Source organism: Sebastes umbrosus, chromosome 24, assembly GCF_015220745.1.
Source record: "Sebastes umbrosus isolate fSebUmb1 chromosome 24, fSebUmb1.pri, whole genome shotgun sequence".
Taxonomy (NCBI): Eukaryota; Metazoa; Chordata; class Actinopteri; order Perciformes; family Sebastidae; genus Sebastes; species Sebastes umbrosus.
This window is the reverse complement of record NC_051292.1, coordinates 6,433,695-6,551,588: the sequence shown is the minus strand read 5'-3', so window position 1 is coordinate 6,551,588 and position 117,894 is coordinate 6,433,695. Positions and strand designations below refer to the sequence as shown.

Genomic DNA, 117,894 nt, shown 5'->3' with positions numbered 1-117,894 from the left:
AAAATTTGAACTACAATCTGGAACTTAATTTCCTAAGTTCAGTGGTATGAATTTATACTAAAGGTATGCATTTTTCTAAAACTATAAAAAGCAGCTTTACAATTACTGATGATATCAACAATAACACATTCACAAATGCCTCTCTGACTGATCCATGTTATTATACCTCTCATGCTAGACTGAATATATTCATGCAGACTCATTGCTTGTCTAAGAGGCTTGAGGCAATTTTCTTGGACTCATTAAAATTCAGATTTAATGATTCTGCTGTGGTCCAACTGAGGTGCTAGAAAAAGAAAAGAAAAGAAGGTTTTGTTCGTATATTTTCTCATTTCAAATCCAGTATTGTTGCTAATTCAGATGGGGGGGGGAAAAAACAAAAACTTTTTTGAATACACCCAAAACCATCCTGTCCAAATACGCTGAAATATCAGTCAAGTGGGTATTTGCTGGCAAATATTTCACATTGTCTCAAGTTACGGTGTAATATTTGCTCATTTGAGGCCACGTCAGCATTATGTGTTATTCAACTTTGATTTGCGTGTCACTTGTATGTGACTTTGAGAGCCTCACAAAGTGCAAGAAGGATTGTGGTAAGGCTTATGGCGCCATCTATTGTCAGACCATGTGTATTAGCAAGTTGCTGCTTCCCACAGTTCACTGTTTCCATGGGATCCATCCGTGCTCAGTTTAGAACCATTTAGCTTGTGATTATAAGCACCTTTTTGTTTGTGAAAATGTGTAAATCCGTGTGAGGAAATAAAAATGTGCCATAGGTCTCGCTCTTAAAAGTCATTTCTCCATGCATTGCTCAAGGTTCATATTTTGTGAATTTGTTTTTGTATTACTTTGTTTTCTGTTTGAGTGTTGTAATATATAAATATACAATATAACAATTTTTATTCAAGGAGGAAAAACAGAAAAAAAAGAAGAAGAGGGAATAATCCTAATGGTCCTAGCTTTGTCTCCCCCAAACCGAGACCGTGTTTGTCTTGTTGACTTCACTATGAAACTAAGAGCAACTTAGTGTTATGGTGTTTTATTGTGGATATTTTTTTTGGTGGGGTTTACTGGGTCCAAGTTGTAATGGAATGTCTGGTAATTGCTTTTGTACTGCGTGTCATCATCAATATGCTACAATGGAATTAAATATGATAAAGTTTACACCTGCTGTTGAAGTGATTGACCCTCTTTGGAAATATCATAGTATACAATCTCATAGTTGCAGCAGTAAGATAGTACATTATGTCTTCGTATAATACATCATTGCATATAACATAGATTATATAGTAGTGCAGTATGTCATTATATACTACAGGTCATTGAGCATGCACAATACAAGGGCAATTGTTAATGGTATTAATTGCACATGTGCTTTTCCTGCTATGTTATTTAATGTTGGTCAGCCAGTTAGACTGGTATCAGGTCATTAAATTATCAGTCGTTATAAGCCTCATAGATGTGGGTCAGTAGGGGCCTGCTACACCTACTAGTAGGTTTTTTCTCATCGATTAACATGGGCGATCACCGAAAGAAGTATTACAATTCAACTGGCCGTTATCAGTGGTTTTAAGCCTCATAGATGTGGGTCAGTAGGGGCCTATTACACCTACTAGTAGGTTTTATCATCACTTAATATGGGCAATCGCCGAAAGAAAGAATACGATTTGACTGTTATCAGCTCATTAAATGTAAGTTATCTGTCGTTATAAGCCTCATAGATGTGGGTCAGTAGGGGCCTGCTACACCCACTAGTAGGTTTTTTATCATCGATTAACATGGGCGATCACCGAAAGAAGGAATAAAAGAAGTCAGCAACCTCTAGCGATCGTAGAAATTATGACGGGAGCAAAAGTGGAAGTTAAGCTTTGTAAGTATCACTTTCTCTTTTCAAACTTAGTTATTTAAAGCCAAAACACGATATTTTCCCCTAAACTTAACTAAGTGCTATTGTTGCCTAAACCTAAACAAGCTGTTTAGTTTGTGTTCAAAATGTTTCATTCACTTTGACGTGTTAAAACGTATTGCTTTTAAGTTTTACTTTCACTTTTACAACATAGTAGGTGTAGCAGGCCCCTACTGACCCACATCTGTGTGGCTTATAATGACTGATAACACACATTTAATGAGCTGATAACAGATGTAGCAGGTGGTAATGTTTTACAGTATATGCTATCACATGCATGCAGTAACATATCAGAAGAATGCTGCACTGTATGTAGGCAGGTTGTGACTACTCATGAGAAGTGTGTCACAGTACAGTGTGTTCAGATATTCCGGCATCCTGGGCCCAATCTGTCCATCATGCATCACATAGTATGTTCAAAGTCTCTCAGAACACATGTCTTGACTTGTGTCACACCCCATTATATGGCACACCCTCTGCATTCTTTATATACTTCCTCACAGTCATACATGTAAACCTGTTCTGCTGAAGGCTGCACAACCATATTCACAAAAAAAAATCTATCCAAGCTGTGGTTAACTGGTGTGTCAATGGTGCTTTCCCTCATTTTTGTCCAATAATGGAAGTGTCAATGTCAGTTATGTTCAAATGGCAGAGCAAATGGCAATCATTACTTCTACTGGAGCAAAGTTTTCGAGTTTGTAAATGAGCACTTGTTCTCTTTATAGATATATAGCCACGTATTGTAGCTATATTGATGACACATCGCTTTTTAAGTCAAAAGGTCACCATTTAGGTACTTTTTAAGATCTCTAAAGAGCCCCTCAATTACCACAAGTCTTGGGCGTGTTTGCCTGCAGTGCAGAGCTGGTTTGGGGGAAAACTGGGAGATTTTGCTGGTGGGTGGCTTACCATTATTGTTTGTGTGATGTTACAATAGTGTAATCTTCCCCTTAACGATTCACAGACTTTGCTCGCTTACTCACACACAGTGCACCAACTAATCAGGTTTTGCTTTCATAAATGGAACATTACTTTCCGTTTTCATTATGAATTGAGGAGGTATTTTTCATTTTGAGAAATATATATTTTTTGCATGCAATTCAATTTGCAATTCCAAGCTGAACTCATATATTTCAAAGGACAATTCAGCAGTTCTTCTTCTTCCGCTTCTGTATGCGAGTCTTGTCTACATTTTTTTCTGGCTTAAAGAAGAGATCAAAGCGACACAGAGTGACTGCTGATAGTTAGGAGGTAGGAGATGGAAGAGGAGATTGAAGGCTCCTCCACCCGCCGGCAGATCAGTGACAAAAGCAACGTAAGCCCGGGGAGTCTGAGAGAAAAGATGACGGCCGTGCCTCCGGCTTCAGCCGCGAGGACAGACAGAACAAAAAACTCACTCGACTGTAAATGTCAAAAGCGAGGCGCGAGCGGGGCCATTTCAAAGCCTCACCTTCAAAAAACCTGACATGGTTGAGCTATAGTTATTACACCTGAAAAATACATGTCTGCGAGTGAAGTGGTGCACAGAATAGAGGCATAGTGAGCAATGGGAAAATGTCAGACGGTTCAGATGAGTCATCTTTGAAAAAGGCAGAAAAGTAGATGCAGGGCTCGGGCCAAAAGCAAATCAACAAGTCTGTTTCCCACAGAGAAGATGATGTCGGATTGTTCTGTTTAACCCCTTAACGGGGAAGGTGAAGGCTAATAAACACAAAGCTATTCTGGTACCAACATTCAGGGTCGCGTGGTGATTGGAGCCAATCCCAGCTGACATTGGACGAAGGCGGGGTACACAAGACTATCGACGAGCTCACATTCACAACTACAGGCAATTTAGAGTCAAGAATTAACCTAACCTGCATGTCTTTGGACTGTGGGAGAAACCTGAGCACCCGGAGTAAACCCACGCTGACACCGACACCTTTTACTGTGAGGCAACGTTGCCGCCCTATCCCCCAAATACGCCCAACACAAAATAACAGAGCTTCTTGTGGAAAAATGATGTCACAGTCCTGCAGGGGGAACTCCAGAAACTGCAAGCCAAGGTAGCTGTTGTGGTGGTCTACTACGTGGAACACAATTAACTCAATTAATGTTTGTGTTTGCTTGATTTTCTGGCAGCTGAATGGAGTATCTTTTTCATTCCTTGAGCAACTGTTCTTAATTAAATGTGTCTGTAGTGCTAGGGGGGAAAAAAAGTGGAATATTTGGTTGAAAGTTGGTTGTAACGTCCTGATTGGACCACTAGAGGTCAGTCAAGAGCCTTGGATAGCTTTCTGAAGCAGAGATCAATGCCCCATTTTTCTCTTTCACATCACCAAAAATCACAACTGATAAAGAATGAATTGCACAAAAATAGTTACAGAAGATGACAAATACAGGTGAGTTTATAACAAAGTTTAAATGCATGGTAATATTAATGGTTTTGTGATGTAGAGAGAAAGGATTATTATTGGTGGAGAAAGGAAGATTAAAAAGATTTCATGGCTTTTGGTTCCAATTCTCCTCAGCCCTGCCTGATAGCGTATTAAATCACCTTACACACCCCCAGAGGAGTGGAATTAGCTGCTAGCAGACCATTAGACACATTGGGAAAAGGTAATGGATGAGCATTTGGGTGTCTTGTGACTGACAGATGGGAGCGAGCGAATAATTGAAATAGAGACAATGTGCAGTTGCTTTCTCTCTTTCTTCGCGATGGACTCGGGGAATAATGAGAATAAAAGTTAACCGTTCTCTTACTAGCAGCTTATCAAGAGTTCTGATCAAGTCTGGAAACTTTGGAAAGTAATTAGAATCTTATTCTCGGATCTCACAATCAGATAGCCTTTTATATTAGTTCTTCTCGTTTTGTCTGCAACCTCTTTTCCACTTATTTATCCGAGGAGACGTACCCACTCCGGCGTCCGTCCCTCACAACACCAATTAAAGCTTTTTGCTGTGCTCTGCGTGCCAGTGATGTTTGAAACGAGCATGTCATGTTCTGCTCAAGGAGGTTCTGATTAATTGTGATCGGTGAGAGCGTAGCGGCACTTTGTTTCAGATACTGTACTCTGAGAGCGCTTCTTTCCATTTTCTTTTGTCCCCTTTTGTCGGTTTTCTTGGAAGGGAGCCGGATTTTAAATAGAATTTCGTGGACCGTGACAACAAAACAAAGCTGCTTTATTTCGGCGGCTAATGACTTGGCCCGGAGTAACGTTATCCAGTTGGCCAAGCTAGAAAGACAATTTGCCAGTAAAAATGCACAAATAGGTATGCATGAACTCATCCGCAGAGAGACACTTGTAATTGCCAGTACAATAGTTCAGCCCCACTCCTGGAGGGAGTTAAGGATTCATGCATGGCAGTAAACAAAATTTCGGATTTGTTTTTATCACATTTTTGGAGGGGCATGCGAGGTAGTGCATGTTTTATGAGCGCCGCGATTGGAGAAATGCTTTCTTTTGCCTACACGTGCAGAAACACATGGTCACACACACAGAAAGGAATTCATTCCCACAAGGTCCTCATTAGCATCATGCAGTCCAGAAAAGTGGCCTGAAGATAGAAATGCTAGGAGACGCGAAAGAGGTTCCTGACCTGAATTAACCCATCTGTAAATCATTGTTGAATAAAAATCACATCACTGCTTCATATACACAGTGCACTCTCTCTCTCTCTCGTGCATTGATGTCTACCAAGAGAAGGCTCAACAAATGATGAGTTTAGCTTCAATCACATTTTACCTTAAAGGCACTCTGAGATTGCATACCTCCACCAAGGCTGCGCTATCAATAACTGGATGAACATCAAAAATGCTCCTAATGATGCACCGCAATGGGAAATATGCCAGCTTACTTTCATTAAATCAAGTGTAGTTCATGAGAAAGTAACAAAAGTGTTCAAGAATGCTGCATCACAACATTAAAGGTTACATGCATGCAGCGTTTTTTCAAAGTAACCTTCCGAGTTCACAGGAAACGTAGAGTTTTCGCTCGTTACATGCATGCAGTGTCTTTACAAAATAAACTTCCATAGTCACAGGAAACGTATAGTTCCTGCTCGTTACATGCTTGACGTCACTTTTCAAAAATACACTTCATGGTCCACAGGAAACGTATGGTGTCCGCACTTTATATGCATACAGTCTATTTTCAAAATAAACCTCTGTGTTCCTGGGAAACATTGATTCTGCTTATGACATGCAGACAGTGTCTTTTCAAAATAAACTTCCATGTTCACAGGAAATGTACAGTTTCCGCTCCATACATGCATGCAGTCTCTTTTCAAAATAAACTTCCAACGTAGGTTTACTTAGTTTTTAGTTTTAGTTACGCAACAGAACTACCTGATTAGATGTTAAGTACGGAAGTTAAGTAACAAAACTACAGTAACATTAGTCAATGTTGACTTGGTTTCACACGGGACACAAACAGCGTTCTCCTGGGTGAAAGTCTTGTGTTTGTTTGACCCCTTGAAGCTATGATCCTATCTGACCTATGCAGACTTTTTTAGCTCTTAAAACCATTTAAATACATTATGATCTGCCCAAATACTCATCACCTTGTCCTTGGCCTGCAGCCTAACGTCCAACAAAATTTCTGACCTATAACCTCATTAGTGGAGAGACAACTAAACCTACAAATGAAGAGAAACTGTCCCAAAATTGAGAACTCCCTGCTTGAACTTCATGTGTCAATCAACAATAAGGTGCTGCCACAGATGGAAAAAAGGCTTCGAAAGCCACAAAACGATGATTCAAATCTGTTTTTCCAAAGTGCAGATGAGTCAAGATGACTGGGATGACAGATGGTACACAAATGTCACAACTTGCAAAATGATGGGAAAATAACAAACAAACAAAAATGAACTGTTCCACATGTACTATGACTAAACTCCTGTATGATGTTAGACCACAGCTACTGTACGAGACCAGAAGATGCTTTATTCTTCCCATTGTTTGTTCATTCATGAGTGTGACTGCTGCAGCCATGTGACAGGAGGACACTGTCCAACCAACCATGACATATACTGATCTGCCCTCAGGAGCGTACTGTCATGCTGCGCACATATTCACACACATCAACACCCACACACACACACACACACACACACACACACACACACTCAGCCTATCTCAGCAACTCATCCTTATAGAAAGTAATGGGCCAATCAATTAACCACATGGTGCTGTTCTATAAGCACACGCTGACAGATGAATTGCCACAGTCAATCTGTTATTTCCATTCAACTAGATTTCTAACAAGGTCATGCCTCATTGTTTTCTGTGTTGGCATGCAGCTGATTTATCTGCCATTGATTCCGATGTTGCGTTTGCACGATGCAAAAAATGTTTCAAACATTTCAGACCTTCCAACCCTTGGTGCTTACAGACTCATGCTTCAAGGTTATTCAAATATACCAGACACAGGTGCATCAGTTCAGTTCAGTAGAAAGAGGAAGCGATATAGATATAAGTGGAAAAAGGGAGAAAAAGAAGACAAAAAAGATAGACAAAATAAATGAAAAAACAAATATAAATGTACCTAAGATAAAAACGTGGAATATTTATGACTAGAAATTGATGACATTTATACCCTCGAAATGTTGACATACAAAAACGATCGAGAGGTGATAGTGATAGTGAGGTAGCTCTGAGTGTAGCATAGCTAATGAGGTAGAATACAATGGGAGAAACACTACTTATGGTGGGTGGGTCCAACAAACACAGGACTTTCAACCAGGAGACCGGTGTTTTGTTTTGTAAGCTACGTTAGCGTTTTTTAGTGACATTTGTGGCGTGTTTTTCGTACATATGTTACGTTGTTTCCGTACGTATTGTACTTAGTTTCCGTACTTATTTTAAGCCCAACCATGATGTTTTTCCTAGACCTAACTAAGTGAGTGGTTTTGTTGCCCCCTGCTGGTACTGCGTGTGTATTATTCACGCTGAGGGGATGCAAAACGTGGCACTGACACGCCTCTGGTGGACAGGCGGGTCTCTTACATGCATTGGCGTGATACCGGGTTGGATTAATACCTAGTGAGATGTAACTAGACACACAAAACATCAATCCTATCACCAGACCGAATATTGATCTTGACCTAGTTTTTTAAGGTCCAATGTTTTAAAATGATTTCTTTCCACAATATATGTGGTTAAGAATAAAAAATATTGTTGTTATGGCAAATAAACTATGGTTAAAGTAGGAGATGTTGAACAGATAACATCAATCTTGATTATTTGGACTGGTATGACCAGTAGCTTAGGATGGCGAATGCTCAGTACTGTACTTTTTGCTGATTTAACGAGTCTTCACGCGTTCCTACATTTCAGTCACAATTTCAATGCAATCTTTTGTTGTCAAAGCTCTAAATCGTCCGTCAGTGGCGTCTCACAGTGTGATCTTGGACCACGACGTGTACTACTTCTATATAGAACATAAGAACATATGCAGAGCATACTTCAAGCCAGATGTGAAGGACATCACACTGCTGTCCTTGATGACTGAAATTTCACTCCATATCCTGTAAAATCTGTGTGCCTGGTGATTCATACTGTAGTTATGTGTGTGGGAGAGAGCAAGTGGGAGATCTTTGTTAGTCATTCATAAATTTACTTGAATAAATTATAGTAGCTGAATAAAACATCGGGATTATAAATTGCAGATGAGGAGTTTCACTTCTCGGGGCTTTTAAATTAGTCAGCTAAATCGGCCCAGTTGTGAGGTAAATGAACAGGAGCGTCATCATTAATAAACCTTAAATCTGACTTTTAATGATTCTATGCATGTTTGTAAGAGGTGAATATCTACAAACATTTCATTTAGCCCTTTCTGGTCTGGTGCAAAACTGTTGTCAGGCAAATTTTTTGAGTCTCCAAAAAGACCCTTTGAAAATTTCGATGAACTGAGCATCCTTTTAACGGATGAGCCTCTAAGCGTGGTTGCCAGCTGGTTTCTGTTGAATCCTCCGCCGCGCTGTGTGCAGAGCTGTGATAGTGAGAAGATCCCGTCTGTAGTTCGTCTCTGGCACATCATCACAGCTGGCCGTCTGGCTTCGATTTCGCGCCCGCGTCCTGCGATACCGCCGTCCAAAGAGAGCTCCGCCGAGGTCACCTCACCTCACTTTCACCTGCTGGCTTTTAAAGCGGGACACAGTCACGCTGAGAGGAAGCGTGGACTGGTGCCATGTTGATGTAACAGCGCCAATGCTTCCTCTTAGTTTCCCATTGGTTGTTTGGTACTGGAGGAGTTTGACTTTGAGTGGTACCTGTTGATAGGCCCAGACAACTTTGTAGAACATTCACCAGTGATTGAGGTACTTTGAGTGTTGCTCTTCCTTTTTCTCCTTCTTTTTTCCTTCCATCACTCCCTATTTCCCTCCGTCCTTTGTCAGCACAGCACATTCAAAATTCCTCAAATCTTAACTATTAAATCCATGGTTTTGCCTTCCAAAGCGTAATGTTCTTAATTTACGTCACGTAACATAAAGTAGGCTACGTTTCATAATATTCTTAATTTACATCGCATTATATAGGCTACGATACATAATGTTCTTAATTTATTATACTACATAACATTCTTAATTCACGTCACGTAACGTGGGCTACTTAATTTACTGAAGTTACGCAAATTGAACCCAAACCACAACTTTTTACTAAACCTAACCAAGTAGTTTTGTTACCTAAACCTAAGTGACGACAAGGAGTACCTGGTGCTAACAATGAAAACAATGGCAAACACTGCTGACAGAGCTAACAGTGTTAACCTGGGGGGAACCGGAGGGTGGGTGCTATGCTTCCGCAACGTTACCGTCGGTCGGGACGGCGTCATCAGCTGTAACTGCCGTATCAGAGTGAGTATTGTTTCACCTTCATACCATAGAAATGTAGGTTTCTTGGCATATTTAGGGTGCTATTTTACAAAAAGGTGATGAGGTGAGGGTGTATATGGGACTGCGTGTTCCTGCACTTCTATCTTTGACTGAACCAGTTCGAGGTTGAGACCTCCAGAGAGAAGGGATGTGCTTTAAGTCTGGCAGGGCCTCACTTTTACAAGATTAGGTAAAGTTTAAGGACAAAGTTGAAGGGTACAATGCATTCTGACACATCTTTTGCATTTACAAAATCTTCTTGTGTCTCTCCCTGTGCTTTTTAAAAGTCACTTTGGATGTTTGCGATCGACATCCCCTGTCCTCGTTCACTTATAATCAATGTGCAATCAGCTCCACATCTAATTCAGAGGCTAGCCAGCTTCAGTAATGGTCTGGAGCAGAGATAATACACTGATTGAGGCTGCTATCCTCATCTCCTCTTTTAGGAACCTTTGCACGCGCACATTATTTAAAGTCCGTGCCTAATTACACGTTATGAAAAGACATGAGGGGAAACCTACTAAAAGCCATGAAGCATTAAATGTCAAGTTCATTAAAAATCTGCTGCCAGTATTTGAGCCATTTTGTCGTTACGCTGATTGGATCCCCAAAGTTAGATTTAATGATGATTGGAGCACTTCTAAATATAGATCTGAATCTATTACTGATGGATTTTTACACATTTCTGATAGAATTGGATTTGTGATGCAACCTGGGTTCATGTGATGTTTCACCATTTGGGAATGAAATCACTACAGATTGTTAAAATCCCCAATGAATTTTGTTCGGTCGAACCGAGGGGCTTCTGGCACGGCCCGACTGTGAGATATGAATCGGTGATGTATTATTCAACGTGGTTAACATTATTAGGGATGGTACGACTCAAAATACCACAGAGACTCGAGGACGGAGGGGGCAGATGTTTTGAAAGGTTCTCTTTTCTGAAGTTTAGTTTGGGAAAGTTGAAATCCCCCGTGTGTCTGAGTCAGAGAGGAGTGAATGAGTGAGGGATGAATAATGCAGGTCAGGATCCTATTGTTTGGTGAAGGCCCTCAGAAGCCCAGGGCGCCGCACAGGAGACTTTGTGAAATATTGATTCACCACTTAAAAGTTGTTGTGTAGATGTTGGCCGGCTTGTAGGATGTGAATGGAGATTTTCCTTCTTCTTTTTCTGGATAGACTGACACACTTCAGGTTGGGTTAGAAAGCTTCAGGTTTCATTTGGGTTCCTAAGCACTTCAAAACAAGAAATGGACCACACAAAATGTTTTTTTCCAATAACAATACAACAATAGCCTACTATTGAATAACGGACTCCTTAAATTAACGCCTTTAATTAAACCAAAAGACACCCATTGCTGCTCAATGCCATCTATCTCAGCCGAGAATGGAGCCAAGCCAGAGCCCGACTCGCGCAACCCATGGGGGGGCTCGGGCCAAAAGGGCCGAGCGGAAGCCTCCGGAGGCTACATTGGGTCATGTGCGGAGACATCAACCTCAAAACACTACCGTTTAAGGGGAGTTTGAAAGGTTAGTATCTTTGAATATTCGCTGCCGATTACCACCAAAGATCTGGAGCCCAAAAAATGGTATCCGAGACAGAAGTAAAGTTAACTGTTGAGAAACATGTTAACAGAACCACTGTTTGGTTTTTGACTTAAGTTGCACATACTTGAATAATCTAAGGAGGTGACCCAGACTGGTTCATCAGATTTGACTCAATGCAATATATCAATGGCACATGGTGATATTATTGGATGTAGTTAAGTCAAAATAGGTCCTTAATGTCAAGACTGGTTTTCAGAACTTGGCAGAATAGCTGCATATAAACAGGCATGAGAAAAGAGTATATTTCTACAGTAAATAAGGCAATATTTGATGTTTGAGTTGCAATTTAGAGTCAACAATTAACCAAACCTGCATGTCTTTGTACTGTGGGAGGAAACCTGAGTACCCGGAGAACACGGGGAGAACACTCCACACAGAAGATGATTGTAATGTGTAAATACATACTTGGAATATTGTGTATAAATTTGGTACACAATGTCGAGCTTGAAAATCCAACTCAAAGTCCACTTTGAGAAGGATAAATTGATTAAGTTCAACAACCATAAAGTTGAATCAACAACTTGTCAACAAGTTATTATAAGTTGGCAATGTAACGTTGTACATCTGCATCAAAATGTGACACACAGCACCTTGACTCGCCTTGCTAGAGCAGTTGTGTGTGACAAAACAGCGGCCCTCTTTGCAGTCTGGAGATGGACTTGCCCCGCTGGGTGAGCTAATTGCCGCCGAGCCTTTCCAGTGGGTGAGCACAAACGTCAAGTGGCCCAGATCCCTCCGGGAGGGGGAAGGGGAAGGCAAGAGGAAGAGTGGTATGGAAATGACAGATGACGGGGCAAGAGTGGAGGGAGAATGTGTGAGGAGTGGCGATTTGTGGAGAGGTTGGGGGTTGCAAAGGAGGGATGGGACAGCAGGGCAGGAAGTGAAGTGAGGAGAAGTGATGGCAGTGATATAATTATAGGATATGAGAACCTGGCTGTCACTTCTGCTCCTCTTTGAACCTCGCTCTGCTACACCTCCTTACTCCTCTTCCTCCTTCTCTTACTTTACAGGATACACTTTCTGCTTTTCCTCTCCTACATGTAGCTTTTCTTGGTCTAGAGTGATGGAAACTTTAACATATTCTGCTGTTATCAGACTGTAAAAAATGTTCAGAAATAGTAATTTCATAATGCTAATGCATATGGCTCGTGCTTATCGTCGTCGCTGTGCGCCTCTTCTTCTGCTTCCTCCTCCATACCATCCAATTCCTCCCGCTCTCTGTGCCCAGCGTATCAGAAAAATCAAGCGCCTCAAAACATTCCAGCACTTGGCGGCTGGATTCGCTGCCGGTTTTCAGGAGGGGGGGAAGTGTCTGTCTTTGCTTTTCGTCGGAAGGGGAAACTTACTGACATTTTCATTGTCCCGCAGCCAGCCGGCCTGGTGTTTATGAAAGCCGGAGGAAATTGCACAAAAATGTACATGCCTGCTGTAAAATTTTGGGTTTGAGAATGTATTTAACGGATGCATACATACAGTGTAATATAAGCACCGTTTTTTTTTTTTACAACAGGAAATGAGTCCGACAGAGAAGTGCAGAGATGCCCATGCCGTACACAGTGGGCATATTAATATTTCATTGCCGAACTGTGTGTCGTCTGTTCTCCATCTTTTCCAACCTCCACTTTTCCTTTTAATTTTTCCTTTTTCTCCAAGCGTCTTCCTCCACGTTCTCACCGAAGAGAAGAAAAGGATTCCTCATGAATTACTTAACTCTAAGGCATAGAAGCCACAGAAGCTTGTAATCGACTGTAGAGCTTTTTTTGGTTATGGCACGTCTCGCTTTACATGGGGGTTTCCCCTCTGGGACACGATCTCTTATACGATCCTTTGCTCTTATTTTTAGCCATGATAATGGTTTGGCTATTGGAGGCAGCAAAGTCTGTCTGTCAATCTAACACATTCTGGTTCAGTGGTGAAATGTTTCAACAGCTATTGTCTTGACATTTGCTGCGGACATTCATTGTCCTCAGAAGATGAACCCTAACATGTCACCCGATTGGACTGTTATCCCACTACGTTGTAAAAGTGAAAGTGAAACTTAAAAGCAACACGTTCTAACATGTAAAACTGAATGAAATGTCTCGTTTTGAATATAAACAAAACGGCTTATTTAGGTTTAGGCAACATAACTGCAACTTCACTTCTTTAGGTTTAGGCAAAAAAAAAGAAAACACTTGGTTAAATTTAGGGAAAAACATTGTGTTTTGGGTTAAAATAACTACGAACACAAAGACAACTACACATTGGTTTCAAATGGGATGCGAACTCTGGTCTCCTGGGTGAAAGCCATGTGTTTTGTGCTTGCTAGAGGTCGCTGTCGCGTTATTTTATACATTCTTTCGGGTGATCTACCATGTGAATATATGATAAAACCTACTAGTAGGTGTAGTAGGCCCCTATTGACCCACATCTATGGGGCTAATAACGACTGATAACGCCTATTTAATAGCCTGACAACAGTCTAATCGGCTGAACATGTTGGTGATCTGTGGACTTTGCAACTTCCACCATCAACAGGTCAAACTTGTTGGATGAATCTGCAGGGTATGATCATTACCAACCACGTTTAGTCATCTCCGGTAAGCAGTCTTACCCTGCTGGAATACAGATCCTCTGTATAGAAACAAGCTATCAAGATGAAAGGTTTTATCTTCTTATGCGCAAAGAGTTGCTATCCTACTTTTTGTTTAAAGTGCAAGAACGAGGACTATAAATGACAAGAGCTTACGATGGTAGATTTGCAAGGACAAGGTCAGCTAATGTGCGGCTGAAGCTCTGCAGCGAGAGCCAGCAATCTTCTTTTAAGCGATCAATAAACCCAGCAGATTTCAGCCAGATGACTAATGGCTGCTGATCTTCTAGGCCAAAGCGCTACTTGTTTACAGCAATTTTTACAAACATCTTGACATTAAAACGCTATGCACGGCGCCATAAAAAATTACAATTTACAGCTCCCTCGGACAGCTCTCTCTATGAGACAAGACTGTAGGAGTGAGCAGCGGGAACTGAGAATTTCAACAGCATGGAAGCAGGGCCGGCTCTAGCCCTTTTGGCGCCCAAGGCGAACACCCACCCCCCAATAGGTGGCGGCGCTGCTCTAGGGTTAAGGTAAGGGTTTAACTCCCAGAACCCAAACCCTAGTCCTCTGAACCACAACACACATCAGACATCACTATGGTTTTAAGACAAAAAAGATTGTTATTTTCATAAATAACTGTGTTTATTATAATATAAATAAACAATTGGTCCCTGATATTGTTTGGCTTACACTTTTATTAACTTATATATCTACTGTAAATTCAGGTAAAAGGACTTTGAAGTTATCATTAAATACAGCCTGTGGCTTGATCTAACCTTTTTTTAATTCTCAAGAAGAATCTAATCTCACAACTCCTCTTGTATCGTCTTTTACAGCTTTATAAAAAAGACCCGTCTGGCCTTGGATGGTAGCTCTCAAAAGAACCGGCAGGATGAAGTCAAAAGAGAAAAAGGTCCGGAGTGCTCAAGGAAGATCAGACAAGTAGACAAAGCCCGTACATGTTGAGATCTGGGTATAACAACCCACGCGTATTGGCACAAACGACCTTCTTCAAGGTGCTACAGGATAAAGTGTTGACTGCAATCATACCTGAATTATGTAGCTTACAAGGACTTAAAGGTGTGTTCGAGGCTGATGGTGGGTGACACGGTGTTTACAGGCTTTTTGAATATTTGTTGCCATATTCAGCATTTCGTCCTTGGACGATGAATGACAGCAAAGCAGAGCCGATTTAAGTATGTTGTCCTGTATAAAAACCTGCTTCAGATACTTTTCTCTTTGCACCAAGTTGCTTTAAGAAAAGCCCAGCTTGTAATACCTTAAGAGCATTACAAGAACACTGCTGCATTATTTATTCCGCTTAGGCATCAAAGCAAAAGCAGCGTGATTGATGTTAAATAAAATCCTTTCAGTTTTTGCCTGAAGTCGTCCAGTTGAAATTCCTCCCGTCCTCAGTGAGTGGAAATATCCAGCGTGTGGTTTGAGCAGGGTGTGTCGGTCCACATCTGTGGTCTTTCACCAAGTCAGAAAGGACTGCATCAGCAGCCAGTCCTTTCCATTTCCCCCCCCGACTGTCTTGTTGTTTACCACGATCATATGATGCTTGAATATGTCAAACACTCACATGCCAATTGCTGAGGGAAATCCAAGGAGATCGCTACGTCGGAGTTTAAGAGAGTAAACCCGCCGATTATAAGACACATCTGCAAGCGATTTGTGTCCGACGTGCTTTCTTCACCAGGACCTCGGTTTGCTGTGTCATTCTGTATCTCTTCAAAGTGTTAACAATGAATGAGATACTGTCTTTGTGGACTCCCGCAGAGTGTGCAATTTCATGCAAATTTGTATTTGTCTACCATGGTTCAAGCTTTTACTTAACTAAATTACACATGCTGAGAAAAATGTTCTTGGATAGAATTACTGCCAATGTTTTCCTGTTTTCTCGGTCATAAAGCAGACTTTTGAGGTAACATTACAGACAAAACACATAAGATCATAATTAGGTGGTAGTCCTGAATGTGTTTTTTTATTTTTGACTTATTTTAACTTACTAGGTTAAAGCTGAAGTAGGCGAGATTGGAGCAAATATGATTAAAAAAAGTTATTTTTTATAAAACGGTCGCTATATCCTGACAGTAGTACATGAAAAAAATCATGTTCCTCTGTTTCCTCATCTGCAAGATTTCACAGACCGGAGGAAAACAAGCAGTCAGAGCTGATCTGAGGTCTGCTGTCCATGAGAGCCGACTGTTAATCACTCGCGAACTCCAACCAAACGGTCAAACTAGGCAGCGCTGATCAAATATGAATCAATATTATGTTACGTTAATGCCTATTTCTTGCCTCAAATGTTTTCAGAATCATCTTGTAGTGCACGGTTTAGCTGTAAAATGAGAAAGTTTGTGACACAGCAGCCATTGTGAAATCTGTTGAAGGAACGCCAAGTTCTGGTCACATGACCGGAGCACAGCCACAGGAACGCTCTCTCTCTGAGATGAACTGTGATTGGTCAAAGTCTCCTGTCACGGGTTAGATTTTTTAAAGCCTGAAAACAGAGCCATGAGGAGGAGCAGAAGTCTAGTTTTCTCTCAGAACACTTGAATTACAATATGCTGAAAGGTTAGTATGGATTTTTTGCACAATGATGCCAAAAATATACTGCCTACTGCCACTTTAATTACATAAATACTTAACTTACTTACAAAACTTAAGTTACATAGCAAACATACTTATTCAAACTCAAACCATGATCTTTAACTAAACTTAACCAAATAGTTTTGTTGCCTAAACCGCCAAGGTTTCCTGGGATGAGAACAGGTTGGATATTCCCTCATGTTCAAGACTCTAGACAGAAGATGGCTTCTGGAAAGTTGGAGAACATAAAGATTGTTTGGTTTTAGCCTAGTTGCCAGAAAACTGCTTAAGATAGCCACAGGCTCCTGGATACAGTGGAAAAAGTGACTAACGTGGTGTGTGTGTTTGAGTTTCGCCCAAAACAACCAAAGATCTCAATCCCGTATTAGGATCAGTCCCAAAAAAGGATTAGTTTATGTCCTCATGAGCGTAAAAGTCTGGTCTGACCACTGACAGAAGGTTTGTCAGTTGTTCTGTAATTAGGTTTTTTTCTTCATCTTCCACAGATTGGAAGTGTTTGAGGGAAAATCTTTGCATGACATACTCTGCACCATGAGTCCACATGCTTCAGAGGAGCAATAGTGAAACAAACACGTTTCGCCTCTTTATAAACAGATCTGAACATGAATTCCACATTTACTTAACTTGCACATTTACTTCAAACAGGCCACCTCTCTGACCTCTGCAAAAGTGCCCACGCATGTTGTGTGTCATCTTCATTATCGGTGGAAACGGCACCGACGTGCAGGACCTGCCTGCCCGGAGAAAGTGCAACGTGTTTGGGTGCGCCATCTGCCAAAGACATTTCCATATCAGGGGGGCAACAGCTCAAAAATATAAGCTCATTAAATCAACTCTTGTGAGAGGATTTCCAGCAAACTTAGTGGCGGAACTAATTTTGGGACAGGTTTGCATAAATTGCCCTTTGAATGACCCGCCAGTCATGTTTTAAAGATATTTTTTTCGGGTATTCCAAAGGCTTTAGAATTTGACTGCTTAAAGCTGATGGTGTGACGCTTGAGTTCAAGAAAGGCATGTTTCATTATACATCTCCTCAGGTCAGTTTATGCAGCTTTGAAGAACAACACAAAGGTTTATGGGTAGAAAAGGTTTGATGGGTCTCATGTGTTCTACTATTACGAGCACCACGAGATTGTAAATTACCTTGTTTTGTCTTCCAACTGAGTTAATTTTTACAAGTTCTGATTCACTTAAAATTGGGCAGCACAAACTTTAAAATACCAAATTGCAAAGCTTAAACAGTACAGTTAGGACCAAAGAAGATTAAACGCTTCATAAACGTGCCCTAAGTGTTATCGGTGGCTATAAGCCTCATAAATGTGGATCCGAAGGGGCCTGCTACACCCACTAGCAGGTTTCATCATCGATTCATATGGGCGATCACGGAAAGAAGGAATAAAAGAAGACGACGTCACGTCTAGTGACAGTTTCGCTTTCACTTTTACAACGTAGTAGGTGTAGCAGGCCCCTACTTACCCACATCTATGAGGCTTAAAACGACTGCTAACACATATTTTATGAGATAATAACTTTAGAATCGGTTGCCTAAGTCGGAATGTCATAATGTCGGAGTCGGAATAAAGTAGGTAAGACACCATCCAACCCAAATTCATATTTTTAAGCAGTAAAGATGAAAATGTGTGGCATTGAAGTGGGATTTTTATCTCTGCAAGTGCAAGATTTGCACGAGTACACTCAATATACCGATCAATAAACCATGTCATACTAGCTTGTCGTGAAAGAGGCTAAATATATACATACATTTACATAAAGCAGCATATTTGCCGACTCCCATGTTGATAAGAGTATTCAATATTTAACAAATCTCCCTTTAAGGTACATTTTTGCATCAATTTGACTGAGTCCACTACAATCTCCAATTTATTCATAAAACCATGCACATTCACTGGTTTCACACTTTCTAAGTGACAAAACCAAACTCCTTTCATCCAACACTCTTCTTTTCTAAACTGTGTTCACACTTTTGGGTTTCGCCCCGTTGACAGTCAACATTTCTCACCCGATCTGAAGTCAAACAAGCTACAAACAGAACTCGAGTGTTGTGCGCCCGCTGTGTGAGACCTTTAAGTTTTTTCCAGCACTGGCGCTGCTCGACGAATGAAAAGAGCAAAAAAAAAAAAAAAAAATTGCTGAAAAAGTGTTTAAGATTTCATGTGGCTTTTGAGAGCTTTTCATTCCCTCTCCAAGCGTGATTTTTCCGATTCATCTGACAGACCTTAATGCTTCCCTAAGAGCCAAAGGCTGCATTGTTCGGAAGGACCTGCTTGGTAAAAGTCAAAATATAGACTTATACAGATGTAGAAATACAGTACGAGAATCAGAGAGCATGAAATATACATGGAGGGAAGTGGATGCTGTGGTTTGCCTTTTTATTTGAAAAGCTCTCAACATGATCTCAATTGGGAATTTAGATGTGGATGACGAAGCAAATATAGAAATGCTATTTTATGCTATGGAATAACAGAGCACCTTTATGTTTTTTTACTAGAAACAAAGGGTGTATGCCCCCAAAGCGGCGCGACTGACGGCATGCTAAAAGCAGGTGAGAGGAGATGCAATATTGAAGACATGCAATGGAGAACAGATGTTGGTGTACCGCGAGGCTGGGAGACCAATAATCCTCTTAACGTGTGTGTCAACAGTGCCACACATGTGCAGCGCATAAACTCAGGCAGAAAAAAAAAAGGCGAGATGATGAAATGCACAGCAAGACCGCAAATAAAATAATGTGTGTTTGGGTTAATAACTGACCACACATGCACAAACCACACACACACTTATTTTCTGTTTGTCTCTGTGTGGTGCTTGTTGTGTGTTTGACCTTAGGACCTTGCTCTCTACCGCCGTGGGGAGCAGTCCTGTAGACGCTGACCTTCTGCTGGTGACTGCATGGCCAGTGTATCCTCAAAACACCCGTAAGGACTATGGGTGTGTGTGTTTGGCATGTGGGCAGGGATTTCTGGTTGGATTATGTTGAATAAATGAGCAGCCCAGATATTTGTTGTTGATGTATCTGCTGTTTCGTGGAGATTCTGATCTGGAATTATCACATTTTCACAGGTTTTTGTCCTTTTTGCACGTCAAGCTCAAAATTAAACTTTACATGGTATAACTAGGTCTGGGTATTGGTACTCGATACCTTTAAAGGACCGGTGTGTATAATTTTGGGGGATCTATAGAGTGATCCAGGGATGACGTACTTTTGTAGGCCAAACAGGAAGTTAGCATCGCCCTGCTGGGTTCCTTTGCCAAAAAAGCCAATGGGATTCTTCCATTAGGTTTTGAATTATTGCAGAAAATCAACCTTGGTAGGAGATAAATAAATAAAATAAATAAAATAAAATAAATAAAATAAATAAAACAAATAAAATAAAATAAAATAAATAAAATCTAATAATGAATAAAAACATTTAAAATATATTTTAAATGAATAAAAAATAAATGCAAAAATAAATAAATACATTTGAATCAATAAAAATAAATAAATAAATAAAAGGGGAAATTAAATATAAGAGTAGATACATAGGGTAATTAATACAAAGGTAAATAAATAAATAAACAAATTAAAACAGAAACATCAATTTATGTCACATTTTATCAATTAATTAATGCCTACATTTATTTTAAATATAATTTTGGCACATTTAATGGCACATTAATGTATTTATTGAGTAATTTATTCATTTATTTTTGGCAGGTTCTGTCCTCCAGGTATAGCATATAGGTATGTATAACTGATGTCTTTTGGTGTAACAGCAAGTTGGACAGTTGTTGAGCAGAGAATCACACAAGAACTTAACTATTAATGCCATACGTGCCAGGGACTAATCCCAAATGGGCCTTCACATTTTCTTCCAGTGTAAAAAAAAAAACACGTGCAATAATTCATGTCTGATATGATGGATAACATACACATTAAATGCATATTTATCACCAAAACTACACATTTGTCAGAGAGGATGGCTTGCAATTTGTCATTTTCATCACATTGGGGAATTTTATATGGTATAAATTAAAGATACAGCACAAAAAAAATTACTTTTCAGCAAAGTAAATCACTGAAATATATTGGCACTGGCCTTGAAAACCCATTTCAGTCAAACCCTACTTCAGATTAATCAAACTATATTGTTTGACTTATATAGTTCTTTGTCTGAAATCATAAATTAAGGAGTTATAAATTGCCCACACATTTTATAGTGTGTATTTTGAGCAGTTTTTCTTTAGTCTAGGTCGTGATTCCTGCTAATTAACCTCGTTACACTTTGAACTGTCCTATGGGACCCCTGAGCCGACTGTGAGCCTCAGCCAGCCTGCTAATAACCCGCCGCTTTGGAGAGAAATCCCAAAGAGGGGGCGACCATTTCGGGAAGCGACATCATCAGTTAAACACTGACATTTGAGAAGGATAAGTAGACTCCCGGAGGACTGGGATGTGTCAGAGCCACAATCTGACACGCCGTGACTTTAGATCGTGATCTAGAGCCACAAAAATGAGCAAATAATAATGATTTGTGTTACATCTTTAATCAAAAATGTGTGTTTCCAAATTATTCTTGCACTAAAAGAGAAGTTTTGTCAGAACTGCACTTTCAGACTTCTTCATGTGCTATTTATTTTATGAATAATTACAGGAGAGGGGGCCAGATTTGACTTTTCTAAAATGCAAATCGAGTCGGCGGGGCCGTGAGGGGGATTGTGCCGAGCCACTCAAATGAGGAAAAAGGGGAACAAAGAGCAACAAAGAGAGCAGAGGAGTCACCCATTTTATTAATTGTGTTGGTTCTTGCAGTTGCCCTTTGGAAAAGTCAGTGGACTTAATTAAATTACCGTGCACGCTCGGAGGAGAAAGTGGTAGGATATAGCGCTGTAAAAACAGAGCCTTGCAAGCATTCAATCCCTTATCTAATGAGAATGAGAGCCGAGGGGACGCTCTAAGGTCTTTAAGTGTCCTCTGAGTCCTTCACTTACTATTATAATATCTGGAGTTAGTGGAGAAAACTATGAAGGCCAGCATCCGGGTTTGAAAACAGCAATGCGGAGCTGATGGGAGCGACATTGCCAATGCTTTCAAGCCTTACCAGCCAGCCCTCCTATATAGTGCCCTTTAAACCCTCTGGGCTCCTTCAGAGCGAAAAGGCGTTCTCTTTCCAGGTCAGCTCGCTTGTTTGCTCCTCACAGCTGAGTCCCACTGTTAGCACAGCACATATAGGATAATTACAGGCTGCCCGTGGGTCAAGGGAGTCGAGCAAGAGAAGCCGGCGCAGAGGAGTAAGTGGTATTGACATGTTTGCCCTGCCCCCCCTCTGCCGACACATGTTCCGAAGCCCTGAGGCACCGCCCGCGGTCACGAAGGGCTCGGGAGAAGAAGAGGAGGCAGATGCATGCCGAGTGGCGCGGCGAGTAGGAAAAGCCGCAGAAAGGCTGGGCAATGGAGAGAGAGTAAAATGCCAGGTTCTGTTGTGGTGTTTGCATTGCGGTGCGAGGGGAAGAGAAAGTGCACTAGAGCGACAAGGACACGGAGAGGTCAGAACATATCACAATCTCTCTGTGAAGAAGCACACAACCTTTGGTTAACTAGTTAAGTAGATCTTTACATTTCGGCCAACCTTGAGCCGCTACAGTTTGGTCCAATAGATCTGTGTGAAGAAAAATCAACTATAGCTCTGCATTTAGCATCATTTATGGTCATTTATCATCTTCTAAATTGATGTTAAAGCGTATAGAAACCTTGGTCTTTGTAATTCCATCTGTATGTGGGCAGTAGATACCAGCTACTCATCGACCATAGTTCTCAACACAGGAGTACCGACCCGAGACTCTATGTATTTGGTCCCATTTGACTTATTTTTAACAATTTGTTTTGTATTTATAGGTCATGATATATGGCTTTGAATTCCTGTAAATAATCCTCTGTGAAAACCTCCAGGCTTTCGTATTATTACAAAATATTGTCAACGTGATACAATAAACTTGGACGTATTGCACTAAGAGCAAGTAGGTCACCCGTGCGTTGTTACTACAGGCGACACTGTCATTTGAATATCTGGGAATTCGTCTCATTTGCCCTTTGCAATGATAATGTACTTATTATGATGATTAGTCCCTGAGGACGTCGCGACTCCTCAGCTACCGTGCCCCTTTGACTCATGCTGATTTCTTTGAGTTATTTCAGGAGACCCCTTGTGGGAAAGACTGAGGAAACGGAGAGTCTGTTAGTCCGAGTTGTTGATCACCGTCTGTCTACCTTGTTAAAACATATTATGTAAAACCTTCTTTGTTCATAGAACTCTCCAGAAAAATGTAATAACAAACATTTCATTTCCTTTTGGACTTCCTTTGTTTCCATAATGCTCCGATGGCTCAGACATGTTCTTCAAATAGAAATGAATGTTTGTTGTTTATGGTTCAACTGATAGAGGATGTGGAATATGGCATGATGTAACCCTTCCGCATTTTACTGTAAATGTATATGACAATAACTTCTTCATGCCCTGAAGACAGAAAAAGGAACATATGTTTGTGTTTGCTTTTATGTTCACACTTTTGTTTTTGCTGCAAGGAAGTGAACAATAAACATGATCATAAAATCTTCCCTTGAAAATCCAGGGTCATAAAACGTGTGGAAAACTGAAACAAATGACTCCAGAGTTGCCACTCGTCAACACTATATCAGCCGATTACACTGTTGTCAGGCTATTAAATAGGCATTATCAGTCACTATTAGCCCCATAGATTTGGGTCAATAGGGGCCTACTACACCCACTAGTAGGTTTCATCATCTATTCGCATGGTAGATCCCTGAAAGACGGTATAAAAGAACACAACAGCGACCTCTGGCGACTGCAGTCATTTTAACCGGAGCAGAGCGGAAGTCAGGCGCTGTAGGGGTGGAGGATTGGGAAGCTGGATGGGACATAAAAGAGTTTGCATCATGTGTGAAACCAACAATGTGTAGTTGTCTTTGTGTTCATAGTTATTTAACCCAAAAAACAATGTTTTTCCATAAAGTTAACTGTTTTTTTTGCCTAAACCTAAAGAAGTTGTAGTTTTGTTGCTTAAACCTAAAGAAACCTTTTTGTTTGTGTTCAAAACGTGATGTTTCATTCAGTTTTACAACGTGTTAGAACATGTTACTTTAAGTCTCATTTTCACTTTTACAACATGGTAGGCGTAGTAGGCCTCTAATGACCCACATCTATGGTGCTTATAGCGACTGATAACACCCAATAGCCTGATAACAGTCAAATCAGGTGGCTATATTCACTTTTTACTGCCAAAAATTTAAGGGGGATGGATATTTTGGTAACGCTTTAAATTAAGGGTCTTGTAACAAGTGTTAGTTCATAGGTAACAAAGCCCTTATAAGTCTTTATAAGCTGCTTCTTAACATTATTGTGTCAATAAGACTAGATAAGTGTTAATAATAGCATTATAAACATGTTTAATGTTAGATTATAAGTCATTTATAAGCACTTATAATAAATATAACATTTTATATACTGCTTAAGAATGTTAATAAAAGCCTAATGAGTTTCTTATAAGTGTTTATAATAGCATTAAAAACACAGTTATTGAGTTTAACTAACTTACATATTATATCGTTATACCTTTACTTAGCTTTTTTGTTGCTTTCTTTAGATTAATACATACTTTTATTATGCATTTATTAGCAGTTAACTAGGTTTTTTTGCAGGAACAATGCAAGAACAATGCTTATTAAGATTATTAAATCCTTTATTATGCACTTATTTACAGTTAACTATGCTTTTTGCAGGTACTAGATCTAATGCAAGAACGTTTTTTTGATGCTGTTGAAATAGGCAGTTTCATAAGAGAGAGGCAGTAGTAACTAGGACATACTGTTGACAACAGTGACCTGTAAGGCCCGTCTATACCACCTCCAAACACCAGTACCATGTTTTTATTTGTTTGCCTATTCCTACTATACAGATGGGCTAAATGGGTCAACAGACGGTGGATGTGTGTCATAGATTCCCTTCTGGTATAGCGCTGACCTCCCGCCTGTGGAGATTCAGCAGAGAATAAAAAACTGCTGATGCTCACTTAAAAGCAGCCTTGACCTGTTTGTTTCACTTCCAAACTGTATACACAGTACAGTACACAGCTGGAATCTGTGTGCAGAGTGTCCTGGCACTGAAATATACTGCAACATATTGATCCCATTAATTATTTTCTTTGATGTGCAGCAACTTTTGGAGGTCATAAACCAAACTCCTGCTGTACTGTATGAGGGCATCCTTGGCAGCAAGGTAACGGTAACACTTGAGTACCCAGAAGTCACTTAACAAGATGTAATTAAAGCTTCCTTAAAGTTTCTTCTTGGTAGTTTATGTGGCATCACTTCTGTTCCAAATTTTGTTATTGGAAAAAGTTTCAAAAGAGTTTTGCTCTTGCACTGAAGACCATGTCCACACTAAGTTGGCTAAATCTGAAATCCAGAGTTTAATAAAGCCCAACAAACCATCTATAACAACATAAATGCCTGATTAGATGGTCTGCTGTCAACTTTTGGTTTATTCAATTTCCCAAAGTGAAAGTTTAAATGCCGTTTCAAAGCCTCACCCACACTGCTTGGTGGAGAACTACTGAATTATTTCTAATTGTTGAACGCAAACTCCACCCACGTTGCCAAACCTTTCCAATCCCTCTGTTGAAATTTCTCAGAGATTTTCACACTAATCATCATACTTGACAGAAGTATTAGGGCCAACACTTTGACCAAATATGGCATGGGATGCTGCAGCCACCACTTGTATTGTATTTAGGTATAGAAATGTATGTTGACATGTAATAAAACCAAGGAAGTTGTGATACTATGGAGTGTGTCTTAACTATTGCTGTAGGTCACCTGGATGTCCCGAAGACATATTTTTACATAGATATCTTTTTTTTTTAATTATACTATTTTATATATGTATATATATATATACATATATATATATATATATATATTTATCTACATCTATATATGATATATAATAGATATACATTTTTTTATTTTTTTAATATGCTTTATCATTTATTTTATTATTATTATTATTATAATAATTATTATTATTTTAAATATCTAAATATATATACACAAAAAATGTTTTAGAAAGTAAAAAATAAATGTGTGTGTATATATATATAAATAAATAAAATATGGTTTTAAAATATAAATATAAATATGTATAAATAAATATGTATAAATACATATAAAATGTTTTTAAAATATATAAATAAATAAAATATATTTTTAAAAGTAAAATAATAAATATGTATATATATTCATATTTATTCTTTGCTTTTAAAAACATATTTTGTATCACTTTTTTATTCTTATATATATTTTTTTTATGTATTATTTTTCTGATACACTTAATTTGGATGATTATCATCCACTTATTGATTCATTTATCCCTTCTGCAAGCACAATAGTTATGTCTGTGTATAAGTGTGATAGAATGTGAAGGTATGTAAGTATGTACCATTATGCTATTAAATGTATATTTCATTTCCTGCAGGTATTTTTTCTTTCCATCTTTACTCAGAACTGTACATGTGACAAAGTTTAAACTACAACAGCCGGTACACTGGTAATAGAATGAAAGCAAATGCCCCTACTCACCTCTAGGTAGATGTAATGTAAGACACAACAGGTCTTTTGTAATATGTTCCATCGCAGCAGAGAAAGGATGAAAGCATTACAAAAGTGCCAGAGGTTGGCATGGAACATATTAGAGACTGAACATTGAGCTCTGGGGAGATATTGAGACAGCTGCAACCAACACAAACACCAAAGCAACACAGCTTTGAAATGCCTCTGAATGTCTCATGGGGGCATTGTTCCGTCCTACCTCCATGATGCTCTTTTAGCATTGTTTATAGCACACACGAGTTATCAAAGCAATGTGCAACAAGAGGGCAATTTCGGTAAGTTACCCTTTCAACAAAAATGGATGCATAATCTAACCAAGATAATACACATGGGAAACCAAAGGCCTTCTCCTGGGTGGCTTGTAAGATTATCCAACCACTTCCCTAGCAAGCCAACACATCAAGATTATCTCCCTGCATGCCCACAGGCACGAGGCGGAGGAGATACAGACATGAGAATCAGCTCTACGTCCTCTGTAATCTTCATGGAGTATGAAATAGTCAAAAGCGTGGCACATTCAATATTCACTTTAATCTGTGTTTTTTTTTTTTTTCTTCCCACTAGCAGTGAAGCAGATGATTAGGCATGTCTGGCCTCATCAGCAGGTCTTATGCTCCCTGGTGGAGCTGCTGATCATGTTGTTAGAGGCTGCTAGAACAGCTTAGGTCATTCAAATCCTAAACACTGTCAGCAGGGGGGGTCCAAATTGCTTTCCTTAAGCACAATATGGGCTAATCTGTGTGATTTAGCCACATGCATTGGCCGTATAATGACCGTAAAATGATGCAAAACAGAAAAGAATAGGATCGTGTGTTCCATTCCGTGCCATCGGCCCCATTTGTGTGGATAAATCTGTATCCTGACCTGCAGCCTCTTGTTGTCAGAGACATCAAAGTGAACAGTGTGAGCCAAAATATATAAATATATAAAAAAAAAAAGATTTCTGCCAAACAGTGGAGAGAAAATGTTTTTGAAGTTTTGACATTTTTGAGGTTTAAATGTTTTGAAGCGTGGATTTATCTGTTCTCGCCATCTTTGCTGGAGCTACCAAAATAATCGGAATTCTGGGTGAAGCTGGGGAGGGGTGAATGCCACAGTTGATAGTCTTGGACAGCTGTCAATCAAGCAAACATTTTTTAAGCCTTGCTATACTATTAACAAAAGAAAATCACCACTGAGACACTCCCAAGAAATACAATTTTGACCATATTTTCCTGTTAACCTTAGATGCCAAAGACAATCCTTAGACTGTGACAGGGCTTACAATCTCCCCCTATATACAACCACCTGTTTCTACAATGACGGAGGTTCCACATATGGGTGATGAAACTAAATCAGCTCAGAAAAAGCTAGTATATGGACTTTTTGAGATTATTTTGTTACACATACGGTACAGTTCCCAAAGCTCAAGAATGAACTTTCATACTCATAATATTAAGGGTGTATGGGTGAATAGATACTTATCCTCTTTCCATACTGCACTTAACGTATGTGTTTATGTGGCGATCCCCAAATGTTAACATTAGGGACTAATTGGAAAAAAACTGACATTGCAATATTTTTTCTGTGATATATTGCAATATGAAAAAAATACAGGACTTTTCACCAGACGATGACAAAGAACTTGTTTTTTGTCAACGTCATCCTTTCTGTCAGCGCAGTCACCAGGAAAAAATGTTGGTTTTGTACATTTCTGCAAGCCACGGATACGTTAAATGTGGGCATTTTTGCATTCAGACAGAGCAAGTAACGTAGTACAGTGAGCAACCGATATTGAAAGTTACGTGTTATAATAACGAGTATAACAAGGGAGAAAGTCCTCTAAAGGTGGGTGGGAAGGGTGTTGAACGGGTCAATCTAAAAGTAGACGTTGACTTTACGCTTCTTACATAACGTTGTTACGTAAAGTTCTGTAAGAAAGTCTGCTAAAGGCTGTTATTTATTTATGCTAGATCCGTTGTTACGTTACGCTGTTACGTTACACTGTTACGTTACGCTGTTCCGTTACGCTGTTCCGTTACGCTGTTCCGTTACGCTGTTCCGTTACGCTGTTACGTTACGCTGTTACGTTACGCTATTACGTTGTGTTGTTCTTATTTTAACACAAACCATGATATATTTTCTAACCTTAGCCAAATAGTTTTGTTGCCTAAACCTAACCAATCCTTTCACAATGTCGACCACGTGGCATTGTACATTATCACTGATATGAAACGCATTGATGAACACCTCCGATGCAAACATTTTTTTTTCTGGTAACAGGGTTGATTCTGTAGCCAAAATGTTGTGTGTCTTTTTGCAAACAAATTTTCCTTTTCCGTGTTTTTCTCCTGTTCCTTGCTCATTTCCAGGTTTTTTGATAATGGCATTGTCAATCGGTTGAGCCATCCCTTTGGTTCAGACTGAAATATCTCAAAAACTACTGGATGGATTACCAATGAAATCGTGTGTGTACATAATGATATCATCAGCAAACATAGAGATATTAGCTTAGTCTAAAACACGTATAATATCATTAAAAAATGAGATGAGTAATACAGCCCAAAGAAACTGCCTTATTAATACTTTTGTCATCTACTAGATTAAGAGTCCAGTTAAAAATTAATACCATGATTAGTGAAGTTTAATTAAAAACATCCAAATGAATCTTAGAGACTCTGGACATAACCCGCCTGAAGTAATTTCAATTGTCTGCCTTTAAATATTTCAGTGTCCCATGATGGTCTATGTGTTGATTCCATGACTTTTCCTTCCCACCAAGACCAACGTTATGAAGGATTTACAATTGTTTTATTTTCTTGCAAGAGAATAGTCAAATTAAAACATCAGCTCTTGGTAAATAAAATACTATATTAGTCTTTAAAAGCACAGTTTCAGCCCAAAGTGCTCAAAGTTAAACTGTGGCGTTTGAGTTTGAATATGAAAACATATGCTGATCCCGCTGTGCTTTTGTTCCCTTGGGTGAAGACAGCTAAAATTTAAAAGCAACTCAAAGCTAAGGAAAATGCAAACATTATGAAAAATTGAGGCAGTTTGCATCAGCTCTTTAAATGAGAGAAAAAAAATAGATATATGGAGTGTAATGTTTTGTGTAATCAGCAAATGGTTGCACAGCGAGAGCCCTGCATTTAATTGAATCGAGGCAACGTGAGTGTGTCTGCAGTTTCATTATCCTTGTTGGGACTGAGGTGTAAAATTGGAGCCAACTGTTGTTGGAAACTGGACACATGCCTCGGAAAGAGATTTATCTACATTTTCCACAGGAGATTTTTTTTCTATTTATTTTTAGGATGAGATCCCAAGAAGGTGTGACAGACAAGCCAAGATGCTGGATACCGTCTCCCGCCTCACCATCCATCTGCTCTGGATCAAAAGCGCAGGAGGGTCCAAGAAAGCTCAATGTTCCCAGTAATACAAGCATGAGTTTCAAGACCGCTGGACGAAGCACTTGCAGCGCTGGTTTCCTCAGTCCGCTTCACGCTTGCCTGAGCCTGAACACATGACAAGTAAAACCCGAAGGCACGGGTAAGGTGGGGGTGGGGGGGCAGCTGAACAGGAGGAGGAGGGGAGATGCAAGAAAAGATCCTAAGTGTTTTGATTTGCGAGTGCGCTGCGTGTGCGGATGCATGAATCTGCGTCCTCTCTCACCTTTCTTTTTCCATCTCTCTCTCCTTTCCCTTCCCTCTCTCTTCAAGGTTACTCACTGTTGTTTCCCCAGACTGGAATCACTGCACGCTTCTCTTCTTTTCTGTCGGAGGACCATGTGAGGCTCTTGAATGTAAGTGCCTCCCTTTGTTGCTTAATTCACTTTCATTGGGACCATTCCTTTAGAGGCGGTTTAGGGTCTTTTTTCCCCCTCTTCTTCCTCGTAGCACATGCACAATGGGATGTCATACATCGGAGTGGGTCGGGACGGGGTGGGGAGGGGGGTCTAGATTGCTCCATGTGGTCCAAGCGTGGGAGTTTGGATGCACGTGTCTGCCGCTGTCATTGTCTCGGCGTGGCTTTTTGCGCAGCTTTGTTTTTAGTTTTGAACTTGATTTGCTGCATGTGTTGTTCATTGACTTTCGGTTGGCTTTGTGTTTGGTAACCATGAACTCAAGATGCTTCATTAAAGGTCTGCAGGGTCCTTAATTCAACCTCTAAGTACATGAGTAGATGGACACAAAACAACTACCTTTTAAATGGAAACAAGAAAATACGATAGTTTGTTATGTAAATGTAATAAAATAACTGTAAATTACTGCTTTATTACTATTACTTAACAGTGGTTATACACAATTTGAAGGTTCTTAATACAGCTTTATTTGACAACATAAAGCCCCTGCATATAGAGTTCTACTGGAAGTCAATGGGTTTTTTGAATGGGTTTTTAGTTAGATAAGGTCTGTGGTTAAACAAAAGCCTAAGAGATTTTAACGTTTTGCTCTACAATATAAATTATGTCAGTAGATGCCCAACTTGTGAATTTGAAGCCTTTATGCGTCTTAAAAAAGGCGAAATGTGGTAGCTAAATGAGACTACTAAACGTCATCATGCCTCGTTGTGTATACTCGTGCTCATGGGACGGTGGTGTAGTTCGTCTATAGCATAACGTTAGCTTTTTATTTCTGGCGACTGCATTCACACTTCATTTATGAAGATTATCTTGCTGAACAAAACGTTTAAATATCATAAACTTTTGTTTGCCACAGAGCTTATTTTCTGCAATAATCAATAACCCAATGGAAAAATCCCATTGGCTTTTTGTCGAGGGAACCAGTGTGAAATATGTACATTCGTACCTGTGTTGTATTTATTGGGTCATATCTAATCACCTATTACATAATCAAGGTGTGTCTGAGCATTTTAAAACCGCTTTTCAACCCACTGAAGTTGAGGACTATCTGTTCTGTGTTGCATGTTAAATTTATACAATGACATATTTATGTTTTACCACTAGCTTGTTCGCTGTACCCTGCAACTACCCAGAAGGCCTTTGTTTGTTTATACCAACATATTATCCAATTTATTCTGTGTTCTCTGCGTACATGAGCCAATGGGCAAATTGCTTGTTTGGACTTATGTCCGTATTGTGGAAGCCAATGTTCCACATTTGAACTGGATATATCATGAAGCTAAATCTTCCGCTTGTCAGTATAATAGGCCTTGTTTGTTGGCTTTGTTAATCTCTGTGGTGACCTCAGAGTACTGTTAGAATTATGAGGATGCATCTTATGTTTTAGTCAAAAATGTTCATATAATGCCAGTATCTTCACTCTCGCTTTAAAACTGAGCCCGCTACAACCTAAAAATCGCAAGTTGCGTTAATGAGTTAAATAAATTAGTGGCATTAAAACAAAATTGTGTTACGTGTTATTAGTGCTTTAACTTTGACAGCCCTATAAATAATTTAAAGACTGATTTAAATTCGCAAGCACCTTCTAGAACAGCAACAACTTTGATTGACATGTTTCTCATTATATTGTACTTTAATGGAATTATTCGTCTGTGCTCTCAGATGCCTCCATACTGAAGATTATTCACTATAAAGTTCCTCCCTTGCTTTCTACCGCCAGGTTTTAATGCAAAAATGTACTCTGCAAAGGTTAAAACTTCATATGATAAGTAGTTCAAATTCCTTCAGGTCTGCATGAATTTCTGTGACGTTTCGGCTTTAAACACCCTCCCATGCTTCACTGCGAAGCAATGTGTCTGAAGTGAATTGCAACTGACGTGGCCGATGAATAATACAGACAGTGTATACACTCGGTTATCAATTATGGACAACCTAACTAAGCTGCATGCTGAACATGGAGGTTTATTGTGAACATGCGTGTTTACCTACACTACATCAGCAGGTTATATTTGTGATTGCCTGCTTTGAATGTCGCCGTGGACTTATTTTTGGACTGAAGCGATGTTCTGGTGAAATGTGTTTGGTTTATTAAAGGCCGGCACACAAACACACACAGCTCTACATATTGAATAATGATGTAAAGTGGATTTAGCTGCTGCTGCAGTCGGTGGGATTCCTCTGTGGCTGATTGAGCAGCATGAATCTACAACTTACTTAAAGGGGACCTATTATGCGTTCGTACTTTTTCCCTTTCCTTCAGTGTGTTATATGTTTTTTTGTGCATGTAAAAGGTCTGCAAAGTTACAAAGCCCAAAGTCAACACCAAATGGAGAAAGACTGCTCCTGAACTGCCTGAAATGCCTTGCTTGAAGTCCCGCCTTTTCTTCCGTAACGTGGTGATGTCACCAAGTAACAAGTTAGAGCGGAGTCCGAAGAGTTTTGGTTCGGGGGGCAGCCAGTATGTGAACAATAAAGTGTTTTTTTTTAACGTTAAAGCATGTAAACATGTTCTAGTAGAAACCCAAAACACAACTATGCACCTGAAAATGAACATAATAGGTCCTCTTTAAGCGCAAGATACATGAAACATATCTTAAAATGCAATTCCCCCCCCCCGAAATTCCATTTTATATCGATGCAATTCATGTTTCATCTATTTTGAAATGTTTTTTTGAGCCAGATAAAAACATGATGTTTCTAAAGAATCACATGTTGCAACATGAGTAGATTGCAGGAGTCCTGGTAGTGCTTTGACCTTTTGCTTCAATTTGGATGAAACGTTTCATTATTCATTTCTAGCCGAGCCAACAGAAACCGTTCGAGGTAGCCATTACTGTTGTGATCACGGACGTATTTGCAGTTCACAACAACCTCGGTCCCTCCCCTTCCCTATTACGGATTCCACACACTCCGCTCCCTTATCAGTGCTGACATGTGGAGAGAGGAGGCGCTGCTGAATGCAGCAGGATGTGACAGTTGCGTACCTGGAGCTACTGGCGCTGAGCTAAAATGAAGTGAAACGGTGTGTGGAGGAAGGTTCGGAGACATGAACCCAGAGCGTAGATGTGAGTTCGTGGCTTGTCACTTCGAGGAGTAAAGGTGTTGGTGAAAGCCAAAGATGGCTACATAGTGATGGTATTTATGTAATTTTTTCAGAAAAAAACCTATAGATTCAATCACTTTTTTATCATGAAAAGGGTCAGTTGATTTTAATATTAGAATATTACATTACGCGTTCAAAATGTCCCTGCAGTATGCTCAAATTATTTTCAGTTTTAACACCCCCATTGCCATATTTGGAGCCCAGCGGGGTCCCGAGCTAGGAGGCCTTGGCATCAGCAACTCCCAATGTGTCCAATCTTTTTCATGCCCGGCCAAACCCCCTGCATTCCAGCTATAAAATCCCATCTCTCTGTCGAGGGACTCGAGAGCTTGGCATTCATGTTTCAGCTCCCCGGCAGCCGAACTCTGGCTCCTCGCCACCTCCTTGTCTTATACCAAAGCCCAGAAAAATGAGTTTGAATGGAGAGAAAGGACAGCGGGGGTTTCGGAAAGAAGTAGGGGGAGTTTTAAATGCAAGCCGAGGCATTTTATTTGCAATGACCCCCTTTCATCCACCCTCGGGGTTTTGGACTGTGTGAATGGGCCGGTTTGTTCTCCGGGTGACCAAACATGGCACTTGAATGTTTATCTGCACAATGACAAAGCTTGAGAGAGCCAAAGACACTTGATGATGAGATGGACCGTGAACTAGTCAAGTGCCCCTGCTCTGTTCGGCCTCTGCTAAACACACAGCTTTGGCTCCACTGCAGCTCTGGCTGCGTTGGCGATCCAACTTCTCTCAATACAGTGTGTGCTTGTGCCAGCCACTACAGGACAATGGTGGAGTCTTATCATTGTTAAATGTGCTGGGAAACTGGCCCTGGAGAGTTGCATGCAATTAAGTTGCACTAAGACAAAGCTTTTCAAACTTGTTTGCAACGCAGTTCATGCAATTGCCAATCAAAAATTACCTCGATGGGTTAAGGTTAAGTATTGACCTCAAATGGTTAAGGTTAGGCATTGACCTTGAATAATTGAGGTTAGGCATTGACCTTGAATGGTTAAGGTTAGGCACTGACCTCAAATGGTTAAGGGTAGGTATTTTAGGCAAGTTACATAAGAAATAAATTAACGTTGACTTGTGTTTTTTAACCACCCATCCACCCTGACATCCTCTCTACACAGTGTTTGTCATTCTTTATACTTCCTGGTACACAAGTACGTGGATTATAGGAATTGATTTCTTGGGATATACAGTATATGAATTACAGTGCATTGCTTTTCATAGGCATATGGTATACAAATGGTGTATGACAACAGCCTGAATTTAATGACATCATAACAAACTAGGCCTGTTTGCTATGAAGCTGTGTGAAACTTAATTGTACCTCATGAGTCAACCACGTTGACTTTATAGTTTTAATATGCAAAGGCGCATTCAGACAGAAACCAGCTCTATGTTGAGGCAATGGAAGGGGCTGTGTTGGTGGGAGCATGTTGTTTCTGGTACCAGTGAGACATTAAATACAATCCAGACAGGCTCATTTGAGTGGTAGGTCTATGAGTTTGAATCAGACGCCAAAACACACAACGACTCGAATACAATGGGACATGATTTTGCAACTCTGGAAAGTTATCACAGTCGCCAGGTGGAGTAGAAATACAGTGTTCAGGTTACAAAGTAATCCACTAGGAACGGGAACTTGCACGTATTGTGTTAAATGCTGCGTTGCATTACGGAAAAGTTGAACTGTTTTTGCATTTCTTCAATTCATTGGCACCTCTGTTGAGCCAGTGGACAGTGGCCAGACAAACTGTCTTTACTTGGCGATAAATTACTGAAAATAATCCAACAATAAATTACAGAAATGTACCGGACAAAAACAGTTCTCAAAAAGGCTCCATGAGGAATGTACAGCGCTACCTGGTATCCTACAGCCTCTTCAGCAAGCGGCACTGGAGCGGCAGGGCCTCCTTGGTAGAGGGCTCTGCCTGTGCTTATATAACTAGGGTTACAGTATCGTAACTTTCGTTCTAACTCACACATGCTCCGCCCTCTACTTAACTCTATGGGTTCAGCGGGTGTAGCCCGATGGATGCCACTACATCGACCTAACCGCACTGATCCAAACCGGCTAACTGAATAGAAAAGGTTAAAATAAAAGATATGGTTAAATTTCCTCCCACAGTCCAAAGACATGCAGGTTAGGTTAATTGTGGACTCTAAAATTGCCCGTAGGTGTGAATGTGAGCGTGAATGGTTGTCGGTCTCTATGTGTCAGCCCTGCGATGGACTGGCGACCTGTCCAGGGTGTACCCTGCCTTCGCCCAATGTCGGCTGGGATCGGCTCCAGCCCCCCCGCGACCCCTAACGGGATAAGCGGTTGCAGATGGATGGATGGATGGATGGTTAAATGGCAACCTTTTGTCTCAATTTCTTTGCCCATTTCTTGCTCATGCATAAGGATGCTGCCCCATGTGACTCTGAATAAGGCAAAGACAATGACTGAATGTCAGTGGTGTCTGGAGTATTCCCATTGAAAGAAAAACATTGATTTGACTGATTGATCTTTTTCACGGCTGTTGGAGTCAACAAAACCTTTTCTGCGATTACCAACAGAAAAGAGCACAATAGAAAAGACCTCCTAAATAGCAACAGAAGGCAATTTGAACACGATCATTCTCAACGACATAATGGCTGACACCATTTGTCTCATCTAGTTCACAAAGTCAGTGCCTGTGCAGCTTAGTATGCCATTGATTAACGCTGCGTCTCGGTGTGCATACCGCCGGCTGCATTAATAGGCTCTTTGATTAGCTGGGGCTCAGAGTCAATGTCTGGCCTACGAGCGGGAGTGGATCGATGTGTCCTCGTGGAGAATTCATAAACTGGGAGTGCCAGGAGAGCCGTTGAAAGAGTTCTAGTTCAACATTACAAATGTGGTTGCAAAACAAGCACTTTTATCACTGTATCATGATATTACATCATGCTCCCCCCTTGTGATTCCAGGAAAAGATGCTCCCTAATTATGGGAGATGGTTTTACAGGTGCAGTGTCATGATTTGTAAGCAAAACCTCAAAGCATAACAGTGCGCTCCCATTCATTACATACTATATATTCTGGTGTGACAACAAAAATTAAGCCAAGTCAGCAAAGGAATGGAGACAAAGTTAACTGCCACCAATAAATCCCCCCAAAAATCCAAACATTGTGGCGCACCCAGCCAGAAAACACAATCTTCCTGACAAAGTCAGCATGTACGAAGATATAGAGCCAACGTCTAAATGTGAATGCTTGTAAAAGTTGGACAAGCCAGCATTTATGACCAGTTAAAAAACAATTGGATGTGCGTGCCCCCCGAACAAAGCAAAGTGATATCATCCAGTGGTCTAAACATCTGTTTGCTTGATCACTTTTGGCCCGCATTAGTCTCGAGGGAAAACCACAGAAGGAATGTGTCAAATCAACTGGATCACAGTCACGTAGGAACCAAACTGTTTGGGAAAATTGGACCCAAATGCAGTGCTAAAGGGGAAGTTGAGCTCAGTATCTTGGGGGATAATTCAACTATTTAAGTTCCATCTGAGTCGTAAAAGCATCAGGGATGATGTTGCGTCGGCCAAATCGAGGTGAAACTTCCTGCAATTGATAAACATGCATTTCCTTAAGGATGTAGACAATTATTCTGACTTCTAAGAGTAGATTGAGGCATTTGTTTTTTATTGCGTTGAGCTGTACTGTATTTACAGCAGGGCTGTCAATCGAGTAAAATATTTAATTGTTAATCGCAAATTAATCACACATTTTTATCTGTTAAAAATGAACCTTTTTTCCTCTCTCTTTTTAACCACATTGTTAAGAATGGACTCCTTTGTGCAAACAGATAACGTGCGCTGAGATGTAGGAAGCCGTGCATTCCAAGGGGGAGTAATGCAATGGTCTTATAGATCGCTTTGTTTGTTTTGGAGAGCAGTAGCTAAACACACACACACTCAGACAGACAATGTCTTTCTCCAAGCTTTGGAAAAGTGCTGTGGGTGGTTTATTGATTGAACCTCTGAGGTCAATGTGTGTGTGTTTGTGTGTGAGACTGGCCCTGTGTGTCCGCGGCTGGCAGTATTTATCTGTGCTGATGTTAGAAGAATAGAGACGAGGTGTTGGCTCGGCCTGAGGGGACAGCTCGAGCTCGATGGAGAAACAAGACATGTAGAGGGGGCAAGCAGGAAGCAAATGTCATTCGCTTTAAGAGTTCTTATCCCCTGGGAAGCACCTCAAGGGTCGGCACGTCTACCTGCCTGTGCCCCGGACTGTCTGCATGTCTGTCTAAATACTGCATTAGAAGTGACATAGATATTTGTATCTGCCTCTTGAACCTCCTCCATGATTTAAGAAATATATCTGATGTCTGGTGTCACCATGCATGTGGGTCAGTAAAGGGCTACTAAACCTACTACATTGTAAAAGTGAAAGTGAAACTTAAAAGCAACACGTTCTAACTAGGGCTGTCAATCGATTTAAATATTCAATCGCGATAAATTGCATGACTGTCCATAGTTAATCGCGATTAATCGCAAATTAATTACATTCTTTATCTGTTCAAAATCTGCCTTAAAGGGAGATTTGTCAAGTATTTAATATTCTTATCAACACGGGAGTAGGCAAATATGCTGCTTTATGCAAATGTATATTTATATGTATTAGTGGAAATCAATTAACAACACAAAACAATGACAAATATTGTCCAGAAAAATTGCAAGCTGGGTTAATGTGTTAAAGAAATTAGTGGTGTTAAAATGAATTTGCGTTAATGCTTTATTATCCCGTTAACTGTGACAACCTTCTCCACCCCACATGGAGTTTCACGCTATCTATACTACAGTGCCGGACTTGCTGTCATAATTACCATGGTCGCTAGAGGTTGCTGACGTCTTCTTTTATACCTTTATTCTGTGTTTGCCCATGCGAATCGAGGGTGTAGTAGGCCCCTACTGACCCACATCTATGGGGCTTATAACCACTGATAACGCCCATTGAATGACTTGATAAAACAGAAAGAGCTAAACAAATTAGGAATATGTAAATATGATTATAATTCAATTCAATTCAATTCAATTCAATTCAATTCAATTTATTTTGATATAGCATCAAATCACAACAGAAGTAATCTATAAGCAGACAGGGTTGCATGTGCACATATTCATATGGTCGTGAAGATATCCTTCCATTGCCTTGCTATAGCATCAATCATCATTCATCAAAAAGAGGTGCAGTTATTGCTATATGCACTACATTTGTCATTCAAACACTCAATCGTAAAGCTCTTCTTTAAAGACGATACAGTATGTGCACTAGCCAATCTTGATATTCATTCATATTCATCAATGAATTTGAGAGTGATTTAAGTAATTAAGTAATTTGATTTTTACAAGATGAGGCAAACAGCTTTATTTACACCTGGATCTCAGATGCCTTTCAGAGGCCCTAAACCTACTAAAATAGATGATTAAGGATTATTAAAATCACACCTGAGCCCGAACGACTTGATTAATAATTCAGACCATTAATGATCCAACTGAGACCATCATTTATTCCATTTATAATTCATAGCTGTCTTACACTGTAGTCACACTGCGCGAAGCCCCCTCCCCACCTTCATGCAAAATGCATGTCCTCTGATTAATGCCCCATCTTTCCATTCCTCTCACTGACTTTGTACTCCATGTCTTAGTCATCTTCATTCCCAGCTAACAACTCTTTTTTTATGACCATAGAGGATATATGCTTGTATATTCACTATAAGCAAAGTGAGATGTCTCTACTTCTTTATGTGTGTGTATGAGCACTCTCCCCGTCACAGGTAATGGCAGGCCCATAAATCTGAATATTTTCTCACTGCCAGGTGGACTATAATACATTATTGCATTACATTAAACACACACACACATATGGCACACACACAGAGCTGCACCGCACTGCAGGGACGAGAGCAAGGGAGGTCGGAGAGCCTGACTTTCACTTATAACTTATTCATGCTTCACGCCGTCACTCGGCACACCTGGGAAAGAAGTCAATTCTTTCCACCGCGGGGAGGCTCATCTAAAGCAGCAGTATATGACTTTTAAAATAACAACCTGCTTCTCAAACATCCTCAAATAGTATTTCCTATTACCTTCGTCAGGGCTCCAAATGGCAGAGTTGCGCTACCAAAGCTGTGTATTATCAATGCACTTTTTGTGGCCGCAGTAGGAATCCGTGTCCCGGCTGGAGCAGTTTTCAGGCTCGGCTGATTGAATCATTGGCACCGGGTTGGAGAGATTCCTCCCGAAAGGTCACAAGTGCTGCTAGATATGTGGTGGAACTTCCAGTCTGCCTATTAGGTTATTTCATGGCCTTGTAAATTACGGCATTAAAAGGTTGAGACTGTGATTCAGGAGAAAGATTTGTTGACTCAACACCCAAACAAACGCACCCCTCCCGTCAGTGCTCCCTTAGAGCATTAGCAGGTGCCAGATTTCCACTGCCTTTCTCTTTATGCATCCATTACTCTTGAAGTGAAGATAACGTTGTCGGTACCGGTTTCAGGCTCGATAATGAATAGTACAGGCTGTTCTCATACACTGTTTGTAGCTATACCTATAAAAAGTAATGCACTGTTATTTGTATATATCCCACGAAATCAATGCATATTTCATCCACGTAACCATGAAGTATAAAGAGCGACAAACACAGCGTCGGGAGTAGGTCGGGGTGAACGGTTGGGGGTAAAAACAGCAGACTTTTGCCCAGGAGACTGGCTGGAACCAGCATTGATTTATTTTTTAACTTCCGTACTTAAGTTATAGTTATTTTAACCCAAACCACGATCTTTTCCTAACCCTAACAAAGTAGTTTTGGTGCCTAAACCTAACCAAGTTGTTTCCTGCGAAGACGTAAGTTTATTTTGAAAATACTGTATGCATGTAACGAGCAGAAATTGAGACGTGTTGCTGGATATTCGTAGGAAAAGCACGAAAAATGAGGAATAACTTTTCGTAAAATATCATACAAACCAAATCAAACAAACCGCCTATTATACTATTTGTAGAATTAGATTCCAGTTGTGGCTGCATAGGATTGTTGGATGTAATCATTTCCAAAATGCACATGTTTTTATCTAACAGAATATGCTGCTTCAATCCATATTTGTTGGCGTTTAGCCTTTCAAAAACATTGGATACAGCCATAAAGGCTCGGTCTGAGCCTCTTTGTTTGTTTCCCATTCCCAGAGCCATGGCTGTGTATAAACCCCGGATTATTTTTTCAGCACACACACAGAACGGACAGCTAGCGGACTGATAAGTGTTTTTGATTAGATGATTTGACTCCACATTTCACTGATCTTTTATTCCAGTTGAGGGTAAAGCACTTCATATGTTCAATATTAGGACTGTGATTATACTGAAAGGCGATGCCTGTTCGCCAGCCAATGAGGTTTGCCGTCCTTTGTGAACGGAGCTTGAGCTGACCTCCATTTAAAGTCGTACGAGGAGTTATATAACTTCCAGGGACAAGTGAGGTGATTGGGTACGGAATACAAGCGGAGCATTGTGAAGAGGTATGTCCATGCACTAATTGGATGGTTTCACATTGGACATAATTAGGATTTTAGTTTGAATATGACTGCACTTCACAGGGGAATATGAGAATATTCCTTTCTGCCATGAACTCCACATATATATTTAAATTAGATTTGCTTTTACCCTGGGCTCAAAGGAGGACAAGTGAAGAGAACTTTCTATGCCTCATCACACCCTTATTTCACTCAATGCAACAAGGCAGCTATACTGCACTTTACTGTGTGAGAATTTTAATAGATAATGTAGTGACGCCTGAAATAGCACATTAGCTTGAAGACAAACTCAGCCGTGTGTGTGCCAGTGACCGCCTGAGAGCCGGTTGATGCTGCCCACGCGGTGCATGATATCCAGCGACTTATTTAATGCAATTGTCTCATGATAAAGCCTCAAGTCTTGATACTGATTGATTGGGATTCATAATGATATAGCAAGTCAAATAATCTCACCACTTTTGCACATTTTTGAAATTAGCATTAATTAGAAAATGTGATTTTATGAGTCGGTAACATCCTGAATGATTCATTAAGACGGTCTCAATTTGACGCTTCAGTGCACGTCGCAATCTGGTCACGGATTTCCCATCTTTGTTGACCTTGTTACAGAGTTTTAGCATTGGTTGGAAGTCACACAGACTTTATAGATGTTTAGCCTCTTTGTTGGGTCATTTTGTGTCTCTTTGCGGTTGTTTTGTTTCACTTTGTAATTGTTTTGGCCATTTTGTTGTTTGTTTTGCTCCTTTTTGTAGTTGTTTTGTAACTCTTTTGTGTCTCTTTGTAGTTGTTTTGTGTCTCTGTAGTCATTGTGTGTCTCTTTTTAGTAAGTTTCTGTCTTTTTGTAGTTGTTTTGTGTCTCATGTAGTCATTTTGAGTCTTTGCAGTTGTTTTGTTTCACTTTGTAATTTCTTTTCGTTGTTATTTTTTGTTTGTGGTCGATTTTGCTCCTTTTTGGAGTCATTTTGTGTGTCTTTGTAGTCGTTTAGTGTCTCTTTCTAGTTGTTTTGTGTCTCTTTATGTACATTTTGAGTCTGTTTGTAGTCGTTTTGTGTCTCTTTGTAGTAATTTTGTGTCCCTGTAGTCATTCTGTGTCTCGTTGTAGTCATTTTGTGTCTCTTTATAGTCATTTTGTGTCTCTTTGTAGTCATTTTGTGTCCCTGTAGTCATTTTTTGTCTCGTTGCAATCATTTTGTATCTCTTTGTAGTCATTTTGAGTTTATTTTTATTTGTTTTGGTCTCTTTGTGGTCTTTTTGTTTCTCTGTAGTCATTTTGAGTCTCTGTTTATTTGTTTTGGCCTCTTTGTGGTCTTTTTGTGTCTCTTTGTAATCATTTTTGTTTCTTTGTCATTTTGGTTGGAGCCTTTATAAACTGTAGACTGGCAGGGTTGGGTATCATTTGACATTTACTGCTGATACTATACTTTAGTATTGGCACCCAAACTAAAATGATACTTGCAATACGATGTTACTTTGAGGAATAAAACATGTTTTTCTGCAACCGCTTGTTATCATGTGACTAATGTTGACACCTCAGCCAGTTCCATTCACTGATCAAGACCGTGAGATGCAGTTGAAATGAAAATGATCCTACCTTTTTTCCCCCAGTCAATTTAATAACAAAATATAATTTCATCACTAGCTCTCTTTACTGTTTTTAAAATTACTTGTATGCCAACGCAGGCATGTATTTCCTTACTGATTTTGAGTCTGTTCTCTTTGGGACTAGGTAGTGTTGTCATGGTGTGCCAGCTGGTGTTGGTATGGGTTGAGGGCGAGCAGCGAGGACGTGACAGTTTGAGGACACATTGGGTTCCGCTGACAGCTAATGATGATGCTGCCTGACACCCACACATACACGTGTGTTTATCTGTGTGTGTGTTAAGCCATCTTTGTGTATGTGTTCTTGTTTATTAGTGTGTGCATGCATTGACATGTGTGTGCCATTTATGTGTATTTGCATTAGCCTCGGTGATGTTGCAGCGGATTTCTTTGGTGTGACAGAGAATGACCTTGAGCCGTTGTTGCTGGTGAAAGTGTCAGACTCAGGCAAAGGATCTGTCTGCATGCATAATGTAGAAAATCACGACTGGAATGCTCTCAACTCTATCTGAAATCTGACAAAGAGTGCCCTTTCCTTCTCTCTTTATCATCCTGAAAGATGTCGTTTTTTTAATCGCCTCCACTTTGATGTCGAAAAGGAGCCAGCAAGGTAAAGATATTCACAGCTACTGTTGATTCAGAGTTTATTATTATAACTCACTCTGACTCCTCATGTTCCTTGTCACATATTCACAAACAGCAGTGAATCAAAATATTTCCGTTGACCGGCTGACCTGTTTCATTCTCTGACTCACAATGACATTTGAAGTAATGCGCGCCATGTCTGTTTGTTTTGAGGGAATCGTATGGTCTGTACTCTCCTGAAGCACCGGAGGGAATGTTTGCCAGGTTTGACTGACAGCTCACATACTCAGATGGACATGATTGCACACACAGATTCCTTGTTTCGAGTCTGTTTATTCACCTAATAAATGTGTGATTGTCAGTGATAATGAATGGTCTCTTTGGTGCTTGCAACTAGTCACAGCAACGTATGCTCATACAACGGCACATATGATATCTAACAAAAAGTTATTACTCATTTTTCATGCCTTTTCCTATGAATGTCCAGCAACATGTGATGCACGTGCCTCAGTCTTTTCAAAATAAACTTCACAGGAAACAATTTAGTTAGGTTTAGAAAAGATTGTAGTTTGGATTAAAATAACAATGTTTGAAATACTTGGTTAGGTTTAGGCAACAAAACTACTTAGGTTTAGGAAAAGACTGTGGCTTGGGATAAAATAACTATGGAAGTGACGTTACTTAAATACGGAAGTTATGTGACAGAAACTGCGTGGCTAGGTTTAGGAAAAGCTTGTGGTTTGGATTAAAATAACTAAGCTTAAAATACTTAGTTAGGTTTAGGCAACAAAACTACTTAAGGTACTAAAAGATTGTGGCTTGAGTTAAAATAACTCTGGAAGTGGCGTAACTTAAAGATGGAAGTTACGGGACAAAAACTACTTAGTTAGGTGTAGGAAAAGATTGTGGTTTGGCTTAAAATAACTACGGAGTTGACGCTACTTAAGTACGGCAGTTACATGACAAATAAATAAACGTTGACTTCTGGTTTCACACGTGGTATGAACACCGGTCTCCTGGGCGAAGGTTCGCTGTTTTTTGACCCGCCCTTCCACCCAAACCTCCTCATTACGCGGCTTTATACTTCCTCATTCACAATTATGTGGATTCATACAAATTGATGTGCGATATATATGAATTACAGTGCATTACTTTCTGTAGCTATGAGCGGTGTATGAGAACAACCTGCTCTCAGTGGGCATATTGATCATATAAAGGGGTCAGTTCACCCAAACTACATGAAAATAAAGTTACTCCTAGTTATACCTATAGCCATCCAGATTGTTTCACTTTTCTTCAACCTTTTCCCATCTTGATTTTCGACTATAGTACATACCAAAAATATCTATTTCAGAGGAAATAGTGCCTCTACATTTATCACCAAGACTTCTTTATCTGCTGCTCTCCCCACCCGTCTCCCTCCATATCTCTTAATCTGTCCGTCTTGCTCCCCCCTCCCCCACTCTCTTAAAATCTGTTTTCGGGAGCCTTTCTATGTATTAGTTTCTCTCTGATTAAATCAGTTTATTCACTGAGATCACTTGACAGAGACAGGTAGCTCACAGTCTGTACCCAACAAAACACAAAATTCCCCCCTTAATCCCAAACTGGGCTTCAAAAGAAGCTGCTGCACCTCTGCTCGGCTCGGCTGGTACCGGCTGTACATCTTCCCCTCGCTGATTGAAGCCAGCGCTTTACTGCCCGCATGTGAACTCACTTAGAAGGCCAGAGGTCAGTTTGAGGGGAAATGTGTTTGGCATTTTCCAAAGGGGGCCTTACCAATATGCTTTTAAAAAGGTCACAAACACTTTTTTTTTTTCGGGCCGAAGTGAGACACGACCGCGGAATATCTCCGAGCTTCCCATGAGTCATGCAGTATGAATGCAAATCCAAAGTACTGTCCAAGATACTGATCAGGGGAGGTTTTAAGACGTTGTATATCTCAGTCATAAAGATGCCTCTGGAAGATAATATGCTGATGTGTCTATTTGGATTAATTTGACCTGGGAGGAGACCCATTTAAAAGAGAGTGTTGTGGTCACGTGTCCATCTGCACATATGTGTAAAATCCTGCAAATCCCAGACTACCCACAGCGTCGGTGCCCTTTGCAGAGGTCTCGGTCGTAACCCCGTCGTGCTTTATCCCCGTAATGGGCTCACCCCGAGAGACGGAGACCGACTCCGCCGCATTCCGCTCATTCCTGGTTGTTAAAAATAAGCCCTCTCTAAACTAAGTGGAGGCCAGCTTTCCTAAATTCAGAGTTGTCTTCGGAAAGATTGGAAATGAAAGGCAAGAGTTTTTTTTTTTCCTTCATTTCGCAAAAAAAAAATGAAGCAGCTAATGTGAAGCAATGAACAATAAAAAGCAAGTGATGATTTTACTTTCCATAGCAGAGCTTTTATGACTTTCATCTCCTCTTTGCTTGATTTCTCTGGTGCCATTAAAAGTAACAGAACAAACCTCGTTAAAGCCGTGACAAAGCATGCCACTAAAAGAACTCACAGGATAGTTTCTTCAGAGCAAAACGAAACCGCGGCCTTGATGAAGACCGAGAGTTAACACAAAACATCAATTTCACCATCTCTGCTTGCACAATGTCATTTGGAGTGCAATGGAAATATCACCAGGGGCGAGATGGGAACATATAGTTCAAGGTGAAAAACTCGACTTTGCGTTTTGAAAAAAGCTTCAGCTACTGTGTCTGCCCAGAGATTGAATGAATGAAGATGCCTTGTATGCGTGTGCTTTAATTCTGAAGAGTGCTGTTGGATAACCTCCAAAGGGGAAAATAACCGAAGCCCTCCTAATGGAAGGGCTGTGCAGTATCTCCATCTACAATGTGGCATCAATGAAGTAATAGAATTTGAGCCTGGGACTCTCTCCCTGCAGGTAAAACTTTGATTAAAAAACTAAATTACTTTTTAAGGTGGGATATGAAGCACAACACACTGCAACTTTGATTGTGTTTTGTCCATTTGCGTGCGTTCTATTAGATGCAGTGCTACCATACTTGTTGCATTAAAACAATGACTTTAGGCACCAACATTAGAGCGTGTTGGATAATGGAACAGGGTCTCCTCCCACATTTTTCTGACATGGGAATTGGAGGGGCTGCATTCAACAATTTCTGTAACTTTCTGAAACTGAGGATCCAATTTACAACCAAGGTTGGCGATTGGCAAGTTGAGTGGAGGTGAGAAAGTAAGCAGGGTTATAACCATAGATTGTATATACAGTAAGAAGTCGGCGACGTCACCCATTAGTTTGTGGACTACGGTTTTGAAGCCTCGAGTTCGGCATTTTGGCCGTCGTCATGTTGGTTTTTGTCCGTTGCCATCTTGGTTTTTGGAGTCAGAAGTGACACGAGAGGGTGGAGCTACAACAGAACACCGGTTAAGATACTCTTGGTGACCAAAATGTTACAATTAACTTTCATAAACCAGAAACACACTGTGAAAGGGTGAAGGTCCTGAGACAAAAATACAGAAAACTCCCAGACCGGACAACACCGTGGTAGCGACCTGTCAATCACAAGGTAGCCACGCCCTAAAGCATCCCCTGCTTTATGGTCTATTTGACTCTATATGGGACCATAATTTACTAAATGAACATCATGCTGTATTGAAGAAGACTTGAAACTAGAGATTGAGACCATAAACTCATGTTTACAATGTTTACTGAGGTAATAAATCAAGTAAGAAGTAGGCCCATTTTCTCATAGACTTATATACAATCAGACTTATTTTGCAACCAGAGGACTCGCCCCCTGCTGGCCATTAAAAATAATGCAAGTTTCAGGCACTTCCGCTTTGGCTTCACTTGTCAGACCTGTAGGTTGCCCTCTGGTTATAAGTTCTCTCATAAGTGTGCACCAGTATCCCAATCAAATTATTGTATCCTGCCATCTCAATGACGGACAGCTTTTCATGCCAAATTATGAGCGTGGCCATTCGGAGCAGGCACATGTGGCTGGACGATGCAATTTTTGGACTCATATTCATTCTTAGTATGATTTGAAAAAGAGAAATATATTTTGTGAGTGCCTGTATTTTCCTTCTTGCAGTGGAGAGGGTCTTGGGGGACTAGTATGAGTGTTCAGAAAGTTAGTGGTCCTGCTCTTGCCAGGAACTGACCCGAGATGGAAACACTTTCCTTGTCCTTTTCCAGAAGAACATTCTTTAGCGGCAGCCTCACCTCGACTGATCCCACTCCAGCCGCCAGGAACACACAGCGCCACAATCCCCACCGCAGCACACACATTCACATACTGTGCCTGGACACACAATACCACACACAGGGTACTAACCATCCAGGAGTATTTAGGTATATCATAACGTATCTCCACGATCTTTGGATTAAACTTCAGGGAGGATTTTTGTATCACTGAATTCACTAACCGACATCCATCTGAGATCTTTGAGCCAAAGTGGTGAAAGCTCATTTTAATCTGACTTTACAGGAACTCCAAAACACTTCAAAAAATGTAAATGTCTGTCGGAGTTTAGCATTTCAAAAGTGCATTCAGTTTTGGACACGCTTTCTGGAAGTTATCAGACCCAAACAAACAATGCCAGTTGATGCATAAAACTTAATTTTGGGCCAAAATGACATTTTTGGCTCTATGATCCTGCAGTCCAGGATACAGGATACAATTAAACCCATAGCCCTTTGCGAAGTAAGAACCATCTCCTACGCTGTCTAACTTCCCTAGGGCAAAATGTTAGGGATTATTTGGGATCTAGCAACAAGCTTTCACGTCACGTAAAGATCTCAATAATGGTTAGGGCTGATGATTCTTTCTTTTTTGTTTTCATGCCGCTTTCTGTTATTCTGTCAGACTAAGAGCATCCACAGTGAATCACACTGGGAGGTATAGTTTCCGACGAGACAGCTGATGCCTGCTGTAGATTTCTGATCAAAGATTGCGGCTATGGCGGGGCCGCGTGCTTTGTGTGGGAGGGTAAATGACTGACTAGAGATTAATTTAAGCTGCTTTCCTTGTGGGACGCATTAAAAAAAGGGGGGTTGTATTTAGGAGTAGCGGCCAAAACAGCTGAAGTTTCAAGGTAGGGGGGGGAGAGACAGCAGAGAGACATTAAATATTATGAAGGTTGCTGAGGACGTGTCATGGATGCAAAAGTGGAGACAGATGAAAGTTGTAGTAAATGCACAAATAGTGGCCCTGAAAGAGGCTTATAACAGAAACATTTGTGATGTGTTCCCGTTTTAAATTGCTGTTCATGGAAACCCAACTCTTCCTCTATGTTTACCTGTTGTATTGATACATTCAGGAACATTTCAGCAGAGCTAACTCCATCAGTACAACTACATAGTCAAGTCATAGGCTACTGACCACACCTCTGCTTTGAGTTTTCACTCACTAATGAATTGCAATTGTTTTTTTGTCCAATTGGTGTTTATGATAGTAGAGATTCCCATTGCAGTCAGATATATTTGAGTTTATAGGAAAATCTGAGTTTCTAAATTAATTGCAACGATGTTGCCGTTAATATGTTATACAAGTCGGAAACTCATAAGTACGATAACTCGGACATGACAGCACTCTGTTTTTGTAATTAATCGAGTTAGCGCAATATTCTAAATCAAACATGTAATTACATTCTTAATTAGGTTTCGAGGGAAACGTATTGTCTCCCGGATTATGGTTGCAGTTTTAAAACAGTTATAAACATGTGGTTAATGCTGTAAATTAAAGAAAACAAAACAATAAAAAAACAGACAAAAAACAATTTAGTGAAAAAACATAATGGTTTGCCTTAAAATGACTACGGAATTAAAACAAACCAAACCGCAACAAATCTAATTTGTTAAGCAGGACTACGAAATTGAAAAAAAACAAAAAACAAACGCAACAAAACTACCTTGTAAAGTATGACTACGAAATTGAAACAAAAAGAAAACAAAAAACGCAACAAAACTACTAGGGTTAGGCAACAGAACTACTTGGTTAGGTTAATAAAAAACATCATGATTTGGCTTATAATGACTACGGTTGTTATTAACCTTCGGACGTAATTAAAATAATTGAACGTTGACTTTTAGTGTCACATGGGACATGAACAGCGGTCTCCTGGGCAAAAGTCTGTTGTTTGTAGACCCATCCACCCCGACCTCCTCCCTATATGGATTACTGCAGACTATGATTACCAACGTATCTGTGATACATCAAAAATAAATGTAATCACAATGCTGTTTTGTTGTCTGGGAACATAATTTTTAGGCGACAGAGCTGCTTAAATGCTGGTGTGAACACTTTTTACAAGTCGGAAATATCTCCAATATGACGCAACATATGCTACTGTCATAGATGTTTCAAATTAAAAACCCTCCAGCAGCTAAAAGGGCACAATGCCTCCCTTTCTCTGTAGGCTTTTAATGTGAAACATCTGCAATAAGAACAAAAAAAACAACAAATTATCAGAATTAGTGTTTGTATTGATTGAGTTAGTGCATTATGCTAAACTAACCATGCAAGGCATTATTAGTGCAGGTAATTTCAACCCCTCAATGTCTTTTTTCCCCAGCAGCTTTTTAAAGTTGTCATCACATAAGCATTCTGTTCACCAGCCTCTCGTCCAACGGAATTGTCCCACACTCAGCCCTGAAAATGGATGTCATGGTTCATATGTGGGTAATGAATACTGAGCAGAGCGATTACAAACTGCAAACAGCGTGCAAGAGCGACGGCGTGCAACCGCGGGGCGAAGTTCAACAAAAAGAGATTGCATCAAAACAGGAACTACATGCTTGAATTTGTACCTATACTACCATACTATTTAGTACGCCAGAAAGATTTAATATGTCCCAATACATTGTATTTCTAACAACGTCAACAAACACAAGCTTTCAGAATATTTCCACTTCCTAGGTCGTGAATAGTTCATATTTATTATTTTCATGAGCACGGTTAACACAACCCCATTTGAAGGAACGATGAGAAACGGAGAGAGAAATTAAAATTAAAAATTAAAAAATTAAATATAAAAATTATGTTGCAGTGTACGTATTATTTTTGTTATTTTCATACTTTTAAAGTCACCAGAATGCAGGAATCGTCTTTGAAACTAAAATGTATCTGGGGGACGACCCCCAGGGACACCGCTTAGGTTATGAAATCCTCCCTATTTTTAAGGTCTCTAGGTTGGCAAGTATGGCTGCAGTATGTACTAAAAGATTTGAAATGTGGCCATCCATTCTCCAATTGAAGTGAATGAGTGACCAAGCAAAATACTTTAAGGGCGGAAGTGTAATGGGACTGCACTTTTGGGGGACTGGCGGGACTTCATTTGTTCAACACACAACTTTGCAATTAATTGAATACTAGAATTGAGAATGAACGGTAGCTAGTCTTGTTGTGGTAGTCTGTGTTACCGGTGTTACACGGTGGTTGGGCATACATGATTGCATTACGTATCCAGCTTTTTTTTACAGAAATAAAACCAATTTAGTTCATTTTCGCGTATCAGTGCCGTGTTATCAATACATAGTCGGACGACGGACACTAATAATGAAAGTGAAAGTATCTCGGTAACACTGGTGTTGTCACAAGTTTATTAACCGGTGGAAAGATTCCCTCACCGTCACATTCTTAACGGTCACATTCTTAACGGTCACATTCAGTAAGGTCCTTTTACTCAAAGCAAACTTGGCTTTGGACTCATGCATGTGTGCATACTGTGCAGATGCATGCAAGCGAGCATATAAGCAAGGACAAGTAGCACACATGCAGAAATGCCTGCATGACGCATCCGACTGCTAACTTGCACACAGCCGGCCCAGACTCCACCCCCAGTGGTTCGGTGATTGGCCTACTTAGAGGCAGGGCAGCCCACTGGCAGATTTGAATAGAGGGAAACAGAGTGGGGAGGGATGGACGGAGAGGAGGAGGAGGGGAGATAGAGAGAGGGGGGCGGTGCACTAGTTTGCTCTGTCTCTCTCTCTCTCTCTCTCTCTCTGTGCAGGGTCAGGATGGAAAGGCTTACACAGGCAGGGGGGGGGGGAAGCATGTCATGAGAGGTGATGACACAGCCACGGAGACATATCCACATCCTCGCTGACTCCCAAGTTCGCCGCTGCTGCTTCCAACAGAGGAGAAGAGAGAGCCAAAGATAGCCTCTCCCATACCTCTCCTCTCTTTTTTCACTTTTGTTTGTGGACGATGGGATTTTAATCATGTGGAAGGTAATGTCTCGGACTGTTTGATGGGGGCCTGTTTCTTGTGGGAGTTGTTGTGTTCCTCTTAGTTTACTTAGTCCCCTGGGGGATTCCCGCATGCTTTTTTCAGCCCTCCATCTCGGCTCTGATTGTATCCTCAGTGGAAGTGAGGAGCGTTTGGAGTGCCAGCACTGCTGGAATGATAATGATAGAGCAGCGGCTTTCGGGACGCAGCCAATGAGTGCAGGGGAGCCATCTGTATCATGAAACTTCTGCTGAATTCACCTTTAGTCTGTTTTTACCTTTAAGTTCTGAGCAACTTTTAGCTTCACAAAAACTTTAATTTTGTGTTTTATTCTCTAAAAAATGTGCGATCAGCTTAGAGAAATACAGAATTTAGCTTATAAGAGAGGCTGGATGTGATGGATTTTGTGGAATCTGGATGTGAGGTTTCACAGGTATTGAGTGTGACACTTTTGGATATTGACAAAAAAACACATTCAATTGTGCACGTGCGTGTGTGCGTGTGTGAGTGTGTGAGTGTGGGTGGGGTTGCATGTGAGAGTCTGCTTTTGTGTGACCCAATTCCAAAGAGCCGTTGTGTTTTGGTGGTCGCTTGAAGCCCAAGATATATAAAGACAGGAGGCAGTAGTGCCTTGAGGGATGCTTAAAATGTGTGTGTACTTGAGTGCTGTGTGAGTGTGTGTGTGTGTGTGTGTGTGTGTGTGAATATACTTTGAAAAAAGGTCCCGAATGGTCTTTTTTGCACTTAAGAGGGAAGAAGTCTGACAGTGTTGATTTAACAGCAAGACGGGAGGGGACACATTTAGCTGGATATGTCTAAATGTTATGTATGCTACCTCCTGTGTGCAGAGGCATGTACAGTACGGTATCTGTGCATGTGCGCGTGCACGCTGTCTCGAAGCATGTGTGTGACAGCTGGCCGCCACGGGCTCGGAGCTACTACTGATCCTTCTCACCTGCTATACGGGGTCACAGGGATCGAGGAAATCCAGGTTGAGCGTTTGACCTGCGAGACAATGGGGAACTCAAGGAAGGGGAAGCTGCTGCGCTGTAGCTGCAGTTGGTTTGTGGTGCTGTAGTAATGAAAGTTTCACTGAAGCATGTGCCACTTTTGTGGCAGCGTTCTTTGATGTTAATCCTAAAAATGCAACATTTTTTTGGACTTGAAATCTGTAACTGTGTGGATCATATATTGTTTAGTGTTTCGTTCTAAAAAAAACTGTTTAATTCATCAATAAAAAAGTTTATATAAGTTGGCAGTTTGCCATATTAGAGTCAGAATTAGATTCATTTCGCCAACATACAAGGAATTTGACTTTGGTTTTTATGCAGCTCTCTCACAGTACTTACGCAGAATAGAAATAACAGAATAAATAACAAAACTAAAAATAAAATATCTATATACAAGTCAAGTGTTCAGGAGTTGTAATAAATACAAATAGTGCAAAGAAATAATACTGTATGGATATACATGGACTGGATGATTATGTATGGTATGTACATGTGGAGTATTTACTGTATACACTGAATAGGATTTATATTACAGTAATGTAATGTGTACATAAAGTGACAAATGATATGTAGAAATTACAGAAAAGAATGTGCATTAAAGACTTAATTATGATGTAAAAATGTACAAAAATGTGCATAAAACTAAATTATAATCTAAAATGTGCAAAAATGTGAATTAAAGACTGTAAATTAAAATCTAAAAATGTGTAAAAATGTGCATTAAACTAAATTATAATCTAAAAATGTGCAAAAATGTGCATGCAAAACTGTGAATCAAACTTAAAAATGTGCATAAAACTAAATTATAATCTAAAAATATGCAAAAAATGTACATGCAAGACTGTAAATCCAATTTAAAAATGTGCATAAGACTTAATTGTAATCTAAAAATGTTCAAAAATGAGCATTAAAGACTGTAATAATTATAATATATAAGAGTATCAGTGGATATTTAGTGTTACAGAGTTATTGACAGTTATTGACTGATTAAGTGTTCATCAGAGTGATGACCTGAAACTGTCCTTGTGTCTTGTCTATCCCACATTTGCTTTGACAAATAGAGACAAGGAAGTAGAAAAAAGCTTTGTCTGATGTTTGGTTTCGTCGTCACGATACCGACCGACATGGCAACAATAGTATTGTTGCTGTTTCTTTTCCTGTTTCCACCTCCGACACGTTGCAGTGGCATTGTCAGCCTGGGCGGGCTTCAGAAAAAGCATCTCAGATGTTTTTGTTTTTTTTCCCCCAACCTGATGATTGACTGTGGGAACCCGTGTAGACAAATATAGCGAAGGCGGGTATTGTCATTTTCCTTTCCTGCGCGGGGGCGCATCACTCAGTTTGTTTTGGTGGGAGGGAAAGGTGCACTCTTGTTGCTTGAGTCACACTTTATTGGCTGCTGATAGCATTAGCCACCTACGCTGCACCCTGACATATCCCGTTATCTCACCGGCGTGTAGCTTACATGATACAATAGGGGAGGTATAACTCATGAGACTCTTATCTCTTCCTAATTGGTTAATTTGGTCTTCAAAGCGTCAGCAGTCTCCCACTTCAGACGCTGGAGGGGCAAACTGCTAATTGCTATCTAAACACCCTTCAAAAAAAAAAAGGACAAAGACAGACTTTTTTTTTTCACTCCTCCTCCCCCTGTTTCCACTCCAGTTCAGTTCATTTTATTCACCCCAGTGCGTTCTTTTAATCGCCAGCCGAATAAGATGAGAGTGCAACGTTGCCATGGAAACTTGGGACAATGAGACTTGGCAGCTTGTGTAGTCCTGTGGAGAGGATAAGTGGTTCCTCAAACTTTGTCAGGAAGAGCCTCTACAGCGGGGCCGCTTTACAATTTTCCAAGTGTGGTGACTTAAATGTTTTATCATTTCATCCATTTTTCACCGCATGCTAATTTTAGAGATAAAGGTAGTAAAGCACCAGAGTTTGCTAAATGCATGCACTCGTTTCTGGTATGATAAATAGTTTTTGTGCTAAGAAGTTGCCTCATATTTCCCATAACTTTCTTGCAGAACTCACTTGTTGTTCTGCAAAACCAAAGCATCCTTTGAAATCTTTGATCAAAACATGCCCTTTCTGCAGTTTAATCCTTTAGAAGCAAAATAATCATGGATTCTTTGAGAGCGCCGCCTGATAAACGACCTTTCACAGGTGTCAGACGTGCCTCCGTTTTAGTTATTTTCTCACCAGATTGTGCAGTTTGAAGATAACGTCGCGGCCATTTGATATGCATCCAGGGGTTTGGGGTTAATCGGCTGCAGACCGGCAGATGTTTAAAAAAAAAAGTCAGATCACATCGTGTTTTTTTGGGAATATCTGCCACTCGAGGGGCCTCTCGAATTCAATATCATCGCATTCCTTCCCTTCGGATTCAATGTAAACACAGATCGTGTCATCTCACTTTTTGCTCCGAAATGTCATCGTTCATGCTAAAAAAAAACGCTTCAAAAGCAAAGTGTAATTGTAAGCATATTCCAGAGCTGTCCATATGTTGGATGGTGTGACATGCAAGGTGCAGGGGCGTTGTAGGCATGCACAGGTTAAACTTAGGTCACATGTGCAAAGAAACAGGCTTTTTGAGGAAGCTAACTCCTTGACCACACTGTAAAAAAATCCCTATCTTATCAAGTCATTTCTGTCTATAATTGAGACCCAAAAGCCGTATTTTCTTCAAACGCATGAGAAAATCAGCCTATTTTTCAACCTGTTTTCCATGAAAATCATATTGTTTCACAAATTTTCTAGTGAAAAAGGCAGGTTGCTGCACTACAATCAAAACTAAAACTAAAAGATTTGAAACAAATGGCAAATTTCTCTTGTTTTAAGAAAGTATGACTTTAAAGGGGACACATCATGCTCATTTTTAAGGTTCATAATTGTATTTTAGCTTTCTACTAGAACATGTTTACATGCTTTAATGTTAAAAAAACGCATCATTTTTCCCTTACTGTCTGTCTGAACACACCTGTATTCACCCTCTGTCTGAAACGCTCCGTTTTATCGCCCGTCTCTTTAAGAACCACTTCCGAAAAAGCTCTGCTCTGATTGGCTTGCAAAAAAAACATGATGGACCTTTGCAACATGTTTAGAGATGGGGGGCTGTATATTCTAATGAGAAAAAGTGACTTTTTCATGATATGTCCCCTTTAAGGTGTCAAATACTGCACAAAGATAACTTGATAAGAGGGATATTTTTTGCAGCGTACACTTGAATAATTCACTTCAAAATGACCCAATCTGACTCTGTCACATGACTCCCTCAGCAGCTCCACTGCATGCAGATGCTCCATGTGTTCTATTTATCCCACTAGTGCTCTGTTCATACATGCATAAACTCGCTCACCTTCATCTGCCGGCTCTCTGGGGCCGCTTCAATGCCGAAAACACTTCATTATCCAATCAAAGTTGCGATGATAATTTAGCACTTTGGGGAATATCCACCATTTAATCACTTTCATCTCCGCCAGGGGAACTTAAGCACATATTTTGAGGCAACATTAAATGCATTATAGAATAATTGTAATCATGGAAAGAGGCATTAACTAAATTTGGGGCATCTTAAAAGGAAATATAGTGCGGCTGTGCTCATCAGTTAATGGATAGCACTTAAAGTACTTAAAGGAGACATATGATGCTTATTTTCAGGTTCATACTTGCATTTGGGGTTTCTACTAGAACATGTTTACATGCTTTAATGTTCACAAAAACACATTATTTTTCTCATTCTGTCTGAATATACCTGTATTCACCCTCTGTCTGAAACGCTCCGTTTTAGCGCCTGTCTCTTTAAGAACCCCTTCCGAAAAAAGCCTAGACTCTCTGATTGGCTTGCGAAAAAAATAATATGTTGTGTTATTTCACAGTTTGTGGGTTGGCAGGCACTCCAGATACCCAACATATGTGCACAAGCACTGAAAAAGTGAGTTTTTTTCATAATATGTCCACTTTAAAGCCTGTTTGGGGCAGTAAAAACGAGCTGAAAACAACATTGACACCACCTATGGTAAAACGCGTTAGCATACAGTTGGCCATTAACATATCCAGCAGACGCAAAGCAACATTAATTTAGCGTTAACTATGTTTTCATCAGTGTATAATCATCTGAAAATAAGAATCATTGTGTTTTCATTAGCTTAGAATGAGCCGTTTATATCTACATAGTTTCAGTTGGTTGCAATATGCAACCTAACCATTAGATGGTCAAATCCTACACACTGCACCTTTAAATGTTCACTTTGGAGTGCTATAGAGCTTTTTCATGATATGTCCCCTTTTAAGTAACCTTGACGTGCATCATGTTCGGCTTTCAGAATCTGACACAATAACTGGCACTTCGAACTCTTGCAGTGCAGTGAATCCCACCACCATGGCGCTTTATTCCCATCTAATATTCTCATCACTGTGCGAGAAGATCATTCACCCTGATCAAATAATGTCCTTGACAACACCAGGCTTGTTTTTGTCCCCTTTTAATCTCCGGACCCCAAACATCACATCTAATTCCGCACTATTACCCAATGTGGGTCACACAAGCAAGAATCCAGACAGACCCTGCCACACACACAAGCCACAATCACCAAATGTCACCCTTTATCATTATCACTAATAGCCCCGGCAACCCGGACTATACGAGCAGCCAATCCTGTTAGGCGTGACTGACCGCCTCGCAACATGAAAGGCCGTGATTGGTCGCGGCTAGTGTGGTGGGAAGCGGATTAGGGATCAACATGGCAGGGTGTCTGGAGTCAGACAAAGACATAACGCTTGTGCTAACAATCCAGAGAATGTACTGCGCGAAGGGAGAGGAGAGGAAGATGGAGGGATGTGAAGAGATGAGAGATATTCTGAAATAAAAGCTCTCCTTTGAGTTTGACATCTAAAAGCTTTTTATCACTCGTCTAAAAGTGGACTCCTTTAGCTTTAGCTCCGGGCATCACATCACCAAAATATACTTTTTCCTTCCTCTGTCCTAATTGGACTACACCTGCAAGCCAGTATGCTGAACATGAAGTGAATTTCTTTCAGCACTTGCGGTGCAAGATTTATCACATACTTCCTACAAGCAGCGCCCAAGACAAATATTTTGCAAGGAAATGCTGGAGAATAATATTTTGCCCCACATGGCGGCGGGGGCGAGCATATCAGCACTCTTTCAGCATGGCTGCATCTAACACTGAACTACATTTTTCATTAAAAAAAAAATCAATTTGCAGAAGAAATTCGCTTCGACCTTGACACGGAAAGCATGACCCTGAAAGGACGACGTGTTCGACGACTCCGTGAGGTCGAAGGTTAATCTCCCATTGTTCGCTATCCAAGCAGATTATGTTTTGTTTTTTTCTGAATCGTAAATCCCATAAGCGCTCTTTAAAATTCTTCGACAGATTGGAGGTAAACACGGTGTCGAAAGGTTTAGATGTTGTTAAATATAGAAAAGGGGGAGTTTTAAAAGAGGAACAAAAACAGGTTGTGTTTTATAATTCACAAAATGTGTCAATAATTTATGCAGGTTTTTCACAAAAATGTGAATAATTGAGACGCTGGTTCTTTCTGTGTGTGTCCCTACTGGGTAAGTGGGTGATGTTTGTGGCCTGGTTTAAAACTGATGATGACATATAAGAGGTAAAAACTATATTTTTTAAAATCTGGTCAGTTTTAGGTCTATTGTGAACATATTTTCGACCACGTTGTCAAATTGTGACCATATGGGGTTTTTGGTGCGACAATGTGTTATTATAGAAAGCTGACAGGCTGATATTATCATGTTTACGCTCAGCTTCAGATGGTTTGCCCTCTTTCGCCTGGCTCCAACAATTCGCTGTTTGCTATTTTCTGCCTCCTGTGAGTTAAGAGAGAGTTGGAACAGCATAATCATACAGTGACACACACACAGTGTATGATGACTGTGTGAGCCAGGTCAACGGGGATGACCTACTTCTCGGTTCTGCTCCGCGGACTGCCACAGCCGCTCACGTCAGCTCGCCAAGCGGACCCCCTCCGCCCACCCAAATGTGTTTTTTGGGGGGAGTAAAATAGCCTCTGGCTGCTTACTGTAATTATTATTCTGAGTGATTTTGTGTCATTCACTGGGAGTGATCTGGAAATGGAATCACTCCCCACTGCCACGGAGGATGAGTAGAACTTTTTCAGCTCAATTTGTCAAGCGATGGTGTCGCTGAAATATTAATTTTGCTGAAAAGCGAAAAGTGGAATAAAATCGCCCTGAAGCAGAGTTTAAAGAGAACAAAGTCGGAGGCTTTTATTGCTAAAACACTGGAAGAAGAAACTGTGGGTGGATCCGCAATTATCAACAATTATTAACAGCACATCAGCCTGATGGGCGTCTCCATGTATTATGGAGAACCGCAGGAACCACTCACATTCCTTTTCAAAAACACAGCCTCAGTTTTTGTCTGCGTCGTGCTCTTGTCGGATCGTTTTTTAGAAAATGGATAGAAAGAGCTCCGATGAAAAATTTAACAGCTTAAACTGTGGAAGGGAGAGCCGCAACCTCCTTTGACCCACATGTCAATGAAAGATTTAGAAGGAGAGCGCGGACTAATGGGGGTGTCCGCCCAAATATAAACAGGAAGAGAGATGAAATGCTGAAAGTGATCTGAAGTGCTTCATTAGTTGTTCTCATAGCAACGGTTCGTATGATATCTTATGAAAAGTTATTGCTCTTTTTTCGTGCATTTTCCTACGAATGTCAAGCAACATGTGACGCATATGTCACAATTTCCACACCAGTCTTTTCAAAATAAACTTCCATCTTCACAGGAGTCAACTTAGTTAGGTTTAGGCAACAAAACCACTTAGTTAGGTTTAGGTAAAGATCATAATTTGGGTTAACATAACACTGGAAGTGGCGTGACTAAAGTACGGAAGTTACGTGACAAAAACTACTTAGTTAGGTTTAGGAAAAGATTGTAGTTTGGGTTAAAATCACTTTAGAAGTGGCGTAACTTAAGTACGGAAGTTACGGGACAAATAAATCAACGTTGACTTCTGGTTTCACGCGAGGTACGGACACTGGTCACCGGGCGAAACCCAGAAAGTGGCTTTACCTAGGTATAGGTTAAGTAAAGCTACGAATGGTGCATGAGAGCAGCCTGCTCATAGACGTGCTTATTTGTTTTCCAAGGAGCCAGTGGACATCATTCAAAATGTCAAAAGTGAGGTTTCATTCTAACACTAAAAAAATGTTTCGTTGCAAAAGGTTATTCGCTGACATTTATGGATCAGAGACCGGGGTTTGTTTCAAAACAAAACACCATACATTTCAGAGTAGCATCAGGGCAATGACATTTGTACCTCTCGAAATAGAAATGTGGCATTTTTGGACTTTGGTTACACCGTCCTGTAACAGGAGAGACGCAGAGCGATGACAGGAATAGAAAGAAGATGATACAGGAATCTGATTCTTTCTGAAAGGAGGAGCATCTCTACCACGGATCCTCTAACGCACACCTAAGCATATCATATCTGTCAGATATTATTGTGTTATCAGTATGGGGGAAGGAAGGGAACAGGGATTACAGCCGTGTTCAGAGGCTCACAGTGCAGTAGCAGGTTTTTACTGTCTGTTAAAAAGTACTGTTAAAAGTGGATGGCAGGCTTAAAAATATGTTTCAATGTTTCTTGTGGTATTGTACTGGTGTAGTTTCCCAATGAAATAAAATGGTTTTGTTGACTAAACCTAACGGTGGCCATTACCGTTGTTGTGTGGCGTACAAATGACACGCGAAAAGCCTAAAATATGTCCTCATGACATGTCCTTGTAATGTCTTGCTATCTATACACCTTCCCATGAGATCAGGTTGTGCTGTTCCATAGTTTTTTTCCTTTACATTTCCTTTCAGGCCATTGGTTTCAGTTCATTCTTGTACACTGTGAAAGTCAACTTGACTTATAAATTGACCGAAATAGACTATAGATAATTTGTCTCCAGCTGACTCCGTTTAAAGCATGACTCGTGTAAAAGACTGTAAATATGCACTTGGTGACTGCACACATGATGCCGTGCTAAAAGACTAAAGTTAAAGCTGCATACTTGGTGTATAGGGAGGGAAAAGGAACAACATTTGTACCTTCTCTTACATAATAATGCCACTTTCATAAAGAATTCACACAATATACTTTTACCATTCCATGTATATGGGGGTAGCATATCACTAAACTACATAAATAGTACATGAAATCTGTTTTTCTGTTGGGTAAGAAACATCATGTATTGCAGGGAAAAGAAGGAGGAATCAGACAGTGGAGGATGCTCACTCAGCTTTGTATTGTCCGCCCCCCACTGAAGAGTATTGGTACTGACAGTCTCAGTGGTGCACAGAGCCTTTCACACACAGTGGCAGCTCTGACAGTCATGAGGCACAAAGAGATGGTGGGGAGAATAAACAACTTTGCCTGGATTTGATTCCCTCCTCCAGTCTGAATCTACCCTTTCCCCTCAACTGTAGTTTTCTATCGCTCTTCCTCCTATTTCTTCTGTTCCGTGCCGTGTCACCTCAATGCACGGTTCAACAGTGTCACCTATGGTGTGCTGAGAGGCATTTCACCCTGCCTCCCCTGCCAGTTTGGATTCCTGTGACTGTGTATGTGTCAAATTTAGGTTTTGTGTTTGTTTTTGTCAGAATGAGGTGGATTTATCCTCTTTATCCTTTAGTGCCTGCAGGTTTCCCCTCCTGTCAAGCGGTAGCCTGTCAGAGCTCCATCAGTGTCAAACTTTGCCGGGAACTTTTTTTTTTTTTTTTTCTGTGCTTTCTTTGCTTCTGTAAAACACTGTGTGCTGTTTATGTTACCTGGCTGACAGCTGTGCACAGGGATGAAGTGCAGGAAACTCAAATCTGCTTCATTAATACACCACCATTCACTTCACAATACTTAACATTCACCCATTTTATTACTCCATCAGATTTCTGTGGTTTATACAATAAGAGTACTGTGGAGCAGGACTTTACAAGCTAAAATAGGGTGTTACCGTGTGAGAAGGGAAATTAGCTATATGTAAGCTTATGGCCATATTAAAGCTGTTATAATTTAATACAGGTGTTCCAGTATTGACTTTAGCTTATTGCTCAAATTCAACAATCCTCAGCTTTACTGTCTGAGTGCAATGGCGGTGCATTTTATTGCTGGAGCAGGCCTCCAACATGTTAATGGCAATTCCATTATTGATAGAACTACTACTCGCCTCTAGCTTGTTTGGAATTTGACATTTTTGGCAATGATGCTGCATCAAACTTAAAGGGGACATATCATGCCAATTTTCATTCTTCAAACTTGTATTTTGGGTTCGTACTAGAACATGTTTACACGCTTTAATGTTCAAAAAACACATTATTTTTCTCATACTGTCTGTCTGAATATATCTGTATTCACTTTCTGTCTGAAACGCTCCGTTTTAGCGCCTTTCTCTTTAAGAAACCCTCCCCGAAAAAGCCCAGTCTGCTCTGATTGGCTTGTTGAATCACAACAAGAGTTAGTTAGCCCTCCAAATACCCAAATATATGCGCACAAGCACTGCGCAATTTAGAGAAGTTTCAGTTGGTTGCAATATGCAACCGCACTGCTAGATGCCGCCAAATCCTACACACTGTACCAGATAGACCTCCAGTAGTGCTATACAGCTCTCCTTCCAATGGTGTCACACCATTCCATTAATTTAGATGAGGTGGTAACACGCTACACAACACGCTAGTACACATGGATGCAAAAACTGCTGGATTTGAAATACTTAAAAAATCACAATCTTCATGTTCTGAACAGGCAAATTGAGCAAAAAGGCAAAAAAACATCACGATAAACTGAATTCCTCTGACAACTCAACACAGCTCTCCAAATTTTACTGGACTGTCAACAAGCGTCAGCCCTCACTGACAAAATATCTGGAATATAAACACCTGAGGGAGGCTCTTTGGTGCTTTAGAGAAACTGCTGTGTGTTTGTGCAAATTTGAGTGTGTATCAATGTGTATGAGACAAGTGTGTCTCTAAGGATTTGTTGTGTTTACCATCCCTCCAAACACACTATTTCATTTCATTTGAAGCGTGTGATTGCTGAATCACTTCCACCTCTCCCACTCAATTTCTGTCCTCTTTTCCCTCTCCATATTTGCTTCATTTTCAAAATACGACCTTTCCTTTCTTATTTGGAAATAAGAGATCAAAGTCGCTTGACTCGCATCAGTTTTTATAATAAATCCAAATCTCCTTCCATCCATTTTTCTGATCCTGCAGCTTCTCTGCGCTGCAAATTAATGTTATCTGGCCTCGGATATTGTGGGCGACTTATCTGCAGCACAGAGGATGAGAGGAAGCCATGCATAAAGATGGCTAGAGAGCAAATAGGAGGGATATTCTGTGAGTGTGGTAGTCCAGTCAGATGCACACAAGCCTTAAGCCCAGTAAACAGTGACATCTGCTGAAAATACCACACTGTGGGGTTAGGAGTGGATGCCTTTCCTGCCTCAGAAATGCATGCATTTGTGGTAACACTTTACAATAACAATTTATAGATGATAAGTTGATAGTTAATTAAACTTAGTTAATAGTAATGCTATAATTTATGTTGTTTTAGTTTATTGTTGCGCACATTATAACATATATGTTAATGATTATGAAATTTGAAAATCTTTAATAAATTGTTTAAAATCTATAACTCTATAAACATTACAAGGACAGATATGTCTGACACTTTGTTAATAGTTAATAATTGATTTGTAAACCATCTATAAACTTGATTTGGATGGCTCTTATAAAGTTGCAACTAATACCTTGTTGAATGGTTAACAAATACTTTGTAAAACATCTATAAACATTATTTCGATAGATAGTTAATACTTTGTTAATGGTTAATAAATGGTTTCTGGTCCATCTATCTATGTAATGTTTATAGATGTTCTACTTAATTTCTTAAAGGTTTACAAATTTGGTAATTATTAACAAATACTTAATATAGTACATACAATGTTATAATGTGTGCAACATTAAACTGTTAATAGTTTACTGTTGTAATCAGAATGTAATTGTTATCAGCTATGATACAATATATAATTTATAAACTAATTACTTAATATTACACTAACTAATGATAAAAAATTAGCATTACTAATACATAGTGAACATTATTATCATTTCATTGTTTGTTAACAGTAAAATAAGTAAAATAAGTTTAATGAACTATCAATTAACTATTTACAAATGATGCTTATTGTAAAGTGTTTGATTGATTTGATTCAGGAAGTATTTTTTGTTATTGTCATGTTTATGATTTGTAGAGGTTGTTCTGCTATAATAAGTATTACTTTGAGCATTGTTTATAGTATTCATTTGCAGGTCCACTTGAGGAAAACACATCTTCGCTGCATTTCCTTTCATACATTCACACACAAAATACTAATTGTGTTGTATTATCTTCAATCGATTCCATTTGTGCTTCTCTTATCTACATCGCTTTCTTTGCTCCTGCAGTGATCCATTTTCTTTAGCGTATAACAATCCCATTTCCCTGAGGGGTTTGTATAGGTTTCATCTTATCTTGAAAAGTTTTTTTTTGTAGTGAAAGAGTTCTTAAATCTCCACGAACTAACTGACATTATTAACACCCCTCTGGCTAAGTTCATCAATAAAGACGGAACAAAGAAAACCGAACTTGCATGCTACGTAGAACTTTTAACTCAAAGTTAACTTTTGGACTGATAAGACTGATTGGAAATGAAGTAATCAAGATCCCAGGAACACTTATTTATCGGCTTACTGATGTACTTATTATCGCACTAAAGGGAATACTTCTGGACAATTTTTTAATTAAAGAAACAATTAACTAAAGAGCAGACAGCTTCCCTATAACATCTTCTAACCTCACGATGGCTTTGAGAACAAAATTAAATAAACAGCAGCCACCAGTTCTACATATGTGACTCTCAGCACACATCAGATGGAAAGACTCGGCTCCTCTGTAGGGGAATATGTGGACATGTGCCCTAATTAACAATTGACTACAGCTGTGCCTGCAGCTGCCACTGCTGCACCCAATATGAAAACTACACCCGACTGCCACACTAGTGTTGAGTTTTCAACATTAAATATCAGTTAAAGTGATTTGAACAAGATTATATCAATTTTAAATCAACAACATACAACTATAGACTGCATATAAGAAGTGGACGTAGAAGAATACTTTAAACTAGCGATTGAGACCATAAACTCATGTTTACAATGTTTACTGAGGTACTAAATCAAGTGAGAAGTAGGCTCATTTTCTCATAGACTCCTATACAATCAGACTTCTTTTTGCAACCAAAGGAGTCGCCCCCTGCTGGCTGTTAGAAAGAATGCAAGTTTAAGGCATTTCTGAACTGGCTTCACTTTTTAGATCCGTAGGCTACGTCCATTTCTGTTATAGAGTCTATGCATACTACTCAGTTAACTTTTCTAATCAAAAGTCTGCTGTGAAAACAACAATCTTGTAGCTTAGTCTAAACTTAAATGTTGGAACAGCAGAGCCGGCAACAGTAATAATGTTGACAGGGCAAAAATGAGTTATTTTCTCTGGGTTGTCAATATGTTTTCTTTCTTTGTGGTATTATCTTTCAGTAAGATAAAGATGATGGAGTTTGTATCGTCAGTGTGCAATTGGGTGTATGTTTGGGTATTCCATAGAAAAGGGTTGAGGCCACCATGCACGCTATGACTTGGAAGATCTTGACTCTTATTTCTTTAATTGCCATTGGTAAACTATGTCAAGTTTGGTATGATGCATTGTGCGAGTCCTAGGTGGTTTTCTGCGGTGTTTCTTTCTGTTTCTCTTTGAAATCTATATGTAATTATTGCATCATTGTTATTGGTTTTAAAGAACTTTTTAAAGTATTCCATTTGTCTAGTCTTGGATATTGATTGTCCCTCATCTTCAGTTCTCACACAGACCAGCAGTTAACACTCTGCCATTCTTTAAGTGCACTCAGTGGTCTGCTCCATAGAGATATAAGTCCTCCCAAGAAAGCAGTGAGAAGTAAGCCGTTTCACACCATTTAATCACAAATCCCTGTGCTTTCTTTCCCCCCTCTCTTTCCGCCTTCCACCATCTATCTCTCTGTTTCTGGCCTGCAGACAGCTGAGCAGCTCTTCTGGATTTCGCTGACGCTGCGCCCGGTCCCGCCTGGCCTCCTCTGAGCAGGATGGACACTCTGGAGTCAGAGCTGACCTGCCCAATCTGCCTGGAGCTCTTTGAAGACCCGCTGCTGCTCCCCTGCGCTCACAGCCTGTGTTTCGGCTGCGCCCACCGCATCCTCATCTCTCACTGCGCCACCAACGAATCAGTTCAGAGCATCGGCGCATTCCAGTGCCCCACCTGTAGATATGTCATTTCATTGAGTCCGGAGCGTGGACTAGAAGGACTTAAGAGAAACGTGACCTTGCAGAACATTATTGATAGAGTTCAGAGGGCCTCATCTTCCACTGGGGTGCCTCTACCGCTGCCGTTACCCGCGCCCCACAGTGGGCCCAACTCTCCCAGCGAAGAAGGGAGAGACCGGTTGGCGCTTGTCCCAGTCAGCGCCGCCATGTCCAGCCCAGGTACACCTCCCGAACCGGTCCAGTGCCAGTTCTGCGAGCAGGACCCACCGCAGGATGCCGTGAAAACGTGTGTGACGTGCGAGGTGTCGTACTGCGAGGAGTGCCTCCGAGCGACGCACCCGAACAAGAAGCCGTTCACCGGCCACCGGCTCATCGAGCCCATGCCGGACTCCCACCTCAGGGGGCTCCAGTGCCTGGAGCACGACGAGGAGAAGGTGAACATGTACTGTGTCACTGACGATCAGCTGATCTGCTCGCTGTGCAAACTGGTTGGAAGGCACAGGGACCACCAGGTGGCGGCACTGAGCGACCGCTACGAAAAACTCAGGGTAAGCGCAGAAGTCGATTAACTCAATTGTGCCCAAAGATTAGTATGATAAGGAAAAATACCACAACATTTGTTCTGATTGCTCAGAAGTCTTGAAATTTGGTACAGCCATACGTTGGGCAAGTATCTAACAGTGCAATTTGGCAGAAATGGGTTTTCAATTTTGTTCACATTTGCAATAATATATCTTTCATTGGGTGATTTTGCCTTTAAACACTGACAATTTTTTTCAGAATTTTCCAGAAACCGAGCTCTAATTAACCTGTTGCCTTTGATCGCAGATAATGTATATCAAGGTCATAGACTCCCTCTATTCCATTAACACAAATAATGAATTTTTAGCTTTAATTTTATGCTGCTCTGCAAGTATGAAATTTCCTATTATCCTTACCCAGGTATCTAACTCGATTATCAAGTGAGATTTTATCATCTCACGCTGACTTATTATCTCTGCTGAATAATTAAGCAATTAGCATAATCACTACGCCATGCCGGCGTGCCAGGAGGGTATTCAGAGGCACTGCGCGCACAGTGAATATGGGAGGTGTCATTAGTGACAAGGCATGGCGTCTTCAATGAGGTTGCAGGTTAATGAGCGCCAATTGCCTGCCGGGTGTAGGTGTGCTTAATTGAGCATGGCTATTAGAGTGTGCTGGTAATGGCCACAGAGGCAGGATGTGTGTGTGTGTGTGTGTGTGTGTGTTACATCAGAACTCATGCAGATGGAAATGTGTCCACAGGACGCTGTTCCTCTAATAATCTGCCCTTGAATTATAAAGAACTTTTCTTATATCCACTGATTTAGTATTGCACTTCCTTAAAGTTTAGGGACTTAGAAGTATTCTTAACAGTTTTCACAGGCTGAGTTGTACTCCCCATGACGAGTAAACTGACCTAAAGATATAAAATTGGTCATTCTTCAAGCAGAAATTACATTAAAGAGGACCTATTATACAAATTTCCATATGCATACTTGTATTTGGGGTTTCTACTAGAACAATTTCACATGCTTTAATGTTTGGAAAACACTTTATTTTTCTCTTACCGGCTGTGCTGCAGCACCTCTTTTCACCCTCTGTCTGAAATGCTCCGTTTTAGTGCCTGTCTCTTTAAGGCCACCTTCCCAAAAAGCCCAGTCTGTTCTGATTGGTCAGCTGGCCCACTCTGTTGTGATTGGTCAACCAAACCAAGCTCTTCGGACTCCGCTCCAGCTCCGCTCTAACTAGCTTTGTTTGAAGGCGTGCCAAACTAGCTGCTAAGCAGGTATTATGCAGATGTGGTACTTGGTGACATCACCATGTTACGGAAGAAAAGGCTGACCTTCAAGTGAGGCGTTTCAGGCAGTTCAGTTCTTTGGCCTGGACTTTGGGCTTTGTAACTTTGCAGACCTTGTGCATGCACAAAACACTATGTAAAGGAAAGGGAAAAAGCACAAAAGCATAATATGTCCTCTTTAAAAGTAATCTGAAGAATTATAAAATGTAAAATCTACCAGAGAGCCATTATAAGTTGGCTAGCACAGGGTAATATGTACACTCATATCGCTTGGTGCCAGTTTATCGGGGTCAAACTTGATCATTTGGGTGAAAAAATAGTCAGACCTATTCCTTATGTTAAGACACAATGTTGATGAAGTCATCCACCAAAAAACTTTTTCAACTATTCCGAATATCCAACACATCACGGATTTTCCTGCAAAACAATGCACAAGAAAATACTTCTACTTTTCCAAAGCGTCATTTACCCAGGGACCATTTTCAGCCGCACGCTCACTCGGAAAGTGTTTATTCAGCTCTGCTAAGCGTCCTTAAATGAAACGCCGCGGTGTGACTCCTCTGAGAAACAGGCTTTTCCTTTTTACAAGAGGTTTTGAAACACGTGTTCGAGTGTGAAGTAGTTTGTAATACGTCCTCGGAGAGGAGGCCTGCCTTCGGTGATATAATGGAAGGAACTGAATGACTCCAAGTTGTGGTACCCACAGAAGAAAAGGTTCTGATTACTGAAAAAATTGTGCTCAATAGGAAAATAGCAGCTTTGTGATAAGACTAGAGTGTAATATGTCTCTGAGATGTTTTTAAACATCCAAGACCTACTAAAAGCACCAAATAATAATCAAAAATCAATGTATTTTCAGTGTCTGCATTCCCTTTTTCTTCAAGAAAAAGAAAAACCACTCAGCAAAAAAGCATCCCACACATTGATCTGTTATAATGGGCCCTCTGCTGGTTGTTTTTCTGCCTCCACGGATGGGCGTTACGTCCTGTCATCACAGTTGACGCGTGCGTCTGTACCTTCTCATCTTGCATGTTTCAGCAAATTTAAGCAAAGAATAATTAGCAGGAAAGCGACGGGTCAGTGCATCATCTAATTATTACGCTCCCTCCATTCATCCGGAGAGAGAGAGAACGTGGGTCAGCACACCCGGCAGTTATCATACGGGCTAATTATCCGCTATAACACTAAAAAAAAGCAAAGCGATAGCAGATTCCTCCTCGCTCCGACGTGCTCACAGGTTGCAAAAAATATTGCTATGCAAAGGAGACAATAATGCCTCTTAGATGTGACATACTGGGAATCCCTGCTGCGTACTACTTGCAGTACATGTGTATTCCCACCCCTGAGGAAGTAGAATCCATCTCAGCATTAAAGGTTGCACGTGTGATTCACTCTTTACGTGTGAATTTCAATTAACTGCCTGAGGACACTCATCCCTGGTGGCTCCTTTACAGTTTGAGCTGCTAAACACGCTTTGAGATAAAACAATCGGGGGTTAATGGCTTTGGGAGAATGACCCTAGAGGAAAAATATATGTTTACATCAATTATTATTTAATTAAAAGGTATTAGTATTAGATTAGAGATGCACTTACTGCACTCAGAGACAACTAGACCTCTAAAGAATGAGAGCTACATAGAGTTAAAGCTAGCTGGTGTGAAAGCCACAGCTAAAAGTACATACTAAAACTAAGGCTGCATGCATACTAAGTACATACTAACACATGCAGTATGCATACAATTGTGACATACTTCATCATGACATTGTGCCTTGAACTTTGACCCTCTTGCTCATACTGTATATTCTCTGTGCAGAGGATTGTGGATCAGAATAGACAGAAAAGCATGCTGACTTGCATACTGCAAAATACGACCACATGCAGTCGGACATCCTGGCATTTTTTATGGTAAACCTACTTTTATAATCACATATTTGAACACACAAGATTGTAGATTGATTTATTATCTTGATTTCAATATCAATAGTTGTTTATTTTCCTAAACAAAATGGCCAAGAAAGCCAACTATTTCCTCTAAGCTTCACTGCCTCTGTTGACATTTCCAGTAAACTTTGGTTTATTTTAACCTTGACCATGATGTTTATCGCCTTTCTTCCTTTTGGAGGACTTGTTGGATGAGTGAAATTATCTACTTTATCTTCAAAATAAGTAGCATAAAGTCGAGGACAATGAGAGCAGATGGGGAAACAAAACATGTATGAATGCTTCATTAACTTTTGAGCATGCTCTCTCCGTCTCTCTCTCACATACACAAACACATGCACACTCAGGCATGCATGTCTGCACGCACACACACCCTAGAGACCTCCGATCTGCCCTCTACTCCTCACAACAATCTGAAGACAGACACGGGCGGCAGCTCCTTTCTCACAGAGGAAACAAATGTGCCTTTTCTGGCAGAAGTTGGAGGGGATTTGACCACCTGTTAGGCCCCTTGGAACCCTCACGGCAGCCAGCTGGCACATGGCGTGAGTTTGATACAAACGGCGGGTTAAGACCCTGTTGGCCCTGAGCTGAAGAATCTAAGCACGGCATTTATGGGAAGGATACGCACGCAACATTCAAATTAACCCTTTTAACATTTCAACTTGTTGCGCCGCATCTTCAAAAACACATCTCAGCCTCGGGCTAAATTCAGTTTTAGAAATAGAAGTTCTGTACATGTCAGTTCATTTAACCTTAATTCAACTGCAGCATTTTGCATAATAACATCCAGTAAACCCACATGCTACATAAGCAAACACATCTTGACAGAAACACTAATCGCATCATCAATTATGATTACGTAACGAGTGATGTTAACTAGCTATGCTGAGTTGAGTCAAAGCTTTTTAAAGAGGCAAAGTTTTGAGGAGTTTTGAACAAGCGACAGAAACAGAGTATAAACTGAGGTCTCTACCTCAGATAATTACCACGGGAAACAACCCGGCTGCCATGCAATATTTATGCCGAACAACACATTTGATTTTTAATTCATAAGGACGGAAAACTTCAGGGGGAACTTCTTAAAAGAGGAGGCACGGAGGCTTTCTGTTGTCAGGTAACCCAAACTTGAAAGACTTGAGATGTTACAGGCAGTCGCCCTCTTTCACTCAGTTATGGCGCTTTTCTTTCATTTTGGAGTCTGACAAGTCGAAACCGTTTTTGGTCATATTTTCCGGACCATTTCATGCATATCACTTTTTGCACTGATCCGCAGGAATTTGAGATATCCCCACTCGGCACAGGGGGAGTCAAAAAAAAAAAAATATCAGATGATTGGAATGGTTTCCCTTTTTTTCAGTGGCGGTGGCGGTGTGTCTGATAAGAGCCGTGGAGGTTATTGTGGGAACACCCATCCTTTTTTTTTTTCGGAGATAAAATTACCCCCGTCACAGGAAATTGACGGAGAAGGCGGCTGGAAATAGCTTTTAAAGTCCTTGGCTCTGGGTCTGAGGAGAAAGAACCTTGAGGATAAAAGATGGGCCCTGCTGTGTGTGTGTGTCGGCTTTAGTTTCAAATCATAGGTTTGTTGTGTTTATGTGGTGATCCATTTGGTTTAATCAGCCGGCCTTCGGTGTTGAAACAATATTATTTGGGTTGTGAAGTGCCAACACGCACGATAAAACATGAACAGACACACAACTTTTCATTCACAGCCGCACGATATTTACCTTTATGTCCTCATTCATCTTTTATATCATGAACGCACTTATTCTCTTACTTACTTCCTCAATATAATCCATGCTATTGTGTTTCTACTTTTCACCTTAAATTCCAACCTTCACAAACTTCCCTTAAAGTAAAGAGCACCTAAAAAAAACTTCTCCAGCGGTGTAACTTCTCACCTTGCACTGATGTCGAAGTGTACTTTAGAGTATGCCCGTACACTGTGACATCACACCCATGAATGCTGGACATCTAACTATAAAGCGAAGAATCCCTGTGTGTCCTTCGCATATCTCGAGAACTGTTATTCCGATCGACTCCACACTTGGCGGTTGTATTGCTCAGAACCTAAGGGAGTGCAGTGTCAAATGTGGTGCAGTTTGGCCAGATGGTGGCACTATAACACCTTATTAAAATAAGTATGCATATTACGTAACTTCTGTAACTAGGGCCCCTGTAAGCAGGCCCCTTCTAATCCACATCTATGAGGCTGATAACGCTTGATCATAATAACTACGGCCACTACAGGTTGGCGACATCTTCTTGTACACGTATCGGTGATCAACCATGTGAATATTTGATAACGGCCTTCTGAACCTACTAGTAGCTGTAGCAGGCCCCTTCTAATCCATATCTATGAGGCTGATAACCACTGATCATAATAACTACGGCCACTAGAGGTCGACGTCATCTTCTTTTATTCCTATCATAATCAACTATGTGAATAGATGATAAAAGCCTTCTGAATCTACTAGCAAGTGTAGCAGGCCCCTTCTAACCCAAATCGATGGGGCAGATAACCGCTGATAATGCACATTCAATGGGCTGATAACATCCGAAGCATGTGATAGAAGCCTGTCTCAGTTAAAGCCCTGGTTCTGTCTTCAATTGAAGCCATTATTTCAGAATTTACAGTGCAGCACTTATTGTCTACTTTCTGTCTTTCTGCACAGACTGTTCCTCTTACTTGGGGCATTCTTGTCTCTCAATCAAATCACACACACACTCTCTCCTTTCCCAATTTCCCCCAGCACAATGCTGTGTTTTTCTTTCTTTCTCTGCTGTGCTGTGCTTTTGAGTCAGGGCTACTTTTTTTTTTCTGCCGGAGTCATCTGTTTTCTCTCGGACCGATACAACCACACAAACATATTGTTTCCAATTTACGGAGGAGCTCGCTGGTAGAAAAGTGGGTGTCGAGCAAACACGCCGGTGCCCTCCATCAAATACAGAACACCCTATACAATGATGTCTTCGCAATAGGAGATAGTGTAGACGGACACACTGTACAGAACCGCAGTAAAGAAATAAAAGATGAATCCTATAGTCTGTGTTGCCAACTTCCCCTTTAATTTCTGTCTTGCTCTTTAACTGTCCACCTTTGTTCTCTCTGTTTCTGTCTCCATCTGTCTGACTAAGGTTTCTCTGATCTCTCTCTCTCACACACACACACATATATATGAGCAACACGGAGAAGAATGAAGTGAAACTCTGGCAGTTCGGTGAGGATTCCTAAGAACACAATCCAGCTCAGTGTCACAGCAAATCTGGAAAAGATGTAGCTCCTCTGAAGTTTTCAGTTCCTACCTGTCTACATCTGCGGTTGAGTGTGTATGTGTGTGATCCCCTTGCATACCTTTTTAGCTTATCAGCGCTGCTTCAGGGTGATTTAGCTCACTCATAGCCCGCACACACAATCTTGCACATACACTAATGACAATGGTAGAAAACATCCAGAGCCACACAACTTTTATTTTTAAGCCAACAGGGAGATGTTAGGTATGCAAAGTTTGCCTGGGTTTCAAAGAGTGGATTCTTGTTGGGTGATATAAGGAGGAGATGATCTGAGGGCGCTGCAGCAGAGCAGCTTCACGGTGATTAAGAGCAGATGCTGTGGAAGGAACCGGCTTTCCTTTGAAAAACACAAAACTGGCTCTACCTCTGTCAGCTGACCACGCTTAATAAATAAAATCTCATTTTTAGACGTGTATTTACATTTCGAGCAATTTTCCCTGCTCGTCACGTCTCCCACAGTTGAGTCACGGGAGAGTTTTGTCTGCTGCCAAGTGACCATGAACGTCACTGAGTGGATTAAAAACTGACTTCAAAAAAAATAAAAAAAGTAAGACATGGCAAGCTGTATTTTTTTGTATATTTTCATGTACATGTTTCATTAAAGGAGACCACATCCTAGAGTGATGTCACAGTGTACCGACACACCCTGGAGTACACTTATATATCACTGCAACTACGTGATGAAGTAAGACCGCTGGAGATCACCAAAACCAAGATGGTGTTAATTGTCATAGGTGGCGTACCCTACCACGCCTGACCTTTAATGACAAAGTTGTCTGCCTCTAATTAAAGGTGACGATTGAAATAAAGTGTTTTAAAAGATAAGACATGGCAGGCTACCCCACCTATGAGAAGTATATTTTTATGCACATGTGTCATTAAAGGAAACCTCAACCAAGAGTGATGTCACAGTGTACCGACACACCCTGGAGTACACTTGTACATCACTGCAGCCAAGTGAGAAGACCACTGGAGGTCACCAAAAACAAGATTTTTAGCTGTTGCGTTTTAAGTAATAATGGATCTGAATACTTGTTCCACTCCTAGCAAAAAAATTGTATGAAACATATACACAAAAATGTATTTCTCATAGGTGGCGTACCCTGCCACACCTTACCTTTGATGACAAGGTGGTGGTCTCTAATCCACACAGTGACTCTCATGGCCATTTTTATTTTGCATCTATTAATGCACAGATATGTGTTGTGTGTTGTAAGGGTAACCCAGGGAGACCAGCTGATTGGACATCCACATAAACATGTGGCGAATTTCCCCTTTAATCCGAATCCATTGGCTTACTGTATATCTAAAAACTCATCAAATCAACACGGCTTAGACTAGTTGGTTCAGTGCAGAGATTAACTTTGCACCGACACTGTTTTTTGGGGTACAAATCTGGCTCGGGCTGGCAGCAGAATAGGGGGATATGGCAGACAGAGATAGAGAGATATACCGCGGATAAACAAGCACGGTGATTGTCAGGTGATCAACCTCTGGCGGGCAGTTCAGCTCCGAGAGATTTATACTAGTTGGCAACATGGACGCTGCAGATGCGGGTTAACCCCTTCGCGTCCAGTTCGGACCACAAATAGTACATGTGTATTCACTTTGTATCTGCACATTAAGAGGCATGGAGACTGACAGGAGTTTTAATCTTTTTAAATCCCTGTTGTACATGTCGCAGTGAATTTTATGTACTGTGGAGATGTAAAGTTTGCTTTTGAACATGCGCTACAATATGCAGATAATTACTAATGCGTTCCTCTTTGCGTTTAAGTATGCATGCATGAATTTTGCAGCACTCGCCGACCTGCAACGTGACTCAGCTGCTAACTTCTTGTTGTGATTCTTGTCCTGCTCACCATCCTATAAGAGGTTTAGTTTATTTTTATCTCTATGGATGATAATGCACTATATTCCTCTCCGAGTAGACCTTTATGCTGCCTTTGCTTTTGTGTGTCATCGCCGTATTAAGGCCAGCCATTAAGCCCCCTAGTAGTGCCACTCCAGCACACACACACACACACACACACACAAATCCCACCGTCTCTATCTGTGTATACTGTTGTTTATTCAATATTCCCTCCGGGTTAACTCCTTTTTAATCCTCAATGTAACATCAGAACCTGGCTGCATTTACACCGCTGCTAAAAAGTGGTTTAAAGTCGAGGTTAAGTGAATTGGAATCATGCATTTAAAGGGGACATATCATGCTCATTTTCAGGTTCATACTTGTATTCGGGGTTTCTACTAGAACATGTTTACATGCTTTAATGTTAAAAAAAAAACATTATTTTTCTCATACCGTCTGTCTGAATAAACCTGTATGCACCCTCTGTCTGAAACGCTCTGTTTTAGCGCCTGTCTCTTTAAGAACCCCTCCCAAAAAAGCCCAGTCTGCTCTGATTGGCTTGCGAGAAAAATTGGGATTTATTTGCAAAAGCGCTAAAAAAGTGAGTTTTTCATGACACAAATTTGCAGTTGTTTGAAAAGTGTGCCTTCCCAGTGGAGCTATCTTTGGCATTTACTGTACTGTGCCGGCCTTGCTGCTCCAATGCCCCTTAACACTGTTTCCGAGACATGCAGGAAAATCTCAGCATTCGCCGAGTCTCTAGCTTAAATTCTTCTGGAAGTCAGTTTTGCACAGGACAGTGGAGACGAGGCATCAGAGCGGCTTAAGCGCGCTCCGTTTGGCAATAATATGACGGTCTTGGAAGTAAAGAAGACAGCTTGTACCCGGTCGGATGAAAAGAGGGAAGAAAAAAAAGGGGGAGGGAAGCAAAAAAAAAAGCAAAGGGAGGAGCGTTAAGGGACAGAGCTGACGTGCTGTCACCTGTTTGCCGGTTCGTTAGCCGAGAGCGCTGCGGCGTGCTCTCATAGGGGAAGCTTTTGATGCCTAATTTGCCGCTTGGCCGGGTTTGCGCTTGGCTTGGTGCTCAGTGGAGTGGCTGTCCCAGTCACATCCTCTCCTAGAGTGCTGTCGGAGGGCTCGGACGGGGCAGGATGAGGAGGCAGTACAGGGACGAGGGGTATCACCCGCGCTCGGAGGTACGTGGACACCTCTTTCAAAAAGAAGAACTGGGATGATGCTCGTGAAGAAGAAGAGTTGAAAACATTGCTTCTATTTGCTGCTGAGGATTCTAGCTTTTTTTTTGCTTGTTTTGTCTTCGTTTTCTAGTTGCTTTAAAACTTTTTTTTGTTGTTTTGCGATGTAGCGCCTGAGGTCGTCTTACAACTTCTTTGGCTGGTGAAAGCAGAGAAACCTAGGGAGGAACAAATCTGTTCTTCTTTTGATTTACGACTCTGCCCTCCTCTGCTTCTTTGCATTTATGTCCCATCCATTTCTTTTTCGTGTCTCACTCTGTGTTTTTGCTTTTTTGTCTGTTTGCTACAGCAAGCCCTGGACTCCAACCTGACCAACCTGATCAAGAGGAACAACGAGCTGGAGTCTCTCATGGGGAAACTGATCCAGACGTGTCAGCATGTAGAGGTGAGTCCCAGTGGTCATCCTCCGAGGTCACCACTGACCTATTTATTGTCGCTGACTGGTCAATATGACATGTATTATATAATTTACAGTCTTGATCTGAGCCTATTGTTATTGCTACATATACAAAATCAAATGTTATATTGTTATTTATTTACAAAAAACATCATTAGTTGTCTATTCTGCAGTGACTGAGCCACTTGCCCATCTCCTATGTGACTTGTATCATGACTTAAGACTGTATCCTTTAGCTTAGCATGTGGCTAAGGTTAGCAGCTAAACGAAAACATTATAGAGGCTGTATATGGAATGATTTTACTATTTGAAATTGTATTTTAGAGCTGGATGTATTTGTTAATTAATCAATTAGTCGATCTGCAGAAAATTAATTGGTGACAATTTTGATTTATTGGTTGCTTTAAGAGAAAAGATGGCGGCAATTCTCTGGTTCCAGCTTCTCAAATATGAGGATGTGCTGCTTTTTTGTTTGTTTATTTTCAATTGGAAATGGAATATTTTTGGGTTTTGGAGTGTTAGTAAGACAATTATGCTCTGGGAACTTGTGCTTTTTCTGGCATTTTATAGACTAAACAATTCAATGGTTATTAAAACAATCGCTAGTTGCAGGCCTGCTGTGTTGTTTTAACCCATTTGTGCCCAAAGACTAAATTTAGTATGATAAGGCAAAATGACACAACATTTGTTCTGATTGGTCAAAAAGCCTGAAATTTGGTACAGCCATTCTTTGGGGAAGTATCTAACAGTACAACTTTGAAATGTTTAGATCACATGAAAAATCAATCTTTTGTTAGTAGTCAAAGTCAGGATTTGTTTTTAAAATGAGGAAAAGCGCTAACATTGCATACATATTGTATCATATAAATACATTTGTACTCTGCATACGTGGGCAAATCTTTCATATTGAACTTGTAATGAGTTCATAGATACCAAATACTTGATTGTGCTCCTTGTACTTTCGGAGATACAGACATTTTCTTATACTATATCTACTACTTCGATATAATTTGATAAGAAAACTATTTTTTTTCAGTTTTGAGCCATTTTTAAAATGTCTTCAGATTTGTGCTAAGGCATGCCCAGACAACACTTCCACCAACAATTTTAAATTTCAGTTGCGTGCACAAAAAAAAGTCAGATATGAACATGGAGGAGCCACTTAAGCTGCAGAGTTGTAATGAATTGCACGTGCAAAGCTAACGCTAATGCTTATATCAAGTCACTGTGCTGCATTTTAATTACATTTGCAGTACTCAACAGTTTACTATTTGTAGCATATATATATTTTTTATATTAGTGTAGAACATCTGGTTTTGTCAAATATGTTTATTATTATTATTAGGATAATAAAGTGTGTGAATGTCAGTGTGTATCTAGCTCTACTGGCGGCGATTCTGCGCTAAGCCTGCCTGTTCATGTTACACTGGCCCACTAAGAAGCTTTAGATAAAGCAATGCCACAGGGTTAAAAGGCAGTGACATCTTAGCCTAGAAAATAATGGAGAACAGCCTCGCTGCCTGGCAAGGCCTTTGCAAACTGCAAGGAAAGAGGATTGTGATTTATTAAGGGGATTTATTTTTTATTTTTTTGCTAGTGCTGTGTGCATATTTTTATGGGTATGTTTTTGTGTCACCATCACGCAAAGATGTTTTTTTTTTCTGTGAGCTAAGCTGGAAGAATTTTGATGATGCAGGAATTTTAAATTAAAAAACATCACAAAAGGACCAAAAAAAAAAAAGGAAACACTGCACTTTAAAACGCCGAAATAAGAATAAGTGATGCATATACAAATGGGCAGAAAATGCTTGACCCCATTTTTTTTCCCCACAGTGCGTCACGTTCACAACCACACATACAGTACAGACACACTCCAAAGCCTTAAAATAGCTCGTGGAGTGTGCGGTGATAGCACGTTTTTAGGTGAGAATAGCCATATTGCAGAAGTAGAAAATGGATAAAATACATCTTTTGACTGGAGGGTCACAGTAAAAGCATCGCAAAGACAGCTTCCTGAATATTTCACATCAGATTAATCTATTCAACAGCTCCTCTGGAGATTCTCTGACATCCGAGATGATGTCTTAAAACTGTGCACTGTTCATGCATACTTAGAGAAAACTTAAAAATTAAATTTAATAAGTAATCTTCTAAAAAAGATTTGCATGCTCACATCCAGTTCCTCAGTCACTACACCCACAATTTAATGCTCCTGCACCACATTATGTCAAATCCCTGCATTCTTTTGCAGCTAGCAATGTGCCGACTAATAGAATCAAGATGCTGGAATTGTTAGAATCTACAGTAATGCTGCACAATGTTTGCACCGTTCTCTGATACGTTTTGCATGTTGAAAAATCACAAATTTATCACAAAAATGATTCCAAGTGAGGGTAAATGAATGCTTATACTGTAGCAAAGAACTACCTCTGATATCTTTGGCTTAATGGTGTACAAACGGGCATCGTGTCACTGAATATATTAGAAGTTTAAAGTCACCTCCCTTCGCAGAAAGTTTGGTTTGTGTGCCTTTTCCAAAAGTTTAGATATCCTCGAGGACTGAGTCATTTCTGTGTGTGTTTCTGTGGCTAATGAATCACTTAATGTCCCTGCCAGGGTGCAATCTGTCATACTGCTCGTATGCTCCAGAGGGCTCTGCCCACAGTCATTAGATGCTCCACATCTTAACAGGGCACATGATGTACTCTGGTCACAAACTCTTGAGTGTCTACAATTTTACCATGTCATCCACTTACCACAGATTGACTATTTTAATGCTTTTACGCTACCAAATATATTCCTTTTGAATTTTAAAATACATTTTCTCAGTGGAATGCTTACATTTGGAGGCGGAGTGACCACAGTGTGTGTGTGTATATGATGCATAGTGTGTGCATGCAGCATTGTGGGTGGTTGTTCCACTCAGATGAGCAATGTCGGAGGACGTCATCTTTGTTCACATTAAGTTCTTGAGATTAACAGTCGTGAAATGTCAGAGAAAGTGAATCAGCCAAGAAAACTTCCATTTTAGTTTAATTGTTGGAACCTATTCATGGCCGTGATGAAGTGCCTTAAACCTGTATTATTTCTAAAAACCAGCATGGGGTGACTCCTCTGTCTGCAAAAAGAAGCCTGATTGTATAGAAGTCTATGAGAAAATGAGCCTACTTCTCACTTGATTTATTACTTCAGTAAACATTGTAAACATGGGTTTATGGTCTCAATCGCTAGTTTCAAGTCTTCTTCAATACAGCATGATGTTCATTTAGTAAATTATGGTCCCATTTAGAGTCAAATAGACCATAAAGCAGGGAATGCGTTAGGGCGTGGCTCCCTTGTTATTGACAGGTCGTTACCACAGTGTAAGTTAATCTTAACATTTTGGTCGCTTAAAACTGTCTTATTCAGTGTTTGGTAGCTCCAACCTCTCGTGGCAGTTCTGGTTGCAAAAAAACAAGACGGCGACGGCCAGAAACCAAGATGGTGACATCCAGAAACCAAGATGGTGATGGCCAGAAACCAAGATGGAGAAACCAAGATAGTGACGGCCAGAAACCAAGATGGTGACAGCCAAAATGCCAAACTCGAGGCTTCAAAACTGTAGTTCCCAAACCAATAGGTGACATCACGGTGCCTACATCCACTTCTTACATACAGTCTATGTGCATGACCCAATGGTGCACTATAAAACACAGCTAAGTAAGGAAAATCTGCCCAAGACCAAAAGGGCTGACTTCCATATAAACACAGATGAACTTCAATGTGTCTTTGTGGTCTATATTCAGAGAAGGTTGTCGCCCAAAACCCCATTATATTTAGATCTGTATAAGTATGCTAATTGGTGTGCAAAATGCCACAAAGAGATAACATATATACAAGCTTTTCACAGAGTAAGCAGTTTTACATCTCAAGCCTCCCCAGAGCTGTCAGGGTGATGTCGAAGGAACCAATTAGCGTTGTTGAAAAGGCAGATGCACTGGCGTTGCTCTGTACAGCAGAGCTTTCGGCTTAGCGTGTCTTGCGTACTGGAAGCACTGAGATGTAATCCAGGTGGCAAATTGTTTCTGTTGGCAACATAAGCCCAGAAAAGCACACAAATGCTGTCTAGGAGGCCATGTTGAGGATATTGAGGAAGTCCTTTCCAGCTTTGTTTGGCTCTGTTGAGGAAAAGCAAATAACTCCCCATGATGTCATTATTAAAACACCTGTCAACATGCATGTGTGTAAGAGAGAGTGTATAATGTTTGTGTGCTAACTCGTTGGCTTGGCAACACTCACAGCAGACTTCCCTTTCATTGCTCCCTGTGCTATCGCTTTGCCGTGGCAACAAAACGCTTTACAAGGTGCTGAAAGCAGCACTAGGAAATGACCACAATCAGAAATTACACATTACGTTAGGACCTGCAGTCTTATAATTGGAGTTGAACAACTTTTATAGTCCGTAAAAAGGTTCCAAGTGAATCAAAACACCTCGGAGAACGCAGATGGATTTTTCTTGTAAGGACCCTCATGGCAGAACGACCAAACACCTTACGACTAAATTCAATCATTTTTTTAAAAGTTTAATTGGCATCAGTGTTTGAGTTTTGAGCCCAGCAGATGTTAGAACCCCAACTAAATATGCTTTTATATAAAGTTAGGACAGCCTTTATCAACCCAGATTGCTTTTTTTGAACATGGTTTCCAATGGCGAATGCATAAAATGCCAAATATCTGATGCCCATCTTGTAAAACAGTACGGTTTCCTGACTTCAATTCACTATTCCCTATGCAATGGACACTCAGTATATTAGTGGGCTTTGGTGAGCAGTTAAAGGGACAGTTTGGGTGTTTTGAAGTGGGGTTGTAAGAGGTACTTAGCCATTGTCAGTGCATTACCTACAATAGATAGCGGTCGGTCCACCCCCAGTTGGAGAATCAGTTGTCGCACGAAAACAAAGCAATATACTGCTGTGGACGAGGCCGGCAGCAAAATGTATTTTAGCCACCTAAAAGAAAGGCCCACCCCAAAAAAAACAATCAGTTTAAGTGTGGCTATATTTAAAATATTTAGAATATTTATCTTGCCTTTAGACAGCCCTTTCTGACGGGCAACTGAAGCTATTGTATCCCTCTTTGGTCTCGCCAAAGCTACCAGACTCCATTGAAATAAACTGTAATTTTACCTCGCAGAACACAGCGGTTGCTGATTTACCGCTGCCTCGATCCGTTAGCTTGTTTGTGTTATTGTGTGACTTCAGTGAATATGAACAGACCGAAGTCACACTATTACACAAAAAAAGCAATCGATCGAGGTAGCGGCAGACGAGCAACTTCCATCTTCTGCAGGGTAAAATTACTGTTTTCTTTAATGGAGTCTGGTGTCGAGAGCATAGATAACAGCTTCAGTTCCTCATTGGAAACATAGACTGTATAGCTGTCTGATGGCAAGGTAAACCAGCAAAATATTCGAAATATAGCGTACACTTAAACAGATATTGATGTTTTTAGTTTCATTTTGAATTCTATTGTGGGATTTTTTCATGGCATGGAGTACATTTCACACTCAGAAGCCAGATACTCCAGTCCTGATTGCAGTCACAGTCTGGTTCTCCAGCATTGCTGAGTGTCATGTCTGCTACCCTAACAGCCACAGAGCTTGCTGCTTATTTTACTTGTCAGTCAGCACTCAAGCGAGCGGGAGGCGAAAATGACTGAATATGTCTCATGTACCTCGAGACGGGAGGTGATGGACGGAAATGACATCCTGTCCCTCGGCCGAAGTGATGTGGAGCCACTGCGCTTATACATCCCTCTACATTTTCCGGCATCCATCAATCTCTTTGTTTATAATGCTCTCTCTGTGAATTGCTTCTCAGGTGAACGCGTCCCGCCAGGAGGGCAAGCTGCTGGAGGAATGCGATGTCCTGATTGACATCATTCAGCAGAGGAGGCAGATCATTGGCAACAAGATCAAGGAAGGGAAGGTGAGGAGGGTGATAGCAGATAACCATTTATTTTCTTTTCTTTTGCCATTTTTTATACCCATCTTTCACTTCATGTCATCTCGCTGGCAAACAGTGAATAAACCAAAATGTGTAGCTTGTTATAAAGCTACCATGGACCCATGTTGTTCCATCTCAAACAGCACTTTCTTTATTGATGATTAACACTAATTTAGCCATGTTTTTGTAGCTACTAATTTATCATTCCGTCATGATTAAAAATTATATTTTCTTCCATCACCAAAGGGGCAAATGCTGTCTGCAGATCTAATATCCCACATACAGTAAGCATGGGAATAAAAACAAATTACCTCCCTTATTGCGATGCAAATATGGTACAAATCAGTATCTGGGTGCAACAGACTGCTAATGTCATCACCTTTACTCATCACTATTTAAACGCGCGCCCTTAAAAACACTCCGAGCTATTTTTGTGTCAAACGCAATACTTCGTTACAGCCAACTTGACCTCATATCGCGAAACAGACGGCAAACTGTTCGGCTGCCTGAAACCCTTCAGAACACATTCCGAACAGACGGGGAAAAACACTCAGACTGGCCAAAAGTAGATCCCAGAGCATATGGGAGGGCGCGTGTACTTGTACTCTAAACCCGGGTGATTTCTTTTTTAAAAGCTGTATCTAATGAGACTTGGATCCCACTGTTTTTTTTTTTTTGTTTTTTTTTCACCGTGTAATGTGCGCTTTTAGCTCGCATCAGAGACCACAGAGATGGATGAAGAGATATGTATTTTTAGGCCAACAGATTTCTGCAAATGCTTTTGTGGTGGAGTGCTCGATGATGATCAATAACAACCTGGAAATGCTCTTTTCTGGGACCAAGTTTCTGTTGGATTTGGATTTAGATTACAGTGTTTCGAGGTTCTTTACGAGCCAAACTGCTGACGAGATGTCCGTTAACCTCAATCCTGCCTCTGACCTCAATCTGTCTCTTAACATCTCCGCTCATACTGTAGGGAGAGGGGATGAAACTGGGGGGCAAGCGAGTGGAAATTAAATCCCAGATTTGCAATCGAATCATTGAAACGCCTAGAAAATGTAGTACTGGCAGGAACGTGGGAGAAGCTTGTAGTTTGAACATTTTTTTTTTTTAGTTGCACAATCACACCCATAGTTTCTTTTATTTGCTCTACACCACAGAGAGAAGGAGTTAACCTTGAAGTGTCTGGTTCGTTTATCATCACAGTTACAAGAGAACCGGGGCTTCTAAACAAAAGCCAAGAAACAAGTATGGAGGCCAAAACAAATCAGCCTCCAGTCCCTGAAAGCTAAGCAGGATGGACACGCTCATGCCCTCTGCTATAATTCATCATCGTTGATGTTCATAGCAATTAAGAAAACACGAAGAAATACATGACTATGTGCGTCAGTTGAACCTAGATTTGACCTTTTCGTGTACGAAATGTTAACATCCATCTCCTTGTACCGATAACCCCCCCCGTATTTTTGGGTCATTTCCTGTTTCAGCTCTGATTATGTCCTCATCCCTAATGATCCGCAACATCTTAACCTCGATGATTCTTGGTTTGATTAGTTGATCCGGCACTCAGACTTCTCTTTGCCATCCTTTTCCAGGCACAAAGGATTCGGAAGCTCGCCCAACAGATCTCCAACTGCAAGCAGTGCATCGAGAGGTCCTCCGCCCTCATCACGCAGGCCGACCAGACGCTGAAGGAAACCGACCACGCTCGCTTCCTGCAGACCGCCAAGAGCATCAACGAGAGGTCAGATCGCCCACACGCTGGCCACGCATGTTGGGATTGTTCATTTTAGCAAACTAAGGTTTCGCTTTAGGGAAAGGGCAAAGAGTGCACATGTAGATGTTGAGAAATAATTTGAGAACTTTGTGTACTCAAATTACCCAACAGCAAAGACATGTAGACAGGGAAGTCATCCTTTATTTAGCTTCATGTTATTCCACTCCCCGCTCAAGCTTTCTGACTAACTGATTTGGCAATTTGAACAAAACCTGCTGTCCAATACGTGCATCCTCAGAGTGTTTCAATTGGAATCTAAAGTGCAGTTTTACTAATTAATTAGTGGGCTGATTTCATTCAGATTCAGCATTTTTAATTTAGCAACTGTTGAGCAGTTTGTTAATACTTTATATCCGTGTTACGCCATCAGATAAGCATGCTAAAATACATTGTGTTAAAGTCCAAGTGGAGTTGCAAATCTTTCAAAAGTGTTAGGTCATCAAATTTAGACCAGCCCACACCTCTGGTTCTAATATAAACACTTATGGAAGAAAGTATATAAAAACCTGTTCAATTTTGATTGGTATTGATCTAGGGTTTCCATGGCGACTGCATCAACCCAAGTGCTGATTCCCGAGATACACCTAACGGACTCCTTCGACACCGTTGCCCTTGACTTCACCAGGGAGAAGAAGCTGCTGGAGAGTCTGGACTACCTTACGGGTAAACCTTCATGTTTTCATCAAAGTCTTCCACTTCAGAGGCACATTTATTGAAGTCAGTGGGTATTTCAATTCGTCTGCACCATAAACGCTTGAGGTTTACTCTCTTTGAGGTTAAAAATCACAAACCAAATGTCACTTTCTTGTCAGATCTACAGTCTAACCCTTTAATTCAGTTCCTCACTGACCATGAAACCAAACCTTTAATCGCAATTTTGCTCCAGCTTTGAATTTTCTTTAATTCTTTTGAAGTGTCTTCGAGTACTGCGTTTGAAGGAGCGTGCCCCAGCCTATTAACTCCAAAAATTAATTTCCGACATTAATTTCCGACGTCCTATTCGGGAAGAACCCCATCAAAAATGTCACCGTATGAATTATGAGCAAGCCGGGGACGGAAAACAAGGCATCATGCGTAGTGGATTTGAAGGTCTGTGAAAATGGCTGGCTCGTATTTATTCTCTGCGACGCGCGAGGGCTTCGCTGGAGGGCCTTTCCACTAAGTGAATCAGTCTGAATCACTCCACTATGTGCAGCCACTCATAACAGAAGGCTCGGAGAGGGAGAGAGTGACGGACACAGAAAGAGATAGGAAGTGGCTTTACAATCAATTTAAGCTGTGTCTTTGTTTCTTACTCCAGTCTATTCTCTTTCTGCTATGACAATTGTTTTATTTATTTCTCTATAGAACTATAACATAAAGAGCTCATGGATACATGGGAAGAAAGCCAATGTTTGGTTATATAACGACACGTTTGTTCCTTTCAAAAGGGATTGTGATATTTACTCTCCCTGCTGTGTTAATGTGAGCTGCTTTTCATGTGAAAATGTTATTATTTCTCTTCCGCATTGCTTTTAATGCTCAACCTACCACTCTAGTGGAAAGAACATCTTCAGTCCCATGTGTAATGAAGCCATTACACTCATAAATGGAGCCAAATGAACTCGTACAAGGTTAATTGGGGCTACTGTTTGCTATAACAACAGACAAGTGTGTTATCGTTTTTGGAATAATGCAATTTGCAACTATATTCAATTGGAATTATCACTATATTCAATTGGAATTAGCAATTATATTTAATTGGACTTATCACTATGTTCAATTTGAATTAACAGCATTGGATCGTGTCGGATGACATTCCTGTTTTCCCCCCCTCTGCAGCTCCGAGTGCTCCGTGCATAAGGGAAGAGTTGTGCACGGCTTCCTACGACACCATCTCCGTCCACTGGACGTCTGACGATGAGTTCACGGTGGTGTCCTACGAGCTCCAGTACGCCATCTTCACTGGGCAGTCCAACATTGCCAGTAAGTGTGTGGTTGGAAAAGGAATGCTCATGGTTTTTAGAAGCAGTATTATGCATCTTGTTTTTAATCTTTAGCAGCCTGCTGGGAGTCTAGTCCACATCTCATCAGATTTTATGTTTTCTTTTGTCGGAGAACAACCAAACTAATTAGTCCTTTCAAGGCACAAGTAGGAACTGTGACTCTGTCTTCCTGTGGCACAGCTAGAAAAACTAGTGACAGAAAAATTACCATGAAAATGGCCTCTAGCGTGCATGAGATTGACGAAACTTAACTTCCCCAAGACAGCACTGCTATGGCATTCCAGCAAACTGAAAATGATGCAGACTGGGTGGATATGTCAGTCGCTGCAGACAGAATAACGACCTCTCCTACATGGAAAATGGGGAAAATGAAGTAACAATGAAATGGCTGGACAAGAGAAGGCTTTGAAACACGGCTGAGCGATAATTCAATACGATAATTTATCGTCTTTCAAAGGAATCGTATCGTGATGAAATCATATATTGAGATATTGTGATACACAATTGTCTAAATTGATAATAACAAGCATGTATTAACTCAATACTCACATATTAAAGTCAGCAGTATGTGATGCATGTTAAGCGTGTGTTCTCTAGCGCCACATAGTGGACACAGGAAGTGGTGAAAAATTTGCAATCCGTCATTTCCTGATTGATTGCCACTCAATCCACGCAATAAATAACGTCCAACACGTGTGTGCACATGCACAATTGCTTCAACCGGTGTCCCGCCAGTACCCCCAATGGTGCAAAGGTGCGAGGGCCCGATCATCGCTGCTTGTAGCTTTAATTATTTAATTACTAGAATAAATGCTATATCGTGATATATATCGTAATTGAGATATGAAATTTCTTGCCATATCGATTTTGGCCATATTGCCCTGCCCTTGAAAACCATGAGAAATAAAATGAACAGCATAAGTGAACAGTTGACGAAATAAATCAAGTCTAAAACAGTCTAATAACTAAAGAAAAAATGTTATCTAGATATATATATATAGATTTGTTATGCAGACTTTTTTACCGTTTAAATCCTATTAACAGACCTGAGATCTGCTCAAGTACAATCGTGCTGCTCTACTGGTGGCCACTGGCTCCCCCAAGGCAGCTGGGAGTTGGAAGTGCTTTTCTAAAAGCTGAGATAGCGGTGGAAGAAGTGGAACCTCCTGAAGTGAAGCCTGGAGCCTTTATGCTACTATCACCCCTCAGATGTTGTCGCACATCAAGTGACTGTAGCTTGTGACGGATGAAAGGAGGACGAGATTTGACAACAGTGCAGCAGAGAATTCACATGGAGCCCTCAGTGAAAGACTTCAGTGGATGTACAGAGTTCTGTACATGCAAAACAGTCTTTCTTCCCATCTTCCCGAGGGTACACCTTCGTCATTACCTCCTCATTACTTTACAGTTTAAAGCCTGTTTAGAACCAACAGCCATTAAGCTAATGTGACATTTATTTCCCTTTCTTTCGCGTCCCTGTCTCCTCCTGTTCGCCGAGACGCCGTGATTTTTTTTCTCACCTCCTGTTTTCACATCCGATAATGTCAGAGGTGTTGCTGTTGGCATCTCAGTCGCGCGCCAGAAAAAAATCCCCCCCGGAGCAATTCAGATGAATCGCTATGCAAGGAGTGGAATCCTCTAATGTTGATTTAATAAAACAACACAAAAACAACGTGTTTAACCTGCATAATTGTGCAGCCCTCTGAACTAGATTTCCTGTGGGAAATGTGTGTTAAGACGATAGAGAAAGAGATTGTGTGCTTGATTTGAATGTATTTAATTGAAATCAATAGTGGCACTCACACGGCGTGATGCTCTAATCATAATGTCCTCTTTTGTCTTAATCACACTCTGTTAGTGTTGGTTAGAACAAAAATGAATGCATATTTAGTGGAATTTAGCATCTAAAGTTGTAATTCTTTAGATTTTCATTACATAAATCCCAACTTTTCATACTTTTTATTGGGCATTTTTGCAGAAACTACCATTCGATGTTTGCATTCAGTAATTGCGTCTGTATAAAGTGTCCATAAGAGTCCACCTTTCTCGCACGAGCTTCAAACTATGTCAACAAGGAAGGATGCATGCATGTTTAACGTTTTCAGGTTGATATAAAAGGTTGTAATTAGGGCTGTTGACTTGACTATGACTTGCTCCGAACTGCATGGGATTATCATAAAGTGGGCATGTCTGTAAAGGGGAGACTCGTGGGTACCCATAAAACCCATTTTCATTCACATATCTTGAGGTCAGAGGTCAAGGGATCCCTTTGAAAATGGGCATACCAGGTTTTCCTCGCCAAATTTAGCGTAAGATTGGAGCGTTATTTAGCCTCCTTTGCGGCAAGCTAGTATGACACGATTGGTACCAATGGATTCCTTTGGTTTTTGTAGTTTCATATGATGCCAGTATCTTTACTCTAGCATTAAAACTGAGCCCGCTACAACCTAAAAATCGCAAGTTGCATTAATGCATTAAAGAAATTACCGACGTTAAATCAAATTTCCGTTAACAAGTAATCAGATACTGCTCAGGCTTCACAGAATAGAAGTAGAAACTACACCTACAAAGAAGAGCACATGCCGACCTTTTACGAGGCGGTGCTGCACTGGATAAAACACCCACCGAAAGACACACCAAGCAGAGAGAGCACAGTGCTGCTTTGAAGCCAACCAATCATTTAGTGTGCTATCCTTTCACACGGCTGTACTGGACTTCACTCCTTTCCAGGAAACTTTGAAGTAAATAGTTTTTCTCCTGTTTGTCTGCAGTGACATAGGTTTCTTCTCAGACTTTGTCCTTTTAAATACAGCATGTATTTTGCTCTAAACATGTTTTTTTAGGAGCCTTAAACAACTTGATTTCTCATTGGATTACCTGACTGCACACTCATTTCTGCCTCTTTCTCCTTATCTCGCCCTCTCCTCCCAGGTCTGTGCAACTCATTGGAGAGCTGGATGATTGTTCCCAACATCAAGCAGAACCACTACACGGTGCACGGCCTGCAGAGCGGCACCAAGTATATCTTTGTGGTCAAGGCCATTAACCAAGCGGGGAGCAGGAGCAGTGAACCGGGGACTCTGAAGACCAACAGTAAGCGCGAGAAAAACAAACGCTCCGTATCGGATCGACCTTTACTGGAAATTCACATTTTGCACAGCTTATTAATTTCACTTTCCGTGCTTCAGATGTTTTTTTTTTCTTTCCCTGTCGGCAAATATGAAAGCAAATTAACGGAAAATAAATGAGCTATTCTGTAAAGATTGTTGCCTCGATACATTTCAAAATCTATTTTCAATTTCCTCCGTCTCCTCCATCAGGCCAGCCGTTCAAGCTGGACCCCAAATCGGCCCACAAGAAGCTGAAGGTGTCCCACGATAACCTGACGGTGGAGCGGGACGAAACCACGTCCAAGAAAGGCCACAGCCAGGAGCGGTTCACCAGCCAGAGCAGCTACGGCGTGGTGGGGAACGTCTACATCGACAGCGGTCGCCACTACTGGGAGGCTTTAATTGGAGGGAGCACATGGTGAGTTTTATTGACCCGCACGTTTCTAGTCTGTTTGAGTAAAAGTTCAAGGATGACAGAAGTTTCCGCTCCCTCTCAGGTACGCTGTGGGTGTAGCCTACAAATCGGCCCCTAAGCACGAGTGGATCGGCAAGAACTCGGCGTCCTGGGTGCTCTGCCGCTGCAACAACTCCTGGGTGGTACGCCACAACAGCAAAGAGCTGGCCATCGAGCCCTCGCCCCACCTGCGACGCGTCGGCGTCCTGCTGGACTACGACGCCGGCTACGTGACCTTCTACGACGCCGTGGGCTCCCAGCACCTGCACACGTTCCACGTCTCCTTCGTGCAGCCCGTGACTCCCGTGTTCAACGTGTGGAATAAGTGTCTGACGATTCTCTCTGGCCTGCCCATCCCTGACCACCTGGAGGAACTGGAGCCCGACGACTGAAAACTACAGACGGACGAGAATAAATCAGCATGAACTGGTCTTGATTATGTTAAAGCTGCACTAGGTAAGATTTGGGAAAATGGTAATCTTTGGATAGAGAACAAAAGAGTGTCCAATCCTAATTCATAAAGATCTGGGGCAAGTTGCATGAAAATAGACCTAGTCTTTGTCTTAAATATAACTAAGTGAGACTTGCACTTCAATTTACCTGTAGCATAAAGCTTTCTTACGAGTGACTAATGTAAGACTGACTTAGATAGAGTGTTCCGCAATGCATTATGGGTGAAATAAGACACTTCACAGATGAGAAAAAATTGGTGGATGCAACAGCAACACTAGTGCACTAGTTCACCCAGAGGCAATGAGAAAACAATGAGTGAGATATAAACTCTCTTAAACAGCAAATCCCAATGACATCCCTTTCTGAATTCAAATAAATAAAACACCATTTGTGCAAAGTTACCTAGTGCAGCTTTAATATGCGAAGAGAAAAAGAAGAAGAGATGCCTGGAGTGTCCTCATCAAGCTTCACAAAAGTGATTTTCAGTTGATTACTATGATTTCTTACAGCAAAAAACGGCGCTGGTTTGCGTCACATTTGACTCCTAGTGAAAATGACGGTGAGCTGGAGTCAATCCAGAAGAAAACCAGGACAAATGGACACGAGTTGAGCCAGAAATTCCTCCTCTAAGGCACTTTGGGCCACGATGGGTGCATTTGCACCATGGCAACTAGGAAACAAGCCACAAATCAATTTCTAATTTTCTTTTTTTTTTCTTTTACACCACCTTATCAGATATAGCACTTTGAAAATCCCTTAAAAGTACACACATATACACTACATACGCACACACACCACCACCTAATCAATCATGGTTGCTGGAAAGAGCAGAATAACAGATGTATATTTTGTAAATTCATCGCATACCTCCCCCCTCTTATCTTTCCCTCGTCCATTAAAAAGGAACCAAAGTAGCCATTGCTTGTCCGTTCAGATGTCTTTACATACATTTTACATAAATGCTGAATTATTTTTCAAAAAAAAAAGTGACAGAGAGGAAATAGAATTATGCTAATATTAAATGCAGGATACCATTATATGTAGACCTTGTTTTTGCACATACGCTTTTTTGTAGCCTAAACATTAATTTCGGTGCAATTTACATGCATTTATATTGGGAAAGTGTTGTGTTCCGTTTGAGTTACTGTGTTAATTTCATTTATTTTGGGCAGCCAGACAAGTCCTGCCGTTAGGATTTCATGTGATATATTATATGTGAGTTGTGTTACAGCTGTAGCCCCAGGTTATTATTGGAGTTAATGGGTAAAATGCACATTTGGGTGCTGTTTAGCGAGACATATTTGTGCCAGAACCATTAATTTACTTTTTAACAAAGAGTGTCTTCCCATTTTCAAAATATTAATTTTTACACGGAGGTCTTATGTAATCAAATCTACATCACTTTATTGAGACAGCCATGCACAGGGAGCTGCCTCGGACTTGTTGCACATTGATGATGTCACTAGGTTGCACATCACTCTTCACTCATTGGCTTGGTCAAGGTCAAGACCCTTGCAACAAAACCTCCCAATTGTCAATATGCTATAATTCAATATTGTTTATAGTGACAAAAAAGATGCTCCTCAGTTTGGTTGTATTTCTCAATATTGCTTTGTTATAATACCTGGTACACTTAAAAAGTATGACGACCGATAATCTTTAATTCTGTGTTTCCTTGGCAATTAATTGAAATTGTGTGTTTTCATTGTATCTGATACGAATATGTAGTGCTTAATTTAATGTTTCCATTTGAACTTTATGACCATGGTGTTATACGTTTCCGTCTCTGTGGACATTTTTTATGGAAAAAACAGGATACGAGCGCTTGCATCACTGTCGTCTGAGATAAGTCTATGAGAAGGTCAAAAAAATAAACGTTGTTCCTTTTCACATTAAAGTGTGCGATTTTTTATCCAGTGAGGCAAAACGGCGGCGGGAGAAATGTCAAGAGGCGAGTTCGTAAAAAGCAGGACGGGGTGAAGTGCCGGGAGACATTTCTGGTTTTCTTTCGGACAAACAAAGATCATATTTTGAGGGAATTCAAGTATTGTAAATACAATATGTTTAGATTCTGTCATTTTGATCTGTATAAAGTTACTGGTGCCTTTCAAGAAGACTATGCGACCATTGCTGTTGCATTGTCAGTTTCCTGCCACGTTAAAAAGACAAATACAGGTCATCCGATATTTAATGTTGCAATAATCCATAATCTTATGTTAACAATGGATCACATGACTACATGTGTGTGAAAGGGGTTGCTCCATAATTATCATCCAACTTTGGGCTTGACTTCTGGGTTGGAAACCATTGCTCTACAAATAAGGGTTCCAAATGGTTTCTTAAAGGAAAGGAATAAAAGGGGTGAGGTTCTACCTAGCACCATTTGCTTCTGATGTACCCTTTTCTGAAGGAAGGGTTTTTCAGGCATTCTTGGTAAGACTAATGGTTCCATTAAGAACCTGTTTTGGAAGAAAGAGTATTCAAAGACACACCCACATCCCTCCAAGAACGGTGATTGTGTACCATAATGTTTGTGGGTTGCGCTGCACCACATCAGCTCTGGCCCTTTAGGGTTCTAGCTGAAACCCCTGGAATATATAAAAGGGTTCTTGGTAGAACCCCCTGGGTGAGTTCTTGTTAGCGCCCTGAGGAGATGGAAAGGTTCTGGGTGGAACCATTACACCATAGAAGAGTTCTCTTTAAAACGTCCCATAGGGGGTTGTGGGTAGAACCTTTCACAGATCGTAAAACCCTTTATGTTGGGTTCTAGGTAGAACCCTCTGCAGGGCCGGCTCTAGCCCTTTTGGTGACCTAAGTGCAATTCAGATTTGAAGCCCTCCATAGGAGCCATAGGGTTAGGGATCAACCCCCTAGAATCCTAAGCTTAGCCTCGTGAACCGCAGCACACATCGGACATCACAATGGTTTTAAGACAAAAAATGTAATTTCTATTTTCATAAATAACTGTATTTATTATATAAAGTGTTTAGTAATTTTCACTATAATTTACACTTTTATTCACAAATAAGTGCGGCCGGACAGAAAACAAAGTGTGAAAAAGAGAGTTCCAGGGGTGAGAGTTTTTTTTATTTTTTTTTTATTTATGTATTTGCTCATTTGTTACGTAAATGCAGAAAATGAGGAAGGGCACCCACCATCATTTTCTTTAATTCATTATTTTGATTTATTTATTTTTTTAGAGGGTGACCAGTGCCCCCCCAGAAGGTGGCGCCCTAAGCCTATGCCCTATGCTTTAAGCAGTTCTGACCCTCTGAAGGGTTCCAGATGGAGCCTTTATAAAAAGGATCTACCAGGAACCAAAAAGGGTTCACCTACGAAGACAAACCGCAGAACCCTATATGGTTCTAGTTGACACCTTTAGTTCTGAAAGTGTAGTCACAGAACCACTTTTCCTACATGTTTAACAATGGATATGCAGTGGTTAGATTTATCTAGCAAAGTGGGGTCTGATCGTCATGACTACACAATAAGGGAATAATGTAATTATCCTGTATAACCACATTATCAAACACTTCAACTACTGGGAACAGATGCTGCACAAAAGCATCAAAGCACTCGACAGCATCTGTACTATTTTCTTCCACTTGACAAATCATCCAGGCAGATGCTGATGTCTAAGTTTAGACCACAACTTTGCTCAGTTCACTTGAGTTTATGAATTCCCCGTGGAAGGGAAGAGGGGAGGTTGTTGAGTCTATCATGCAAACTTCCCGCAGACATCGGGGGGCTCTTCCTGATTTGTTTTTCCAGGAGCGAGTGTTCTTAGATGGCGTGGGTTTCGTCGCCGAAGGCCGAGCATTAGCTGAAGCTTTGTGTGAGTGTGTGTGTTGCTCACACGCTTCGGCGGCGTGAGTGAGGGCAAAATGAGTTTACCCAGCGCTCCACTGAGCAAACAATAAAAAGGACACAAAGGCAATTTACAGGTCACCATCCGCAAATAATGGAGGGGTTTGTCTGTAATTCATAGTACGGGCGGATGTCTCTCTGGTGTTGTCAAAAGCACTGATACCAGTCATTAGTGCGTCTCTCTGTAACTGCTGCGATTTATGCATTTACCATATGTTTATCAATTATTTACCATTGAAAGTTTAAATCATAACACGGGCTACTGACTGTCTATGATTAGTAGAATGCTTCACGACGACCAGTTTCACAGTGTTATATCCATGACGCAATTACACTCATTGCATATTAAATGTATGAAATCATAAGTGATGACTCACGAGGCCATCTGCTCCTCTAAAAAAGAAGTAAGCCGAGCATGAATCGTGTCATTTCTTGATACGTGGATGTCCATAGAGAGCAATTGTCTTGCCTCTGAGACAACTATGAACAGTATATATGCCACGGATCTGTTCTTAAGTGACGCGTCCACTTGTTCCCTACACGCCATGAATGAAAATTCTAACCTTTTCCACCAACTTAATCCAATCTGAGCCGAGTTCAGCGGTTAAACGTGCCTACCGACCCTCCTGTGTTCACATGCAAGACTTGGCGTGACATTTCAAACAATCGATAACTTAATGTAACTCTGTGTTTTGCTGCTCGGCCCGAAATGTACCTTGGAGAACCAACTATTATATTAACCTTTGTCAGGAGAAGGATTGTGCTGTTTTCTCTACACAACCTTGGTTTGCATCGTGACGTAGAACCGCTATATTCACACTTGCGAACTGTGAAGGTCCAGAAGCTGAGAGAGCTCAGGCATTTTTTTTTTTTACCTCAAGGGCACCTTGAATATACTTTAGCAAAAAGCAGAAACTCTCAGTTCAATTTTTCCCCATGGGTCTTGGGATTTGAACCGCTGACCTTCCTTCACAAGACCACTCCGCTCTCCTTTAGGCAAACGCTGTCCTACTTTTGTACATCGCTGTTTTGTGCCGCACTCGAGTGGGCAGTCTGGAGGCTGGGCCTTCCCCAGAGGATTTTTACAGCCAAGCTACAGCAGAGAGAGAGACTCCAAAAGACTCTGTGCTCCTGGGGGAGCTGCGCATGTATCCTATAGGCCCTGATGTACAGTATATGTGGGTGGTAAACAAACTCGACAACGTATCTGTAGCTACTTGGTGACATCTCAAGCAAATAGGCAATGGCAGCATGAGCAGAGGAGCAATAATAGCAACTCCCTCAGGAGTGGATGTGGAAAAAGGGGACAGATTTTTGGTACTGAAGCACAAGAACAGCAAAAACAAAATAAAGCTACGTCTAACTATTGATCTAACTGGACCGGTTTGGATGGAAATGCTTCACTCTTGCTTTCAAAACACCAGTTTTCTGCGCATGAAATTCAGATCTGCCGTTATCAGGAATGGAAAGAGTACTACAATACCACACTCAAGTAAAAGCAAAAGCACTTGTGTACAAATGTACTTAGATAAAAGTAAAAGTAGGTCAGTTAAAATGTACTCAGAGTAAGTGTAGCTATATTTCTAAGATGGTAGTAGGCTGATTTTGTAATTCTGTTGATGTGGGTTTTGAAATGTAGGGCTTCTAGATGAGCACTGACATTTGATTGTTTCTGTTTTTGCCACTAAACATAACTGCTTCATCCTCATTCAACTGGAGAAAAGTCTGGCACGTCCACTAGTGGAACAACATCACAACCACAGAGCGCTGACGTCCAAACCAACAACACATCCCGTCTCTATGGACAGATATCTGCAGCCTTATCATACAAATGATTCAGAAAAACAGCAACAAACGACTAGAAAAAAGAGCGATGGACACCACGGCGGGCTTAACAAGCATCATTAGGCCACATAAATTAAATATGACACTTGTTATAGAATCAACAGCATCAACCAGAAAAGAGACAAAACCAGACAAATTAAAGGGAAATGGCCGACAGTGAATGAAAAGAGTGATGGACACCACGGCGGGTGTAACAAGCATCATTAAGGCACATTAATTAAATATGACACTTGTTATAGAATCAACAGCACAGAGAGCAAATAACACAGATGCACTTACCTGCAGGGTTGGACAATCACACAAACAATAGCATTAAACTACTACTACTTAGCCACACACAAATGCTAAATTGCTAGGCATAGCTGTTCTCATATGTACAGTGAGTTACAACAATACTTGAGTTTGTTATTGGACTTACCTGTGGGGTTTGGAAAGAGTAGAGTATTATACTCAAGTATACATACTGTTACTTTAAATTATTTGTACTCAAATACAAGTAAAATATTCAAGATCACCTTTAGGATAAAAAATAATGTGCATTACATGTCAACGTAGGCCTATACACTAGAGGAACATCATCACAACCACAGAGCCTTGACAGACATTTGCAGCCACGGCGGGCGTAATAAGGATCATTAAGAATAACAAGCAGACCCCACAGATGTACAGCATCTGTATATGTAAGTAAAGGAGAAACTGCACAGTTCCTCGTAATGGTTCCACCACGGCGGGTGCAAAAACCATCATTAATCCACATTAAATTAAATATGACACTTGTCATAGACTTGTAATAGACTCCACAGTGACTGCAGCCACAATCACATATAGGATAGCAGTGTTTACACTCTGTGTAGCCGCACACAAATGCAACATCGCTAGGCAACACGGCAGTTGCTAACACACTCATATGTACAGTGAGTTACAAGGGCGCAGGTTTGGTCTCAACATCGGTAGGGACACCAATGGAACTTGGAGCGAGTGATGACTGATCTCAAATTTGGACAATTTGTCTGCAGAATGAGCAGTTTCAGAGATGTAAACTACCGTCTATATGCAAACCTACGCACTTGCTGAGTTACAACAATGAATACGTTTGTTAGCACTCACCAGTCTGAAGGTCGTTCTGTGAGTTGAGAAGTCCTCCACAGTCTGCTCAGCTCCTCGACTCGTCCATCCTCAATAACCATTTCAAGGCTCTGCAGACAGAATAACAGTCTCAAACAGCAGAAGGTCACCTCACTGAAGGTAAAAGTTCCTCGATGAATGCAGAAATCACGACTGGAGGCTCCATCATGAGCATTTTAGCATGTCAGACACAGCATGCATCTTTTGTCCCTGTTGTCAAGTCACTCTGCAGCTCACCAGGTGGTTCATCAAATCAGTGATTAGGGCTAATTAAGGTAGGGACAGCTTCACCTCTCTGACCTCCTGCAGCTTCTTCTCTGCTGCTGATTTGGCTCCTTTTTGTTTAATTCTCACACAGTTTATCAGGACTTCTGCGGCCCAATCCCAATGTCCACACTCACAGACTCACAGACTTTAAGTCCATGAGGGTTTAGGGCTGTCCCACTGTTAAATCGCCAAGTCCTTCTCGCAGACATTTTGAGCCCTTTATGAACACTTCCCATAAATTCGCATTTCTGCAGACTTTGCCTGAGCAAATTACCCACAATTCATAGCGACAAGACATTAAACACAAGGTTACCATGGTTACCAGGGGAAGCTTGGAGGCGTAAAAAAAAACAATAAGCAAGGAGGACGGCACATGGGTGTTCAGCCAGGCATATTTGAAATTACACAGAGAAATTCATATTTTAGGGATTTATTGTACATAAAAAACACGGTAACACTTTTCATGGTAATTACGTGATAATTAGCAAGTAACCTATTGCCAAATTACCCCAATATTTACCTCAAAATTTATCGAAAATGACTTTATTATAAACATTATTTAATAATTATATTCCGCTATTTCCCAATAGCTGATCATTTATTTAATACATTTCCATGAAAATACTACAAAGTTAATTGCTTTATTTCCATGTCTGCTGATAAATAGATAATAATTCGCAAATAACTTAATTGAAATTTCTATAAAAACGCCCTGAATCAAGACAAGGTATGTAGCGCCAATACTTTTGATAAAAAGTAAAAAAAAAAAAAAATGAAATACTAAAAAAAGGACACAAAAACAACTTTGTAACAGTAATGAGAATATTTAATTTCTTTCATCGCAAGCCATATGGTAAATAAATATTTGGGATGATATGATTTTTTAATTTTTACACACCTTATTTTAAGCTAAAAAAAATTGTGTTTTACTTGTAAATTTCTTACCAACTCTTTATGTATATTAGTAACTGGCTTTTCTCTGTGTAGTATAGAGAAATCAGTCCTCTAAATGTCCAGCAGATGTCACTGTTAGGATTCAGGAAAACAAGCATACAAGCAGCCCACATTGGATAATGGACAGTAATTGGCATCCGAATGACTATTGAACTTCTCTCTACATAGACCTGCTGTGTGTGTGCTTGTGTCAAAGAAAGAGGCATTTACAATTGATTGTTATCCATTATAAGCCACGGTATGTGTTTCAATATTGCTGACGCCTTTGGTCTGGCTTTTTCATCATGTCCATTTATCACATCTCTGCTGATTTCAACTTTATTACATTTAACTGGGAAGAAAATCCATGATTGAAATTCGTGTACGCAAGTGTCAGGAACTCATTTGGACCTCCATCAAAGCATTCTCTGACTCCCCTAAGTCACTATCTATTAAATCCACAATTTGGTAGGGAGACCGTTATTCACAAGCCGTTGCAGTAATAGAGACCATCGTTGTGTCTGTTTTAGTACGGGCTGAGAAAATGTGCCAAAATAAGTCATAAGGCTTGACTGCGGCCATAATGTTTCATGAGCGTTTTGGAAAGATCAATATGCAATCAGGAGGTTGTCGGTCATTTTCTTTCATTCCTGAAGGGGGTTCGGTTGCTACACTGAGTGTGTTTGTGAGTCCGTGTAAGAACCTGAAATTAATTGTACAAAGTAGGGGAGAGCGGGGTCGGTTGGGACGAGAATACTGTAGGGACCTTTTTAGGACTTTAGAACTATTCCTCACATTTTATTAACAGTTTTTCTTCTACCATACTGTTTTTAGTTATACCACATAAACATATATATATATATATAGTTGGAAAGCTTATTTTCTGGCCTATCAGTTGATGCTAGTGTTAGCTTTGTTGGTAGCACATGAGTCCAAAGCATGTCTGCTTTCCCTGGGACAGTTGGGACAGTATTGTTTATAGATCCTACATTGTTACAAATCAACAAAAACAAGACAAATGCTTTTCCTAATTGAATAAGACCCAGGGTTGGTTTAAGGCATAGGCCATATAGGTGGCTACCTAGGGCGCCACCTTCTGGAAGAAATAGACTTTTCACCCCTGTAACTCTTGTTAGGTGTTTCTCACACTTTTTCATCTGCCCGGTCGCACTTATTTGTTAATAAAAGTGTAAATTTGAGTGAAACTGACTAAACACTTTTAAGCCAACGATATCATGGACCAATGTTTATTTTTATTGTAATAAATACAGTTATTTATGAAAGTAAATGGTTGAGGAGAGCCTTCAAATTCTATTTTCGCTTAAGGCACTAAAAAGACCTGGAGCCGGCCCTCATAAGACCCACTGTGAAGTCACTGGGTGAATGTTTACTCAAGTAGCAGCCAGTCAGAAACCCTTTTTTTGCCAAATTTCTTATCTCAGTAATTTATGAAAATATAATCAATTTAAAATGTTTTCTTTTTCCTCAAAGAAATGTGTGAAAAACTGACATTGTAAATGTAAGGTGTCCAAATTAAGACAGAACAAGGTGTTGCAACCGACTCGGGATGCCTTTCACGTTTGGGTTGGGCTCCAAGCAACTTGATAAATTGTTTGCAGACACCTGTATCTGTTCAGGGATCAAATTGTTTTCATTACTGTTCAAGCAGTCGGTGAGAAATGGAAGGTTTTGATTTGGTTTTTCAAGCCTAACCAGTGAAGTGAAGAACTCCTTCACATTAAGGAGGAACTTCATCATTCCACCCAATCTTCAGTATCATCATATGTAAACAGTAAGTCTAACGGAGAGGTGAATAATTTAAATTAAGGCAGATTTGCGCATTTGGCTGGGCTGCTCACATGGAACAAAATCAGAAAATAAGTCTTATTTTGAAAAAAATGGGGTGTTCCACTCATTCCTTTTAATATTACTTGTGTTTTCGAGCTATATGAAAGCAGCATATATCCCTACTGAGGTCTCCTTGAGCAAGACACTGATTCCATACCACCTCCAGGGATGCTGTTTTGTGCCTCTTATCCTAAGTGAAGCATTTATCACAATCACAGTATTATTAAATGTACCCACTATTTGAGAAATCTCACGCCCGCTCGGACAAAATAATTGCTAGTGTGAGGGGTAAAATCACCATTATTAAGGGAAAGTTATTAACTATTGTGGCTAACGGGTTTCAGGTCAATGGTAAGCAGAGAGTTGGAGAGAGCGGCGTTATGGTTCGGGCAGAGAATTTGCCACTGAAGGCAGTCAACCATCGCCTTCGATACTATACTATTTCGCCAAACTGTTCCACCTTCTGGTCAAGCGTCTTGATGATGACCGCCAGAGTTCGCTGCCAGCAAGAATCCAGGATCTTGGCTGACACCCGTGAAGGCCAGGTTGTTGGCGCCGGCGCTTCGGGGCTTGGGACTTGATCTAGAGTGGCCCTCTCCACTTGGCTTAAGCACATCCGGGAGGATGCTGCGAGGCTTTCTGGCTGCTAGTTGGGCCTCTCTTGTGAGGAGGTAGAGTGGCCACGAGGGCCCGGAAGGCTGTCTGGACAGTCATACCTACTGCAGGAAAATCCTCCGAGAAGGCTCAGAGCCTGCTGCCTGGCTTTATTCTCAGGATGTCGGGTTAGAAAGCTAAGTAGAGTAGTTCACTTCTTTAGCCTGCAATTAGTCCTAACAGTCTGTTAATTGTAGGCTAGCTGTTTGGGGATTTTGGAGGTAGAGCAGGTACTCCATTGTTGCCTGTCCATTCTGGGTTTCAGCAAGCCTTGTTCCTAGGGCTGTCAGTCGATTACAATACTTAATAGCAATTAATCACATGATTGTCCATACTTAATCATGATTAATGGCAAATTAATCACAATTTACATTTTTATCTGTCTAAAATTTACCTTAAAGGGAAAAACTGACTAGTTTTTCCACCATTTAAAACTTTTTAAAAACACTTTTTTACATATCCTCGGAAACCGTCGGACCAATTAGCTTTAAAACTGAGCCAGCTACAACCTAAAAAACACCAGTTGCGCTAAAGCATTAAAGAAATTAGTAGCGTTAACACAAATTCCCGCTAACACGTTATTACTGCGTTGACTTTGACAGCCCTACTTGCACCTGATCAATGCAATTCTTCTAACAACAAATGTCCCTTTCAGGTATGAAGCTCATGACTTAATAACAACCCTAGCTTCATGAAAAACACCACTCCCACACTAGCTTTGGGTCTCATCCCCCAGCTCGCCGTCCATCCCCAGACAGATATGGGGTCGTTAATGAGAATGAGGTCTGACGCAGCTTCTTATCAGGACTCCCCTCACCTCGCGCTACCTCCCAAATAACACTCAACCGTACCCTCTTTCTTGCCAAAACCTATTTAACATCTTGTGATAGCATTTTTTGGAATGAGACCCCTCATTTCTTCTTTATTGCATTTGATCTTAATCAGCCACTTGTTATGTATGCCCCAGACTCGCATTCTAATCTGTTGCACCAGACGAGGCACCAAAGGCTTTTGTGATGAACAATTTAGTTTATTGATCGGAGAAGGCCTGGGGCGCAATTAAGACCCAAAGGAAGGGATGATCGCTTTACTAATGATAAGGGTTTTTGGAAAGTTCAGAGAAGTAGAACTCTGAGTCCACGAGCTAAATGTCTCTTGTCATGTGTGCACGCCCTCTTTCTTTCCATCACAATCTATATTTCTCTTCCCTTTTCTTGTGTTTCTCTTCTTAAAAACTCACCGCATTCCTCTACCGACCTTCTCAATCACTCGCTCAATCCCGCTTTGATAGTCTGGCAATTTTATCCAGACAGCCAGTCAAGAATCCAATTAGTTTGCACCTCTCAATCATAAAATCTTCAGTCGGGTTGAAACAAACTTGGACGGACATGCTTTTACTGCCTCGCCGCCTAATTAAGAGACGATAATTCATTGCACTCCAAATGGGCGAGGGCTTTTGTGCACTCAAGTAATTGGAAAAAAAAAAAATATATAAGGGAGACAAGAGAGGGGAGCAACCAAGCGACGAGAAACGATAAAGGCATGAATTAAAAGGTAGCAGACACGGACAGGGTGTTAGCTAGGTGTTTGAGACACTCCTGCTCATTTCTCCCTTGACTAAGTCCAAACTAAGAGTCGGACATTTTCCTAAATGAGTGCTAGCGGTGCAGTGTGCAACGCAGGTCGTATAAGGACTCAGGTGTGTTTCATCTCCGTTTTTTAAAATTCAGGGGGAGTGTCGGCTGTATCAGCAACACATCGCTTTTCATTTTTTATATGGAAAGTGCAAGAAAGCATCTCTGACCCCGACAAGGTGGAAGAACAAACACGGCCGTATGTCTTTGTGTGTTTTTGCGTTTTGTGTGTTCTTGTACCTTTGTGCTTTTGTGAGAAACAAATTGAGTTTTAGACCTTTCGAGTGACAGCATTTCTGAGACGTGAGTAGATTTAATTTGGTCCTCAGCTGTAATCTGAAATATTAAAGAGGAGCTATTACGCTCATTTTCAGGTGCATACTTGTATTTTGGGTTTCTACTAAAACATGTTTACATGCTTTAATGTTCAAAAATAGCTTTATTTTTCTCATACCCGCTGAGCTACTGCATCTCTTTTCACTCTCTGTCTGAAATGCCCGCTTTAGAGCCTATCTCTTTGAGCCCCTCCTCCCAAAAAGCCCGGTCTGCTCTGATTGGTCAGTTTGCCCGCTGTTGTCGTTGGTCAAAGAAACCCAACTCTTTGGTTTCCGCTCCAACTAGCTTTGTTTGAGGGCGTGCCAAACTAGCTGCTAGGCAGGTATTATGCAAATGTGTTCCTTGGTGACATCACCACGTTACGGAAAAAAATGTGGGACTTTAAGCGAGGTGTTTCAGGCAGTTCAGGAGTTGTGTTTCTCCCTTTGGCCTTTGTAACTTTGCAGACCTTTTACATGCACAAAATATTATATAATACACTAAAGGAAAGGGGAAAAGCACAAAAGCATAAAAAGGTCCTCTTTAATTCTACACTAACTAGCGTTAAGAAAAGGTTTGGGTTAGTTGGTTTACCTTTAGGATTAAGGTTAGAGGAAAAGTCATCATCATCCACTATTGGTGCAAATGCTTGCTAAAGATATATTGACTTTATTTACACATGGTATTATCGTGTGATCTGTATTTGAATATCTTATCCTGACAAGGAAAAATGCATGTTAACGCAAGGTGTAAAACACTTTGCAACCAGAAAACTATCTGATCAGCCACAGTACATACTCCCTCATTACTCACACGAATAAAGAGAAGCAGAAAACACCAGTAGTAGAGCCGACTTCAGGATCAGGTGTAAATCTTGTTTAAAATCAGTGGAGTTTAAAGGGTGGGTCCATCTGCGTTCTATTCTGTGTTTTTACACATGAGAACACCCACTCATCCATTAGCAAAAAGCATTGACGTAGGTTAGCAAAGTAATCTAATCAATAAGGTTAGGAATTATGTGAATGCAAACACAAGCTGAGTCGCACTAGCTGAGTCAAGGTGAAATTACTGTTTTTGTGATTGTAGTCTTGTGGCTTTGAAGAAACGTACTTTAGCCACCTAAAAAAATCTATATCAGTTTAAGCGTATCCTATATTTAGAATATTTTCACCGCTGCTATCAGACCACCCTTTCCGACAGGGAACTGAAGACATTATATCACTATCTTCAAAGCCACCAGACTCCATTCACAAAAACAGTAATTTTGCCTCGCAGAACACAGAAGTTGCTGGTCTACCACTGCCTCGATCAGTTAGTTACTTTTTTGTTATTGTGTGACTTTCGGATCCAACCTAATCATGCAGAAACCTACGTCAGGTCACGTGGGTGAAAAGTTTTTAGAAGGGCTTTGAAAAATGTATTAAAACATACATAATTTAACCAAAATTTGATATGAATTTTCGGATTTGAATAAATAAGGAACATTGAGAAGCTACAGAATGATATGAAAACCTACAAAAAGAAATAATAATGGACCTGCCCTTTAGGTTTATCAAGATGGAATGAATGTGGTCAGTGGAAAGCCCTCAACAGGACTGAAATATAACTCCTACTGTGTGTGAGTGTGTGAAGGAGAGCAGGTGAGGACAAAGAGGGAGGCCGAACGTGACAAGAGAGAAATTTGGTGTGAGCAAGAAGAGCAAAGAGGGTATTGTGAGATTAGGTGTGTGTGAAGCAGAGAGGAGGGAGGTGGGAGGGGGGGAAGGTGAGAGGAAGATGCGCATTTGTATACGGATGTGTGCAAATGCGTGTGCGCGCTCGTGGCGGCGTTTGTTCTTGCCTGAGTGCATTTGCACAGAGGAGAACGGATATGACAGGCCTTGTCTGTTGTCTCCCCAGAATAATTGCTTATGGATTACCTGAGGCGAGTCCCACTGGAGATACTTAGAAATGACACTCCCAGGTGACTCCTCGAATCATGTTCATATCCGGTCTGAGCGAGAGCTTGATTTTGCTTCGCCTGATGTGCGCGTATCCTTGTAAAGGTGTGTGTGTGTGTGTGTGCAGATCCAAGGTGATACGCTGTCTCCTTAATCTTGCTGACTTGCACAGAAGCAACTTCAAAGACGTCACAGCTGTTTATTACATGCACTGACAGTGTGTACACACCAAACACTTCCTCCAAAAACCATCAACTATGACTCAGCTAAATTCCGTGTGGTTGACAGACTTATTACAGGAACATTTTGGTGCTTATTGTGTTTTGTTTGTGAGACATTTTCTTACTCAGAGAGCCTTTCCAAGAGTCTACATGTACCAGTGTGCATTCGGTTCTCATCTCTGAACCATCGACTCTGATGGATTCAAAACCCCGTGGAAGATAGCTGCGATTATTTGTCCTTTCATAACCGTTATGTTGTCAAGGGGAGAATGTCTTGCTCCTTGCTCGAGCCACAAAAGCTTGAGTCTTGTCACGTTTGCCAACTGAAAGAAAGTAATTCTGCTTGTCAAATATAAATAATAGACATATCAGCCTACATGTACCATTCAAATTCCCAAAAGCCAAACAATAGCAATTGTTTGTGTTGTGACAGTTGGAGAAATGCCCCCAAAATAACTCTGCTTACTAGCTACTGTTAGCACTAGCAGGTGTGCTATGCATGACCAAAATGTCACAATTAACTTTAATGGACTGAAAACACACTGTCAAAGGGTTAAAGTTCTAAGACAAAAACATGGACAACTCCAAGACAGGACAACGCCTTGGTAGCGACCTGTCAATCACAAGGTAGCCCCGCCCTAAAGCATCCCCTGCTTTATGGTCTATTTGACTCTAAATGGGACCATAATAAACTAAATGAACATTATGCTGTATTGAAGAAGACTTGAAGTAGAGTCATTTTCTCATAGACTTCTATACAATCAGACTTATTTTTGCAAACAAAGGAGTTCCGAGGAGGGGGCATGCCAGGGTTCAGGTTAGGGCACCCCCTAGGTGACTTTGCTGCCCTTTTTCAGGTTAGAGCAACAGCCCCTCAAAATATCTGTGCACTGCATGCTAGGTATCATTAACACAGCAGATAAGACATATGCATAACTCTTTCTTTAGGCTACTTTCCCCTCCACCCATTGATGTTAGCATTGCAGACAATTAATCCTTTATGATGCAATCCCATTAAGCCGGCAGAAATCTGTAACTCGCACTACTCGGGAAGGGTGAAAATCCCCCTCACAGTATGGATATTAGCATATCACACCAACGAGCTCAAACCCAGCTCATACTTTAACTGTGCAAGCTGTTGCTTTTCTTTGCTATCACAGCTGTCATTTACGGGTAGCGGAGGGAAAATATGGCCACAACATAAAAATAAAGGTTGCTGCAATTTTCTCAGTCGGCGATAAGCTTTTCTGATTTATAGCAAATTAGGATTTCAAACTGACAAGTTGCAACAATTGCTCCCCTGGGTTGGTTTTTCAATATCCCCATGCACAGAGTAGAGGTCATTCTACGGATTCAAATAAAACATTTTTGCAGTAATGACAAAGAAGAATGTATTATTCAACTTGTAAAAGTGGAGAATGGAGGTCTTTTTTGCTGGAACATTCATTGATTTGATAGTAAAATATGTCCTCTTGCAAGTCCTTAATAATTGACTGGACTTAAATAAACGCCCCTCAACTGCAAGGTGAGATAGGGAAGTGAATGACAATGTGTAATCCTCCGTGAGGTTGTCCCCGAGTGCACACATTGTATTAAACACCATCCCTCATTTACTTGAATATACTAAAAAAAAGACTTTCTTGGCTCATTGTGACCATTAAAAACTCCGAAAGAGAGAGGGAATCCTGCAACAAATGGAGGGTGATAACAAATGTTTTTATTGTCACATAAAAGCCGAGGGAGTTTGGCAGAAACCCCCTCATTGGTAAGAAAATTGCGCTAAAATACCTTTCCGAAACGGATACGTAAAGCAATCACGTAAAGGTCACATGTATCAGATTTTGCGCTGCCTGTAATCAAAGATAAAACCACAGCTGATACACTGACAGATGCCTTTAAAGCCGAGGAGGCTGTTTGCGAGAGGGGTGTTTGATAGAGTTCCACTGCTCGCAGGATCCCAGCGAGACTGAAAGGTATAGGTAACATTCAATTACATACCTCTCTACACACAGTATGTGTTGAACCGTGGTGGGCCTGAAGTAGATGAGGGGTGACAGGGATATGCTCAAAACTCAGTGGTCCTTGTATTTTTTTTTTTACTAGCACAGAATCACAGTGTGGTTAATGCACTGGTCTATGCCAAGAGTATCGGCTTTGGTAACTCTATAAGTGAATGAGGCCTAAAACTTCTGCTTGAGTTTAGAGAATTCAAACATGAGATTCGTAAATAAATGCCAACATCTTCTTGTTATGTGATACTGAATACTCGATTCCTTACGTGTCTTTTTGATTCCTTAAATTCCTTGTTTTGTCAATGAACCCTGGAACTCCTTGATTGACCCATATTGAATCAGTGCACAGCAGGACAGCTGTTTATGGATTAACACTACACAGATACCTGTTCTGAATTACTTTGTTTTACTGGCAGGATCTTCATATTGTCAAACTTGAAATAACTTATTTGTATGCCTCTGCGCTGGCTTAGATTCTGGTTGGTCAAAGGTCAAGGTCACTGCGACCTCACGTCTATCCCATTCTTGGGATATCTCAGGAATACCTTGAGGGAATTTCCTCAAATTTGGTACAAACATCCACTTGGACTCAAGGATGGACCGACTAGATTTTGATGGCCAAAGGTCAAAGGTCAAGGTCACTGCGACCTCACGTCCGTCCAATTCTTGTGATATCTCAGGAACGCCTTGAGCGAATTTCTTAGAATTTGTGACCTTACAAAAGACAATTTTTCATCATAAAATCATTTTATATGCTAATTATTATTACAATTTTGCATAAATATCTAATGGGATAAAATAAAAATCAAGGACGCAAACTGCAACCCATCTGCTTGGCGGAGTCATACAACCATGATGCGGTAATTGTAGTCTATTTTATTTCCTGCTAACTCACACGTTTGACATTACTGAAACATATACTATTAACAATTGTTGATGTTTGCTTTACTTCTTCATTGTTTGGGGTCCAACAGAGCACACTGCCGTAGGCCTATGTGTAAATGGATATGAATAATTACAAAAACAATTATTTGTTTTCAATTATATATATATTTCTTTTTCTTCTGACTGATTTAAACCCAAGAGAAGTGGGCAAGAATTGAAGTGATAACCCTTTCTTCTGCCACAAACTGGGCTTGCACATTTGATGAAGGTGGCAAAATGCAGAAATGACAATGAAACATTGTTATAACACCAAATAAAGACGTTTCTGAAACATGCCATTAGTTCAAAATCACGTTTCTCATAAAAGTTATGAAAATTCATTAAGTATCAAGACAATAAAACAATGTTTTTTTGTACTATTATATAGAAGAAATAGAAGGAAAAGGATAAAAATGAGCTGTTGATGATGAGGCAATATGGGTCAGTTAGTTGAGTTGTTTGGGTGCAGTTCACAAAGTCGGCCAGCAGAGAGTGATACACACATTATAATGGAGCTTTTCCAGACTGCGGCTTTGGGGGGGGGGGGGGAAGCTGGAAGCGACTCTCCAACCCCTCTGCAACAGAGAGGAGCTGTGTGTATGTACACCCGTACATGTGTGTATCCATCATACCGAGCTTCATACCCTCTCCAGCACACACTCAGAGCTGGAAGCTGCTGTCTGACATTCACAAACAATGGCCACGCAAGACAATGCAAACAAGATGCCTGGGATCACTTCCCTGTCCCCGCGTGCAACAGCTTGCAAAGCCTCCACCCACCCCTTTCTAGCTCCAACATAAGACATCGCCCAAGGTGTGGATTTATGTAACCACGCAGATCCCTTCTCCAACCATCCTTTAACCAAATCATCCCACATTCAAATCACCCTTATATCTCAGCTCCATATCAGACACGATAACGCCGGAGCGTTTTTTTTGAGGGGGAAAAAGCCCCGCAATTACTCCAGGGCGATTTTGAAGCATTTTAGCAGCGCAGCATAAACATCCTAAGGGTGTTGTTTGAGTCAAACATCCATTTGGCTTAGCGATTTTATGGGTCAACTGCACACCAGAGGAAGGGCGTAAATACTCTGGCAACACCTTGAATAGTAATGCTCCCTGGGCCTCCTCCAGCAGATTGTGTTCATGTATGTATGCATGTGGGCGCATGTGTGTTTTATTTGTAGTGGCGAACAATCCGTCCAATAAACTTTTGAAATACTGCCACGCAGGATTAAAGCCATGGCACAGGAGTTACAGTGGGTGAGTCCCACTGCATATGGAGGTATAAGAGCAGAGTGGTTATTTGTCCTGAGAGTATATTTTTGAGGAGGAATTGCAGCTCAAAGAGAGATGGAGAGTGGCATACTCAAGGTTAGAAGTCTCCCAGTTCATGTCCACCAGAGCGGTCTCACCAAATGGCATATGAATGACTCAACAATTTGGAAGTATTTTTGCGTGCAATACCAACGCCGCATGAACATGCCACACACAGAACAACGTATGACGTTGAATAAAAAGGGAAAAAGACTACTTAAGGTGGAGGTGGATCAAACAAACACAGGACTTTCAACCAGGAGACCGGTGTTCGTGTTCCGACCCGTTACGTTATATCGTGTTTTTCATACTTATGTTACGTTGTTTACGTGTGTATTTTATTTAATTTACGCATTTATTTTAAGCCCAACCTTGGCTGTCAACCAGGAGAATGGTGATTGTGTCCTGTCCCGTCCCGTTTTGTTATGTCGTGTTACGTTATGTCGCGTTACGTTAATTACGTGTTTTCCGTACTTATGTTACATTGTTTACATATATATTTTACTTAGTTTACGTACTTATTTTAAGCCCAACCATAACTTTCAACCAGGAGACCGGTGTTTGTGTCCTGTTACGTTATGTTGTGTTACGTTAGTGAGGTGTTTTCCATATTTACATTACGTTATTTACGTACATACACATACTTATTTTAAACCCAACCTTGATGTTTTTCCTTACCTTAACTAAATGGTTTTGTTGCTTAAACATAACCCCAACCATTTCATGGTAACAACCTGGCGTTGAATGACACGCAAAATCCTGTTTCACAATGTTAAGCTGTACTTAAGTTATGTTGTTTAAATCTGTATTTTACTTAGTTTACGTACTTATTTTTAGCCCAACCATGATGTTTTTCCTAAACCTAACTAAGTGGCTTTGTTACCTAAACATAACCTCAACAGTTTCACGGTAACACTGTGGCGTGAAATGACACACAAAAAGCCTAAAATATGTTATCATGACACGTGAAATGTCCTTACAATGTCGTGCTATTTATACGCCGAAATCTGTTGTGTCACTGAGCATGACAAAGCAGAATTCTGTTAGATTTCAACCAGGGCCTTATTTGACTATTTATTACCAACATGATCACTGATGCTTTTCAAACTTTAACATTAAAACTAAGGCACTGATGCCGCCCAAAACGCCCACAATGAGTGAATGCAATCTCCAATAGTTTAAACGAACGAGTGAGAAAAGCGTTCTTTCAACAAAATAACACCCCCGGTACGCTGCACTTACACGTCTTTAAATAGCTGTGGTTACAACAGCATTCCTGCTATTATGGTCCATTTAATGTTGCTCACACACTACCTTGTTTACTTTAATGATTTCTTTTACTTGTATGCCACGTTCACAGCATTACATTCACTTACATTATTTTTCCCCCATTCAGCTTGAAAGTGTATTTATTTATTTTTTTACTCATTGGAATGCTTTGTGTCCAAGAGCTTACGATCAATCTTAACGGATCTACAGCAGATTATTTCTCACTCTGTGTGTTGATTTTGGCGGTGCAAGGCATTAAAGAATACTAAGGCATTGCTTTCATTAACACAATCAGTGCTTAGTTTACCACTTTTATGGTACTGACAGAAATCCATAGGACTGTAGAGAGAAATACCGCCTAGCAGGCACAAACACAATAAATATCCCGATTCACGAACGGCACATGAATCTACCACAAGTCCCGTGCTGTTCAGCTTATTGTACACTTTTCAATTATTCAGAGCAAAAATAATAATGAAATAACAAAACTCAGATAGCAGCAAGTTTCCTCCAAGCGTGTACATCCGAGTGTGTATAGTCTGCCCATCCTTGGAGATGTTCCTATGGGGACGAATGCCGCGGAAGTAATGCAGACTGAAGGCACATTTCAATCCGGTGACTCAGTGCGTTTTGAGGCAGAATCGATGCCCTTATATGCTATGCTCTGTATAGTAATGGAATTATTGCCCCGCCGGATTGGAGCTTGGGGCGTATAGCTCGCAGCGCTGTGGAAGTGCATTTCAAGGTGGGGATTTGGGGATTTTAGGGAGAGTTTGAGGCTGAGAAGTGGAGGGAATAGTCATCTGCGTAATGATGGTTATATTATTTCTTGGGGGGGGGGGGGAGAACGAGGCTAAATTGCAGCGGGGCCGGCTGGAAGTGAAACTCTACCAAGAGAATCAGCGGAGATTTTCAAGTGCAAGAACATATTTGAGTCTATTAAAAGTCAATTCTGGGAAAAATCAAATATGCAACATTGAATTACTATTATGATTATTGCCATAATGGACTGCAAGTTCCACCCACTAATCAACCGAGAGTGAGGATGATTATTTAGGATTCAGGTGCAAGGAAGCACTTGCGTTGTGAAGAGATGTAAAAGTGTGTTTCCGCATGTCGAGGTATGTTCGCATGTGCACACAGCTGTTGCATGCATGTGTGAGCGCGTGCCGGGACGTGCGTCTCACTTCCACCGGCTCCTCCTCTTTCGGCGTGTCTGGAGATCAGTCTCCTGCAGATTGCCAGAGCTCTGGGTGAGGCACTTCAAAAGCGCTATGAGAACTAGTCAGACTGAGAGTGAAACAGGGGGGAATCAGCTCATATACTCCAATCAAGCGGGTGGAATGGGAAGGCGCAGCTCGTGAGCCCCTGCTATATTCCACTCTGCAGAGCCAAAGAATAGAGGGATTTCAGCCTCTCATGGATACCTTGCAGCTTGTAACACCTGCCAGTTAGCTACCTTTAGAATATCCATGAAGCAAGATATGCAGAGAATATGACAATTTAGGGGAATAAAAGAGAGGGGGATAAAAAAACTTTTATGCCGAAAACATGGCCTAACTTTGTTTTTTTTATACCACCTCCCTCCCTGCTTCGATGCTTCTGAAGAGAGGCAGCTAGCCGCTGGTCTTGGTTATTCTCCAAACACAGACTGCTGTGAGTTTGGAAGCTTTAAAACTGAAGTTTTGGAATCCACTTCTTGTTGGGATGGATCATCCTGCTTTTGGTATCTCCCCTAATATGTTTTTTCTAAGAGTTGATATAGAAGAATTATGAAAAAGTGTAGAAAATTAAAGGAGCAGTGTGTAGTATTTAGGGGGATCTAATGGCAGCCGTTGAATATAATATTACAACGTATCCTCGTACAACGGTTTGAATGACATCTTACGACTTGGTTAGGTTTAGGCAACAAAACTACTTATTTAGATTTAAGAAAAGATCGTGGTTTGGGTTGAAATAACTTCGGAAGTGGTGTAACAGAAGTTACGCGACAAATACATCAATGTATCCTGGGCGGAAGTCCAGTCTTTTCAAAATAAACTTATTTCTTCACTGGAAACAACTTGGTTAGGTTTAGGCAACAAAACCAATTAGTAACAAAAAAACTCAACGATGACTTCTGGTTTCACAAAGGACACCAACCGCTAGATGCCGCCAAATTGTACACATTGCACCTTTAAGTTATATTTCCCCTCTAGAATATTGTAAACGGGAAGTAGAAAAAAGGTTAAAAAAAAGCAACATTTTTGCTTTAAAAAAAAATGTAAAAGCTTTTCTTTTGTAATAAAATCACAAAAGCTCTGTGACATATGAATAATGATGGTGAATCATCACTCCGTATGGTAGCAACATTGAAAAAATAAAGATAAAACATTAAAAATGCAACTAATTTGACACCCTAAATGGGTGATGTATTGAGAAACCTGTGTTTGTATAAATTGCCCCTCAGCTGCTGTCATTATGCTTTGTGCAGTAATATGATTGGCTTTCTTGTGTCCTATCACAAGAAAACAAGCACCAATCCACACCTTTTGATGCCACCGCGGACCTTGAAATGAATACAAGCCACGCAGATTCAAATTGGAGGTCCAATTTTTTTCTTTCGGCTCAAAAATGGAGCAGGTGGATAATCCCTTTCATTCTCTGTAATGATCAAATCTATGTGGAAGCCATTAGCCTGCTATTCTGCTGAAACTCCATCAAAAAATCCTGTCAGAGGCACCCGAATATTATGATTTCAATTACTGTGGTTAGATGTGTTGAACACTGTAATAATAACACTGAATCTCTGTGTGTGTGGGGGTGGATGATGGGTGGGATGTACAATCAACTTTTACTGTGTTAGGATCACAAACCTGTACAGTATTCAACCGATGGACACACTAACAGGGATAAGAGGATGAAGGTTGTAGCCACATCCCTGCCAATACAATGAAAAAATGGAGCGCTAAAGCTGGTGCTCATCTTCATGCTCATAACAGCAATGAAGGAGCATATCAAGCTATTCACATACATACATACATATTTGTAGCTATACAAACGAAAAATAAAGGCAAAGCAATTTGTATGTAATCAACATAAACCTAACTAAGTAGTTTTGTGCCTAAACCTAACCAAGTTTATCTTTTCTTAAACCTAACTAAGTGGTTTTGTTGCCTAATCCTATTTAGTAGTTTTGTTGCCTAAACCTAACCAAGTTGTTTTGTTGCATAAACCTAACTAAGTGGTTTTGTTGCCTGAACCTAACCAGGTAGTTTTGTTGCCTAAACCTAACTAAGTAGTTTTTTTTTGCCTAAACATAACTAAGTTGTTTTGTTGCCTAAACCTAATTAAGTAGTTTTTTTTTGCCTAAACATAACTAAGTTGTTTTGTTGCCTAAACCTAATTAAGTAGTTTTTTTTTGCCTAAACATAACTAAGTTGTTTTGTTGCCTAAACCTAACTAAGTAGTTTTTTTTTGCCTAAACATAACTAAGTTGTTTTGTTGCCTAAACCTACCCAAGTGGTTCTGTTGCCTAAACCTAACTAAGTACTTTTGCTGACTAAACCTAACTTAGTGGTTTTGCTGCCTAATCCTAACTAAGTAGCTTTGTTGCCTAAACCTAACTAAGTAATTTTGTTGCCGAAACCTAACTAAGTAGTTTTGTTGCCTAAACCTAACAAAGTAGTTGTGTTGCCGAAACCTAACTAAGTAGTTTTGTTGCCTGAACCTAACCGAGTTGTTTCCTGTGAAGACGGAAGTTTATTTTGAAAAGACTGGAGCGGAAATAGACGCTGTATCTAGTTCTCTTAATACATGGTTGCACTGAGTTCCATAGCAACACTATACAGGACCCAGCAGGTTATCCCTATAAACCCATCTCCTTAGATGTAGCATCAAATCAAATTCCAATAGTCTGATAGCTCCAGCCTTGTTGCCATGACCACTCCTGAGTGGTTTGCTGGTTGGTCAGGAGTACCATCGACCATGATTGTTCAACTACCAAAGAGACATGAATTGCAGTCCATCATTGGAACCCTAGAATCAATCTCAGGTCACCACCGATACATGTATATTTATTTTGAGATTACAGAGCCAGTTTTTTGCTGATTCACTCCTGGATTGTGCCTTCAATCATTGTGGAAGATTACATTTCTGGTCTGAGACGAAATACATACCTATGAGTAAATAAAAAAAAAAAAAACAGAGCTGTCTCTATTGTTGCAGTCTCCCATTTTGCCCACTTCACAGCACTGGGAGACAGGTAAAGGGGGGAGTCAATTTGAACAGGATCCGGTCCAATTGAGACTTTGCCGTGTTGTTTTCAATCACACTCCCCCGATGCAGTTGCCAGCCCTTCACATTAACCCTCCCTCCCTGTTCTCCTGACCCTTCCATACCTCCATCCCTCCAACGATCCCCCCCCCACATCATCCCACTCTCAACCCCACGCTTGCCTCCAAGGGATCAATTGTACAACAAATTCAATGAATTCTTTGGCAGGGCCTGTATTTCCTCTGAGAGCACCGGTTGCTCTTGAGCTTTGAGTGAAAAAGGCGATGGGAAAAAAGGAAAGATGGGGGAGAAATAAGTGAGTGAGGGAGGTAGCGATGGCGAGACGGGGAGGGGAAGGGAAGAGCACCTTTGAGGTCACTGCATATTTAGCGGGCGGACTTTTGACGAGGCTTGGCAGAGAGAGGTGCTGCGTCGCGGCGTCTACTAAATGAAAGCCGCGAGACGGAAATGAAAGCGGGCGAGGGATAAGATCAGGAAATACAATAAGGAGCTGTCTTGTAAACACGCCTCGATGCCAAAAACAGATAATAAAAAGAACAGGCTGATGAAGCAGTACTTTTATTTTGCTTGACAGCGGGGCGTGTGCGAGGTCATTATCTTTTGGGATGGGTTTAGGAAGTGTTGCGAGCATTACGCTGACACCGACATTATTTGTTTGAGGAGCTAAATAACTCTTTGTACTTTTTTTGCAATATTTCCTCCACCTCCGCCACCTCCTTTCACAATCTTTTACGGTAAAACTGCAGAACTCACAATACAATCAGGGAGTGCTTGTTATTCTGCGCTGTGAATTAAAAAGATCCCTCTGAGCCACACACACAAAAAAAAAAAAAAACACCAGCTAATAACATTCATAACGCGTACGAGCGGAATATGTAAGTAAAGATTTGGCATTATTATTGATTTTATTCATGCATTCCGTAAAAGGCCATCATCACAGTTAATTAGCTTTGGTTGGCCTTATACATTATGTATCTTTTCCGATATAGAACAAAAGAATAGATGGTGTTTCTAAAAAAAAATACGCCTCCGAATGCTTAACAGTGGTGCGAAGGGTAATTATACACGTTTGTGTGTGAACTCCACTTTTGAAATTATGATGTGTGTGAACTTTCTTTCCCCAGAGAGACTACCAAAATGGCAGGGCTCGGCAGCTGGACGGAACACATCATGTATACCAAAGGATGTTCGAGCGGCACGCTAATGAGTAAAGGGATCGCTGTAACCCTTTCACACAAACGAAAGAGTCCATAGATCAGAGGATTGTTCTAATTGCATCTAGTTATTATACAATGGGGTTCTATGTAAACATATTATATTAAGGCTGCAGCTTCTATTAACAAACAATACAAGGAGGTATTAAGACTTTCCAGACTACTGGAAGACACTTGATTTTTAGGACACAAGTGATCAGGTTGGATGCTGTTTTAAAGAGGACCTCAATTTCAGGTGCATATTTGCATTTTGGGTTTCTACAAGGTCATGTTTACATGCTTTAATGTTCAAAAAACACATTATTTTTCTCATACTGTCCGTCTGAATATGCCTGTATTCACCCTCTGTCTGAAACGCTCCGTTTTAGCGCCTGTCTCTTTAAGAACCCCTCCCAAAAAAGCTGTTCTGATTGGTCAGCTGGCCCCACTGTGTTGTTATTGATCAACCGAACCAAACTCTTCGGACTCCGCACCAGCTCCGCTCTAACTAGCTTTGTCCGAGGGCAAGCCACACTAACCGCTTGGAAGGTATTATGAAAATGTGTTACTTGGTGACATCACTTTAAAGCGAGGCGTTTAAGGCAGTCAAGGGAGCAGTGTCCCTTATCGTGAGGGATTGCCTTTGCTTCCCAACATTGGACGCCTGAAGGGCTGCCAAGAGACACAAGGCACCTGATTGGACGAACGCTTCCCCTCGTGGGTTTCAAACTGGAACCAACATGGCGGCTCGTTTGGAAACTTCCTTCTCTTATATCACGAAAATAGTTAACCGAAATGTGTTTCTGAAAACATTTTATGCAAGAAATAGGCCATGCAGTTGCTGAATCTGTCTTTATTTTAGATCAACTGTAGTTAGTTCAAAGGTTTCTAGGGAGTTTCCAGAGGCGGCGAGCTGCTTCGGACGTCCCTGATTTGCATAAAGTAGCCGAGACCTCAACTTTATGCAAGTACGGAGCGGCCAACGTGACGCCTCGTCTCTCGAATCGCGCCGCCACGCTACCAGAATGCATCGCATGGCTGCTTAAATAGACAGTGAATCGGAAGCATGTAAAGGACAGAGGCTGTGGACATGTACCATAACTCCCTTTGGCGTGGAATTTGTTTTTTTGCTTTGCAGACTCAAAGCACAAAAGCATAACAGGTCCCCTTTAACACTGTAGCAGTACTCCTGGTGCTGCACTCTTCAAACACACAAACAGCCCATAAATGGAGCTGTATCTTATCTGTTTTCATGCCATGTAGTCATGGTGCAGAGGTCGTCCATCACAGCAGACAAGATCAGCGGCGGCTGATATGTAGAAATGTGTTTGCAGTCACGGATGGCCAACTGTGAATTTGATGTAAACATCATATCATTGCAAGTAATGTGTTGAAAAGCTATTTTGACGGCCATGCTCTGACACACCACCGGTAAACATTATGCCTGCTAAACTTCAGCATGTTAACACTGTCACTTGCTTCCCTGCTTTTACTTTTTTTGCCAAATCGTTTCACTTTCTTTACACTTTATATGAAAAGTTATAAAGTGAAAGATGCAGACACAATAGAAGCCATATTATTGCATTTAATCAGACACAATCTGAAGTATATTCATGCAATGCATTCAATTCCAAGATCAAAACAAAACTATAAATTCTAAGCAGCTCACAGCACGTCAAGGTGACAGGAATATTACTTTGCAAGTACTGAGCGAAAGGAGAGAACTTAATTAGAATATTGAGTACAGAAATAAGCAATTTGGTGCACAAATTTGTAATTTTAGAGAGAAAAAGATTCATCCATCACTCCTGATCTTTGTAGACGATGACTTTTGAGTCAGCAGCACTTCCCTGTCTACCGTATGCCGCTCTGTTCATCTGCTTCACCTCACCGAATTGTCTCGCAGCATGAAAGACAAGCCTCGCCTTTCGACAGTTTCGAGTGTCGCATTGTGACAGATGGCTCCGTCTGTGCATAGATGGGAACTTTATGGTGATGTGAAGATTAGATGACGGTCAGCACAACCTGGCGGAGCCGACCGCCCACACGGGTTTGAGTGACGCCTCGCTGAAGAACATTTACAGGTATAGGACATTTTTTTCCTTCTGCTTTACATCTTCTTATTATAACCGTAAGACTGCATCTACAGATGAAGTGTCAGCGCTTCAAGAGGGATAGAGTATCATGTAAGGTGGCGTATGATGTTAAAGGGGACATATCAGGAAAAACTCACTTTTTGCCATGCGTGAAGTTCGGCCTTTCCTTCTGTAACGTGGTGATGTCACTAAGTAACATATTTGCATAATACCTGCCTAGCTGCTAGTTTGGCACGCCCTCAAACAAAGCTAGTTAGAGCGGAGCTGGAGCGGAGTCCAAAGAGTGGGCCAGCTGACCAATCAGAGCAGACTGGGCTTTTT

General features: G+C 40.7%; 1 protein-coding gene across 3 annotated transcripts; it reads left to right on the top strand.

The window, feature by feature from the left end:
* Window positions 1-29,549: 29,549 nt before the first annotated feature.
* LOC119483980 (E3 ubiquitin-protein ligase Midline-1-like) lies at window positions 29,550-90,109 on the top strand. Of its 3 annotated transcripts, XM_037762517.1 has the most exons (11): window positions 29,550-29,775; window positions 29,946-30,028; window positions 65,267-66,060; window positions 75,968-76,063; window positions 81,934-82,041; window positions 83,655-83,803; window positions 84,372-84,499; window positions 85,658-85,801; window positions 88,753-88,914; window positions 89,142-89,349; window positions 89,429-90,109. In XM_037762517.1, exons 3-11 carry the CDS (start codon window positions 65,335-65,337, stop codon window positions 89,775-89,777), a joined length of 2,070 nt encoding a protein of 689 aa, XP_037618445.1. In that variant the 5' UTR covers window positions 29,550-29,775; window positions 29,946-30,028; window positions 65,267-65,334; the 3' UTR covers window positions 89,778-90,109. The 3 variants fall into 3 exon arrangements, with proteins under 3 accessions (XP_037618445.1, XP_037618444.1, XP_037618443.1); XM_037762516.1 differs by having other exon boundaries at window positions 29,550-30,028; XM_037762515.1 differs by lacking the exons at window positions 29,550-29,775; window positions 29,946-30,028 and adding an exon at window positions 50,860-51,128.
* Window positions 90,110-117,894: the final 27,785 nt, after the last annotated feature.

What these genes read in the sequence shown, in the direction of transcription:
- LOC119483980 (XM_037762517.1), top strand. Translation starts at nt 65,335, where the DNA reads ATGGACACTCTGGAGTCAGAGCTGACCTGCCCAATCTGCCTGGAGCTC. An exon ending in GAGTCTGGACTACCTTACGG is followed by an intron (nt 84,500 to 85,657) that starts GTAAACCTTCAT and finishes CCCCCTCTGCAG; the next exon opens with CTCCGAGTGCTCCGTGCATA. An exon ending in GGGGACTCTGAAGACCAACA is followed by an intron (nt 88,915 to 89,141) that starts GTAAGCGCGAGA and finishes CTCCTCCATCAG; the next exon opens with GCCAGCCGTTCAAGCTGGAC.